The 121,896-nt window shown below is 48.2% G+C and overlaps 1 protein-coding gene across 1 annotated transcript; it reads right to left on the bottom strand.

Moving 5' to 3' along the window:
- Window positions 1-21,397: 21,397 nt before the first annotated feature.
- LOC120404244 (alpha-2-macroglobulin-like) lies at window positions 21,398-85,078 on the bottom strand. Its single transcript, XM_039536385.1, has 36 exons — window positions 84,905-85,078; window positions 80,835-81,018; window positions 78,745-78,901; window positions 78,390-78,442; window positions 73,327-73,347; window positions 72,038-72,206; window positions 69,936-70,020; window positions 68,526-68,649; window positions 65,017-65,131; window positions 64,724-64,833; window positions 64,099-64,260; window positions 63,492-63,719; window positions 63,066-63,129; window positions 61,967-62,109; window positions 61,374-61,523; window positions 60,718-60,888; window positions 59,690-59,801; window positions 57,998-58,133; window positions 57,059-57,287; window positions 56,474-56,600; window positions 55,736-55,857; window positions 51,726-51,777; window positions 51,035-51,118; window positions 50,385-50,561; window positions 47,553-47,637; window positions 46,213-46,369; window positions 45,795-45,869; window positions 43,749-43,914; window positions 40,029-40,252; window positions 38,809-39,027; window positions 38,383-38,510; window positions 27,641-27,731; window positions 24,349-24,417; window positions 23,796-23,898; window positions 22,820-22,861; window positions 21,398-21,566 (listed from the first exon to the last, which is right to left on the bottom strand). The coding sequence occupies exons 1-36, from the start codon at window positions 84,991-84,993 to the stop codon at window positions 21,541-21,543; spliced, it is 4,449 nt and encodes a 1,482-aa protein (XP_039392319.1). The 5' UTR covers window positions 84,994-85,078; the 3' UTR covers window positions 21,398-21,540.
- Window positions 85,079-121,896: the final 36,818 nt, after the last annotated feature.

Here is a 121,896-nt window from a genome sequence, read left to right as displayed (position 1 = left end):
CTAAATTTTTTTTTAAAACTTTCCTTGGTTTAAATAATAATAATAATAATAATAATAATAAACATAGGCTGTTTTTCATGTTTTGTATTAATTTCCTTTTAAACTAGCCTATGAGCGTTTAATATAATTTATTTACAGTTTTCCTTTAGGCAAAACCTTAAAAAGCAAGCTGGTGTATTTTTTCAGAGAGTTTCTATAGTATACTCTAGCAATCTTTATTTCACTACAAAACTCATCTAAGTCATAGTGTTGTTTTTTCATGTTAGCAAAAAAATTAAGAAAAATTCCTGAGGTGTGTGTGTGGGGGAAACTTTCTCTTAATTTATAACATATATTTTATTGCTTGTGTTGTTACTCAGGGCTTGTGTTTTTAACCCCGGGGTGTCAGTTTTTATATTTATCTTAGATGAGATGTCTTTGTGGTAAAACACAAGACTTTCCTTTTACATTTAATAAAAGTAGCCTCTTTTTTGTATAAGCTGCTTTCTTAGTGTCATCCAGTATAAAAGCATGCTAATATAGCTTTATTCCTATCATGCAGTTATTCAATCTTTTAAAAACATTTATTGTAAATGATGAGGATATGACATTCACCCTTCACAAAGCTTAAATTAAAAGGACCCCTTCCGGGTACAAAACTAAATAAAGAAATTTACATGCTTGTTCCCTCTAATTAATGTTTTAAAAGTTTGTTTATCCTTGGTTTAGATTTAAAAAAAACATTAGGAAAGAAGAAAGTGTATGTGGTAGGGGGAAAACAAACTCCTTATTTCTGGTAAAGAGTGTTAACACTTTTACATGATCTAGTGTTTGGGGGTGGGGGTTGTGTGTGCGTGCATGTATATGTTTTGAGTTCTTTACAACAGTTTTCCTTTAGGCAAAACTTTAAAGACGGGTGCATTTGTTAAAACTTTAAAATCATTTAAAAAGTTAGAAAGTGAGGGAGAAACAGCCCCAGCTCTCATCCACTCATCAGCTTTACATAAGCTCTTTTTGTTTTCTGTTAGCCTCTGTGTGTGTGTTTTGTATAATTTCTTTACAGACGTTTTCCTTTAGGCAAAATGTTAAAAATCAAGCCTCTGTGTGTGTGTGTGTGTGTGTGTGTGTGGTTGGTGGGCTGGGTTGAGAGAGAGAGTTTTACTATCGTACTCTGGCAATCTTTATTTAACTACAAAACTCATCTTAGTCACAGTGTTGTTTTTCATGTTAGCAAAAGACTTTAAAAAGGGGTTTATCTTATATCTTCAAACAGTTGGACGTGGCGGGGGTCTCGTGTTTTAAAATCTTGGTATGATATAATTGGTCCAGGAAAATGCATTTTATGATGTAGTTGTAGAACAGCTTCTGATTGGTCTGACCAAAAGGCGAGGTTTGCACCCAAGGTTCGCTGCCCAGAATAGTTATCATTTCACTACAGGTAGCCGCTGGGGTAAGCTGCTTCACTCCCTCACTCTCACTCTCTCTTTGACTGATCTCCAGCCATCACACATAAAGTTTGACTTAAAATCTTTGCACAAGTGCATGAAGTGAAAATATCACCCAGAACAACAAGCTATGCACTTCACCCTGCTCGCTCTGCCACTGGGACGGGTTGTCACTCCCATGGTGCAGTCTGGGAGCTATTGGAACTGCTGTTCCCTCTAACCATTCAGCTGGCCTCTCTCACACTGCTCTGCTGATGACATAGCCAGCCTCTCCAGGCCCTGTTATCACCTAACATGACAGCAGGTGGTGCCACACACCCAACTGAACTACCTGCGTGTACCTAAGCTACTCAAGGGCAAACAGGAAACAACAGCCAATTTCCCAGCTTTCAAGCCTTGCACCCCTACAGGAGTCTAAACCCAGAAATATGTTGGCTTGCACTGCACAGGGATCTATCCAGGGAAAGCTCATTAATATAGTTTGCTGCCCCCTTGATGTTGGAAAGATATGCAATAGCCTTTGTTTACCGAGCTGAGATTTTCCCAGACACTTCACTCAAAACACACTGGTTAAGATAAAACATAAACCAAGTTTATTAACTACAGATAGATTTTAAGTGATTATAAGTGATATCAAACAGATCAAAGCAGATTGCCTTGAAAATAAACAAAAACGCAAGCTATGCTTAATATATTAGATATGGTTTGAATTAGCCATATCTCACCCTGACTGATGATACAAGCAGGCTTGCAGATTCTTAAGGCACAGACTGCAATTGCTGTGCAGCCTGGGTTCCCCTCTCCCATTCCAAGTCCTTTGTCTTCCAGAGCTTCTTTCAGGTGTTGAGTTGTGGGGGAGTGAAGACAAATCGTGATGTCACTCCCCACCTTATATAGTCTCTCCATATGGTGGGATCCCTTTGTTCCAAGCTAAGTTCCCAGCCCAGTTTGTGGGAAAATACAGGTACCAAAATGGAGTTCAGTGTCATGTGGTTTGGTCACATACCCTTGCATGTCTTGCTGAGTCATAGCAGCCATTATTCACAGGCTGTCTGAAGCATTCCCAGGAAGGTGGGGGATAAGCTTCTTCTATGGCCTATTGTTTCCTTTAATGGCCCATTACCTTGAATATGCCCTTCACAACCTGCTGTCTAAACTGGAAGCATCTTGCCTAGTGGGTGTTACCCAGGTGTAACCACATTTGAAATACAAATACATAATCAATATTCATAACTTCATATACAAACATTATACACGCACATGAATAGGATAATCATATTTAGCAAATCATAACTTTTCCATAGACACCTTACATGACACATTTTGTACAAGATGCATCATAACTATGTCACTATTATATCATGATACCACTACGATGACTATGAGGTGCAGTGTCACAAGGGTTACAAGCAGTTTATGATATATTATCATTGTAAATTAATCCAGTTCACACATATATCTGTAGAAATTCTCACATGCCCAAACACTTGCCAGGAACCCCTTTTCAATCTGCCCATATAATTTTTATGCATCTGTGAGTGTGCAAGAGCAGAATGCAACTGGCTTTCACACTCAGAGCCATGTCATTGCAACAATACATCACCTAGGCCAAAGCTGCTTATATCTGCACAGACCATTATGAGTTTGCTCAGATTGGCGTACTTGAGAACTGGAGCAGTTAAGATCATTTCTTTTACCTTTTGGAAGGCAATTTCTTGATTTGGCCTCCATAGCCAAGATGTGTTAACTTTTAGCAACAAAGAATCCTGTGGCACCTTATAGACTAACAGACGTTTTGCAGCATGAGCTTTCGTGGGTGAATACCCACTTCTTCGGATGCAAGTGGTGAAAATTTCCAGGGGCAGGTTTATATATGCAAGCAAGAAGCAAGCTAGAGATAACGAGGTTAGTTCAATCAGGGAGGATGAGGCCCTGTTCTAGCAGTTGAGGTGTGAAAACCAAGGGAGGAGAAACTGGTTCTGTAATTGGCAAGCCATTCACAGTCTTTGTTTAATCCTGAGCTGATGGTGTCAAATTTGCAGATGAACTGGAGCTCAGCAGTTTCTCTTTGAAGTCTGGTCCTGAAGTTTTTTTGCTGCAGGATGGCCACCTTAAGATCTGCTATTGTGTGGCCAGGGAGGTTGAAGTGTTCTCCTACAGGTTTTTGTATATTGCCATTCCTAATATCTGATTTGTGTCCATTTATCCTTTTCCTTAGAGACTGTCCAGTTTGGCCGATGTACATAGCAGAGGGGCATTGCTGGCATATGATGGCATATATTACATTGGTGGACGTGCAGGTGAATGAACTGGTGATGGTGTGGCTGATCTGGTTAGGTCCTGTGATGGTGTTGCTGGTGTAGATATGTGGGCAGAGTTGGCATCGAGGTTTGTTGCATGGGTTGGTTCCTGAGCTAGAGTTACTATGGTGCGGTGTGCAGTTACTGGTGAGAATATGCTTCAGGTTGGCAGGTTGTCTGTGGGCGAGGACTGGCCTGCCACCCAAGGCCTGTGAAAGTGTGGGATCATTGTCCAGGATGAGTTGTAGATCCCTGATGATGCGCTGGAGGGGTTTTAGCTGGGGACTGTATGTGATGGCCAGTGGAGTCCTGTTGGTTTCTTTCTTGGGTTTGTCTTGCAGTAGGAGGCTTCTGGGTACACGTCTGGCTCTGTTGATCTGTTTCCTTATTTCCTCGTGCGGGTACTGTAGTTTTGAGAATGCTTGGTGGAGATTTTGTAGGTGTTGGTCTCTGTCTGTGGGGTTAGAGCAGATGCGGTTGTACCTCAGTGCTTGGCTGTAGACAATGGATCTTGTGGTGTGCCCGGGATGGAAGCTGGAGGCATGAAGGTAGGCATAGCGGTCGGTAGGTTTTCGGTATAGGGTGGTGTTAATGTGTCCATCAATTATTTGCACCGTAGTGTCTAGGAAGTGGACCTCCCGTTTTAGATTGGTCCAGGCTGAGGTTGATGGTGGGGTGGAAGCTGTTGAAATCGTGGTGGAATTTTTCTAGAGTCTCTTTCCCATGGGTCCAGATGATGAAGATGTCATCAATGTAGCGTAGGTAGAGAAGGGGCGTGAGTGGACGGGAGCTGAGGAAGCGTTGTTCCAGGTCAGCCATAAAAATATTGGCATATTGTGGGGCCATGCGGGTGCCCATAGCGGTGCCACTGATCTGGAGATATATATTGTCATCAAATTTGAAATAGTTGTGTCTGAGGATAAAGGCACAGAGCTCAGCAACCAGTTGTGCTGTGGCATCATCAGGGATACTGTTCCTGACAGCTTGTATTCCATCAGCGTGTGGGATGTTGGTGTAGAGAGCCTCTACATCCATGGTGGCCAGGATGGTGTTTTCTGGAAGGTCACCAATGCATTGTAGTTTCCTCAGGAAATCAGTGGTGTCACGGAGATAGCTGGGAGTTCTGGTGGCATAGGGTCTGAGTAGAAAGTCCACATATCCAGACAGTCCTTCAGTGAGAGTTCCAATGCCCGAGATGATGGGGCGTCCAGGATTTCCAGGTTTGTGGATTTTGGGCAGTAGATAGAATAGCCCTGGTCGGGGCTCTAAGGGTATGTTGATTTGTTCCGGTGTTAGTGTAGGGAGTGTCCTGAGTAGATGGTTCAGTTCCTTAGTGTATTCCTCAGTGGGATCTGAGGGCAGTGGCCTGTAGAATTTGGTGTTGGAGAGTTGTCTGGCGGCCTCCTTTTGGTAGTCAGACCTGTTCATGATGACAACAGCACCTCCTTTATCAGCCTCTTTGATTATAATGTCAGGATGGTTTCTGAGGCTGTGGATGGCATTGCGTTCTGCACGACTTAGGTTATGAGGCAAGCGATGTTGTTTTTCCACAATTCCTGCCTGTGCACGTCGGCGGAAGCATTCAATGTATAGGTCCAGACTGTCATTTCGACCCTCAGGAGGAGTCCATGTGGAGTTCTTCTTTTTTGTGCTGTTGGTGGGAGGGTAACTGTGTATCAGTGCGCTGTTCAGTGTTGTCCTGAAAGTATTCTTTGAGTTAAAGAATACTTTAACTCAAAGAACTTTAACTGCTAAAAGAAAGTATTCTTTTAGCAGTTCATTCAGGGGTTTTATCACTGTAGAAACATCTTGTAGGTATCCACCAAGGTAATTTACACCCCATTATACATCTCAGTTCTTTTACATTAATTGGTGCATTCAGTTCTCTAATTGCTTTTACTTTCTCCGGGCTATGACTGATTCCATCTTTGTTTAGTGTCTGTCCCAAAAACTCCATGTGAGTAGGTGTACAACACATTTTTCCTTGTTTAGCTTCAGTCCAGACTGACTGATTAGGCTTTGGACTTCACTGAGGGTTTTGTTTTGTTCTTCCATTGAAGAACCATATATCACAATATCATTCACGAGAACAACAACTTCCTTTGTGTTTGTTAACAATTCTGCCATCTTTTTTTGGAAAATTTCAGGTGCACTGGTAACATGGTTGACCTTACCATGAGGCAAACTGTGGCGGCCGCCTCAGGTGCCAGACTGGGGGGTGGGGGAGCGCACCACTAGGACCTAGAGTGTAGAAAATTGTGTCTGCTGCTGGTGCATATGTATCTCTCTGCTCTAGATGCACAGAGATGGTGGAGTTCTGTGCTGGAGGAAGGAGGGCACAAGACACATAACAGGCAGGCAGGGGAAAAGGTGAGAGGCAATAACAGAAAGCTGCAGGAGCCGCAGGGAGAGAGAGGCGGAGGAGCCTCTTATGTACCTCTCTAGCACCCCCAGGAGCCTGGACTGATTAACACCAGCTTCTCAGGGAGTTTCCTATTTCCTGCTGCTTCTCTGAACTCATTTGAGGAGAACAGGCAGTCAATTGAAGTAGTAGGAGCCAGTTAGGCCCTTAAGACGCTGATATCTTCCTTCAGTCAGGCCCTGCTACCAGCCTGCTTATTTGTCCCCTTCCATTGAGTGTTGAGAGCCACGCTAGCTGGCACAGAACAGCAGTCATGAGTGAAAGAAGAAAACGCCCCTCTGGGGCAGCATTCAGAAAAGGAAAGAAAGCAAAGGAAGCTTTTCTGTCTAAGCAGGAAGGAGCTCTCCTGAGATACATAGACACAAATGTTCATGATGAGCCTTCCGGCCCCAGTGAGGATGAGAGTGGTGAGGAGATGCCTGATCTTCCAGTTAGTCAGAGTGCAGGTGACCTGGCAGCTACTGATATCTCCATCTCAAATGGATGTAACCATGCACATTCCTGAAGAAAAGTGTAGATCAGAGAAGAGTTTGGTGGAGGCACACGAAACAGCTGCTGCTGAGTTTAGTTCCTTAAGCCTAGATGATCCAGGACTGTGGACCAACTTGAGCAATAGCCTGAGGGACTTCCTTGTACTGCATGGGCCACAGCAAGTGAAAAACTTCATGTTCCCCAAAGACAATGAAAATAGATGTTTCCATCCAACACATTACTGGCATGAAATCCCCAATGGTGACAAAGTGGAGAGGCCATGGCTTATGTACTCAAAACCCCAGAATGCTGCATACTGTTTTTGTTGCAAACTCTTCCAGTCTAATGTTCCAGCCATATTGGGTTCTACAGGAACAAAGGACTGGAAAAATCTGGCTAGAAATCTGTCATGCCATGAGAAGGCAGCAAACCACCAGAGAGCATTCCATAGGTAGAAAAAGCTTGAGATGAGACTAAGTTAAAGGCCACCATAGATGATCAGCATCAAGAGAAGATTGCATCAGAGTCTCTTTATTGGCAAAATGTTCTGAAAAGGCTCACTGCCATTGTGAGAATGCTTGCTACCCAAAACCTAGCACCGCATGGCACTTCATATCAGCTGTATGTGCCAAACAATGGAAACTTCCTTAAAATTGTGGAGCTGATGGCTGAGTCTGATGCTGTACTCCAGGAGCATCTAAGAAGAGTCACCATCCAAGAAATGTAAACACACCACTACCTTGGAAAAACAATTCAAAATGAGATCATGCAGTTACTGGCAACAAAAGTCAAACAGAAGATTCTGGCAGATCTGAAATCAGCAATATATTACTCTCTTATTCTGGACTGCATACTTGACATCAGCCATATGGAACAAATTACTTTAATGGTGCATTTTGTAACAACAGCAACAGAACCTAGTGAAAACATCCCTGCAATGGTGACTGTCAGAGAGCATTTTCTATAATTTATTGACATTGACTATACTACAGGAGCTAGTATGACAAATGTGCTTCTTAAAAAGCTGGAAGATATGGGAATTGTGATAACTGACATGAGAGGTCAGGGCTGCGATAATGGTGCCAACATGAGAGGAAAGAGAGTATCCGAGAGTTAAACCATCAAGCTTTTTTTGTCCCATGCAGTCCTCATTAATTGAACTTGGTGGTCTGTGATGCAGCATCAGCTTCTAGTGAGGCTGCTGAATTTTTTAATGTAATTCAAAGCATCTATGTATTTTTCTCTGCATCAACTCATCGATGGCAAATTTTGAAGCAACATCTAGGAACATCCTCTTTGACACTGAAACCACTGAGTACCATAAGATGGGAAAGTAGAGTGGAGGCGATAAAGCCTATCAAATACCAAACTGGGAAGATAGATGATGCCATAGTTGTCATTATGGAGGATAATGCTATGACAGGAACTGTTCATGGGAGAACAGTGGCAAAGGGAAATGGAATCACCAGAAACATACATCACTTCAAATTTCAGTTGTGGCATGACATACTGTTTGAAATAAATGTTATAAGCAAGAGACTCCAAGGTGTTGACCTTGATATATCTGGAGCAATGGAACAAGTAGACAAAAAAAAGTCATACCTACGGTCTTACTGGTCAGATGAGGGATTTCAAAATGTTCTGAAGAGTGCACAGAAGTTGGCAGACATCTTCACACTGAAACTATTTTCCCACTCATTCAAGAATACAAGAGTCACCGAAGAGAAAGACATTTTGATTACGAGGCATGGGATAATCCCATAAGAGACCCCAAACAAGAATTCAAAGTTGAATTCTTTAACCAGGTGCTAGATTGTGCAATACAGTCAATTGAAGAACATTTCATGCAGCTCAAGGAACACAGCAGTATATTTGGGATGTTGTATGATATTCCAAAACTCCTCACTATACCTGAAGAAGACCTACACCAGCAATGCAGGGCACTGGAGACAGTGTTGACACGTGATGACATGCGTGATATTGATGCGAGTGATTTAGGTGATGAACTAAAAGCCCTTTCAAGATACATTTCAGCAGGATCAACTCCAAAGGCTGTTCTGGAATGTATGTGCACAAATAAGATGACCACACTCTTTCCAAATGGTTTTGTTGCTCTGCACATACTTCTAACACTTCCTGTAACAGTTGCCAGCGGAGAACGCAATTTCTCCAAGATGAAGTTAATAAAAACACATCTATGCTCCACAATGACACAAGAGAGGCTGGTTGGCCTTGCTACCATCTCAATAGAGCATGAGCTGGCCCAGACTGTGGACCTATAGGAAGCAGTTCAAATCTTTGCAACCAAGAAGGCACAGAAACAGGGCCGGCTCTGGCTTTTTTGCCGCCCCAAGCAGAAAAACCAACCAAACAAACAAACAAAAAAACCAAAAAAAACCTGTGGGGCGTCCGGAGCGGCAAAAGCACACACATACACACAAAAAGACCCTGTGGGGCAGTCGGAGTGGCAAAAGCACACACATACACACAAAAAGACCCTGTGGGGCGGCCGGAGTGGCAAAGCAGAAAAAAACCCAACGACCTGCCGGATGGCCGGAGCCAGGGTGCAGGGGGACTCCCTGTGCTGCAGATGTGCAGTGGAGTGTGCGCCCGGTCTAGCGGGAGGAGGATGAAGGGGAGGGAGCAGGGGGGAGAGAGAGAAGGGGGGCGGCCAGGACTTCAGCGGGGTGCTAGCCACGCGGTCCCGACCGCCGCGCCGTCTGCCGAAAAGGCTCCCTCCGCTCTGGTTGGCAGGGAGGGAAGGACAAGGGCTGCCCTGGTGAGTTTTCTGCAGGGCGCTCCCCTCCTCCGCACCGCCACCCTCTGGAGGGCGGCCACAGTGGGGAACCAAAAAGAAAAAGAAAAAAAAAAGGGCAGCCGGAATGCCACCTCTTGGAATCTGCTGCCCCAAGCACGAGCTTGATCAGCTGGTGCCTGGAGCCGGCCCTGCATGGAAAGCACAATTTTGATTATTCAAACAGATAAAAATGCCAGTGTTTACTATGCAGACAAGAAAAGTTACATTTGCTGTTCAGGCGTTTGAAAGTTAAGTGTTACTTTAATTTTTTTAACAAGGCATTTTAAGTTGTTAGTTCTCCTTTATTGGGGTAGGTAGCAGAGCAGTATCATGAGAGGAATAGAACAGGAAGAAGGCAGAATTGAGACCTTTCAAAGTTTTGGCCCAAGCAAGGAGGCATGGGAGTGTCATTTGAGCTACCCGCCTCAGGTGCCAAAATGTTGTGGGCTGGCCCTGACTGGTAATCCCAAAAGGTAATCTTCAAAAGCAAAAATCTCCCAAAAGTTGTGATAAATGTGGTCAGTTTAGCACTTTGACTAAAGGAATTTTCCTGAATCTGCTCAAGGCATACAGCTTGGTGAATACTGTAGCTCCTTTCACTTTGGGGAAGAAGTCATTCAGTGTTGGGAGAATATATTTTTCTCTCACAACAGCTTCACTAAGTCTATTAAGATCCACACAGATTCATATTTTTCCATTTTTCTTTATAACTGATACAATTGGGGCACATCATGCTGTTGTCTCAGAGATTTTTCTCAATTATGCCAATCTGCTCCATTTTCAGTAACTTAATTTCCACTTTATGAAGTAATGGGATAGGAATCCTGTGAGATGTTCGTACTTTGTATGGTTCAGCATTGTCTCCTAAGATTATTTATACCGGATCTCCTTTCAAAGTCCATAGACTTCTTCCACCTTTCTCATTAGGCCCATCATGGCTGCCATGCTGTGGCTGAGAAGGCTGTTGGTCCTTTGATTACATACACTCTGCATGCATAGCTTTTGTCTTTGTAAGCTGTTCCTGTGGTGAACTGCCCTATGCAGTTCAAAATACCTTCAGGACCAGGGGCGGCTCTAGGCACCAGCAAAACAAGCTGGTGCCTAGGGCGGCAAAATCTAGGGGGCGGCAAAAGGCTGGGTTCCCAGCTCATCCTGCCGCTGCGAGCAGAGGAGCGGCCCGTCCCCTGCAGCCGGGGGGGGGGCGGCAGGCTGGGCCGGCGGACCTGCCGCAGTCATGCCTGCGGGAGGTCCACCGGAGCCCCGACGACTGGACCTGCCGCAGGCATGACTGCGGAAGGGGCGCTTGTCCCGCGGCTCGGCTGGACCTCCCGCAGGCATGACTGCGGCCGGCAGCTCAAGCGGAGCCGCCGGACCCGCGAACCGTCCGCAGCCGCGGGAGGTCCAGCTGAGCCACGCGGGACCAGCGGTCCCTCTGCAGTCATGCCCGCGGGAGGTCCGCTGCTCCCGCGGCTCCGGGGCGCCTCCCGCGCATGACTGCTTGGGGCGGCCAAAAAGGTAGAGCCACCCCTGTTCAGGACTGTGTTAGGTGACTTCAGCACTGGGAGGGGTTGAAGGTGAGTGTAAATCCCTCCTGAGACAACTCTGACATTAGATCCTGAGTCAATCTGAAAGTCAATAGTCTTGCCATGACTGTTCAGTTTCACTCTCTCAGCAGGCTCTGGATAGAACCCAGAAACAATGACTCTTCATTGTCTGATTTGGTGCAGCAAACAGCTACAAAATGGCCATATTTCATGCATTTATTACACTGTGTGCCTCTGACTGGACATGCATTTGGGGATATGACTTTTTCCACATCTTGTGCATGCATGCTGGAATTTGTCCCTGTTAGCCTGGGAGTTCTCTCTCCTTGTTCAGGAGTCTTATGATTATGACTTTTGACATTCAGTTGTCTGTTTACAGTTTGTAAGCTAGTTTCACTTTCAAGTTTCTCTAGATTTTGCTGTTTCACCAGTTAAGACTGTTTTGCTATTTGAATAGCTGTGGCTAGGGTTAAATCTCGTTTCAATTGTAGATGCTATGGAAGGTTTGATCTGTTAACCCAATAACCAGCCTGATATTTTCATGTTTTGCATTCCCCAAAATCACAGTTTTCAGCCAATGTCTGTAAAGCTCCTATAAAACATTCAGCATTTCCCCCTGATTCTTGAATTCTGTGGTGAAAACATGATATGTCATAAACCAGGTTTCTCTGAGGTATAAAGAGTGCATCAAAAATAGCCAGAACCCTTTTATAGTCATCACTGTGAGTGTCTTCAGTAAAATCAAAGGATTTAGAAATATGTTCTGCCTTCTTCCCCAAAGCATTAATTAAAAAAAAGATACCTGTATTTCGCCAGTTTCTTTGTGGAGCTTGGTGGCAATGTGAAATCTTGCATAATATTATTTCCAGTCTGTCCATTTTAAGGTTTGCCAGAGCTGAATTTCTCTGGGGCATTGAAGAATGACATGCTGATGAGATCCTGCAACTGCTGTTGATTTGTTCCTTCTGTTTGCACCTTTTGTTGCTGTTTTCCTTTTGTCTGTTAGTTTATTCCTGACACCATGTCATGTACTTCTGTACCAGATGTGGGCTGGCTACAGAACTTGCTTATACACACCAGATGTGTTCTACAAAAGATCCTTTAAAGCTCTGCTGGGTATGGCTGAGGTTAATGTAAATAAGCTATGTTACACACCGTGCAACTTAGTGGCTGAACAGTATAATATAGTTTAGCCTTCCATTACAAGACCCTACCTGGTCCAGGACCTAGAACAGGACCTGGCCCATAGATAGGCAGAAGAACTCGTGACCATCTTGCTTGGCAGGCTTTGCACTCCTTGTGTGTCCAGCAGCCCAATATTGACTTTGGAAACTTTAAGGAAAAGGTTGTGGCTGCAGTTGGGTCACAAACACCTGAGAACCAGGGCCAGACTGTCACTAGGGTGACCAGACGTCCCGATTTTATCGGGACTGTCCCGATATTTGCTTGTTTGTCCTGCGTCCTGACTGATGTTTGGTTGGGACACTGGACAAACAAGCAATTTTGCCCTCCGCTCCAGCGCACAGGCAGAGCCCAGAGGGGCTCTCGCCCCCCCAACCCCACCCCCTCCTTCCCCCATTGGATCCCTCCCCAATCCCTGCCCTGGCCCCACCCACAGCCCTGCCCCCTCACTGCCCCATTGGATCCCTCCCCAAATCCCTGCTCTGGCCCCACCTCTTCCCCAAGCATGCCGCATTCCTCCTCCCTCCCAGGCTTGCGCTGATCAGCTGTATGGCAGCGCAAGCCTGGAGGAAGGGGCCCCCCCCAGCACTCACCCTTCGAACTGATCCAGTCCAGCTTCTCTAAGAAGGTGAGCACGGCTTGGCAGAGATCCCGTAGCGGCTCCCTCTGCCCGAGCCCCCGGTAGAAGGTGAGGCAGGCCTGGGCCTCCTGCGCTGCGCCCATGGCTCATGGAGCGGCCCAGCCCGGGCGAGGAGGGCAGACGGGAAGTGAGCCAGGTTGCCCCGGGGATCTAGAGCAGCACGTGGGCTTGGCAGCTCTGTGCCTGGGCATGCTCAGCTGTTGCGGCCACCATAGAGTTGGGTGGAGATGGGACTGTGCTACCTGGTGGCGGCAGCAATGGCAGTGGGAAGGATGGGGCGCTCTGGCTTTTTTTTTTTCCGCCGCCACCCCCCCATCCCGATATTTCATCTTTGTCATCTGGTCACCCTGTCACCCACATGCTGAGCCTGGGTTACCCATACCTGGCACTCAGGCCCAGCCAAGGGTGGACTGAAGTTTCCCAGCCAGCATAGAGAGAGACCCACAACATCATCTGTCAAGACATAGAGTCAGGCTGGCAGCAAATGACCCATCTTTCCTGAGTGTGACCAACCATCCTGGCCTCCACACACCGTTCTATTAAAATGGTTGGTTTAGTTGCCATCACCTTGGCTTGGGGGTTGCATGAAATTCAAACTGGGTTGGAGCATATTATACAGTATTTCATAAAGATAGTCAGCGTCTGTGGCTTGTGTAAGAGAGGTGCCTATTTCCAAAACCTGGAGAGCAACTATCTGGAGTTAATTCACATTCACCAATCTTTGCTCCATTGTCCCAGCTTCTGGCTCAGTTGCCCCATTTGGCAGTGCTGTACTACAGTCATTTTCTATATAGGGACTCCAATCACTCATCTTCTTAGGGGGCAATGGCTAACTGCTCACCTGCAGGCGCTCTGTGTGGCCAAATGAAGAAGAGAAGGCAGTTACTAACCTTTCTGTACCTGTTATTCTTCAAGATGTGTTGCACATGTCAATTCCTTTTTAATTATGTGCATGCCCATGCACAGTCACTGGGAATTTTTCCCTCAGTGGTACCCATTGGGTAGGATCTAGTGCCCTCTGGTGAGATGCACTCATGTCGCGTATAAGAGGACCAGCGGACCCCTCACCCTCTAAGTTCTTGCTTGCTGGCTAACTCCGACAGATGGGCAAGAGGATGAATCGTGGAATGGACATGTGCAACAAATCTTGAAGAACAACAGTTACAGAAAGGTTAGTAATCATTTTTTCTTCAAGTGCTTGCACATGTCCACTCCATGTAAGGTGACCCCCAAGCAGTACTCTAGGAGGTGGGCTCAGAGTTCATGGACATGAAGATTCCAACGCTGCTCTACCAAACCTGGCGTCATCCCTAGCTTGCTGGGTGATGGCATAGTGGGAAGAAAAGTGTGCACCGATGACCAGGTTGGCGCTCTGCAAATGTCCTGGACTGGGATGTGGGTTAGGAACATTGCTGAGGAAACTTGTGTTTTCATAGAATGGGTGGTCAGGATGGCAGGTGACAGGGGCAGCGAGTTGTATGGGCCTGTGGTGCCTGGGCTCCAGCAACATTCAGGGCCTGGGGGCCTGACTCCACCAATGTTTGGGGCCAGGTCTCTTCCCCGGCCCCGCATGCCTCCCCCAAATGTCCCCTGGGCCCCACTTGCTGCCTCCACTTGCCTCCCCCAGGCCTCAGAGCGTGTCCCTGCCTTTCCCCTGCAGCTCCATGCTGACTCCAACTCCACTCTGCTGGCTCCCAGCATCAACTGCTGCCACAGGGTCCTAGTGCCCTCCATTCACTAGTGCCAGGGCAGGCTGCCCTTACCCTGCCTTTCCACCTCCGACCCTTCCCTTTTCCGGTGGGACCCTCCACCAGCACAGGGCCCCCCCCGCCCACAGTCACTGCTCCTGCCCCACGCTGGGCAAGGGGCAGCCTCATCCCTCACCCCAGTGAGGCTACACTGAGGGGCAGCAGCAGGGGAGGAGGTGCACATGTGATGGCAGCCCCCCACCCTCAGCACCCACCACAAGGGAGGCGAGGAGGCTTCCTGGACCTGCGAGGGGCCCTAGGAGCACATGCAGTGACAATGGTGGGGGTGAGTGTGCTGCCAGGGGGAGGGGGGAGCCCTCCCCCAGAACTCACTGCTGCCAGCTGGAAGAGGGCTGAGGTGAGTCCTCCTCTCTGGCCCCAGCTCTGGGGCAGCCTGCCTGCACCCCAAACTCATCCCCAGCCCTGCCCCACCCCAGAGCCCACACCCCCAGCCAGAGCCCTCACCCCCCGACACCCCAACCCTCTGCTCTAATCCTGAGCCTCTCCAACACCCCAAACCCATCATCCCCAGCCCCAGACAGAGCCCTCACCCACCCCTGAACTCATACCCTCTGCCCTAGCCCTGAGCCCCTCCCACACCCCAAACCCTCATCCCTGGCCCCAGCCAGAGCCCTCATCCCCTGGCACCCTAAGCCTCTTCCCCAGCCCTGAGCCCCCTCCTGCATAATGAACCCCTCCAGCCCCACCACACAGCCCTCACCCCAACACTCTGCCCTAGCCCTGAACCCCCTCCCAACTCCTCATCCCTAGCCACCCCACAGCCCTCACCCTGCACCCCTTCCCTCCGCACCCCCCTCTTACCTCCAAACTCCCTCCCAGAGCCTGCACCCCTCACCCTCTCCTACACTGCCACCCCCATCCCAGAGCCTGCACCCAAACTCCATCCCAGAGCCAGCACCCCTTACCCCCTCCTACATCGCCACCCCCAGCCCAGAGCCTGCACCCCAGCTCCCTCCCAGAGACTGCCATCAGCCCTCCGCATTCCCTCCCAGAGCCTGCATCCAAACTCCCTCTCAGAGCCTGCACCCCTCACCTCCTCTTGCACCCCCACTCCCTGTCCCAGCCTGGAGTCTGCACCCAGCACCCAAACTCCATCCCTGAGCCTGCACCCCAGACCCCCTCCCCCACCCAAACTTCCTCCCAGATCCCAACCTCTCACCCCTTTTGCACCCAGACTCCCTCCCAGAGCCTGCACCTCTCCTGCACCCCAATCCCCTGCCCCAGCCCAGGGCCTGTACCCCAGATCTCCTCCCCCACCCAAACTCCCTCTTAGAGCCTTAGGCATGGGGGAGGGGTGGAGTTTGGGTGAGTGGTGTTTTGGTGGGGGTGATGGGTTCTGGGCACCATGAAAATTTCTACAAACCTGCCACCCATGGCAGGTGATGGGATGCCTGCTTGCTCATAGCACATGCCAATGCAGGAAGTGATCCAAGATGAAATTCTCTGAGCCGAAATGGGTGGGCCTTTCATCCTATGTACTACTGCCACAAGAGAGGCATGGATTTACAGAATGGTTTGGTCATTTCTATATAGAAAGCTAGTGCACGCCTAAAATCCAGCATATGGAGACACTGCTCTTCCCTATTCTTGTGTGGTTTCAGGAAGAAAACGGTCAGGAAAATAACCTGGTTACTACGAAACTGTGAAACCACCTTCGGGAGGAATGCGGGGTGGGGGAAAAGTTGTACCTTGTCCTTAAACAACATTGTATGTGGTGGTTCTGAAGTAAGGGGCCTGATCTCTGAGACCCTCCTCGCCAAGGTAATTGCTACCAGAAAGACGACCTTCCAGGAAAGGAATGACAGAAGGCATGATGCCAGTGGCTCAAAAGGAGGGCCTGTAAGTCTTGTCATGACCAGGTTTAAGTCCCATGGGGGGAATGGGTTCCCGAATCTGTGGGTATAGCTTTTCTAAGTCCTTGAGGAAGAAAATGGACATTTTGTGCGAAAAGACTGACTGACCAGCTACCGGATGGTGGAAAGTTGAGATGGCTGCTAGGTGTACTTTAGTAGATGAAATAGCTAGGCCTTGCTGTTTTAGATGAAGTAGATACATCTGCACAGTCTAGAGAGGTGACCTAGCGGATGAGAGGCCTTGATGGGATGACTAAATAGAGAAACGCTTCCACTTGATGAGGTAAGTAACTCTAGTAGATGGTTTTCTGCTGCCTAGCAAAACCAGGCAGACTTGCTCTGAACAGGCCAGCTCCACAGGATTTAACCATGGGGCTGCCACACAGTCAAGTGGAGGGTTTTGAGGTTTGGGTGGAACATTCAACTGTGATCTTGTGAGATCAGGTCGAGGAGGAGGCAGAGAGTGGCATTGGGGTTGCTGCTGACAGGTCATGTCAGTGACATGGTCATGACAGTGCTGGCATGGCCAGGGAGGAGCTATAAGAATAACCCTTACTCTGTCCTGCTTGACCTTCAGTAAGATCTTGTGCATCAGACGAATGGGGGAGAAGGCATTGTCTGAGGGAGCAAGAAGACATCTGTGAGAGAGCCTTGGCTCTGGCCGCACAGGGAGCAAAATCGATGACATTTCCTGTTCTGCCTGCTTGCGAACAGGTCTATGAGGGAAGTCCTCCACCACTGGAAAATGGTACTTGCTATGTAGGAGCAAAAGGACCTCTTGTAGTGAGAGGAGAAAGACCTGCTGAGGTGATCTGTTTTCTGGGCTCCTGGAAGGTGAGAAGCTTTGAGGTGGATCAAATGCTTCATGCATAACTCCCACAAGCAAATGGCTTCTTCACACGGGGGGCGGGGGGAGGGCTGCCCTCTCTGCCTGTGGAAAGGACTGAAACACAATTGTGACATTGCACACCATAATGTTTTATGGCAATATGTTTATGAGTGTAAATATGATAGAACTGGAATATGCTTCATGCAAAAGGTCTCTTGTAAGGTATCATTACAAAGATTATAACCTACTGAATACATTCCTCTTATTTGTATGCATCTATCATCCTTGCATCTGAAGCTAGAAATATGATCTGAGGACCTATTGTAATTATGCAACGTGTGGGCCATTAATGGTGGTTTAGAATCTTGATGGCTCCCATTGACTAGGACAATTGATTGTAAATGGTTTATTTACCTCCAAGCCTTCCTGTATATGTGCAGACCACCCCTGGAAGAATGGAGTGGGTGTCACAGGACATGTGAACATGTCACCTGATACTGGTATCCATCTTAAACCTGGTGCTTTTCCATTTAGAAGAAGGGGTGGGGACCCAGAGAATGAAGGATTCCCACTTTGTGCCAAAGCTATAAAAGGCGGGTGGAACAGGATAAAGGGGCTTCCAGTCATGAGAATCTCTGCTTACCACCTGAGATGTCTACTGGAACTAACAAGGACTGTACCAGGGGAAAGGACTGGGCCCAGACTAGGAAGGAGTCCAGTCTGTGAAAGAAGCTTATTGGAAAATCTCTGAGGGTGAGATTTACCTGTAATCAGTTTCTTAATGTATTAGGCTTAGATTTGAGTGTTTTGTTTTATTTTGCTTGGTAACTTACTTTGTTCTGGCTGTTATTACTTGGAACCACTTAAATCCTACTTTTTATACTTAATAAAATCACTTTTGTTTATTGATAAACCCAGAGTAAGTGATTAATACCTGGGGAAGCTAACAACGATGTATATCTCTCTATCAGTGTTGTAGAGGATGGACAATTTATGAGTTTACCCTGCATGAGTTTTATACAGAGTAAAAGGGATTTATTTGGTGTTTGGATCCCATTGGGAACTGGGTGTCTGGGTGCTGGAGATAGGTGACCTGCTGAGCAGTTTTCGGTGAAAGCCTGCAGCTTTGTGGCATGGACCAGAACTGGGTCTATGTTGCAGCAGGCTAGCATGTCTGGTTCAACAAGACAGGGTTCTGGAGTCCCAAGCTGGCAGGAAAAACGGGCTCAGAGGTAATCTTAGCACATCAGGTAACTGTCCCAAGGGGGGTCTCTGTGACCGAACCACATTACAACAATGTCTTGTCATTTCTGAATCAACATTTTGGGGAACTTTTCATTTTGTGAAAAAATTTATTTCCAATTTTCATCCCCTTTGGCTCAGCTCTAATTTAAATAGAATTTAATTTGTAGTCAGAGTCAGCACAGGTGCATTAAGATTTACTGGGGCTCTAGGCACAAAAAATATTACCCACCTCCCTCTCCCCCATGGTGAGTGAGGATTAATTATTTAGCTTTTATAAAGCAGCTTGAAGTTTAACACCACCAAATATAAGCTACATATTTATTAGAAAAATACTAGATTGTAAGCTGCTCAGGGCGGGAGCCCTGTCTCTTTACATGTGAAAGAATAAAACACTAATATAAAATAGCATAGAAATAAATATGAATGAAAACAAGTTGTTCAATGCACCTAATATGTGGATATCTTTAAAGTTGTCATCTTGTCAATAAATTGTATGGTTTTGAATTAATAACCCTGCTGCTACTTGGGACAGTAGTTTTGGAGCCTGTAGTTTCAGGTGAGTGAGTGTGGACAGCTGCAGGGATCTGTACACCTAAGGCAGTATTATGCCAGAGAACTCTGCCTAAGTGCCAAATATTGTAATAGCTGAGACATGAGGTTTTTTTTATTAAAACAATATCTATCATAAGTGTTGGAGATTGGCAGTCAGGACTCTTGAGTTTTCTAATTAGCAATGATACTTGATTCACTTTCTGCGTGACTGTAGGCAAGTCATTTAACCTCTGGGTGTTTCACTATACCTATGTGTAAAATGGGGGGAAGGAGAGGGACCGTGTGTGGGGGGGCAGCTCCAAGCAGGAGGGGGGGGAAGGAGAGGGGCTGGGGAGCAGCTCTGCACAGAAGTGGGGAAGGAGAGCATCTGGGGGCAGCTCCATGTGGGAGGAAGGGGAAGGGGAGGGGCTGGGGGACAGCTCTGCATGGGGACGGGGAGGGGCTGGGGGCAGCTCTGCACAGGAGGGAGAAGGGAAGGGGAGGGGCTGGGGGGCAGCTCCATGCGGGAGGGAGGGGGAGGAGAGGGCCTGGGGTGGGCAGCTCTGCACAGTGGGAGCATGCTCAGTGCTCACCCTACCACAGCTCCTGCGTCTGTCCAGCCTGCCCAGGGGGCAGGAGAGGAGGAGCGGCAGGGTTCTGGCCTGAGGTAGAGTTGCCAACTGTCTAATCACACAAACTCAAACACTCTTGCCCCGCCCCTTCCCAGAGGCCCCGCCCCTTCTCCAAGTCCCCACCCCCCACTCACTCCATCTGCGCTCCCTCCATCGCTCACTCACCCCCCACTCACTTTCACTGGGCTCAGGCAGGGAGTTGGGATGTAAGAGGGGGTGCAGGCTCTGGGCTCGGGGGGGCAGTGTGGGATGGGGCTCCAGGCTGAGCCTGGGGCACGGGGTTGGTTGCATGAGGGGATGTGGGGTGCAGGCTCCAGGATGGAGTTGGGGTGAAGGTGGAGGGCTCAGGTCTGTGGCAGGGGATTGGGGTGCAGGAGGGAGTGAGGGATGTGGGTGGGTGGCTCTTACCTTGGGCACTCCCAGAAGCGACCTGCATGTCCAGGTCCTAGGCTCAGGGGCAGCCAGGCAGCTCTGCGCGCTGCCCCTGTCTGCAGGCACTGGCCCTGCAGCTCCCATTAGCTGTGCTTTCCAGCCAATGGGAGCTTCAGAGTCTGCGCTCAGGGTAGGGGCAGCATGCAAAGCCCCCATGGCTGCCCCGTGCCTAGGAGCCAGTGGGATGTGCCAGTCACTTCTGGAAGCCACGGGGAGCCAGGGCCGGTAGGGAGCCTGCTTAGTCCCACAGCACCACTGACTGGAGTTTTAGCGGCCTATTAAAATCTCCGGGATTAGTTTCAGAAGCCACCGGGAGATTGATTCCAATTCCAGGAGACTCCCGGCCAATTCGGGAGGGTTGGCAACTCTAGCCTGCAGGGGAACCTCCCTATGGCCAGGCCCGTAGGCACAGGTCCCACAGACCCATAGGTGATCCGCCACTGTAGTGCAGACAGGCCCGTTAGGGCATGAATAATGGGGCCTCCACAGCAGGAGACAAAGACATAAAATAAGGTGAAAAGCTGGAGAACTAGATGCAAGGATTTCTTTGTGCAGAGAAAGGGCTGAATAAAGTGACCTATGAAGGTATTTTGAAATACCTAAATATGCATAGTTTGGCTAAATAATGAATAACTAGAAGACACAATAATTCACTACATGCATTTAAAAGGAAATTCTTTAGGGGATTTGAACAGGTAAAATTAGGAGTAAATGGGCTGAAACCGAGAAAAAGGAGCATTTTGGGAAACATTTTCTAACTGAAGGGGCTCTCAGACTGTGGAGTAGTTTCCCAAAGGGAAGGGGGTTGGCAGTCCCATTAGCTGAGGCACTAACAACTAGTATTATATAAATCCCTGGAACATGTCATTTAATTCTAGGACAAACCACTTGTCACAATGCTACACACTGTGGCCAGTTGGCACTTCATGGGAGCAGCAGGGATGGAACTTACAGGCTGGTGTTCCAAACCCCCAGATCTCGACCCCTTCATCCAAAGGAGACCCCATTACATGTTAGCTGTATCAGGCCCCAGCACACACCTGAGTATTTCTGTTTCCAACCTGTAGCAGGCAGGGAGCATCTACAGTCCCACAGTTCATGTTCACAAGTAAGTTCACACTAGTCACTAGCTGGAAAAGGTGAGGGCTATTGACACAAAGGTACTTAGCAGATCTTCTCCCACAGACCCTTTCCCCTATTCTGGCTGTGGAGGGCAGAGACCAGCTGGATGGGACACACCTTGGCCTGAGAAGTCCTGGGTGAAGCTGTGATCTGGGGCTGAATGGGGCTAAGGGGGTTGGGAACAGAGAGGCCAGGAGCCATTGGTCAGGTTGGTGAATTCATTTATTTGTAATGTTTGTTTCCCGATTCTTGCTGCTGTTTTCTCTTCGTCGCTCCATCCATCCACCTCAGCCTGTGCAGGGGCTAAGCAGGTGGGACGCGGGAGGTTCGGAACACGACTCCATCCCTCACACATTGCCCTGCTCAGCTCCCACTGTGAGGGGGAAAAGAGCGGGAACGGAAGGGGTTTAGAGAAGAAAATTGCCACTCCTCCCCTAGGCCTGGGCACACATCCAGGGCTGGGCACGGCTCCTCTGCTGCAGGGAGCACACCCCTGCCAGGGCCCGAGGCAGGAGATTCCATGGCCCTGATCTCTCCCCACCAGGGACAGGACCTTGCCACATCTGCCTCCACACAGAGTGTCTCATAACACTGGGGAGTCGCAGCACAGGCTGTGTCAGCCTAGGCTCTGGCTGGAACCATCCCTGCTGTGTCTGACACTGCAAAGTGGCCATGTGGCAGGGAAGCAGCCCAGCTGGGATTACCTGGGACCACAGGATACTTGGTGCCATAGACATGCTAAGGCTCAGCTTGGACATTTGCTTTGGGAGTGAGGTGCTGATCTGAGCAGCACGTTCTCTCTCCGCCCCTTTGTTCCTATGGGACCCAGCCCAGAATGGAGTGAATCCGTTTACACAAGAGCCATCAGTAATCAGGGGAGGGAAGGGAGCTCCCTGCACTGGGACTGAGCATCTGCCTGTGGATCAGCACCAGGGGAAATGGAGCCCAGAGAAGCCCCTGGATGCTGAGATCCTTCCCTGGGCCTCTCAGACCTGCAGAATAAGGGCTGGGAAAAGGAGGCTTCTGCTGAGTCCTGCTGCTGAGAGACCCTCCCCTCCTCTGTCTGGCTCTTCTATGCTTTGGTTCTTTCATTCACTCTCTCTGTCCTGGATATTTTGGCTCCTCTGATCCTAGCCAGAAGCAGGAAGTTCAGACCCAGCTGCTGGGGAAAGGGTGTGTGTGTAAAGAATCTGAGCTTATAGGACAGGCTGAGCGGCCTCAGGTTCTTATTTGATCTGAGCCCCGACAGCCCATCTCTGACAACTTCACACAAACAAGCGACCCAGTGAGATGGCAGGGGCTTGCTGGCTCTGACTGGGCTGGAGCCTTCACCCCGCCCCTGGAAGAGCCTCTCACAAACCACTGCAATGACACAGTTTCACTACAGCTCAGGAGGCACGGGCTGCAGCAGGGAGATGTGTAAAGTGAGGATGAAAGGAGCATCTGTCCCCCGGAATAAACGAAGACTCCATCAGTGCAGGCAACAAACCCCTGTGCAGGGGGAAAAAAGCCACCAGCTCCGACTGCACTGGGGATGCACACCTGGAGCTGAGCTCTCGCAGTGGGGAGTAGGTATGGGGGTGCTGTGAGCAGGACGAGGGGAGGAAATGGCTCTTCATACACTACCTTTGCTGCAGGGGGCGCTGTACTCAGCGATGGCAAATTCATCTGGAAGACACAAGGGAAGAGAGATGTGATCCGGGCTGTGAGACGCAACCAGGACTCCTCGCACTTTCACCAGGCCCTGTGGCAGAGAGCTGGCACCGCATCAGAGATCTCAGGCAGGAGAGGAGGGAGCCCTGTCTCCAGAGGCACTGGGGGAAGCTCAGCTGGGCTCCATGGGAGGAAGGCCAAGGTTATCCCAAGGCTCCAGCACAACAGGTATCTCCAGTGGGTCTGTGCCAGGTGCCGTATGTCCGTTTGCACTTCGTCTGACACACGACCGCTGGGGTTGCAGTTGGGCTCTGGTTTTGTCACCCGATGTCCTATCTGGGGAGGTGGAGGAGCGAATGTGCCTCCCCCAGGTCCCACCCAGAGCTAGCATCTCAAGGCAGGATCTGAACCCAGAACCCTCTCAGGTCCTTTTGGCTCTAACCCACCTGGGTTGGCACCTTCCCTCTACTGTGTGGGAGGGGTCTGGGGCTAATGGTGCGAGCATGAGGCCAGTGGAATATGATCCCTTGTCCATAATCCCGGTGTGCCCCACATTCTCATCTGGGAGAGGGGTGACACTACTGAGATGGGCCTATTGTGTCCAGAGATGAGATGGGGATGCTTTCTGCATGAGGCAAACCAGTGTCAGGGATGGTGCGGCAGGGCCGTTCGGGTTGGAAGCAGGAGGAGAAGGGAATGGGGTTTGCCCTTGAACCTCCATGGGCAGTCGCTGATCAGGCAGCGCTGGCGTGAGGTTCCCAGCTCAGCCCCAGGCCTGTCAACACCCTCAGGAGGCAGCATGGGGTTGGGGAGGTGGATCATAGAGAGAACGAGGCCAAACACAATCCCGAGCCCAGCGGGTCCCCCTGTGGCTCTGACTGTGGCCTCTCCCCTCCCTGTGACAGGCCCATGGTGGTTAACGTCCCCCCAGCCCTGCCCCCACACGCACCTGTCTCATAGTAATCGTAGACTTTCACCAGTGCCGGCTTCAGGCTCTGTACGGGGAAGTCCTGCTCCACCGTGAAGGAGAAGCTCTGAGTCACATTGCTCACCTGGGGTATGTGTGGGGGAAACAGATGAGACTCAGGAGGCAACTCGGAGCCACCTCACCCTCTCCTTCCCCATCTCCCCCGTTTCCCCCCATTGTTCCCTCCTCATGATCCTGCAGGTCCAGCATCTGCCCCGCTTGGCTGCAGGGCCTGGCAGGGATTCAGGCTCTGAGGGAGAAGGGAGAAGCCCTGCCGCCCCGATTCCCCTCCCCCAGGTACAAGCAGCTCTCTCTGGTACCCATAGGCTGGGGAGAGAACAGGGTCCCAGCTCTATATGTTGGGAGGAGCAGGAAGAGCTTCACAGAAATGCTGGGGAGCAGCAGCAGCTGTGCAGGAATACATGGGTTTGTTTTCCCCAGCCAACACCTGGGAGATCCCCGCTCAGTGCCCCTATCAAAGGTATGTCAGGAGGTGACTTCCCCTGGGCCATCCCGGCCTCCTGTGAGTGCTCACCTGCTCCATGTACAGCAGCACGTGGTTGGTGCTCAGTTCTGTGCGGTGGATGTGGTTATGTCCTTCCAGCTGCCAGTGGCCAAGGGAGAGAAGCAGGATGTTACTGAGCCCACTTCGAACCACCCCAGAACCCTAAGGAATGGGATGCTGAAGCAATCCCAGAGCTGTTAGCAATTATCTTTGAGATCTCCTGGAGGACGGGTGATTTCCCAGGGGATTGGAGGCAGGGAAACACCGTATCTATCTTTAAAAATGGGAACAAAGTGGACCTAGGGATTCATAGACCAGTCAGACTAACATTCATACCTGGAAAGATAGCTGAAGAAATTATTAAACAGTCACCTTGTAAGGACCTAGAGTGTAACAGGATTACAAGATAAAGCCAGCATGGATTTGTCAAGAACAAATCATGCCAAACCAACCTCACTTTTTTCTCTGAGAGGGTTACTGGATTAGTGGATAGTGGGGGCGGGGAGGGAGAGGAAAGCAGCAGTCACCATATATCTTGATTTTAATAAGGCTTTCTGATACAGTCCCACCTGACATTCTCATAAGAAAATCAAGGAAACGTGTCCTAAAAGAAATTATTATCAGCTGGATGCACAAGTGGTTGAAAGACTGTACTCAAAGGGCAGTCAGCCACAGTTTGCTGTTAGACTGCTAGGGTGCATCTAGTAGGGTCCTGCAGTGGTCAGTCCTGGGTCTGGCACTACTCAACATGATCATTAATCACTTGGATAATAGAGTGGAGAGCATCCCTCTAAAATCTGTGCATGACACCAGCTGGGAGGGGCTGTAAGCACTTTGGACAGGACTAGAATTTAAAACCACTTTGCCAAATTAGAGAATTGGTCCAAAACCAAGAAGATGAAATTCAGTAAAGACAAATACAAAATACTACACTTGGGAAGGAAAAATGAAATGCACAACTACAAAATGAGGAATAAATGGCTAGGGGGTAGTTCTGCCAAAAAGGGTCGGTGGGTTACAGAGGATCTCAAATTTAATATAAATCAGCAATGTGATGCAGTTGTGAAAAAGGCTAATATCATTCTGGGGTATATTAACAGGAGTGTCATATGTAAGACATGGTATGTAATTATACCACTCTACTTGGCATTGGTGAGGCCTCAGCTGGAGTACTGTGTCCACTTCTGGGCACCACACTTCAGCAAAGATGTGGATAAATTAGAGAGAGTCCAGAGAACAGCCACAAAAATGATAAAAAAAAATTTAGAAGACCTGACCTATGTGGAAAGGTAAAAACTCTGGCCATGTCTAGTCTTGAGAGAAGAAGGCGGAGGGAGGACCTGATAACATATTTGAATACTCTAAAGGGTTGTTATAAAGAGGATGGTGATCAATTGCTCTCCATGTCCACTGAAGGTAAGACAAGAAGTAATGGGCTTAATCTGCTGCAAGGGAGAGTTAGAAAATTTGTCCTAAATCTAACCTAACTGTAATGGTAATTAAGCTCTAGCATAGGCTTCTAGGGGAGGCTGTGATTTCCCATCACTGGACATTTTTAAGGACAGTTTAGACAGACACCTATCAGGGATGAGCTAGGTTTACGTGGTCCTGCTTCCTCACAGGCAGCTGAAACTTCCTCACAGGATGACCTCTTGTGGTCCCTCCCATTCCTACCATAGAGTCCTGCGTGGGACTATTTTTTAATCCTGCTCCCACCCACTCTCGCTGTTATGGCAATGGGTCCTGCGGGATCCCAATCCCACTGCAGAGCTCTACATTAGTCCCACACAGGGCTCTAGCCTATAGCTCTGTGGTTCTTTGCTGGTGCCATAGGCACTGACTCTGTGGGTGCTCTGGGGCTGGAGAACCCATGGAAAAAAAAGTGGGTGCTCAGCACCCAATGGTGGCCCACTGATCAGCTCCTCCCACTCCCCCCCCAGCACCTCCCGCCCACCGGTGGTCAGCTGCTCAGTGGTGTGCAGGAGGCTCTGGGGGGGAGTGAGAGAAGCAGGGGCAGGAAGAGGCAGGGCGGAGGCAGGGTGTGCTCGGGGGAGGGGGTGGAACGGGGCGGGAAGAGGCAGGGCAGGGGCAGTCCTCGGGGAAAGGTGGCAACTGTGGGCAGGGCCTGGGGCCCAGCAGGGGTCAAGCGCCCTCAGGGAAACCAGAAAGTTGGTGCCTCTGGCTGCTGCTTTAAAGGAAGAGGCAAAATCTGCACTATGGCCCCAGGGACAGTGCGTAATGCAGCTGGGAGAGGCTAAGCCTCCCCAAACCTCCCCTAATGCGCCGAGCCACGGCCCCGGGGCTGGGCCACAGCAGAACTCAGAGCTCCTCCAGAGCCAGGGATTTGGGCTGCTTGGCCAGGCAACTGGGGTTCCTCTGTCTGCGGTGGGGGGCTCAGGGCTTTTCTGGCCCCAGTGGGTGAGAATGTGGGGGCATGGGGGTGGGGCCTCAGGCAGAAGGAGCAGGGCAGGGGTGGGGCCTCAAGTGAGGGGATTCCTCGAATGGGGGGGGGGTTGGTGCACCGTCGATGTATAGCCCAACCCACCTGGTGGACTGAGATGTGAAGTACCACAGTTTGAGACCTGTGGGGCTAGGCCACAATCAAGTGCAGCATCAGTGCAGTGTCTGACCCATCCCCTGAGGGCAGGGCTGGGGCTGTGGGCAGGGTTGGGGCTCTGGGCACTGCCTCCCCTGTGCTGCTCACGGCATCATTAGTCTGATGCCATCACACCTCAGGGTCCCTCAAGGGACCCCTCCCAGTGTCTGAGTCTCCCTGAGGAGATGCAGGGCCCAGGGTGGGCTCAGGAGTTGCAGTGGGGGGTGTTAAAGCTGGGGGAGAAGAGAGGGATGCAGGGAGGTGGGGGCTCATCACTCTCTTTCCCAAGCACCCCGCAAGCCCAGCCTGACTTCCCCTTACAGGAGCACTGCCCCCTCCAGGGGAGACTGTGAGGTGCCTCCAGCTGGGCCTGCTGCCCCTGTGTGTAACAATTTATCAGGGAGTCACTGAGTGGGCGCTCAGGGGGATGGGATGGGACGGGGAGGGCGTGGGGAATCAGGGGAGGGTCAGAAAGAAGAGATGGGGTCACAGAGACAGGAGACAAGGGGGAACCTGACGTTGGACAAGGGACTACGGAGGGGCCCGGTTGCACCGGTAAATTGAAGGGTTGAGGTTTGGAGCTGACCTGGGGTCAGAGTGGGATTGGAGTCAAGGGGCCCTAGATGCACACTGGGTGAGGTTGGGGTTGTGGAGAACTGGACTCCACTGGGCTGTGGGGCAGATACCCCTGGGGGGCTGCGACCCATACACAGCACAGGCTTTTACCTTCTTCACTGATGACTTCACAGGGATGAATCCTGATAGCATCTTAACGTCAACAATGACCATGTTGGAGATGGGGCGTTTCCCTGTGTAGCTGGGAGACCAAGTGGGAAATGAAACAAGTTTAATACATCTCAGCACAGAGCTGATGCACCTCAACCCTGACCTGCAGCACCTCCCACCCTGCCTGGCTCCTGCTAGTCCAGTTCTGGTCCCTGGCTCCCTGAGCTGACAATACCTGCCATTCCTGCCCTGCAGCCTAGCGCCGCTGCTATCCCAGTCCTGGGCTCCCCACAGAGCTCTGCCAGTGCCCCTCAGTCCTGCCCTTGGAACAGTGGAAATTTGTTGAAAGTCCCTGAAACAAGACGGCATCCTTTCCAATAAGGGGTTTAGTTAAATTACTCCCATTGTTGGTGGCAGGAGGAGGAGGGAACAATTTAAATCAGGATTTAAATCACTTGGTTTTTTACAATTATTGATTTAAAATGGGTTGAGGGGTTGTAAAACCAATGTAAATATTGGTGCTAATTTTGACTGCAGTTTGTGATGAACTAAGTTATAAAGACTTGTGTTTCTAAATGCCACTATGGCTAGAGGATCCTATTTGAATTTGACAGAACTTTTAGACAGAAAAACAAAATACTGGAAGTGAAGGTGCCGTTTCTGCAAACTGTTTAGCCGGTACTGTAGGGGATATATAGAACAGGCCTGGTTTGAATGATTAATAACTAGTGATTCCTTCCAGCCCTCAAAAATGAGAAAAGCTACCCACCTCTATTTATCCCAAAATAGGATGCACTTAGGAATAAAATGGTTCACATCACGTGAGACCCTTTGTCTATGGACCCACAGTTCAGCCAAGGTCAGGAGTTGCTCTCCCCAAGAAGAGAAACTAAAATGGCTAATGAGAGTATTGTTAATCGCCTAGAAAAGAATTTCTCATTATTTGCATATGGACAAAACCTCTTTCTCCCTCCTAATCTAGCTAAAAAGAACTCCAAGTTATCAAGAAAGGGTCATTCCCTGCTTTCCTATGCAAAGTGGCCTACTGCACATTGAGTGGATCAAGAGATGGGTGGGGAAGCTGCAAGCTAAACAAACCAGAAGTGTGGCTGTAAGACTGAAGGTCAAATTGGGTGAAATGCCCATTTCCCCAAGAAATCCAAACCATAATCTTTCACCCTAAATTAGAAGCTGAACATTGTTCTTGCTATTAAATATTAACCTTTTATGATTTTTGTATGTTAAACTCTCATAATAGTTTTATATACTAACCAAAAGCCTTTTCATTTTGTGTATCTATATATTTATTGCCATGTACATATCTAACCTACTGGTGAAGAGAGGATGATGGAATGAGTGCAATCGTTTACTCTGGTTTTTACCCCAACTTCACTAATGCAGCCCAGACAGCCAGGGAAGGAAACCCCTCAAAACTACTGAAAGGTATCTACAGCAGTATCAGAGGGGTAGCCGTGTTAGTCTGGATCTGGATCATGCATCCGACGAAGTGTGTATTCACCCACGAAAGCTCATGCTCCAAAACGTCTGTTAGTCTATAAGGTGCCACAGGACTCTTTGCTGCTTTTACAGAAGTATGTTTTCATAAACAAGGCTGGGTAATTAATAAGGGATGCTTATGATCCAATTATGTTCTGTGATTGATAAGAGGTATTTGTTGTTACAGATGGGTTCTATATGGATGGAATAAAGGCCCATTGAACATGTTTTTAACTCATTAAGAACTTTCAGTTGTTACAGCTGTTAGTAATAATGATTGGATTAGAGATTCCTTTTTACTCATCAGTCAGGTAAATGGAAGCCCATAAAAGAAATTCCATCAGTAACTAGGAAAACAGAACATATGGCAAAAATAATAACGGGAAAGTACTTTTTCCTCCAAAAAGAAGTTTCTTTATCTCACACTGTATAAAAGGAAAGAGGGTTGGAAACTTAGTTTAGGAATGAACACTCTTAGCATTCCACAAGGTACAGAAGAAGGGAATATATGTGAAAGAAAACAGTCAAATATAGTAAAAATCTTTAATGAAACAAACTGTACCATAGAATCCCTGTGGATATAAATTCCATGTTTGAATAATAAGAGTATAGCAGTAGTAATATGCTACTGACCACCTGACTTGAATAGTGACCGTGAGTCACAAAAGTGAAATGCCTGCAATTTTTTTAAAACACCATAATAGAGGCTCGAATTTTATGTATATCCCAAATAAAAAAATGAGAGGACCACAAAAGTGCCACTGTGGCTGAACAACAGAGTGAAAGAGGTTGTTAGCGAATAAAAGGATGTCTTTTAAAAACTGGAAGTCAAATCGACAGAGGAAAATAGAAAAGAACAAACTATGGCAAATCAAGCATAAAAGTAAAATTAGGGAGGCCAAAAAAGAATCTGAAGAGCAACTAGCAAAAGGCCTAAAAACTAACAGCAATTTTTTAAAGTACATCAGAAGCAGGAAGCCTGACAAACATCAGTGGGGCTGCTGGACAATCAAGGTAAAGGAGCACTCAAGAAAGAAAAAGACATTGTGGAGAAGCTAAATTAATTCTTTGCATTGGTCTTAACCACAGAGGATGTGAGGGAGATTCTTGTACTTGAGCCATTCTTGTTGGGTGACAAATCTGAGGAGGTTTTGGAATGAATAGATAGATTAAAGGTAATAATTGGAGATATACCAATCTCCTAGAACTGGAAGGGACCTTGAAAGGTCATTGAGTCCAGCCCCCTGCCTTCACTAGGCAGGATTATTTTTTGCCCCAGAACCCTAACTGGCCCCTTCAAGGATTGAACTCATAATCCTGACTTTAGCAGGTCAATGCTCAAACCACTGAGCTATCCCTCCCCCCAATTAAGCACATTAAGCAGTAAATAGTCATCAGGACCAGATGGTATTCACTGAAGAGTTCAGAAGGAACTCAAATAGGAAATTGCAGAACTACTAACTGTGGTACGTAACCTATTGCTTAAATCAGCCTCTGTAGCAGATGAATAGCGGCTAGCTAAAGTAATGCAAATTTTTAAAAAAGGCTCCACTGGCAATCCTGGCAATTACAGGCTGGTAAGATTAATTTCAGTATCAGGTAAATTGGTTGAAACTATAGTAAAGAACAGACTTATCAGAACTAGATGAGCACAATTTGTTGGGGAAGAGTCAACATGGCTTTTATAAAGGGAAATCATGCTTCACCAATCCATTAGAATTCTTTGAGGAGGATCATCAAGCATGTGGACAAGGGTGATTCTGATCTTGGGAGACAGGCCAGTCCTCGCTTACAGACAGCCCTCCAACCTGAAGCAAATACTCACCAGCAACCACACAACAAAAACACTAACCCAGGAACCTATCCTTGCAACAAAGCCTGTTGCCAACTCTGTCCCCATAGCTATTCAGGGAACACCATCATAGGACCTAACCATATCAGCCACACTATCAGAGGCTCATTCACCTGCACATCTACCAATGTGATATATGCCATCATGTGCCAGCAATGTCCTTCTGCCATGCACATTGGCCAAACTGGACAATCTCTACGTAAAAGAATAAATGGACACAAATCAGACATCAAGAATTATAACATTCAAAAACCAGTCAGAGAACACTTCAGCCTCCTTGGTCACTCTATTACAGACCTAAGAGTCGCAATTATTCAACAAAAAAACTTCAAAAACAGACTCTAACGAGAAACTGCAGAACTGGAATTAATTTGCAAAATGGACACCATTAAATTAGGCCTGAATAAAGACTGGGCGTGGATGAGTCATTACACAAACTCAACTATTTCCCCATGTTAATTTCTCCCCTACTGTTACTCACACCTTCTTGTCAACTGTTTGAAATGGGCCATCCTGATTATCACTACAAAAGGTTTTTTTTTTCTCCTGTTGATAATATCCCACCTTCGTCGATTAGTCTCACAGAATCATAGAATCTCAGGGTTGGAAGGGACCTCAGGAGGTCATCTAGTCCAACCCCCTGCTCAAAGCAGGACCAACCCCAACTAAATCATCCCATCCAGGGCTTTGTCAAGCCTGACCTTAAAGACCTCTAAGGAAGGAGATTCCACCACCTCCCTAGGTAACGCATTCCAGTTCCTCACCACCCTACTAGTGAAAAAGTTTTTCCTAATGTCCAACCTAAACCTCCCCCTCTGCAACTTGAGACCATTACTCCTTGTTCTGTCATCTTCTACCACTGAGAACAGTCTAGATCCATCCTCCTTGGAACCCCCTTTCAGGTAGTTGAAAGCAGTTATCAAATCCCCCCTCATTCTTCTCTTCTGTAGGCTAAACAATCCCAGTTCCCTCAGCCTCTTCTCATAAGTCATGTGCTCCAGCCCCCTAATCATTTTTGTTGCCCTCCGCTGGACTCTCTCCAATTTTTCCACATCCTTCTTGTAGTGTGGGGCCCAAAACTGGACACAGTACTCCAAATGAGGCCTCACCAGTGCTGAGTAGAGGGGAATGATCACATCCCTCGATCTGCTGGAAATGCCCCTACTTATACAACTCAAAATGCCATTAGCCTTATTGGCAACAAGGGCACACTGTTGACTCATATTCAGCTTTTCGTCCACCGTAACCCCTAGGTCCTTTTCCGCAGAACTGCTGCCCAGCCATTCGGTCCCTAGTCTGTAGCAGTGCATGGGATTCTGCCATCCCAAGTGCAGGACTCTGCACTTGTCCTTGTTGAACCTCATCATATTTCTTTTGGCCCAATCCTCTAATTTGTCTAGGTCTCCCTGTATCCTACCCCTACCCTCCAGCACATCAACCACTCTTCCCGGTAAGTGTCATCTGCAAACTTGCTGAGGGTGCAGTCCACACCGTCCTCCAGATCATTAATGGAGATATTGAACAAAACCGGCCCCAGCACCGACCCTTGGGGCACTCCACTTGATACCGGCTGCCAACTAGACATGGAACCATTTATCACTACCCGTTGAGCCCGACCATCTAGCCAGTTTTCTATCCACCTTACCGTCTATTCATCCAGCCCATACTTCTTTAACTTGCTGGCAAGAATACTGTATCAAATACTGTATCAATACTGTACTGGGAGACTATCAAAAGCTTTGCTAAAGTCTAGAAATAGCACATCCACTGCTTTCCCCTCATCCACAGAGCCGGTTATCTCATCATAGAAGGCAATTAGGTTAGTCAGGCATGACTTGCCCTTGGTGAATCCATGCTGACTGTTCCTGATCACTTTCCCCTCCTTTAAGTGGTTCAAAATTGATTCCTTGAGGACCTGCTCCATGATTTTTCCAGGGACTGAGGTGAGACTGACAGGCCTGTAGTTCCCTGGATCTTCCTTCTTCCCTTTTTTAAAGATGGGCACTACATTAGCTTTTTTCCAGTCATCCGGGACCTCCCCCAATCACCATGATTTTTCAAAGATAATGGCCAATGGCTCTGCAATCACATCGGCCAACTCCTTTAGCACCCTCGGATGCAGTGCATCCAGCCCCATGGATTTGTGCTCGTCCAGCTTTTCTAAATAGTCCCGAACTACTTCTTTCTCCACAGAGAGCTGGTCACCTCCTCCCCTTACCGTGCTGCAGAGTGCAGCTGTCTGGGAGCTGACCTTGTCTGTGAAGACAGAGGCAAAAAAAGCATTGAGTACAGTAGCTTTCTCCACATCCTCTGTCACTAGGTTCCCTCTCTCATTGAGCAAGGGGCCTACACTTTCCTTGACTTTCTTCTTGTTGCTAACATACCTGAAGAAACCCTTCTTGTTATTCCTAACATCTCCGGCTAGCTGCAACTCCAAGTGTGATTTGGCCTTCCTAATTTCACTCCTGCATGCCTGAGCAATACTTTTATACTCCTCCCTGGTTATTTGTCCAATCTTCCACTTCTTGTAAGCTGTTTTTTTGTGTTTAAGATGAGCAAGGATTTCACTGTTAAGCCAAGCTGGTCGCCTGCCATATTTACTTTTCTTCCTATACATCGGGATGGTTTGTTCCTGCAACCTCAATAAGGATTCTGTAAAATACAGCCAGCTTTCCTCGACTCCTTTCCCCGTCATGTTATTCTCCCAGGGGACTTTGCCCATCAGTTCCCTGAGGGAGTCGAAGTCTGCTTTTCTGAAGTCCAGAGTCTCTGTTCTACTACTCTCCTTTCTTCCTTGTGTCAGGATCCTGAACTCGACCATCTCATGGTCACTGCCTCCCAGGTTCCCATCCACTATTGCTTCCTCTACTATTTCTTCCTTGTTTGTGAGCAGCAGGTCAAGAAGAGCTTTCCCCCTAGTTGGTTCCTCCAGCACTTGCACCAGGAAATTGTCCCCTACCCTTTCCAGAAACTTCCTGGATTGTCTGTGCACCACTGTATTGCTCTCCCAGCAGATATCGGGGTGATTAAAGTCACCCATGACAACCAGGGCCTGTGATCTAGCAACTTCTGTTAGTTGCAGGAAGAAAGCCTTGTCCACCTCATCCCCCTGGTCTGGTGGTCTGTAGGAGACTCCCACCACGACATTACCCTTGTTGTTCATACTTCTAAATTTAATCCAGAGACTCTCAGGTTTTTCTGCAGTTTCATACTGGAGCTCTGAGCAGTCATACTGCTCTCTTACATACAACGCAACTCTCCCACCTTATCTGCCCTGCCTCTCCTTCCTGAACAGTTTATATCCATCCATGACAGTACTCCAGTCATGTGAGTTATCCCACCAAGTCTCTGTTATTCCAATTACATCATAATTCCTTGACTGTGCCAGGACTTCTAGTTCTCCCTGCTTGTTCCCCAGGCTTCTTGCATTTGTGTATAGGCATGTAAGATAACTCACCGATCGTCCCGGTGTCCCAGTATGGGGCAGGAGCCCTCCCCTCTTGCATTCACCTACTTGTGCTTTCTCCCGATATCCCACTTCCTCACTTACCTCGGGGCTTTGGTCTCCTTCCCCCGGTGAACCTAGTTTAAAGCCCTCCTCACTAGGTTAGGCAGCCTGCTTGCAAAGATGCTCTTCCCTCTCTTCGTGAGGTGGAGCCCGTCTCTGCCTAGCAATCCTCCTTCTTGGAAGACCATCCCATGGTCAAAGAATCCAAACCCTTCTCTCCGACACCATCTGCATAGCCATTGGTTGATTTCCACGATTCGACGGTCTCTACCATGGCCTTTTCCTGCCACAGGGAGGATAGACGAGAACACCACTTGCGCCTCAAACTCCTTTATCCTTCTTCCCAGAGCCATGTAGTCTGCAGTGATATGCTCAAGGTCATTCTTGGCAGTATCATTGGTGCCCACGTGGAGAAGCAGGAAGGGGTAGCGATCCGAGGGCTTGATGAGTCTCAGCAGTCTCTCCGTCACATCATGAATCCTAGCCCCTGGTAAGCAGCACACCTCTCGGTTTTCCCGGTCAGGGCGGCAGATAGATGACTCAGTCCCCCTGAGGAGAGAGTCCCCGACCACCACCACCCTCCTCCTCCGCCTCTTGGGAGTGGTGGTCGTGGAACCCCCATCCCTAGGACGGTGCATCTCATGCCTTCCAATCAGTGGAGTCTCCTTTCTGCTCTGTTCCCTCAGATGTATCCTCCACTCCACTCTCTGCACTTGTACCTGCAGAGAGGACATGAAAACTGTTACTCACCTGCGTCTGTGTTTCTGGTACATGGATGTTTCTGGTACTCTTTCCTCTTCTGGAAGTCACATGCCGCCAATTATCCTCGCTGGCCTTCTGTCCCCGCTGCGTAGCCTGCTCTGAATCTTCAGAACATTGTGCCCGCTGAAGCTGATCCTGACGTCTATCCAGGAAATCCTCATTTTCTTTTATGGAACGCAGGGTTAATATCCGTTTCTCCAGACCTTGAACCTTCTCTTCCAATATGGAGATCAGCTTGCACTTTGCACTCATTAGAGTTGGTATGGCAACACCCATTTTTTTTATGTTATCAATCTATCTATCTACTGAATTTTCCACTGCATGTATCTGATGAAGTTGGCTTTAACCCATGAAAGCTTATGCTCAAATACATTTGTTGGTCTCTAAGGTGTCACAAGTACTCCTTGTTCTTTTTGCAGAGTAACACAGCTATCACTCTGAAATCAGTGGACATAGTGTCCTTGGACTTTTAGAAAGTCTTTGACAAGATCCCTCGGCAAACGCTCTTAAGCAATGTAGGGTGTCATGGGATGAGAGTGAGGCTCTCTCATGGATCAGTAACTGGTTAAAGGACAGGAAACAAAGGGTAGGAATAAATGGTCAGTTTTCAGAATGGAGAGAGGTAAATAGCAGTGTCCCACAGGGATTTGTCCTGGGACCTGTGCTGTTCAATATATTCACAAATGATTTGGAAAAAGGGGTAAACAATGAGGTGGCAAGCTTTTCAGATAATACAAAATTATTCAGGATAGTTAAGTCCAAGGCTGACTGTGAAGAGTTACAAAGGGATCTCACAAAACTGGGTGACTGGGCAAAAAAATGGCAGATGGAAATTCAGTGTTGATAAATGCAAAGTAATGCACATTGGGAGACATAATCCCAACTAACATATAAAATGATGGCATCTAAATTAGCAGTTACCACTCAAGAAAAAGATCTTGGAGTCATTGAAAAAAAATCTGCTCAGTGTGTAGTAGCCTTCAGAAAAGCTAACAGAATGTTAGGAATGGGATAGATATTATGACAGAAAACATAATGCCACGGTATAAATCCATTTTATGCCACATCTTAAATACTGCATGCAGTTCTGGTTGCCCAATCTCAAAGAAGATATATTAGAAAAAATACAGAGAAAGGCCACAAAAACGATTAAGGGCATGGAACAGCTTCCATATGAGAAAAGATTAGAAAGACTGCAAGTGTTCGGCTTAGAAAAGAGATGACTAATGGGGGAATATGACTCAGGTCTATAAAATCATGAATGGTGTGGAGAAAGTGAATAAGGATGTGTTATTTAGCCCTTCACATAACAAAAGAACCAGGAGTTACTCAATGAATTGAATGGGCAGCAAACTTAAAACAAACAAAAGGAAGTACTTCTTCAAACAATGCGCAGTCAACCTGTGAAACTCGTTGCCAGGTGATGTTGAGAAGACCAAAAATATAACAGGGTTCAAAAAAGAATTAGATAAATTCATGGAGGATAGGTCCATCAGTGGCTGACTGCCAGAAGTTGGGCCTGGACGAAAGGCGATGGATCACTCAATAATTGCCCTGTTCTGTTCATTCCCTCTGAAGCATCTGGTACCAGCCAGTGTTGGAAAACAGGATATTGGGCAAGATGGACCTTCTTTCTGTACACAGCTGTATTAATCTTTGGTTAAATAATCTCATTTGAGCTTGTTATTTGACAATCTTGAATCATTATTAAATTCAAACTTGCAACATTCTATACATGGAAAATATCTTTTGTTCTAATACATAATGGGAAATGCTTATGTACAATACAAGAACGTGTGGAGTATGTCCTCCAAATTGAGACGCTTATAAGGGATTTTGTTGGTTTTCATTGTAAATAATTGCTGTGGTCTAACAGTAATAGGAATTGTCTGGCACAAGGAAGAAGAAATGTTAGAAGATATAAACCAGAGTATAACCTGGGAAAGTGACAGAAATTGCTTAAAAGCGGGGATCCTAATTGATAGTAGGGGCTAAAAATGAAATACAGTCCTTGAAATGAATCAAACTTAAACAGCGTCCAATAAGAAAAGAATTAAAGAAATTTGTTATACACAAATGCCATGCACTGGATACTAATGGAAACAGCAAGCAAACTGAAAAACAGGAATAAGAGGATGCCCCTTACCCTCTTAGGAGCCCTGAAACTTGGATATATAAACTGTATTTTTAGTAAACAATTCTCCCTTAGTAGCATAAAATCTCTGTCACTTCAGATCCAAACTGGTTCCGTGTTAGCACTAGGAAGTTATTATTTCAATACACTAGCTAAGTCATTGTGAGATTTTTGATACTCACTTTCAAAAATAGGAGCTTAAAGTTAGATCTGGTCTACACTACAGACCTATACCTATGTCACTCTAGTGTGTGAAAAATCACAACCCAAGTGATGTAGTTATATGGATCTAACCCCACCATGTAGAAAGCTAGGTTGGTGAGAAAGCTTCCCCTGTCAACATAGCTAGTGCCTCTCGGGGAGGTGGAATAACTACGCCGATGGGAGAGCTCTCTGCTGTCGGTGTAGAGTGACTTCATTTAAGTGCTACTGCGGTGTTTTAAGTGTAGACTTGTCCTTAGGCTCTGAAGCCCATATTTTGGCATCTAAGGGTGGGTATTGTAAAAGCACTGAAATGATTTAGGAGTACAAGTCTGATTGAACTCGGCCTGTAAATCCTGGTGAAGGAGAATGGCCGGGTCAAAGCATTCAGCTCCTGCGACTGGGGTAGTTCGCTCCGTGGGAGGGTGGTGATGTTTGCAGGTACAGGACGGGCTACTGTCTGGGCACTTTTATGTCTGAGTTTGTGTTGCTCTCACACTAAGAGTGTGACTAAGAAGCTGACTTGTCTTTTTCAGCCTCAGGGAAACAAGCCCAGAACAATCACTCTAACAATTTAGCGGGAGAAAGTAAAGAGCTAGCAACACAGAAATACAAAAGCTGATTGACATTGAAAAGAGCAATTGCAATTAAGAAAATATCATGGGATTTAATTTTTGAAAAAATATTGATTTGTATCAACTTTTCTGGGGGCTCCTCTCACCACTGAAATGATTTGTCCCCTGCCCTAGGGCTGCTCCGGAAGGTCCGGCCCTGCGAGGGGGAGTTACCTGATGTTTATGGCGATGTTAAAGGTCCTTTGAGCCTTGGCGCTGTCACATGTCTCGGGGACTGTGTGCACCTCCAGCGCAAACGGTGCCTCGCCCAGCTTGGGGAGCACATTGTACCTCAGGCTGGTCTGAAAGAGAATATACGGTTCTCTGTGTGTCTCCATCTGTCCATCTCCTCAATCTCCTTCCCTCTGCTCAGTTTCATTCTTTCCTTTATCTCTTCTCTCTCTCTCCCCGTTCCCCAACTCTCTCTGTCAACTCTCTCCACCTCACACCTCTTTCCTATCTTCTCCTCCTCTCCCCCATCTCTTCCTCTTTTCCTTCCCTCCCTCCCCAATCCACCCCATCTTCCCATCTCCAATGGGAATGAGACAGGCTCCCCTCAGCAGCAGCCTCTCCCTCTCCACCTGCCCCAGGGCCCCTCACCTGCACATAGACACATCCTTCTCCTGTCACCCCCATGCCGTAGTCCCCTGGCACCTCTGGCAGTGCTATACGCTGGAGCAGCAGACGGTTTGTGTGATCCACCTGGAATTGGGACTGGAAGTCCCCTGTAGATTGCAGAGTCACTGTGGATGCTCCTTCGCTCTTGGCATAGGTGGAGACTCCATATCGGGACAGCGCCTGGAGTGCCACCACTGTGTCCTGCCAGACAAGAGATGAGCCCAGGTGCCCAAGGGGATGAATGAGACATTTGTATAGGCCCAGAGCCCCCACTCCACCGGCTCTTCCTACACTGCAGTGCCCCGATTTTCCCATTTCCACTCCCACAAGCCATTCACTCTATTCCCTTGGGCCCAGATCCTCATAGGTATTTAAGCACCTTTCTCCCACTGAAAGCAGCCAAGTGTCTAAGTACTTTAGGGAACCTAGGCCTTGGTATCTCTGACACTCCACCACAGGCATCTGAGGGAAGATGCCACCACCCTTCCCTGAAGGACCAACCCAAAGGGACAGTTCAGGACCAGATGAAATGGGAGCTGCCTGTAGCTCAGAGAGGACCCTGGTGAGGCATCCAGGAGGCTCAGTACTGGAGTATGAGAAAGTCTTACAGCCCTGTGGGTATCAAGCCAACCAGGGCAATGGTGGAGCATGGGGCCAGTGATTGGTCCTGTCTAGAGAGGTCACTCCCTGAGGTCCCAGCCTCCAAGCACCAGCATGGTCTGCACCCGCTCAAAGGGGGAGATGGCACCTCCTGTTTGGTTGTCACTCAGGATGGTGCTCCCCTCCCCGCCTTTCTGGTTATGTCCGGCAGTGACTGGCTGCTGCTGCTTCTCTGGGGAGGCCTCTGCTCCTGAGCTGAATTGGCCTGGCTGGATGGGGTCAGTGCTGGGGGAAGCTGGGGATGGCACTGCACTACCTTGTGAGTGCTCAGGGAGACTCTTCTGTCTTCCATACACAGCAGCATCACTTGTCCAGTCTCCTAACTCGTTAGTCCCTCTGGGCCTGTGGGTATCTGATGCAGCCATACTCCATGCTGTGACTATCCCCTGATCTAAACTTAACTATACAGGGGACTGCCATGCCTTCCCCCTCCCCAGGGCAGCCTCCTCCGTCCCCCAGGTTGCTTGTCTGTCTCCTGCCCTCTCCTGTCTGCCTCTCCCTCCTGCCCTGGGTGTCTGAGGCTGGGGATGGGAACAGTTCACCTGGGTGGAGGAGAAGCCCCCATTTGGATTCTGCTGCTTGCTGATCCACTTTGCAATTTGAGTTGCTAATGATAGGTCGTCTTGGGATGGTGCTGGCTGCGTGGTGAGGTAAGCGAGGAGCACGTAGGACGTCATCTCCACCTCGGCAGAAGGAGCACGGGGGTGGTAGAACGGGAGCTCGTCTTTCGGCTCCTTCCCGGGCCTCTGCCAGTGAATGGAGCCATCTGCAGCAGGAGAAGGGAGCAGGAGGGCAGGAGAGAAGGAAATACAGATGCTTAGCACACGCCATTTCTAAGGGGGTTATTGACCTGCTGCTGCTGCGGGTGGGAGAAAAGAGCCCCCCGTGCTCGTCTGGCATATTGACACGAGACGTGAAAGGATTAAATAGTCCCTCACTTGCTGGTCTAGTGGATTTATACAAACCTTCTGGTACGAACACTCAGTGACTAATCAGGCTGCCACCTCTGTGCCTACGTCCCCTTTATCTTATGAAGGGACATCCCAGGAATGGACAGTAGCAGCCTTTATTGGGCTCTTTGATCCAAAAAGTGTGAGGTCGCTAAGTGGCCCCAGGCGCTCAAGGCCGAAGCGTTACAGCAGTGACGGTTGCACCCCACTCCAGCAGTGTGAACAGCCCATAAGTCCTTCTCTTACCAGCACAGGCCCAGTTCTTCCTGGGATTTCCTGGGACACCAGGACCTTAATTTGGGGCCTCCTGGAATGATCTGTTTTTTCATTTTATTAGTCCAAAGATCAGGCTTCTCCTCTTCGTTTGTCTCTTGCTGTAGGGAGCAGACGTCACTCTGTGCTGACCAGGGGCCATCGCTCCCATGGAACGAGTATCCAGAGTGAGGAGCAGTGCTTGGAGCGAGGAATGGAGTGGAGCCAGCTAAGATATGAGCAGAGCTGTGCTACTGCTCAGTAGGAATGGTACCATTTGGTCTGGGTTTCAGGATATGCTCAGTCATAGCACTGAGATGTGTGGGGGACCCCCCAGATACACCTGTGTCGCTGCAAAATCAGGCACCGGCAGCTCTGGCCCCAGCTCACATTTTTAAAAAGTTCCCTTTGTCTTTACATTAATATTTCAGCACCTTAAAAAAGAGCCACCATCAAACTTGCCCTCGGGAAAGTGGACCCAGGCCCCAACTCTCTCCTCCCTGGTGATGACCCCTATGTCTGGGAAGCTGTAAGGCATCTCCCAGAGTCCTAAAATGTGCCCCCTTGATGCTTCTCTCCATGTAATGCCCCTTGGACCAAACCATCCTCTGCCTCACCTGCTGCCCCCTGAGCTGCTCTCGGTGCTGGCCCACTCCTGGGCTGCTGTAGCCACCAGCGCCTGGGGGCGGGGGGTGCAGGAAGCTAGATGACACTGAGACGCTTCCTCCCCCTGCAACAGGCTCCCTCCTCAAAATGGGTGACAGTCCTGGGGAGTGTGGGGACAGGAATCCTCCTGAGGCAAAGGGGGAGAGGAGGGTAGAGATGGCCTGGACCCAAAGAAGTGGGGAGAGGGAAGAAGAAACCAGGGGAGAAGGAAAGAAAAATCTTGGGTGAGAGATCCTAGGGAGGAGGGCAGGAAAGGGAGGGGGAGAATCTGCAGACACGGGTGGGAGGGAAGAGAGAGACACTCAAGGAGGGTGGAAAGGAGAGAAGACGCCTCTAAGACCTGGCCAACACACAGATTTTGTGCCACTACAACTATTTTGGTTAGGGCTGTGACTTTTCTACTGGTACCTGTAGTCTGGGCATGGTCATACTAGCATAAAGGTGCCTTGTACCGGTAGGGCTGTACGGGAACAGTTCTATTGGTATGAACACCTTCACACTGCTATAACTGCGTCCACACTGCGGGAGTCGCACCACTTTAATTATACTAGTATAGATACAGCAGAATGACTTTTGTGTGTAGACAAGGCCTGAAGGTCCATCTACCCTGGGGAAATGCTCCGTGTTAGAAGAGAAAATGCATTAAGCAGCACGCTGGTAAATATGACTCAGCACCTAGAATAGACAGGGATGGCTGGGCTTACAAATTCATTTGCTGTTTGTAAACTTAGGCTATGAGTTGCCCTCAGGGGAGCCACAGGCAGCTAATGTGACTGAGTTGGCCACAACCAGCTGCCGTTTTTCACCCCACCTGACTCTGTCTAGATCTGCCAGCAGATCGAGGGACGTGATCATTCCCTCTATTCGATATTGGTGAGGCCTCATTTGGAGTACTGTGGCCAGTTTTGGGCCCCACACTACAAGAAGGATTTGGAAAAATTGGAAAGAGTCCAGTGGAGGGCAACAAAAATGATTAGGGGGCTGGAGCACATGACTTATGAGGAGAGGCTGAGGGAACTGGGATTGTTTACTCTGCAGAAGAGAAGAATGAGGGGGGATTTGATAGCTGCTTTCAACTACCTGAAAGGGGGTTCCAAAGAGGATGGATCTAGACTGTTCTCAGTGGTACCTGATGACAGAACAAGGAGTAATGGTCTCAAGTTGCAGTGGGGGAGGTTTATGTTGGATATTAGGAAAAAGTTTTTCACTAGTAGGGTGGTGAAGCACTGGAATGGGTTACCTAGGGAGGTGGTGGAATCTCCTTCCTTAGAGGTTTTTAAGGTCAGGCTTGACAAAGCCCTGGCTCCGATGATTTAGTTGGGGATTGGTCCTGCTTTGAGCAGGGGGTTGGACTAGATGACCTCCTGAGGTCCCTTCCAACCCTGAGATTCTATGATTCTGTGACAAGGTGCTGAGTTGTCTTTAGCAGTATGTCAACTAATGCATTTTCTAACACAGTGAGTTTCCTCACCTGCATGAGGCCTATGAGTATGAGGCTAAGGCTCTGTGTTTGTGGGGCTGGGGCAGGGGACAGAGAACCCAGGTGTCTGATGTGATGGGGAGGGAACTTGGAGTTTGCACGTGCTGGGACCCTGCATAACAAGTCCCATGTTCACTAGGGTTGGGGGCAGCCTGTGTGTGTGTGTGTGTGAATGGCTTTCGGGTGGGGGAGAAGGAGCCTGTGCGTGTGAGTGGATCCTGGGGCAACCTTGCACGTGCTTGTGCATTAGCTTGTGCCTGGGGCAGGCTGCAGTGTGTGTGTGGGGAAGGAGAGATTTGTGGGGTGCAAGGAAGCAGGACAATATGCCTGTGATTTTGTGGGCTGGGAAGTAGGGAGTATGTGAGAGCTTTTGGTGTGGGAGGCAGGAGAGAGGAGAGAAATTTGGAGACTTGGGGGAAGGAGGAAGAGAGCAGGAGGAAAAGAAAGGAGAAACCAGTTATTTCACAGTATAGAAAAGGGGGAAACGGACTGAAACAAACAGAGGAAAAGCTAACAAGCTCCCGAGTAGAGCAAGGGGGCAAGGCATGGACAAGGGAAAGGACAAATGCAAGAGAGACAAATGCAAAGGGAATGTTGGCAATTTACCTAATAGGTAGGTTGGATACTGAAGGTTGCAATCAATGACCCAGTTTAAAAGAACAAGGAGTCCTTAAAAGGGCAGGGATACAACATGCTGTCAGGTCAGAAATCTGCCTGGGCTGCCTCTCTCTCAATCTGGTTTCTTCATGTCAAATAACGTTCTCCCACCTGGTGCCGGCCCCTCGTAACATTCCTCTGCTGTGGTTTCCCCTCTGAGCACCTGTATATGATTCTCAATACATGGTCACCTTACGAGTTGGGGAGGTAGGGCCGGGGGCTGGGATGCAGGAGAAGGGCCCATCGAGAACTCTCACCCTCTTTCACAGCTTCCTTGTCAAGCGAGTCCAGCAGTGCCCTGCGCTTCTCCTCCTTCCCCGCCAGGGCGAAGGCGTAGGCCAGTAGCGCCCTGGTGTACACGTGGTTTCCTCCCTGCTCTGCTGCCGTCTCCAGACAGAACAGAGCATTACGGACCACAGAATGCTGTGTGGAGAGAGAGACATGGGCTGAGAGGGGGAGGAGAGGTCACCCTGGAGGTGAATTCAGTCTGTGAGCTCAACAGGCAGGAAACAATATGCACTTTTTCCATTTTATGAAGTATTTTTTTCAGATTTTCTGACATACGGGTAACTCTAAACAATAGCTGATCTTTCAGAGCCAGATTCCCCGGGACACTCTCTCGCTTTCACCACTCCAGCAATGTGCAGTGGCTGGTTTACAGCTGCTTTGCATCACTAGGCTGGCACTAAGCATCCAGAGCGAACCAGTGAGTCTGGCCCTTCACATTTGGTGAATGGCGATGGCGTATTGGGGAACCTGGCCCTTTAAATTTGTCCTGTGGTCGGTCCTCACTTAGGAACATTTGAGAAGCAAAGTTTGGAATCAGACATTTCCCGTAATGACATTCCAAGGGATACCAATGTGCACAGGTGCATACACAGCAGGGCAGTTCATCTGTTTTCGTCAATGGCTGAGAATGGAAAGTCCAGCAGACAGTCCCATTTTCAGTGGTTTGAAACTTTTTCAGACTGTTTTGATCTGAACCTTCCTAGCCCTTGGTGTCTGCTAAGAGAGAGGTTCTTTCTGGGAAGCTGGAGGGAATGAGCTCAGCTGGTATTGAGACAGAAAAGCCTGAAAACAAAATGCCTTGGGGTTTATACTCCTTCTAACTGAGAAGGGCTTAATCAGGACATCAACTTTCCTCAGTTAAATACAGGGGATCAGGTTAGTCTAATGACAGTGGATGGGAACTGGCTGCTACTTCATCAGGACAATGTTAACAAGCAGGCCATGTTGGGCCACATCCACTTGTCTTGTCTGACCACAGCCAGTAGCACCACACATCTAAAGCCTGGTCTAGACTCAAGTTACAGAACTCATCTTTTCTGGGCACAGCCTGGAACACGTTCACACTCAACTTCTCTACCAAGAAAAATTCTCCACTTTTGGGGGCATACTGACTCCCTTTTCTGGAGCAGCATTAGCCCCATGTCAGTGGAGTTATATCAGCACAGTGGTAAGGTGCATGCTCACTGGAAGTACCAGTGTAAATGGTCCTTCCACTGCAGTCCCACAGTGCAACATTCCCTTTAACAGAGACTGTCTGGTAGCACTTTTGAACCAAGGGTCCCAATGATGGGAAGCCCGCCTGGCTTTTACACAGTCAGCACATTCTTCACAGCCACAGCTGTTCCTGCTACTTGCTACCTTTTCCCACATGCTCTGAGTGAACATTTCCCACAAGCACAGCGAAAGCTACGCAGCAAGATTTCCACACAAAGCAATGCCGCTGAAAGCGGCACAGAGGACACTGGGATGCCTACCCACAATGCATCACACTGTTGCCAATCTGGTCTGATACTAGATGAACACAACACACTGGCACAAGTGGCCCAGTGTGAACTCACTGCACCGATATAGTCTTTTTGGTTGCTCCCTGATGATAAAACTTTTACCAGTGCGATTTCTGGATGTGGAGCAGACCTAACTGAAGGAGAACAGAAATCAGCCCTTGATGGGGACCCATTTGGCTAGTGCCAACTGCCAAGGGGTTAAGTGTTATTTACCCAAGTGTTAAATATCTGTAAAACTCTAAGCTGTAGGCGTGTAAGAGAGGATCAAGCAAACACCGCCTGAAAAGTTTTTAAATAAAGATCATATAAAAGGATAAGAGATGAGACAGAACCAGCATCCTGGACTGGAAGGGAAGCTGCAGGGAAATTCCAGTTCCAGATTTGGACCTCCATTTAAAGTCTTTTCTGACTGGATTTCCCCCTTTTTTAAAGGCTTCTCTCTCGGGATGGGAGGCTGTGACTTGGGGGTCCCCAGCTCTGTCTGTGGCTTGAGGGGTTACAGGTACGTACAGTGATGGGCAGAGGAATCTCCAGCAGCGCGATGGTGATGTAGGCAGAGAGCGTGACCTCATCGTCCACCCCGCCCTGCAGGGAATCACAGAGAGAGACATTAACCCGGAAACCCCGCTCACTGGCTCCTCCTCCCAGGGGAGTTCTACATCCCTGTTCTTCCCACACTGTGGTAGCTTCCATGTACCTGCCCCTCTTCTTTCCGCTACCCACGGTCGCTCCATGTACCGTATGGTTCTCCCCTGCTCTTGCCTCCCTTGGTAGATCCCATCTGCCCCATTTCCAAGCCCCCTGCCCCAGACCCATGTGCTGCAGTGGCTGAGCTGTTCCCATGCACAGTTGCAGGCTTCTCGATGTCACTGGAGTCCTGTATGGGTCCCATGAGGCCCATGGGAAGCTGTCTGGGCGGATACGTCACCTTTATGGCATTGTTCAGGAGCGTCCCCGAGCTGCGGAAGCAGCCGTTGTCCTTCTGCTTGCCAGCGAGCCAGGCCAGGGCGTCCTGGATGTGCTTCTCCTCGATGAAGATGTGAGAGCGGGCCTGCGCGAAGGACTTGAGGACGAAGGCCGTCAGCCTGCGACAGAGAGTGGGCAGCAGTGAGAGCTCCCTCCCATGCCCTGTGCTCACTGGAGGGGATGGGGTCCCGGGGCATCGCCAGCCTGAATGGAAGCAGCAGGGGCCGGAGAGCTGGTGGCCATGGGCCAGGGAACCATTATCTCACTCAACCACCTACTGACATGCAACAGAGCCTGGAGGAAAGACCCAGCAGTCATCTGACAGGGCACAGCAAAACTGCCCATTTTAGGACAGGAAGTGAATCAGCTTCCTGCATTGGTTTCAAACAGCCAGGGCACAGTTTAGGGGTAGAAGGTGGTTGTCCAGAGCCCTTGGGAGAACAGCCCTCACAATCTTCAGTGACCAGGAATGGCCAGGACACTGGCGCTGCATTTTCTTCTTATAAAAACAGCAGCACAGCGCCCCCTAGCATCAGACTGGGGTCAGCACTCAGAGAGACAATACTCCTTACTGAGCCACCCACCCTGCTCCCTGCAGCACAGCACCCCCTAGCACCACACTGGAGCAATAGAGTCAGTAGTGGCAGAGGGAAAAGCAACCCCTACAGAGCCACCCACTGCTACTCCCTGCAGAACCTGTTTGTTCACCCTTAGTGCAAGGCATGCACTAAGCATTGAGGGGCTGTGATGGCTCCACCCTCTTACCAGCTTCCTCATTATCCTGAGGGCAGTGGTGGCTAAACTTTTCTGGTTGAGGATCGAACATATAATTTCAGAAAGGTCAAGTATCCACAATCAGGACTTTGGGATGGATTCTCTGCCAAAGGGAGCTGAAACTACCAGCAAGTCACCCAGCCGGGGAATCTTTGGCTGACCCTTTTACACCACCCTCAATATAGCCCCTGGTACAGAGAGTGAGTGGCTGGAGTGTGCTGTGTTCTGGACACATCTAGCTGATGTATAGTCCTCAGGGGACTGTGGCCAGCTGGAGCAAGTTAGAACAGCCCCCAGGCTGCTCTAACCTGAGCTGAGCAGGGAATCAGGGGACTGTACCTGGTTATTAAGCCAAAATTGCAGGCCTCTAGCATATGAACTAAAGGAGATCTCCCTTCCCTACCAGCTCTCATAGTTGCCTTATCCTTCCCTCTCCTCCGCCCCTCCATGATCAGCACCTATTAACAATGGGCAAGCTCCAGGTTATAACAAGAGAAGGGAAAGAATTCAGCAGCACTGAAATCTTACCAGGTGTTCCCTGGTTGCCTATAACGTGGCCCAAATGTGCTGTAGGAGCCATCCTGGTGTTTGTACTTCAGCTGTGTCTGGTAACCTGAAAGGGAGAATGAAGTTGTGTTTTACTGCAATAAAGTCCAGCTGTAGATGTCAGCCAGAAAAAGACAATCTTCAGCCCTGTCTACACACAAACATCCTGCTTTAATTGTACCCGTAGTGTCAAAATGCTCCGAATCCCCCAGAGTGGATGTAGTTAGGATAATATAAAAGTGCTAATACCAGTACAGCTTGTTCCCAGATGGGAAGGGGGTAGAACTGCATCCACACTAGGGGTTGTACTGATTCAATTATTTTGGTAAACTATCACCTCCTAACTGAAATAGTTACACTGGTACAAAGCTGGGTTTAGATCAAGCCTTAGACGCAGAAGCAGGTCCGATGTAGAGTACGCAAGCCAGGCAAGCCTCCCATTCCTAAAAACAGCCTCAGTGTCTCAGCAGAGCGGCCTTGGTCTTCTGTTAGGCGTTAAAAGAAGGTACAAGCAACAGGGTTATGATGTGCATCTACCCATACCAGGTTCAAGGATCCCTTTGCAGCACCTAAAATAAATAAATGGGAAGGCTGTCTCTGAAAGATTGCTAACCCTCATTAAAAACAGGGTGGAGCAGAAATGCAGAATGAGGAATAATCAAAGGTGTGACCCAAACTGGGGCTCTTCTGAAAAGTGACTATATGGGAAGGGCCCCTTGTCACTCAGCAGCTCTGCCCCGGGTGTGTTCAGAGTCATGCCTACTGGCTTTAATGGCAAAGGTCATGGCCACATTAGGAATAAAGGAGCATTACCAACATTGTTAGCTAACACGGGTTTCAATCCTAACACAGACAAGGCACTTGTAGTTTCACACGTTAGCTGGTTGAGTTAACCTTAGCAAGGAGCTTACAGTTTACCTTGATCAACAAACATATATTAAAACTACAAGTCCTTCCTTCGAGGTTTTTAAGGCCCAGCTTGACAAAGCCCTGTCTGGGCTGATTTAGTTGGGAATTGCTCCTGCCATAGGCCCCAACTTCATGGGTGCTCAGGGGCTGGAGCACCCACAGGGAAAAATTGGTTGGTGCTCCTCACCAAGGAGGAGGAACGCAGTGTGCTGGGGGAAAAGGCAGGGCAGGGGCGGGGATTTGGGGAGGAGTCCAATAGGGGCATGGAGGGGGCTGAGTTGGGGCCAGGCCGGGGGCAGGGTGGGGGGACACCTGCGGGTCCTGCTTTGAACAGGGGGTGGATCTAGATGACATCCTGAGGTCCCTTACAACCCTGATAGTCTATGATTCTAAGTTGGCTAAATGTATTACAAATAGACAAATCTCCTCTAGTGACAATAAGGCTTAAACACAGGTTTTGCTCCATTTACTGCTGCCAGGCCTGCAGAACCAACCCAGCTCTTCTTCTCCGCCTTGCACATCATCAGCAGCACCCAGGCTATGTCCACATGGACCCATCTTCTCCCATCGAGCACTTCCAGAGAGTAGAGTTCTCTATGTTCCTAGATGTCACCCTAGATCTAAGCATGCTACCATGCTATGGCATCCCCTGTTGGGAAGCGATCTATTGTAACACCAACCATTAATGGAGTAACTACTCAGAGTAACTCCTGGGAAAGGGAACCCCTGACCTCTGGTGCGGGGTTGGGGGGAGGGGGTGTCAGAGGCCCTGGTTCAAAGGTAAATGATGAGGGGTCAGTTGTGACGGTGCTGCCAATACGCTGGTGGCTAGGAAAGGCCTATATAGGCCATCTGGGGAGCCGAGTCTGGTTTTCTGGGGCAAGAGTGAATTACCACTGGGCTCACACAGTGGAGAGCAATGGGATGAAAGGGCTGAGAAGGTACAAGTGTGTTCCCCTCCCCCCCAAGAGACAGGTGGTCCCCTCAGTCCGTCCATCCTTCCCAGTGGGAGCATTATCTGAGCAAGGCAGACCCAAAAACCTCCCAGCACAACCTTGGAAGGGAGTGTCATAAACAGTTAGTTAAGGGTTAAAGTCTCTTTTACCTGTAAAGGGTTAACAAGCTCAGTAACCTGAGGAACACCTGACCAGAGGACCAATCAAGGGACAGGATAATTTCAAATCCCTGTGGAGGGAAGGCTTTGTCTGTGTTCCTTGTTTGAGTTGTGTGCTCTCTTTGGATCTAAGAGAGGCCAGACATGTCTCCAAGTTCTCCTGGAGTATTTCCTACTATCCAGTATAGTGAGTATTAGTTAAAAAGGCGGATTAGTCTTTTGAGTTACTTTCTATATTTGTAATTGTGTGTTTGCTGGAAGAATTCTTTATTTCTGTTGCTGTTGCTGATTATTCTGAGGAGGAGGGAGGGGAAGTCTCTCCAGTTTTTATAAGTTAGACCCTGTATTTTTGCATCCTGGTAATACAGAGAGAGTGTACTTTTTTTTCTTTCTTTAATAAAATCTTTTCTTTTTAGAACTTGATTGATTTCTTCCCTTGTTTGGATTTTCAGGGGAAGGGGAGGGGGAAGTGAATCCCTCTTTGGTTGATTCAAGGAGTTTGAATCAGGTATCTCTCCTAAGCACTAGGAGAGGGGAGGAGGGAAATGGTTTGTTTCCCTTTGTGTTAAGATTCAGGTTTGAATCTGTGTTCCCCAGGGAAAGTTTTGGGGGAACAGGGAGTGTGTCAGACACTTAAAAACTGACTGGTGGCAGCGAGAACCAGATCTAAACTAGGATTTTAGTTTAGAGGAGTCCATGCAGGTCCCATCTTGGAACCCATAAGCTCCAAGTGGGGGAGAAGACCTATGACAGGGAGCAAGTGGAGAAACAAAAGCCCCGTCCCTCCTCACCGCTGACTAAGTATCCGATGGCCTTGGATTTGGTCTCCTCGCTCAGCTGCCCCGTCTTATTCAGATAGTCCAGGACGTAGATGTTGGGGGCAAACAGGACCATGTTCTGCTCCCCGCAGCCGAAGGGCATCTGGAGAAGCTGCTGCAGGTTCTGCATGGCTGTGCCCAGGATATCGCCTGGGGATGGAGACACAGGGAGTCAGTGTCGCACAGAGCCGGCCCGCAGAGGCAGAGTGCACCGCAGAGCAAGGATGGTAGTGTGAGACATCCATAACAGGCTTGTGAGATCACAGGCAATAGGAGGGAAAGAGAGAGACACACACAACACAGAGAAAGGAGGAGACAGCGAAATATGCTCTGAGAGAGAAGGGACACATGAAAGGCAAAGTGAAGGGCGTGTTGCTGGAAGAGCAGATGGGAGCACTAGGCTGGATGAATAGCCAGAGACGTAGGCCCAGAGGCAGAGGTGTTGGGAAGGAGAGAAAAAAAGAGGTGAAGTGCTAGCTAGTGACTACAGCCGTGGGCAGCTGGGGGATAAATGGAGGGGCTGTGATGGGTGCACAACGGGGTGAGGGGTAGAACGGGTGGAAAGACCACTAACGTCAGGCACGGGGAAGGCAAAGCCGGGCTCTTTGGACCGCCTCACTTACCTAGCACTGAGAAATAGGCTCTGGCCGATCCCTGCACCACGTTCTCTGGGAGCTTCAGGGACATTGGCTGCGGCGTTGTCTTTCCTGGGGAAAAGTGACATAGATGGGATTGTAGTAAAATCCCCCCCGTATAACAGTGACCAGGCCCCAGCACAGGAGCTAGGACACTGCCCCTGCTGCTGTCTTTCCCCTGGCATTGCACAGGGGCTCCCTGCCTTTAGCAGCTCCATTCCTCCATAGCTTTATAGTGAACCCCCCACCCATCCCCAACTCCCCTCTCAGGCTCGGATCCCCCTCTCCCCCCACCCCAGCCCTCCACATGGAGCAAGGTGCCACCACCTGGTGAAACAAGGGAACTGCAGTCTCCAGCTCTTTCTCTGGCACCTTCCCCTTTGTAATTTCACTCCATGGAATCAGAGAGTGAGAGAAGGGGAAAGCCCCATTCAATCCCATCTAGCCCATCCCCCCCAGCACCCGGGCCAGGATCGTTCCCTAAGACCTAGGCTTCCAACCCTTCCCTTGGGGGCCATTCCAGCCCTTCAGTGTTAGGAAACATTTCCTCGTTATCCAGCTGGACGTGTCCCACGTTCTCATTTCCATATTACTGCTTCTAGTTAGCTCTTCCCCTCGGACACCCGGGGTTTCCAACCTTCCCTTTGCAGAGGCAGGTCAGGACGGGTGGGGCTCTTACCAGCTGCACAGAGCAGGAAGTTGTAGGTCGTTTCCTTCTCAAGCCCTTCAGGCTTCGGGTTGGGGAGGAAAAGGGAAGGGGAAGGAAAATGAGAAAGGTGAGAACCTGCAGAGACACTGAGCACCTGGTAGCAGAAACATCTGGCCAGGGGTGATGGGGAGAAATGGGGAGAAGGGAAAACGCTAAGGTTAAAAAAAAAAAGAAAGAAAGAAAGAAAGAAAGAGCAGAGCATGAATCAGAGAAAGAGGGAGATTTGCAAATTCTCATGTAATAATAATTCTGATGAAGCAGCAGATTATGGTTGGAAATTGGCTACTAACAAGTTATTGCCTCCTCACTCCCAAGGGGAGGATATTGCAGTGCTCTACCATGGGTGATTAGTTGCTGGTAGCACACAGTAAAACTTGGACTTTCCTTGTTATGCAGAAAGAACTTCCAGCTTTACACCATGTGCTGGTGCTGATAATATGCTGTGATGCTAATGAAGTGATGTAGGGGCTCGATCCTGCCAAGTGTTTAACTTTAAGCCTGTTTGAGGTCAATGCATGTGCCTGAACTAAGGTAAGCTTTGCTGGGTCAGGCCCAAAGTGCTCACTGCCCTGAAATGACATATTGTAATGTCTGCAGGGCCACCTAGAAATTCACCATTACACACTGTGGCCAATTAGTCCTGTACGGCTACAGTAGGGCTAGAACTCAGCTCCTCCTGCTCCAAAGGCCCAGACCCCCTAAAGAAGAAGCCCTGTTATTTACTGAAATGACCAGAACAATTCTGACTAAAACTCAGGAACTAAATGTGGAAAAAGAGGGTTTAGTCAAATCAATTTTTGTTTTTGGAACATACCCCTCCCCCGCAATTTTTTATTCTGAGAATAGTCGGTTTTCCCCCCCCTTTTTATAACTGTTTTCCAACATTTGCCAGGTGGAAACCAGTAGCCAAGCGTGAAAAGGGGCTTTCCCTCACTTTCTCACACTTTTAAAAAACCTTTCCCTCTCTTTCTTCAGTCGGAAAAGGTAAAAAGTTTTTAAAAGTGTGTGTGTATGGCAGGGAGGAGGGGAGAGAATCCAAAAGTTGACTCCCCCCACTAAAACAACATTTGAGGTTAATATGAACGGTTTTTGTTTTGTTTCAAAATGTCTTTTCAAAATTAATCTCAGTGACAAATCTGCTGTTGAGTTTAATTTTGAACATTTAACAGGAAATCCAAATGCAGTGATCAAAGATGTTTTAAAGATTCTTTTTTTCTGGTGGAAAATTCAGGGGGGAAAAAAAAATCATGTTTTCCAACCAGCTCTAACACTTTGCTAGCCTAGCAGACACAGATGAGCATTTCTGATTCCAACAGGTAGAGGGCAGTGGTGCACTAGTCCGTTCTTTAAAATAACAGGGCAAGACCAGTACACCCCCTACATCCCATAAAGTTGCCACTAGGGTCCTATTATTTTAAACCCAATTTTCACCTCCTTCATAATTCTGAGAAAAATAATCCCTGTGTTTCCAGAACTGTTGAAACAGCCCAAGATGAAGTTGGACATTTCCACTAATGTGATGGAAGCAAAGTGAATATTCTTCAGCTGAAGAGGTTTAGAATCATTTATTTTGACTTTTTTTTGTGAAGAGTTTCACAGTTCTTTGGGTCCCTATATGTTGAAAAAGGAGTTATAATTCAAATTTCACTTGGCACATAGGAGAACTTTAAAGCAAAAGCCAAAACAGATTTACTGTAACATGACAGAATCACAGAAATGTAGGGCTAGAAGGGACCTTGAGAGGTCATCTAATCCATCCCACTCAGAACATGGCAGTGCCAAGTACACCTAGACTATCCTCAACAGGTGTTTGTCTGAACTGTTCTTAAACCTCCAATCATAGGGAATTTGCAGCCTTCCCAGGTAACCTGGGCCAGTGTTTACCTACCTTTACAGTTAGAAAGTTATTCCTGGTATCACACCTAAATCTCTCTTGCTGCAATCTAAGCCAATTACTTCTTGTTTTACCCTTGGTGGACATGGAGAACAACTGATCACTATTCCCTTTATAGCACATATTTGTTATCTTATTCTCCCCTCAGCCATCTCATCTCTAGACTAAACATGCCCAAATCTTTCAACCTTTCCTCATACATCAGGTTTTTTCATTTTTATTGCTCTCCTTTGGACTCTCTCCAATTTGCTCATGTCTTTCCTAAAGTGTGGCATCCAGAACTGGCCACAGGATTCATTCTAGCCTTGAAGCTTAGAGAGTGTTTTTTTCTGCGTTGATTCAATAATGTGAATTGTATCTTTGCCTTACTGAAAAAGGTGGGCTGCATTTCTGTAACTCAGAGAGGAGCTGCAGTATTAGGTCATGTGTTACTGCTTACATCACACTATTTAAAAATGATTAGTGCTTTCCTATAATGGAGAGAGGAGTGGCCACCTTCTATCACGTCATATTGCTCCGATCAGACTATGTAACAAGTTATCACTACTTCTCTATTACATAGAATAGCTATGGAGGTTTATATAATGAGTTATTGTTAAGTCCCGTTGGGTGTCATTTTAAAAAAATGGGAACAGCCATGGGTTCCTCATCACAAAATACTGCAAGAGACAAATTTATAGAAAAATATACCCTCCAAAAATGGCTCACATTATCTTGAGATTTTTTTAAAATTATGATGTTAAATGATTTAAAATAAATAATGATAATTCACAAATAATTCAAAAATGTTTTAAAGGCAGTCAATCTCCCATATTCCACGACTCTGGTCACATACAGCACAAGATTTGTTACAGGTCCTGGAAGTGACCTATTAGCAGGGCCAGCTCCAGACCCCAGCGCGCCAAGCGCGCGCTTGGGGCGGCATTTTGCCGGGAGGGCAGCAGGCGGCTCCGGCGGACCTTCCGCAGTCATGCCTGCGGGAGGTCCACTGGGAGTCGTGGGACCAGCAGACCTCCCGCAGGCATGACTGTGGAGGGCCTGCTGGTCCCGCGGCTCAGGTGGACCTCCTGCAGGCATGCCTGCAGATGCTCCACCGGAGCCGTGGGACCAGCGGACCCTCTGCAGGCACATCTGCAAGAGGTCCCCCGGAGCTGCGGAACTGGCGACCGGCAGCGCGCCCCCCGCGGCATGCCGCCGTGCTTGGGGCGGCCAAATTCCTAGAGCTGCCCCTGCCTATTAGGGAATGGGCCAGCAGGATTTACAAGAAAAAAAGTAAATGTTTGGAAAGGCTTTTCTTTGCTGTAAAATGAAGATTCAGGTTAACCAAAACATTTCTCCTATGTGTGCTACACTCACCAAATTTTTTCAATTAAAAAAAACCCAAAACATTTTTCAATTCAAAATTCCTTTTTTCATTTTAATTTTAGTTCAATGCTATTTTTTTAAAAAGGGTAAAAAGATTGAAAGAGAAAAAAAGCATTTCATGTCAGGTCAAATCAAATATTTTGTTGGACTTGAAACTACCTTTTTTGACTGTTTTGGTTCACCAAACAACCTGAAACATTTCCGTTCGGGTTGACCCAAAACAATTCTTTTTTTTTTTTTAGTTTGGCCAGCGAACCAAAAAATTGGTTAGTCACACAGCTCTGTTTACGAGGACTATGATCCACATCCACAGCTGGTGTAAATCTGTAGAGCTGCATTGAATTTAATGGAACCATGCCAATTTCCATTGCCGAGAGCTTGATCCCATGACTTGTTATGGACAAAACCTAAAAGTCCCAAAAGACAAACTTATCTGTGACAAACTTATCACCTTTGCTTATTATTTCAATCACGTGGTGTAACAAGATACCAGTATTCTTCTGTAAGAAGTTATGCAGTATTACAGCTTATACTGGCTAATATAGTAACTTATCGCTGCTTCCCTTTACAGCATTAGAGAACGTGTTATTGCTGAGATCATATTAAGTCATTATGGCTTCCCTATAAACCAAGAAGACCTGCAGCATTATATCAGTTGTCACTACGCAGCAGTAAGTTATCATGGCTTCTCTATACCACAGGGACTAAACAGCCCACCTACCTCCACTAACAGCTGTTTGATCACCGTGTCCTTCCGCCCTTTGTCCGGGGTCTCCACTACCTCGTTCCCACAGGGCAGATCTGTCTTCAGGGCTTCAGCGCTCACTGAGAAATTCACATTACCTGAAACAAAGAAGGATAAGTGTTCTGCCAGGCACTGCAGCTACAGGGGTGCCAGTGTCATTTACATGGTGTTCTGCTTTGCAGCTCCACAGATTACATGGAAACTTCTCTAAAGACGGCAGAGCTCAAGTCACATTGTGCAGGCTAGCACTTTTGCACAGCTCTGTGGCAGCCTTCCAACCCATCAGCTCCAGTGGCTACATCAAAAGGGGGTTGGGCAAGATGGAGAGGAGGGGAGTGCAGGGGCAGGTCTTCAGATTCTGTCGCCCAGACCCCTGCATGATGTCAGAGCCATCATCTTCCTTTTCCAGAAATTTCAGACCCAACCGGTATTTATATGGCCCCTATCTCAGTAATCAGATGGGGAAACTGAGGCACAGGGACACTGACTTGCCCAAGAGCTGGACACTGAGTCCAGGTCTCCTGAGTCCAGTCCAGTGCCTCAGCCACAAGGCCAGCCTTCCTCCTTTCACAGCAGATCAGTCCCTTCCAGAGAGGATGGAGCCATCCGGTATCTGATCCAGAAATTTTGGAGCCACTTGGTCCCTCACACAGAGGTTTTGGAGCCATCCATTGGTCCCTGATCCTGAGATTTTGGAGTTGCCAGGTCCCTTACCCAGAGATTTTGGGGTCACAGACCAAGACACTGTTTTCCGTCCGTTCACACAGAGACAATAAGATTCTTCTTCCTTCTCCACAGGGGTAGCCCGGAAGTCATCAGATAAAGCCAGTGAGATGTTGACCTGTCAATTGCACAGAGAGGTGCCATCAGGCAGGGAGAGAGAGGGGTTCAAAAGGGTTGGGGGTAAATGGAGATGGGACAGTGCAGGGGAGGAGAGGGGGCAGGGAGTTTGGGGGCCACGGGGGTTTGGTGGAGCAGGGATTGAGGTGAGATAGGCACAGGAGGTCTAAGGCCAGGTGCCTTCAGCCACCCAGGAAGTTGGTGTCAGGTATATCTGTAGCTTGCAAACCTTTGTCAGCCAAACAGATTCCTTCTTTCATAATGTCCACTCTGTACCCCTACAGTAACACACAGGGGCCAGTCAGATTCCTCTTTTCCATCACCCATTTCTTTCCACTGTAAGAAGGCACTTTCTTAGGGGCCAATCATCTGCCTGCCCTGGATGGGAAGCCATGTTGCAACTGGCCCATGTGGTCTCCTCTCTGGCCCCTGCTGAGCAAAGCTAGGAGTGTCCCTTACCCTGATGCAGCGGGTCAGGTAGTTGAAGACAGTGGCCTTTAGTGTGAAGGCCTCGCCGCGCACCACGGAGTAGGGCAGAGTGAGCTCCACGAAGAAGGGCTGGAAGGCTTTGAGGGACACGGTCGAGGACAGGCCAAAGCCAGTGTCACTGGAAGTGCAGAACGCGTTGGCTTTCCATTCTGTGATGGTGTCGGGGATGGTCACGGCCAAATCAGCACTTCCAACAGACCTAGTGACAAAACAAGAACAAGGAGATGGGGGGAGCTTTCCTAGCTTTGGGGGAAACAACTGTGTCCTTCTCAGCATCCTGAATTACACCCCCCCCCCGCAACCCTTTGTAACTGCAGGGTCCCTCAGGAGCACTGGGGGTGTGCATGCTGGTCGGCTATTGTAGGCTCACCGCAGACCATTTCCTCCCATCCCATCCTACATCCAGCTCTGCAGAAGAATCATCCAAGTAACAAGACTGGGGTTGAGGTTCCACGGTGAACAACAGAAAATCCCTCAGACACATGGATAAGAAAAGGATGAAATGCATAGCTAATAGTGACTTCTGCACCACACCTAGGACCAAATAGAAATTACATCTCCCTCTGACACACACACACACAAACACACATATACATATGTCCCAGGTGGGTCACATAGTGATGGATCACTTTACAGGGGATTGTCTATTGTGATCCACACAATTAATTGTCTCCCAGTTACTGTGAGGAGGAGGAGTGGATGTGGTGTGTTAGTAGAACTAGTTACTTCTTGCCTTTCTTCTACCTGCCTATTCATCCCTCATGCTTGTCTCTCTGTATTCTATCTACAAAAGGTATTCCATCTATCACAGATGGATATAAGCGCATCTCATGGTGTTTGAGTAACTTCTTCTGAGTGTCTCTGTAAGCCAGTTGACCACACTCACCACATCCCATAATCATCACTTACATCACTGTAACTAAATCCCAAATCCACGTCTCAGGGAAATACTTCCGGACGGTCTCCACTGGGCCATGATCGATGACGTCAGGCACATGATCGAGTGCATCCACACTGAGTGCATACATTGGTGCAGACACACGTTCTTTTTTAGACATTAGGGGTGCAGGGTGTGGTGAGAGGAGAGAGGACATAATATGTTAGACCTTATTCTAAACCATGGCACTTTGTTTCCAGTTAGTGATAGGCCTGATCCTAAACCCAAGATCTAATAACCCTTCCTCACAAACTTCAGCCCTGTTCAGACCCAAACTTAGACCTGTCTCTGCTTGCAACCAGGCATTCTCTTCTGCACGCCACTCCCCCCAGTGTCATCATCTTTTTAGAACCTTTTTCAAAGCCATTGAAAAAACATCTCCATTGCCCTATTGTGATCTCAAACTGTTTCCTTTCTAAAGATTTCTGCACCCCTTACAGGACATATTTATTCCCCCACCTCCAATCCCAGAGTGTATGGGGAGCCCAGATGTAATGACTGTGTTGAAGCAACCCCTAGAGCCCTGCCTATATCCACTTCAATATGGAATTAGCCTGTGGAACTCACTGCCCCAAGACATTATAGATGCAGTAGCTGAGTCAGATTCACAGGAAAAAAATTGTGTTTGTCTATGACTAGGAGTAGCAGCAACACTAGTGACACCAGCCAGGATTCACATGATCAGGGATATCAGTCATCGTATGTCAGGATAGAAGTTGATAAGAAGCCGTAGGCCAGGAAGAAATTTGCCCCACAGTATTGCACAGTGAGGAGTATTACCAAGGTTTTCCATCTTACTCTGAAGCAGCCACCATTGGCCACTGTCTGAAGAGGGATCCTGCACTAAAAAGATGACAGTGCTGATCCAATATGGTCAAGAAGCAGGACACTGCCATATATAGACCAGTAGTCTGATGTTCTACAGTAGGAATGAGGACATTGGATTAGAGGGTCAGTAATCCGATCTGGTTACTCTTCATTTCCACTAGTGTAATTGAGAGCATAATTAACACTAATATTTAGCCATCCAATCTCAGAACTCTTCACAAGACTAAGTATAATTAGTTCCCTTTTATAGATAGGAATATTAAGGCACAACTAAGTGAAATGATTCACTTCCAAGTTCAAGTTGATGGGAGACCTGAGAATGGAGTACAGATTTCCTGATTCCCAATCCTAAACTCTCCCCCTGGGTTCACACTCCCTCCCCATTGAACCTGGCTCTCTTTCTGCTTCGTTTTTTCTCTAGAACTTGCTGGAAGGCGAAAACCTGGAAGTGGAAATTGTCCTGTCCCAGGCTGAGAGAGCTGCAACCAAAATCAGCAAGATTTAGCAGCCGTTTTGTGCCAGTGCAGCAAATCTACATTAGGGGGTGCAAGGTGCCACTGCATCAGTGTAGTTACAACAGTGCATATTTCCTTAGCTGGTGGAAGGTTAACAAGCAGGTGGAGCAAGCAGGTAGGTGAGCAAGGAGGTGGAAATGGACCAGATTCCTATTTCAGGACTGATGTTAGTGGATTTCAGCCAGCACAGCTGAGAACAGAGTCTGGTCCAATTGGTCTAGTTTCCATGCAGAGGAGAGGGTGAAAGGGAGGGGAGGGCGAAAGTAGGAAAAGCACCTAACAGGGGGTATAAGCAGGGTAAAACAAAGCAGGCTCTTTTACCACCCATTCTAGCTGCCACAAGTCCATATGGTCCAGGTACACCGTACATTCTCTCCATGCAGAGTCTGGGCTTATGGACCTTGGTGCTGGTGAAGACTTTTAAACCCATCTCCTGTAAAAAGATAACCCAGACAGCCATATGGTAAAGTAAACCATACGTCGGGAGATAAACGTGCCGTCTGGACTGGATCGGGATGTGACGGACTTATCACAGAGCAGGGATGGGTCATTGCAAGAGCAGATACTAAGGCCTGAGAAGTCAATGCCAGTGTGGCTGGCGGGAAGCCAAGGGTGAGGTCTATGTCAGTGAAAGGCGCCAGACCAGCAGCTGGAGTGTGTCCTCAGAGCAGGTTCATCAGAGGCATGAGCAGTGCAAGTTTCTGCCATGCACTCAGCCCCTGCCGGCTTGCCCTGCCCTGGAGGGAGTTCAGGCTATTTGGCCCAGTCCATCCCCTGCCTCTCTGCTGAGACACCTAACAGTCCTTGTCAGGTGTGCTGGGGTTTGGGTGATTTGGGAGCGAGTCCCACTGGGAACAAACTTGAGATCCCGCAGGACACCAAACCCTCACCAGCTGGGGCTGGGTAATTACCCTGGGTGCTGGCTCAGAGCAACACTCCGCACATGTGTGCATGTGTGTGCGTGTGCTACGTAGACAGGATAGAGAGCGTGTGGGACAGGATCTCTTTGACATAATGGCTGCAGAGGCTGAGTTGCCCATTTCTGGGCTCTATTTCTTTACCCCAGCTGTTACGACATTTCCTTGTCATGTTTAAATTAGTGATGGGAAACCTCTAGAGTTCAGTGGTTGAGAGAGGCATTCAGTCCTCAATGCTGGGGGATTCCCATCTGGGGTTTTCTGGCCCTGGTTTAGTTATTACCTCGAATGTGCTGGCTAACAAGCACCCAGCTAAGTGCGCTCAGACAGCAGCTATGGGATATGACAGGAGTTTGCTCACCCAAGAACACAGTGAGGAAATCTTCTGAACTAACAGTGATTTCACACACTAAAGGGAGACGTGGCGCTCACCTTGAGAACATTGTAGGCGTCCCCTTCACCGTCAGGAGAAATGGGTCCGTAGATGAATCCATTTAAAATGATGTTGTCAAGATTCACACAAGGGTTATCGTCTTCTTCCTCCAAATAGTGCTCCCGGTAATTATAACCCCTGATCTCCTTCACCGGGAGCAAATCATACACCTGAGGGGACATGCCTCGATGTCAATGACCACAGGCCCAATAATAATAAACCAGCATGTGCCACCCTAGTGATCACAGACAACTTTCAACACTCCCATGCGTGCAATCCCAGTGACCAAGGGTCACCCTACAATAACAAACTCTACAGTAACAGAGCAGAATGTCTGACTCCAAGACTCAGCCCTGACTTTTGAATAATAACCCAGTATGTGCTGACCAGTGCTCACCAGTGGCCCTCCAGTAATAAATCAGTATGCGTGGTTGTGTCCTCACAAGTGGCCCCAGAACTATAAACCACTGGGTGCAGCAATAGTTTTCATGAGGGCCCTACATAGATCAAGCAGTGGGCGCAGACCCTTTGCTGATGAGGGACCCTACAATAACAGACAGACTGCTCTGCCCTAGCTCACACGAGTGATTCTCGGCACTTTCCAGACAAGACCAGCTCTTGTGTCTGTTGATCACCGGGCCAGGCTGGCACTTACAGAGCTGGGAGAGAGCTCAGCTTCAGGCTTCATGAGGAGGACGCTCTTGTCCACAGCACGGACGGCGCACAGGGAGCCTGAGGAGGCTCCAACCCGGAGGTGAGTCTTGGAGGCGGGGAGGCCCTCAGCCGGTGAGAAATTCAAGTCGACCTGCAACCCCAGGAAAGGAGTTAGAGGAGCTACTTCTCCAGATACCTTCACACACTGCCCTGCAGCCCAGCCCAGTCCTGGAACCGCCTCATTCAGCTCTGCCAATGCCCCTCAGTCCTGCCCTGCAGCCCCCTGCCATCCCAGTGCTGGGCTCCCCACACAGCTCTGCCAATGCCCCTCAGTCCTGGCCAATGCAATTCAAACATGACCAGCAGTGCCCCCATATGTCAGTTCTGCTTCCACCCTCCATAATTCTGCCTATGCAAATTACTCCTGATGCGCATTCATCTCTCATATTCAATTGCTGCTCCATGGTCAGTGCCCGATGGGCTCATGGAGCCACTGAATATTTCCTGAGTCTTCCTTGAAATTTGCCGTTCCAGGTTCCACAGGTGGACCATTGTCCATGGGGTGAATGTGAGTTATAGAAACAGGATGCTCACCTTATTGGCAAAGCAGTTTTCAATCTTGAAATCTTCGGAATTGGCGATAACTTCCCCGCTGGGTAAAGTAGTGTATATGAGTACCCGGGCCAGGGGGGCGATATCAGGCTCCACGTGGAGCCTCAGCTCAAATACCTGGATAACTGGCAAACACAGAGGGGCGACTAAGCTTTAGAGTATCAGCTCCAGGGCCACACATTTCCCTAGGCTCCCTTATTATAGCTGCAATATCAGCCACCCTGAAAAATTCGCTATCCAAGGGTAAGAGTGTTGATGCATAGTTGAGGCCTTGACTCTTACTGCAGACACCTGGTGTGGGATATTCAGGTGAGATGGGTTTGGTGGCTCTCAGCATGTCCCCTAAATCCATATCAGCTAGAGTCTGTGCAGGATGCCCCTGCCCATGCAATAATGAAGGCGAGGAAAGAAGTGCATGTTGTACAGTGGCTCTGTGCGGAGGGTTGTGTGCACAGGGCTGCAGAGCGGGTGGGATTCCACACTCCTGTTCCTCAAGGTGGAGTTTGCCCAGCCAGCCTGAATCAGTCAAACTGGGAATCCCTTGAGACTGCCATTAATGAAATGAAATCGGTCAGGGGAACTGTGTGCGTGTCAAAGGGAGAGAGAGACCACGACTAGTGAGGCAAGAAGGAAAGAGAGAAAGCGAAGAGGAGAGAAGGGTGCTGTTCTCGGCACCTCCTTCAGACACAGCACTCAGCCTCCCAGGACAGACAGAGAAAGGGCTGGGGAGAGCTCACAATGAGAATGAGTGAAATTTTTCAGGTGATTTTTTGTTGTTGAAAAATGTAGACTCGGATCAACCAAAACATTTCACAGATTTGTGTGAAATTCACCAAATGGTTTTTGTCAGAAAAAAAATCAGCAACAAAGCAGAAGGTTTTGTTTTGACATTTCCTAAATGAAAAGTTCTGTTTTTCAATTCAAAACAACTCCTCATTTACAATTACCCTTCAATTCTATTTTAGAAAGCTTAAAGCAGCTCAAAAGTGAAATGGTTCAGTCGCCCCCAAACAATTGTTTTTTGAGGTTTCTGGTTCGGCCAGCGAACCGGGAAATCAGTTATTCACACAGCTCTACTCACGTTCTCCATCCCCTACGGGATGCACCTCGGTGCCTGCCCTCACGATGCCTCCCTTGGCCATCACCTGCCAGGAGGAAGAAACCCTCCTGTTACAGGGGTCCTGGTGGGAGGTGGGGGATGCTTATGGGGGAATACAGGGGGTGGGGGGTGTCTATACTGATGCCTTCCTGTGGGGAAGGAACAGAAAATCCCACAGAGTCCCAGACCCAGACTGGAGTTTACTGGGACCTCGACCAAGTCAGAAATTCTCTTTCCCTGCAGAAACCATCCACTGGCTGGCCAGTTCTGCATTTCCTTCACTGGCTTTTGTCAAGCTCAAGGGAACCTGGCCTCGGGGCAGTTTGGTGGCCTGGGACATCTATGTGTGTCTGGCCTCCAGTGCTGTGTCATGTGTGCGGAGGTAGAGGTCACTAGGTCTGGGCTTACCACATAGTAAAAGACGATTTCCTTCTGCTCCCCCAAGGCCTCTGGCTTCAGGATGTAGTGCACCCGGATCATCTCATTGGAGCCGCAGCTTAAAGTGTGAGACACAGGCTCGATTTTGAGAAAGCTCTTACTCAGGGAGTAAAAGCGTGTTGCTGTGTGAGCGGCATTACCATACACAGGGGTGACCCAGTATGCGTCGTAACAATTCAGTTCAGATTTATGGTTTGCCTGAGAAAGACGAATGTTTTTACATCAGATCAAAAAGTGAGTAACAAGTCTACTAGCATTTCAGAAGGAAAAAGTGGGTAATTCTAAAAACATTTTCTTGGCAGATTTTTCAGTGCACAGTGCATTGATCTCTATTTTCCATGCTCGTGTGGAGAGAGAGAGAACCAGAGGGAGAATGACAGAGTGTGTGCAAGACTCAGAGAGCAAGGGGCAGACAGAGAGAGAGCAAGACAGAGAGGAGGAGACTGAAATTCCCAGCCAATAAACTCTTTGTTTTATCTCCCGATGGGCGGAGAGATCGATAAACCCACGGACATCTCCCCTGAAGCTCAGCCTGTGACATCTCAGATCCCCTAGCTCCCTGGATTCAGCCACTCACATTGATTTGAATGGAGGTGTCTGTGAAGTTGACAGTGTCTATGGAAAACCAGACTCGGCCCTCTTCATTCGTTGTGTAGTTGGCTTCATATTTGTTTCCCCCTATGAAAATCCGGATTGTTTCATTGGCGATTGGAGCATCGGTCCCGTCCACCAGCTTCACCTAAAGGAACAAATCCAATCTCCGTTGCTTATACGAGGCAGGGAAAGGAGTCCCCACAGTCTTAATGGCCCTTTGCCCATGTTATTCCCCTGAGGCAGCTCCAGAGGGTGTTTCTTACAGAGCCGACCAAGGGCCAGGTTTGTATGAACGTGCTGGGTGAGTCTGAACCACCTGAGGAGGTGGCACGTCCTCACAGTGTGTGTGATTGGGAACATGGGAAGGACTGTGCCGGCTCACACCAATGGACCTTCTCCTCTGTATCCTGTCTCTGACAGCACCAGGGGGTCAGAGGAAGGTGCTGCAATTCCCACCAATGGCAAGGATACCGCAGCATGTGTAGAGGCAGAGGGAGATGGCTCCTGTGATCCTCCCACGTTTTCCCTTTTCCATTTGCAAGTTCTCATTCTCCACAGCCAAGCACACTCATGTCAGGCAATTTCCTGGGCTCTCAGAGGTTCCCTACCTGCCCAGAAAAAGGGATCCCTGGTATGTAATGAGAGTCCACCTGCTCGAAGCTGATTTTGCTCATGATGCCTGTGATCTCACTGAAGCCTGTCCCAGTTAACTCCACCCCTGCAAGAAAACACAGCAAAGAAGGGCTTGAACTAATGCACTGACCTGCAGCACTTCCAGACGCTCCAATCTTGCCCCCCCAGCAATTGTCCAGCTCTGCCAGTGACCTTCAGTGCTGGCTTGCAACACCCACTGCTATTGCAGTGCAGCCCCACAGCTCCACCAGGGCAGCATGATGCATACCTGTACCCTCTTCCGTGAGCTTGCCTTGCACCTCAATTTTCATCTCATAAGCCTTTCGCTTGAGCTGGAATATTTTAGTCTTCACCACATTGGAGACACAGCCTCGAACGTCCGCCTGAGCCAGAGACCAAAGAGGAAATTACCATGGAAATCCCTGTACAATTCAGGTCCGTGTGCAACAGGAACAGATGCCTCAGCACCTGAGACATTTGCCTTGCTTGATTTGCCTTAATCCCATCCTCTTACTCGCTTGATCCAACCTGACTCCCTCTTTTCCCTTCTTCCTCAACAAACCAATCCAGGCATCGCTGGTCCCCAGTGACGTATCCAACATGCTGCTCTCTGTGATGCATTTCATCACCTGTTCTCCAGGTTACACACCTGATTCCCTGACTGTTCAGATCAGATCCCCTAGATCTGCAACTTCCCATCAGTTTGATAAATCCAATTGTGTCTTTTATCCATCCATGGAATCCTCTCTCTTTCTCCAGGCACATTCTCCCTCTTCCTCCTTCTCTCTTTCCTTCTCTCTCTTTCTTCTCCTCCAACTATCTCTGTCTAACCTACTTCTATTTTCTCTCTTACTTTCTTCTCCTTCATATTCTCCCTCTCTCTCTTTATTGCTCTACCCCAGGCCTGCACAACTCGTAAAGCGGCGAGGGTCACATTACTCCAAAGAAAACAGCCGAGGGCCGAAACCTCCCGGCCCCGCAGAAACGTCCAGCCCTGCAGAAACAAACCCTCCTTCCCCAGCGCCGCCCCACCAAAACAGCTGTGGGCCAAAAAGGAAGGTTGGGGGTGGGGAGGTGATACTTTATTTTAAATCAACCGGGGGCTCCCAGCTGAAGAGGTGGCTGGGAGCCCTCAGGGTCAAATTAAAGGGCTTGGGGCTCCGGCGGCTGGGGGAACCCAGGAGGGCCGGCTCTAGGTTTTTTGCTGCCTCAAGCAAAAGCAAATTTGGCTGCCCCCTGTCCCAGCCCCGGGCTCCCCGCTGCTGCCCCAATCCTGGGCTCTCCCCCCACTGACCCACACCCCCTGCCGCCCCAGCGCTGGGCTTCCCCCTTTCCTCCCCATCAGTGCCCTCCCCCCACCCTGCTGCTGCCCCAGCCCTGGGCTCCCCCCCACTAATGCCTCCCCCCCACACACACCTCCTGCCTCCCCAGCCCTGGGTCACTGGTAACTCGCTCCCAGGGCAGGTCATTCAGCAGGAATTTTGGATGTGCACAGAACACAAACAGGACTGGTTCCCATATGGTTACAGAGCTGCAGTAAAGTGGAACAATTTTCAGCTTGTGTGATTGGAGGATATCTGGATGCATATTATAAGACTGTCCTCCATAAATGAGGAAAAGTTGAGGTGCCTTTATTATTCTTTTGTTCCACTCTTTCTTTCTATGGGGAATTTGCCAATGCAATATCACTGTCTTCCTTTTAAACAAACAAAAAGGCAATGGCTGTTGAAAATAGCAATTCCAGTGCTAATAAGCATTTCTTGCTCAATTTTATCCTGCTTTCTCTACAGCAAGTTACAGTGGATCAGTATATTTGATTTGGGAGAAATGAAGTAACAGCTGCCCAAACTGAGCTTGAGCACTCCTGAATTTTGAGGTGTTCAAATCTGGAAGGCAGGTGCTGGGGGGTGGGGGGGGGGGCTGTGGGCTCCACAGGGGAGCAGGGCAGCAATGTGTCTGGAGCTGCATGGAGCCAGACATGCTGGTCTGAGTGGCACGGTAAGGGGGCTGGGGGTTACAGGGGGCAGTCACGGGACAGGGAGCAGGGAGGGTGGGCGGGGGCGGAGGTGCGGGGGGGCAGTCAGGGGACAGGCAGCAGTAGGATAGGCATGGGAGTCCCAGGGGTTTATCAGGGGACAGGTAGGGGTGGGGTCCTGGGGAAAGTTGGGGGTCTCAGGAGGGGGCAGTTGAGGACAAGGAGCCGGGAGGCTTAGATAGGGGCTGGGGTTCCAGGGGGCAGTTGGAGCAGGGGTCTTGGGAGGGGGCAATTGGGGACAAAGAGCAGCAGCATTTAGATAGGGGGTGGGGTCATGGGGGGCAGTTAGGGGCAGGAGTCCCGGGAGAGGGGAATCAGGGGACAAGGACCAGCGTGTTAGATAGGGGGTGGGGGTCCTGGGGGGCAGTTGGGGCAGGGGTCCGGGGAGGGGGCAAACAGCAGCCGCGTGCCAGGATTCAAACGGCTCTGGGCTGCCCGCAGCCACGGGGAGCCATGAGCCCTTTAAATCCCAGCCGCGGCCGGGAATCTCTGCAGGCAGCCCAGAGCCTTTTGATTCCCAGCCGCGGCTGGGATTTAAAGGGCTCTGGGCTCCCTGCAGCTGCGGGCAGCCCAGAGCCTTTTGATTCCCGGCCGCGGCTGGGATTTAAAGGGCTCCGTGCTCCCCGCAGCTGCGGGCAGCCCAGAGCCTTTTGATTCCCGGCCGCGGCTGGGATTTAAAGGGCTCCGTGCTCCCTGCAGTTGCCGGCAGCCCAGAGCTCTTTGCTCCCCTGCCACGGCTGGGATTTAAAGGGCTCTGGGCTGCCCACAGAGCGCCGTGTGCAGGGGATTTAGAATCCCCTCGCGGGCCGTACAGTGAGGCTCCGTGGGCCGCATGTTGTGCAGGCCTGTTCTACCCCATTCTCTCTACCTCCTTGCCCGGTTTCTCTCTTTCTTCTTCCTCCTGAGTTCTCTCTCTCTTCCAGATCCTACAGTTCCCTCTTGCTTTCTCCTCTGCTCTGCTAAGCTCCCCTCCCCATCTCAATCCCATTCACTGATACAAAAACCTCTCAGCATCTTCTCTTTCCCAGCTAGAAGAAACATCCATCCAGGGGTGAATCCTGACCTGACTGATGTCAATGGGAGTTTTGCCATTGATTTCAATGGGGCCAGGATTTCACCCGAGGAGGTTTTCTTCATAATTTATATCCCCCAGCCCTGGCCTCACCTCCTTCTAACCAATACCTCCCTCCTGTGAGACAGAGCCCAACCCAAAACACAGAATCCCCGCTGAGGTCTAACAATCCCCTCTGACAGACACAGATCACCCTTGAAGGGTATGCTTGTGTTCATTTTGGATAAAATGTGGTTTGCAGGGTGCTTATGCATAGGGAAGCAGGCTGTGGCTCACCAGCCTAGGAACATTCTAGAGAAGGCCGGGGGGTGGGGGGGGAGCTCAGCATGTGGACTGGAGAACTATGAGCATGTGATAAACAACCCCATATATGGAAAGGTTAAATCTGATTGGTTAGAGGTTTGTGTTATGTAACTTGTTATGTAAGTGCCATGTGCTATAAAATAACAAGGGGAGGGGCTCCTAGCTGGAGGGACTCTGCCTGATTTTTGGTACCAGGGGCTCTCCCTTTGTGCACATTGAATAAAGCCTTGTTGAATCACATCTAATTGAATCGCATCGAATCAAAGTCCCTTGATTCTGCCCAGCATCTTACTCATTGGGAACCACAAAATCCCAACACCCTCCTCAAGACGTCACCTGCTGCCTATGGGATGGGCCTTGGACTCACCTGTCTGGTGAATTCCTCACACACAGCCTCGGCCTCTCTTCCATAGCAGTGTGACCTGGACTGGGAGAATCTCCGGCACACACGGACATTGAACAGGCCAGGGACAGGGGTCCCATAGGTGTATCTGTAACCAGAGAGGGGTTAAAGAGACACAAGGTGCTTAGACGGGGAGACAGAGTCAGACAGAAGAGGCCTTTTGGGGCCCTTTATACCATTGCCCCTGAGGACTCTGTTGCTGGTTTCCTAATGTCTATTCTCTGGAGCTTGGGCTAGTCCTGTTTCTCAGTGACTCAAGTGACAGGGCTCCAGGTATTTCCCGAGGGAGATTATTCCATGACCCAGCAGGCCTGCCCCCATTAGGAAATGTTGCCTGATATTCCGGCTCTTCTGCGCCTTAATCAGTTGAGTTTCCCTTCTCCCAGCTCCCTCCTATTTGGCCAAACCTTTCTGGTACGGACGAGCCCAGACCTGTAGACAATATTCCAGGTGCAGTCTCCTCAGAGCTGTGAGGCCTGGAGCTGAACACTGTCTTCCAGGTGGGGTCGCACTAACCAGGGGCAGCTCCAGGCACCAGCACGCCAAGCGCGTGCCTGGGGCGGCAAGCCGCGGGGGGTGCTCTGCCGGTTGCCGCAAGGGCGGCAGGCAGGTTGCCTTCCGCGGCATGCCTGCGGAGGGTCTGCTGGTCCCACGGCTTCGGTGGACCTCCCGCAGGCGGGCTGCCGAATCCACAGGACCGGGGACCTCCCGCAGGCAACCCCCCGAAGACAGCCTGCCTGCTGTGCTTGGGGCGGCAAAATACCTAGAGCTGCCCCTGGCACTAACGCTGTATAGAGAGGGATTATCATCTCCTGTCACTGCTACACAATGCCTCTGGAGCACTGTTTTCAGCTCCGGGCACCTCCTACCCAAAGGCCATTGACAAATTGGAGGAAGTTCAGAGAAGAGCAAGAAATATGAGCAGGGAGCTGAAGGGAGGGATTTATGAGGAGGGAAGGAAGAGTTAAATCTAGAGAGTCTGGTTATGGGATGTCTAAGAAGGGGCATAATTTCTGCCTACAAGTGTCTGAAGGAGGCATCACGAAGGGGGGCTGGGATTATTTAAGGAGGCACTTGGGGGCTGATTAGGAAGGATGGAATGATGTTAAGAAAGGGGAAATTTGGGTTGAATAACAGAGAAAAACATTCTGAAAGGGAGCTGTACGGGGCTGAGGCATTGTTTCTTGGGACAGGGAGAGGAGCCCCATTTCTTGGGATGGGTGCAGACTAGACAGTAGGAACAATCCTGCCCAGGGCCCCTGGGGATGGAGAGAAAGTGACCCGGGTCCTTCTCCAGCTTTGGTTTCTGGGGTAGCAGTGGGAAGGCAATGGTGGACGAGCACAAAGAACAGTGACTCAAACCCCGCGACTCACAGACCACAGACGGCCACTTTCAGCTCCTCGTCCTGGATGGTGATTTTCTTGGGCAGCTTCACCGACACCTCGTACTTGGGCAGCACTGAGTGGGAGAGACGGGCCAGAGTTGAGCAGAGTGGTGGGAACACGTGTACATCACTGTCACTTCCCCACTGAGTGACAGACACAGCCTCTCCCCCTCCCATCCCCAACGCATGGTGCCAGATCCTCAGCTTGCTATAAATCACCACAGCTCCATGGCCGTCAGTGCAGCTGTGCCACCTTACACCAGCTGAGGATCTGGCCAGGGATTGTGGAACTGAAGAGAAAGACACCGTAACCCCTGCTCCTCTCCCCTTTGCTCCCCTTGCCCAACCCCGACCTCCGGGCTGTCGTTGCTTTATAGGCTTTATTCCAACCTATGCTACGCAAGTGATACCTAGTGAGGGCCCGACTCCCCAGTGCACCATCGTCACTCACCAGATGTAAAGGGCCACATTCACTGTGTGCTCTGGCTCCTGTGCTGCTCCAGGGAAGCAAAGCAGCCATAAGCCTGGTTACTTTGCATCCCTGGAGTGGTACAAAGCAGACAGACTGCACCAGTTAATCTGGTGCCGAAAGTTCAGCCATTTTAAACTTATCCCTGCATGAAAATAGTCAGATAAAAGCTGTTTCATAACACGGTAAAAGCAAATATTGTTTCCTGCTGGCTGAGCTCACAGACTGCATTCGCCTCCTGGCTGGGCACTAGAATGTCAAGTTTCAGCCCCACAGTGAATTTTCTCAGAAGTTCTGAACTAACTGAATGAGGGGGTTATAATGGGAGAGAGACACTGGCAGGGTGGGAAGGGTGGGGGGCGAGAGTGGAGAGCAAACTCAATAAGAGCTGCTGTAGCTATAAGGCTCAGGCAAAAGCCAGCATGGCTGGGAGTGGCACACACAGAGGCATCCCAAGCAAGGAGGTGACAGTCTGTCCAGAGCCAGGTCACGCTGGAGCACTGGAACCAGTGAGATCGGCCCAGCTGCAGCACAGGCTGGTCACTGTGCCCCACTGCCATGCTAACAGGTGTTTGGAGCTCTGCGGGTTTGCCCTACAAGAGCACTGCTTTAAAGCCCTTCAGTTGTGACACCCTGTGGTACCCATCCCGCAGTTCCCAGCACAGACCCCAGAAGCAGTGGATTCTGGGAAGTTTCAGAGTGCCCTGTCAGACAGCAGCAAGAGGACTAGTGGAGCCACTGTTACTAACCCATTCAGAATGAGCTGGTTCTTAGGCTTGCTGAGAGCAAGCTCTTGGAATGCTTGTAAGTGGCTGGAGCACTTCTGTGGGACAGTTCACAAGTGGTTGGGATGGGGGATGGAGTGGTACATTTCCCTAGACTAGACAGAGCTGTAATTTCTCTCTCCTTGGGTGATTAGTGGCAACCACTATAATTAAGGTTCTTTGAGAATCTACCACCCCTGCTGGCCTCATTTTCCTTTCCCCATAAACCTTCCAAAAGTTTGTCCTTTGGGGCTGATGTTTTCCAGGCTTGGTCTCCAGCCAAAGTGTCTTTATTTATTTATTTTGAAAGTTTGAAGATGTTCTGGGTGCCAGGGGCCGCAAGGACAAAGGTGTGAAGACCAGAGTGGGAGAAGGGGAGAAAGGAGATGTGAGTTAAGCCAGTTTCATTGGCAGAGCACAGGGGGAGCAAACTTTGCCACTGAAATGCAGCATTCACATAGTTTGTTCTGCATCCATACCACATACTGCACACAACTGGTAGGAAATACCCTACACAAAAATAAAGCTGCATTGTACTGAGGCTGGAATCACAGCCCAAATCCAGTAGGCCCGAGGGATAGGCCTTTGTATTCCACCCAGATACTCCCAGGCTTACAGTGAACAGTGACCCTGACAGTTCAAGTGCTTAGGAGAAAGCTATACACCACTGGATGGGGGCTCAGATCCTGATCCCTTAAAGCATCCAGTGTTTTTCTGGCCCATTCCTCAGACCACTCTTACTCACCTACACCCCAGACAATCCTGAACTGGATTTTTGTGCCTGGAATGGATGAATCCCAGACGGTTGCTCCTGCTTCCAGCACCCCCAGCCCCAGCACGAGTGGGACCCTTCCTTACCATATTCCTCCACAGTAAAGGGATGTTCGAGATTGGTCCCCGACTCCTTCTGCACCACCACGTTGTAGGTGCCTTGGATGGGCTCGGAGGTTAGGTGGAAGGAGAGCTGGGTGAGGCCCACATTTAACTCCACCTCTCGCCACTGGTACACGCGGTTCTTCTGTGGGTCCTAGAGGTAAGGAGAGCACAAGGTCACATGACAGGATGACTCTTAACCTTTCGTTTACAGGCAGGGTGTCTACACAGCACGAAGCTGGAGAGCAGGTCAGTTGCAGTCCAATGTTCGGCAGAGATACAGGATATATACGATCATCTCCCTCTCCTATAGATGAGGTTAGGGCATCTGGCGGCCAGCTCTGTACTTTCCCAGTAGTCTGTAAGGATTAACCAGTCAAGTCCTGTGCAATCAGCATGTGATTAAACAGCCAGATACCAGCACTGAATCTATTCCATTGTCTGCCCACCTGATCAACATCCCACATCCATGGAGTGGGCAAGGAGGAAGCAAGGCTAAGAGACCAGTACACAGATGGCAGGATGCGATGAGTTTATATGCCTGGGAGCTTGAATGTTATATTTGCAGTTTGAGAACTGGCAACTGCTCTGGCTGAGGATTGAAATACTCAAGTTACCTCTGGGGCTGAGAAAACCCTCCCCATGCAGGTATGTGGAAGGCAATGGGCTATGGAAATGCTCATCTGGTCTTAAATATGTTGTTTGAGCTGCTACTCCTCTTCAGGCAGCCAGTATATCTTTGACCAGTCTAGTTTATCCCTGTATGGGAAGGGGAATGAGCTGTGCCAGTATAAGGCACCTCTATGCTGGTATAAACGGGCCCACACTAGCGGCTGCACCGGTGTAACTACTTTGCTATAAAATTGCACCCCTGACTGACACAGTTAAACTGGCATGAAATCTGTGTGCGGACCAGGGCTCACTTTCACAAAAGACCCTTTTCAGGCTCCTTTAAACAACCTAAAGAATCAGAAAAGGTCACAGGCCCATTTTCCCCCTTTCCAGGTCATGTTCCAATGTTGCGCTGCAGGTGAGATGCCAGAGACTCAGCTGCAAGGGTGGGTGGGGTGGGTGAATGCAGGTCTCTATTTCCTATTCACACAGGCTTACCCTTACTTCCTTTTTTGGAGCCCTCTAGTGGCTGCACTACCCATTCACAATGAACACCACACTACACCCTCCCTCTGCTGTGGAGCACAGGAGTCTCCCCATCCCTGCAGCAGCCCCAGCTTTCAGCTAGTGGCTATGAGAGTAAAAATCAATGGGTCACTTACCTTGATGTAGACCAATGGAAGCTGTGGGAAAAACGGGGAGAAGCAGAGTTAGAAATACAGGTCAGACGTGCACTGAGCTCATTTACCCTGTTCAGGGGACTTCTGCGTCTCTCCTCTGCATTTCCCTCTGCCCCTTGCTCTCTGTTACTCAATGGGAAACTCCAGCAGAACCTTCTAATGTTTTAGCACCTGAACTGGTCAGTTTAACACAGCTGTGAAATTAAACACTTCGTTTTGCATTTAGAGGATTCAGGGTAAAAATTTCAAAATCACCTAAGTGACTTAGGAGCCTTTTAAAAATGACTTAGGCACTTTAGGCCATTGATTTCAATGGGAATCAGGCACTTACATAACTCTGAGGTTTTGTGGCTTAGGAGCCAAAGAGCCACTGACTTTCAGTGAGACTTTGTAAAGGAGGCAGATTTGTTTAGGTGCCCAACAATGCAGACAGGCACCGAGTGGAGTTTCCAAGTGCTGAGGTATCTAGTTCCCCACTGCAGCCAATGGGAGCTAGTCTCCTAACCCACCTATGTGCTTTTTAAAATCCCACTAGGTACTTACCTGCAGCTTGAGGCATCTAAATCCCTTAGGCAATCTGGCCCAAAGTGCCCAAGTCACTTCTGAAAATGGGACTTAGGTTTCTAAGTCACTGAGGCATTTTAGAAATGTGCCCCTGAGCGTTTAGCCATTTGGAAAGTTGCTGGTTTCCAGGGCTTTCAGGTGGCAACTCAATTCTCTGTATCCTGCTTTGCAGCATCAGGTGGAGCCTGTTGCTGGGATGTTTCCTCAGGGACCCCTGCTCCTGCAAACTCGCAGTGAGGTTATGGAGGTGGGGTCAGCTAGATCACAGTGTACGATGTGCAGGAAGGTGGGACAGAGCCAGGTACAGGGGTCTTGAGGCCCACTCACATGGCTTCCCACAAGACAGAAGTGATCTCCTCAGGGCCTGACTCACTGCTAGCCCACCGTGGTGCTGTCACTCACACCAGTGCAAAGTGGGGCACACAGCAACCAGCCTCATTTGGCAACATTTTATGCCCACTTTGCTCTGGTATTAATGATGCCTATCAAATGGAGAAGCCCAGTGCTTAATTTGTCCCAGGGCTGAGCCCCGGCACCTCTGATCTTGGCAGTTCATAGCCTCGGCACCTCTGGGCTTTCTGTGTCAGTTATGAAAGTAAAAAAATTGCTTGAGCCCCAGCACCTAATTGCTTGAGCCTCTTTCATTACAAATTCATAGCACATCTCTTTCATTACAAATTAAGCTTGGGAGAAGCCAGTTATTACTTGGCAGGTGGGAAGCAACTGCTTCTTCTTTGATAGTTATTCTTTGCAATTCTGTTCAAAGCACTAACTTCTCTGGTAGTGTTTTACGTTTCCTTGTGATCAGATGAAGTGATCATACTCTCCCTGTTACACTAGCCTGCTCCTTTATGTTCAGAATAATGATCTGCCTCTGTAGATTCATCTGCCCTGCTGTTCATTCCCTCTGTCCTGAAATTCTGTTTCCTGTATTCAAAGGGCCCGTTAGGATGCCACAATCAGAGGATTATGATTTTTAAGATGTAACAGAAGATAGAGGGAGGTTCTTAGCTCCACCAACTGTAAGCAATTTATTATGTAGTCCTCCCTCAGCCAGGGCTGGTGCAACCGTTCAGGCAACCTAGGCGGTCGCCTAGGGCGCTGGGATTTGGGGGGCACCATTTTCTTCGGCAGCGACTGCGGCAGCTGGATCTTCATTTAGGCCGAGGGAGCTGGGGCAGGGGAGCACAGGGAGGGCTGCCTGCAGCAAGTGAAGGGGGGGGGGCGGCACGCAGGGAAACTCCCCGCCCCAGCTCACCCCTGCCCCACTCCTCCCTGAGCACGCCGTGGCTGCTTCACTTCTCCCACCTCCCAGGCTTGTGGCGCCTAATCTGAGGTGGGAGAAGTGAAGCAGCCATGGCGTGCTCGGGGTGCTCGTGCTCATGCACGGAGCAGGGATGAGCTGGGGCGGGTGGGGGCGTGCCTCAGGGTGGACGGGGGGAGCTGCCATAGGGAGATGTGAGGGCCACAAGGTGGAAGTTTCGCCTAGGGCGCGAAACATCCTTGCACCGGCCCTGCCTTCAGCCTTTTCTTCTCTAGACTAAGCATTGCCCAATTCTTTCAACTTTTCCTCATAGATCAGGTTTTTGAAAACTCTTATAAATTTTGTTGCTCTCCTTTGGACTCTTTCCAGTTTATTCATCTCTGGCAACAAGATCCTAATAGGACATTTTTCACTCCCTGCTCCAGGGGCAAGATGAATCTCTTTCCCAAGTATGAGGGGAAGAAAATACTGAGAAGATTTTTGAACTTCCCCCCTGAAACTCTGGAGATCAGATGGTTAACATCTCTGGACAAAACCAGAAGGTATTATTGGATAAGTTTAATATGATACCTGTAAATGGAAGAAGTGAGGGGACATTTCACATAAGTTTAATTGACTGCCGGGAATGGTATTGATAATATTATTATCCCTGTGTAATTCATCATTGTAGGGATTTCTCTGTAATTACAATGTTGTGCTCTTTCTAGTGAGATTTTTATTATCCATGGAGAGGATGCCTTAATTAAATGTGGTTACAAAGACTAAAGCTCAGCCATTCCTGACAAATGGTCTAGGAGATTGGAAGACTCTGATGTTAGATTTCTCAGAGACATCACTATTGTCCTTGAATTCCTCTCAAATTTGTGAATCATATGAGTTGCTGGGAAAGTCCTTGCAACCACTCGTCTCTGAACAAATTGATTTTTCTTTTAACTATTCTAAAAATTATTTCAAAGATAAGTACACTTGGCTTGATGCAGATGGGTGTGAAGGAAAAGACAGCTTTAGCCTGTCTAGCTAACAGGGTAAGATGCAATCCATCTCCTAATTTACTTCATAATTTAGTAGTTGCCAGAAGACAATATAAAGGCTTATTATATCAGAAAAACCAAGAATATCTTAGATCCTTGTGGAAGGGTTTTGAAGCAGCAGCTAAGGCTAAAAATTCTTACACATTTTAAAAGATGGTGGCCACGGGTTCTGGTAGATCTACTCTGAATGATGAACCCCATATTAATCATGAATCTTGGATAGTACATTTTGGCCAGGTCTTTAATGATTCCCCTCAACCAGTTTTTAAATCTAATTCTACCATAGTTGATGCAATGAGGAATCCTCTCTTTGATTTACCACTCTGGCTTTCAGTACAGTACAGTGAAGTCCACTCATTAATTTTAGCCCAACAATGGAAAAAAAACCTCTAGCAGAAGATTTTCTCTCTGATGAAGTTTCTCAGGATAATCCTAATTGGTGGTCCCCAGATTTGGCTAAATTATTTACTGTCATGAATCATAGCGGAGGCATTCTGTCTGGCTCACTATTATAGTTCCTATTTTTAAAAAAGGGGCTAGAAAGAATTCTGAGATAGCTCAGTGGTTTGCGCATTGGCCTGCTAAACTCAGGGTTGTGAGTTTGATCCTTGAGGGGGGTATTGGGGGATTGGTCCTGCTTTGAGCAGGGGGTTGGACTAGATGATTTCTTGAGGTCCCTTCTGACCCTAATAATCTATGATTCTATGTAGACCTATTGGTCTGTTAGATGTGGCAGGAAAAATTTAATGCAGATTTTTACTCTCTAAACTTGAAATATGGGCTTTAGAGGGTAATTTGCTACACAAAGAGCAGTCCAGCTTTAGGTCTGGTGGAGCCACAGTGGATAATTATTTTATCCTATATGATTTATAAATATACTGTGGTTAATGGTAGTAGTTTATATGCTACTTTCATAGATCTAAAGATGGCATTTGATTTTATTAACCAAGAAAAACTTTGGGCAAAATTAAGAAGGATGGGAATCGATCTAAGACTTTTGCATATTTTGGAGGCTCTACACCAGTGCACTATGGTGAGGTTAAGAACTAAAGCCAATGGGGAATGTACTGTTTCCCCTATTTCTAGGGAAGTATGCCAGGTTTGCTTTCCAGTGCTGCTTTTTTTTTAATGTATATCTTAATGAAGTGGTGATGTTGTAAAGGAAGATCATTTCTCTCCCCTGCAAATTAAGAGTAGTGTTGTTATATGCTGATGGCACGGTTGTTTTATTGCAGCATCCAAGTGGCCTTCGATGGTTATTATCTTGTTTTTTCTCTTATTATAACTTTCAAGGCCTAGTTCTCAATTATAAGCCCAAAGTCATGATTTTTGGGAAGAACAAAACAAGTCTGTGCTTTTACTTATTTAGGGATAAAGTTTCATCATTTAGGCCACTGGTTTCCTTATCATGAAGACTTAAAACAAAAGGCCATTAGCTCTGGCCAAGGGGTGCTCTGTTTTACCTGCCCATATGCTGGGAACAGAGCTGCCCCAGTGCTAAGAATCTTTAATGCAAAAATAATGTTAGATGATCTATGAGGCTGAAGTTTGATTTAGGGGCCAAATTTTGGCCTTAGAGATCATTCAAAATAATTCTACTCCTCCTTTGTTTTTACATGCTGAGGTGGATGGTTTTACTGTAAGTCATAGAGCTTGTATTGCTTTTCTTAAATTTTGCTCTAAGATCTGTACTCTTCCAGATTACAGCTTGCCCCATTTTTACCTTCAGGAGATGGAGGAACAACCTGTGCACTCTAATTGACCTTTTAAGGTTGTATATGTTTTATATGATGTTGCTGTTGTAGACTGTTGTATGTTTTTCTTTTTGTATTTGCAAAAGACTTATGTTTAAATTAATCATGATTTAATAAAACTGCCAAAAAGTTTTGACATTAGCCAGTTTTACATTATAATAAAGCATGATTCATATTATGCCATAAAAGGACGTACTCTGGCCTATGTACACTTGTCAATGAAGTTGAATGGAGTGTAAATCATGGCAGAATCTGACCCTTATAAAGAAGATGTGGGGAGTCAGAAGGCATCACTTGCTTTACACAGTCACTTTTATGGTGCTAGAAGATGTTAATAGAAAGAAATTCCTCAGGAATCACAAAGGACTTTAAAAGGGTCATCATCAGCGCTCACCATGTCAGCCATGGAAACTGATCAGTGATCAGACCTACCTTCTCCTTCAGGGGATGGAAGTCTTCATCCAGAGAGACGATACGAAACAGAACTGCGGAGACCATGATTGAGAGAGAAAGAGATTTTCACTGTTAAACTTGCAGCCGCTCACCCAGGGACCATCAGTCATTGAGGCAGATGCTGTGTGCATGCTTGGCCCAGATGCAATGACCCATGGACACATGGCAGGGTTGGATGCATGCACCACACTGCCCAGGTTTATGACTGGTGGGGAGGAGGTGGGAAGGCAGGGTTACTGCCAGCTGTACTAACTTAGTGACGAGTTGTGGGGTCTCTGGGGAGGCAGGGAGGATTTCCTGCTCTGTATATAATTCCCCACCTGATTTCCTGTACCTGTTTGTCCTGGTTTGTAGATGGGTTTGTCCGTCTGGACAAAGACCAGGCTCTCTGAGTTCTTGACCAGCACCGATTTCCGGCTCCTGAACTCCAGCGTCGGCCCCTTCACCAGCACCGTGAGAAACGCTGATGATGAGCTGCTGGACTTTGGAACCTGGAAAACAGCAAAAGAGCCACTTGCCTTAGAGACTCTCCCCTCTTCACTGAGCCTTTGGAGGCTGGAGTTGTACATGGAACCAAAACAAAAAGGTCACCACGTACCTACCAGAATCAGGGACTGTGGGGTCTGGGGCTCTGCCAGTCTGACCTCACCCTGGTTTTGCAGGACTCTTCTCCTCCATCCCCACTAATGTCTCCTCTATACTGCCAGAATCTTTGCAGTGATGGGGCCTCTACCACCTCCTCCAGAGGAGACTCTGCCTGCTCCCCCATCCGTCCCCTCCCTACCAGGAGACTCTGACTTCTCCACCTCAGTAGCTTGTATCTTAAGAACGTCCCCCAATGTCTTAGTCTCAGCTTTTCCTTCTGCCCATCACCCCTTGTGCTGCCTCTTGCCAAGACTGGGGGTCATTTCCCTTCCCTTGTTATGCTCCTTCCTCAAAGGGATTGATGGACTGTGATCGTGTCCCCCCAGCTGTGAATCCCAGTGATGGCGGAAAATGGGAAGCTACATTTGAGTAATTACTTCTGTGCTGGGTCCATTTTCTTCTACTGTCCTCCCAGCCAGCCTGGAGAGCTGCAGGGAGAAATCCTAAACTGGCCCCGAGGAGAGGCACAAGATGATCTCATTGATGTTGTAATAAATGAAGGGGGGATAGCTCCCTTTGATGTACACCCAGCCCACCAGTTAGCTGTAAAATCCCTCTTGGTCTGTTCTCTGCTTGCTTTACCTGTAAAGGGTTAACAAGCCCACAGGTAAAAGAAAAAAAAGTGAGCACCCAAACAAAAGAGCCAATGGGAAGGCTAGAACTTTTTAAAATGGGAAAATAAACTTTCCCTTTGGTTGTGGTTGCTCTCTCTGGGCTGCAGGAACATGGAACAGCAGTGCTATAAGCAGAAATGCTGTGTAAGGTTTGAACCAGGTACGAAAAATTATTTTCCATACCTAGCAGGACTCATTGGGATAGGGAATGTTTAGATAGACATGATTAAGTTATTTCTTTATTTTGGCTTGTGGATCTCCTCTGTGCTAACCCCTGATGCTTTTGTTTGCTTGTAACCTTTAAGCTGAACCCCCAAGAAGCTATTTTGGGTGCTTAATTGTTGGAATTTTTGCTCTTTTAAAATCTAGCAATTTCTTTCTTTTTGTTTTAAATAAAATTTCCCTTTTTAAAGAACAGGATTAGATTTTTGATATTTTAATAGGTCTGTGCATTCTGTTTGATTGGCTGGGGGCAACAGCTAATTTCCTTTAGTTTCTTTCTCAGCGCTTCCCCGGAGTTTGGGGGAGGAAGGGCTTGAGGGTACCTCACAGGGAGGAATTCCCAAGTGCTCCTTCCAGGGTCCAAGGGTTTTTTTTGCATTTGGGTGGTGGCAGCTTTTATCAAGCCAAGGTCAGAGAGAAGCTGTAACCTTGGGAGTTTAATACAAGCCTGGACTGGCCAGTATTAATTTTTAGAATCCTTGCGGGCCCCCACCTTCTGAACTCGGAGTGACAGAGTGAGGATTCAGCCTTGACAGATGTCAATGGTCTTGAGGAAGTTCTCTAACCTCCTTCTTCCATGGCTTTCTTTCTGGCCACACTCAGAGGCTTGTGGAGCCCCTTGAGAAATGGGAGACCAGTTCTCAGCAGTAAAGTCAGCACTGACTCAGAGAGAAAAGCACCCAACAAAGCCAGCCAACCACAGCCTATAGCACAGCCTCTCCAAGAATCATGCTGGTCACTGAGCTCAGTACCCACTGAAGATCACTCCTAATGAGTCATCCACAGCACTGCCAGTAAGAACCGTAGTTTTCCTTGAATGTCTCGTAGCTAAGCCTGTCTCTGTTTGTGATTTCTGATGATATCAGGCCTTTCAGGTGTTGGTCCCAGGCTGTCACTATCTTACAGACTCAAGTAATAAACCCTGTGGGGGTCAGAGACTCACCGTGAACGGGACGCACTTGAACACGTCCTTCTCCGACACCACGTCTGCAATCAGGCTCCTGTTCTCCCCTGCATATTCCAGTGTGGCGCTCAGCGTCACAGACTCGTTCAGGTGGGTCAGCTGGATACAGACCTTTTCAGGAACGTTGGTGTGGATCAGAAAGGGCACTAGCACCATGTACTGCCTGGGAAGGGGAAGGACACAGGTCAGAGGGGCGGGGATGGGGAATGGAGAAGGTACTGATGAAAGGACATGGGCTAGTGCGACAGACAAATCCCCGACCATCCATCCGCACTGTAATTTGTACATACAGGATGGTGAATTTCATTTTGCTTTTGTAACATACCAGCCAGTCTGCTTGGTCAGCCAGGAAGCTAAGACACCACCCAGAGCGAAGGAGCTAGTTCTGTGCTAACAGCAATTGCTGTCCAAGGGCTGTTTGTTCAGGCTCCCAGCAGGGAGTGGGGATGGCTTGAAAAGTTCCAGGCTGTTAATTGAGGTTTGTGTATCCCACAGCCCCTGGCTGTATTATCTGAACAGCGGGGAGAGAGCTCAGATGAAATGCTTGTTCTACCTCCATGGAGACTGGCAGGCAGTTACACAGGAGTGTGGATCAGGGCTTTAATGCAACCTCCTCTCTAGCTGCCTGTCGATCTAGGTGTGTCACCTGCTGCCCTCAGTAATGGAGAGATACAAATGTAGGGGTGGCTGCGTGTGCACTGACATCTGAATGTAGGGAATGGCCATTGTGCTAAAGGGGCAGTGTGGCCCAGGGCTTTGGCCGGAGAACTCATTGCTATTCCTGGGTGTGTCAGTGACATGCTGTGTGCTACTGGGCTTCACAGCTCTGTGCCTCTGTTTCCCCATTTCTGATATGGGGATCCTGAAGATGCTGCTTACACCCCCACTCCCTCTTCATGTGCCTGGAGAACTTTGGATGAGAAGTGCTCGCTTACAGGTTCAAGTGTTAATGAGGACTTTACCCAGCTTGCCAGCAATGACAGCAACAGAGTGATTTGGGCTACGGAAGGAGACCTCACCGGCCATGGCTGCAGCCTGCTGACTCAGAGCAGAGACGCTGGCAGAGCATCACTGCTGGGAGGCTGGACGTGCAGCAGTGTGAAGCTCCCTGGGACACGCAGCTTTCTGCTGGGGGGGGGGGGGGGCTGTTTATCTTGCTTAGCCAAGATTTCAAAGTGACAGAGTTAGGTAGGAGCAGTCGTAACCTGGCTCTGATTAAATTCCATTTGGTCCTTTGTTAGGCCTGAGCCAAAGCCCATGGAAGTCAATAGGACTCTTTCCATTCACCTCACTGGGCTTTGGATCAAGCCCTGAGTGATTTTCACTCTACCTTCAATCTCAGCCAATAAAGGCTGGGGGCTGATTCTCCCCCACCTGGCACCTGGTTCAGAGTGAGTGCAAAGGGAGCCTGAAATGTGCCGTTCTGCTCTGGTAGCATTTGACACCCCCTCTGCCCTGCTGTAAATGGCGATACAAAGAGCAAGGCCATGGAAAGCCAGGGCCTACGTTTAGTGCTGTCAAGTGTCCTGCCTGATGTGTGACACTCACCCGTTCATCCAGCCGCCCTGTCACATGTCCCTGCAGCTCAGCTGGATTCTCACACATCAGAACAGAAACCCCCCCACACTACCAAAACCAGACACCGCTCCAGTGCTTAATTTGTGCCAGGGCTGAGCCCCAGCACCTCTAGGCTTGGCAGTTCATTGCCCTGGCACCTCTGGGCTTGTAAAAAAATTGCTTGAGCCCCAGCACCTAATTGCTTGAGCCCAGGCATCTCTTTCATTACAAATGAAGCACTGCGCTGCACACACTTCTCCCTCTGGGGTGAGGATGACAGAAGGAACAACACGTGACAGGCATGTTGCTTTACATTCTAGTGGCAGGCTCGCTGGTACTACAGTGATTAGCATAGTATGAGAGTGAATAGCTGAGCCGTAAGCAGGCAGCAGGCAGTTTCCTGCAGTTGCCCCTTTGCTGCTAGAGGCAGCTGTGGCATTTGCTGAGCCAGCAGCCAGGCGCCTCCTCTCTCCCTGCTGGAGCAGAGCAAGCAGCCTGGAGGTGATGGCTGAATGTGAGAGATCTGATACTGGCCCCAGGCTCCCCCCCTCACCGGTACAAACCCCCAGCCACTGTGACCTGAACAACCCAAAGCATCCCAGGAGCTCCAGCAGCCTTACCACCCAGTAACAATAACCCCAGCCGCTCCACATCTGACCCTCTTGGGCACGTGCTACCCCAGCCAAAGTTCCCAGGTTTTGTTCAGTTTCCTGGTGACCACCACCCCTTCCCTCCTCCTCTCCTCCCAACCAGCTTGGGACAGAGTATGTCAACTGTAAACTAAGCATATATGCCAAATAGTCATTAATATGCCGATTACTTCATTATACAGCATAAAATGCCTCCTGGAGCAGAATAAAACTTGTGACTGGCATCACATTATGTTCTTCCCTTGCCCTCTCAGCCAGCATGAACTTTAGCTGAGACAGAGAGAACCAGACTGGACACAAGGCAGGTCTCGGTAAGACAGATGGAGAGAAGAATGGAGCCTCTCCTGTGCAGCAGGATGCAACCGAACACAAAACGGCAGCTGCTTCTGCAGCACAGAGTGGTCTTTTCTCCATTTAAAGGTGCAGGACGTAGACATCTGACCAGACACAAGCTACATGCTCAGAATGGAATAGAGCTGGGTGAAAAAAGTCTGATGAAACTGTTTTCTGTCGGAAAGTGTAGTTTAGTCAAAATGGAACCGGTCTCTGGGAACATGTCAAGTTTAACCAAGGGCCCAATAGAAAAATGATAAAACAAATGGTTTCAACTTTCTCATTTTGATAACATCAAAATGTTTCATTTTCCCTCTAATATTATGTTGTAGTATAATATTTATATACATTTATATTATAATTATTCAATATTATTGTTAACAAAATGTGACATTATCAAAATGAAACATGTCCATGTTTCTGAATCAAAATTTTCTGGAATTTCCTTCCTCTCAAAATTTAAACTGCATGTTCCCATTTGGAATGAAAACAAATTTTAAAATGGCAGGTTTTCTGGTGGCATGGCAATTCTGGTTTCCAGCCAGCTATAGATTGTCTCCCTGTTCTGTATATGTATAAAGCCTAGCACAGTGGGGACCCTGATCCATAGCTGGGGTGCACAGGCACTGCGCGACACAAACAAACAATTCTAACAAGGCATTCATTGGGTTAAGCGATCTGACATTGGAGTTAGGGGACTAGATCCATCCCCCACTGAATCAGGGCAGCATAAATTGCACCTGCTCATATACACCAGCGAGGAGGGATGCTATACCAGGAGAAGGGAGTGTGCACTGGAGGGTAAATGCTCTAATCTATGTTGGGCTCCATCCACAGGAACTCTCTGTCAGTCGATGCTACCAAAGAGATATCCTGAGTCTGCCCAGCTCCTGGCTGAGCTTGGCTACACCCTCTCTTCAGGCCCCTCAGTGGAGGCGAGGTTGCAGCCAAGTTGCTAGTTTGCAGTGCCGCAGGTGGATATTCCAGCAGAGTGTGACACTGCCAGGGTCTGTGCTGACAGACAGGAATCTAGGTCACAGACTCTCTTTGGGAACAAGAACAGTCTGTGGCTGCCAAGGGAAGCAAACTGGCTTTAAAGAAGAAGAGAAAAGAGAAACACCTTTCTGAGCTCTCGCTCACAGGCAAGGAAATTGGGGCCCATCCACTAAAGGTACCACAAGGCAGATGGCATATTGCCCGTGAAGCCACAGGGAGATCCAAGCTCGTGAAGATGTCTAGGTAGGGATATAGGTATCGAGAGCTGTGTGGGGAGCCCCAGAGTGGAATAGCAGGGGCTGCAGGGTAGAACTGAGGGGCATTGGCAGAGCTGTGTGGGGAGCCAGGGCTGGAATAGCAGGGAGCTGCAGGGCAGAACTGAGGGGCATTGGCAGAACTGTAAGGGGAGCCCAGGACTGGAATAGCAGGGGGTGGCTAAGCATTGGCAGAGCTGTGAGGGGGATGAAGGAAAGAAAAGAGAAGGCAGCACGAGCCCCTGCATGTGCAGCTTACGGTTCGGTGGTGGGTGAGGTGTCTCCAGGGAGGAGGAAGAGAAGCAGGAGGAAGATGCTGGGGCCACCGGGCAGCCTGTTCTTCCCCATGGTGCAGAGCGAGGGTGGTGAGTGAGGCAGACACACAGCCTTGTCCGCTGGCTCCCTGCACCCTGGCTGTCCGCTGGGTCCGCCCCTTTATACCTCTCTCTGCAAACAGCCCCCGGGAGGGGCGAGATAAGGGCAGGGGGCCAGGACCATTTCAGAAATGGGGAGAGGTACATGAGGAGGAGCCAGAGCCAACAGCTCTGACTCGTGGCACAGAGACTGTCCCTGGCCAGACCCTGACAAATGGGGGGCGAAGATATTTATTGGAGGTGTTCATGTGAGACACTGTCCTGTGTCTGAGCCATTCACCCCAAACCCCTGTTTGTATCACTCCAGCAGCTGTCTGCGGTGGTTGGAGAAGCCCTTTAGCTCATTATAGGGCCAGTCCAGCATTCTGTGGGGATTGGAACGAACTCCCAAATCCTGCCCAGTGTTTCCAGAGAAAATGTTCCTGTTTGTGTGCTGTATTCCACTGGTATGATAGCCAGCTACTTCCATCAATATCCCTCTGGTACAGCTCACAGGGGATGCCAGTGAGAGACGATTTTGTGTATCATTGCCCCCCTGCATGGTGAGTGTCAGAGCTGGCCATGGCTATAAAAGTGCCCTTTGCTGGCTGCAGGAGTGGAGCTGCCCCTGTAGGGGTGTGTTTGTGCCAAAGTCCTTGTTAGGAGTGCATAGAGCACACTTGCTCATGTCCTTAGAGCTAGTTCTGGGCATATCCGTGTCCTCAGTTGTTTGAGGGAGCAGGATTGCTTCCTTAGCTCCCCAGGAAGCCAGTGCTAGTTGTGAATGGTTTCTTGGGAGCACAGTAAGATTGGCACACTGGGGGTCTAAACAGAGGAAGGAAAGTCTTGTGAGAGAAAGTTGGGAGAAGTGGGTTCATTTCTCAGCCCTGCCATCGATTCACTGTGTGACCTTGGGCACGTCCACACCCCTCTCCATGCCTCACTTTACCCATCAGTAAAATGGAGGTAATGATCCTGACCCATCTGGCAGGGGTGACGAAAGATTATCAAGTGGTTTAGGATCTTCTGATGGGAAGTGCTATAGAAAGGCAAAGGAAGAAGCCCTTTGGGAGGCACATGGGAAAACAGAAGTCAGACATTCTGAAGATTAATCCCTTACCCCATTAGGGAATTAAGATCATACAGGGAGTGTGGGCAGCCCCTGCCCTGCTTCCATGAAACAGAGATCTGAAATACTGGGGAAACCTTAGCCGGGGAACGATGGATCCTATTCAGCTCCCCAGTAGACCTGGGAGAATGAATAATTTTTCAGTTCCCGACAACCAAAAGTTTACTAAACATTTACTGAAGCGAAAGGTTGAAAAAAATGGTTTTGGCTCAAAAGAAACCATTCATTCACCCTGAAAGAAAACATTTAATTTTTATGTTGTCTTTTTTTATGTTTTTGTGTATTTTAAAAATAAATTAAAGGAAAATTTGAAAAGACCAAAAAACAAAACAAAACAAAAAAAACCCCAACCAACCAAACCCCCCGCCCAAACAACCAACCAAAAAACCTCCCACCCTATAACATTTTATTGGAAAATTTCAAAACAAAATATTTTCTTTTTTTTGGAATTTGGTTTAAGGTTTTCCCCCCACAAAAACTAAAATAATTTGCAAAATGTTTTGCTGCTGCCTGAGCTGCATTTTTACTGCCAAAAAAAGAGACTTTTGTACAAAAAATGTCACTCAGCTGTGCAAACCCACACAGGCCCAGCTTTAGTCACTTCCAGTACAAACAGTTGGAAAAGACAAACATGTGGGGAGGTTATGCAATTGGCTGGGGGTGATAACCCAGCCTTCACCCCACTGTGGGTCCAGGAGTGGGAAGTGAAAACGTGAAGAGTTTGTACAATACTTTAAAAGTCCTTGGACCACGGACTCAGAGGGTCCTGTCAATGAACAGGACAGTGAGTTAATACCCCCTGCATAGTCCCCTTCATACTGTCTCTCTCTTTATGCTCAAAGGAAATTTTTAATGAACCAGCTGTCAGTTCATAATGTCTGAGAATTCGGGGATCAGGAAGGCTTTGTGAAATAATGGTCTTGAGAGAGGTCCAGAGGGGGCTGCAGGGACGGATGAAGGGTATTGCCAGAGCTGCGGGGGGAGTCCAGGAATGCATGTGGCACTGGTGCAACCACTGCTGGAATACTGTGCCCTGTTCTGGTGTCTACAATGCAAGCAGGGTGCTGATAAACTGGAGAGGGTTCAGAGAAGAGCCTTGAGAATGATTAGAGGATTAGAAAACATGACTTAGTGATAAGATAAATAGATTGAACTCCTTGAGTCTAACAAAGAGAAGGTTAAGGGGTGACTTGAACCCAATATAAGTTTGTACATGGGAAACAAATATTTGATAACAGGTTCTTAACAAGATCCAATGGCTAGAAGTTGAAACTAGACATGGGGTTCTCAAACTTCATTGTACCACAACTCCCTTCTGACAACAAAATTACTACATGACCCCAGTAGGGGGGACCGAAGCCTGAGCCTGCCTGGGCCATGCCTCCAGGCGGGGAGGCCAAAGCCGAAGCCCAAGGGCTTCAGCCCAGGTCTTCAGCCCCAGGTGGAGGGCCTGTAACCTGAGCCTCAGTGCCCAAGGCTAGGGTTGCCAGGTGTCTGGTTTTCAACTGGAATGCCCAGTCGAAAAAGGACCCTAGTCGCTCTGGTCAGCACTGCTGACAGGGCCATTAAAAGTCCGGTCAGTGGCGCTGTAGGGCTAAGGCAGGCTCCCTGCCTGCCACGGCTACGTGCAGCTCCCGGAAGCAGCAGCATGTCCCACCTCCAGCTCCTATGCCTCCAGGGGGCTCCACACACTGTTCCTGCCTCAAGTGCTGGTTCTGCAGCTCCCATTGGCCATGAACTATGGTTAATGGGAGCTGTGGGGTTGTGCCTGTGGACTGGGAAGCACGCAGAGCCGCTTGGCCATGCCTCTGCATAGGAGCTGAAGGAGGGACATGCCACTGCTTTCGGGAACTACCTGAGGTAAGCGCCACCGGAGCCTGTAGCCCTGGCCCCCTCCCGTGCCCCAACCCTCTGCCCAAGCCCTGATCCCCCTCCAAATATCTTGATCCCAGCCTGGAGCCCCTTCCTGAAAACCAAAACCCTCATCCCGAGGCCCATCCTAGAACCCACACCCCTAGCCAGAGCTCCAAACCCTCACACTCCAACCCCTTGCCCTAGCCCTGATCCCCATCACACCCTCTCAACCCGTCAATCCCAGCCCGGAGTCCCCTCCTGCACCCCAGACCCCTCATCCATGGCCCTACACCAAAGCCTGTATTCCCTGCTGGAGCCCTCACCTCTCCTGCACCCCAACCCCATGCCCCAGCCCCCTCCTGCATCCCAAATCTCTCATCCTCGGCCCCACACTAGAGCCAGCATCCCCAGCTGGAGCCCAATCACCCCCCAACCCCAGCCTGGGGCTGCCTCACATACTCTGAACCCCTCGGCTCCATCCCCAGCCCGGAGCCTCGTAGAAGAGGCATGGCAGGGGTGGGGCCTCAGAGGAGGGAATGGGGCAGCGGGAGAGTGCTTGGTTTTGTGGGAAGTAGAAAGCTGCCATCCCTACCCAGGGCTGAAGCTGAAGCCCAGGCCCCGCTGCCCAGGGCTGAAGTCCTTGGTCTTTGGCTCAGGCAGTGGGGCTTGGCATTTGGCTTCAGCTCCAGCCCCAGGAAGCCTAAAGCCAGCCCTGGTGACCCCATTAAAACAGGGTCCTGACCCACTTTGGGGTCCTGACTCACAGTTTGAGAAGTGCTGAGCTAGACACATTTAGACTGGAAATAAGGTCTACATTTTAACAGTGAGGGTAATTAATAACTAAAACTATTTACCAGGGGTCACAGTGGATTCTCCATCAGGAGCAATTTTTAAATCAAGACTAGATTTTGTAAAGGACGTGCACTAGTTCAAAAAGAGTTGTCTATGGCCTGGGTTAGACATGAAGTCAGAGCAGATGATCACAACTGTCCCTTCTGGCCTCGGAATCTATGAATAGTGGGCTGCAGGGCAGGACTGGGGGGCATTGCCAGGGCTATGTGAGGAGCCCAGCACTGGAATAGCAGGGGGGCTGCAGGGCAGGACTGTGGGGCATTGGCAGAGCTGTGTGGGGAGCCCAGGGCTGGACTAGCAGGGGGCTGCAGGGCAGGACTGGGGGGCATTGCCAGGGCTATGTGAGGAGCCCAGGACTGGAATAGCAGGGGGCTGCAGGGCAGGACTGGGGGGCATTGCCAGGGCTATGTGAGGCGCCCAGCACTGGAATAGCAGGGGGGCTGCAGGGCCGGACTGAGGGGCTATGGCAGGGCTGTGTGGGGAGCCCAGGACTGGGATAGCAGGCGGGGCTGAAGGGAAGGACTGAAGAGCATCATCTGAGCTATGTCGGGAGCCCAGGGCTTGAATAGAAGGGGGACTGCAGAGCAGGATTGAGGTATATCTCTGGATAAGGCTTGTGGGACCCCTTTTCCACACCATGGTGGTGCTTTTAGGGTCTCATTGACAAGTCTGAACCTTCATGTGTGGGGGAATGAAGCTGTGTTCTGGCTGGCATTAAGCATAGCCCACCAGTGGAAGTGGCTGAAAAACAGTTTCCCTTTCTTGTGAAAAAATTAAAATTGTTTTGAACAGAACAAAACAAAACTCTTTTGTTCCGAGCAAAGACATAAGGTATAAAATTTGAAATTTTTCACAAGAAGAAAAGCCTGAAAAGATTCCCTTTGGGGAGACCAAGCCAGAATTTAACTACTTGCTCCAGGGGCTGCCTGACTCCCTAGTCATTTGGTTTCCTGGGTTGGCTGACTCTGGGCCAAGGATGCCCTCAGAGCTGTCTGAGGAGCCCTGGGAGCAGAGGCTCCAGCCAGCCCTCCAGGTGAGGAGCCATGGGAGGCTGGTGATGAGCTAGCTGAAAAAGCAGGCAGGTTTCCATTGAATGTTTCATCGATATCTACCCAGTACCAGGGAACATTTTGGTTTTGATGAATCATCATTTTCCCATGGAAGAACTTTCCATTGGCAATTTCCAACACCTTGTATTTGCTGAGCACATTGATGGCGTGGGAGTTTAGGAGAAGACAGGAAAGCAGTGAGCAGATAACAGAGGATTTGGAAAGTGGGACAGGACAGAATTTGCTGGTTCATCACTTAATCATTTGGCTTCGTTACAACAAGGGCCAAGGGGAGCACAGTGGATTTGAGCCAAACGACAGAGCAGCCAGCTGCATATTTACAACTGAGGAACTGATTTGCTGCAAGGCCGTGGCCCATGTCACCTTTGGTCTAACAGGAGGAACACAGAGTAAATAACCAGGAGACCCAGCAAGGACATGCAGGTTGCCTTTGTGCCAGCTTCTCTGGGGCCCATAGGTGCTGGAACTATGGGTGCTGCCACACACCCCTGGCTTGAAGTGGTTTCCATTTTATCCATGGTTTACAGTTTGGCTCAGTGGTTCTCAGCACCCTCACTATACAAATTGTTTCAGCACCCCTGCTGGGGCCAGACATTATGCCAGGGAGCTCTGCAGCTCTTTCATTCTGGTCCCCACACTGGGAGGGAGAGAGGCCCACCCAGAACTCCAGTCCCTCACCACATGGCTCTCAGCAGATTCCATCCTGCACAACACTGGGATGGGCTCCATGATGCAAACCTATGGCCTGAACCAAGGAATAAAGAAGAGTAGTTATAGTGACTATTAGAATTTGAGCCAGAATTTTGGTTACTGGTGGGGGTTTGCAATGCTGAGAAGAGTCCCCTTCAGTGATGCAGTGAAGTTAATGGACAGGAAGCTCAGAAGTAGATTTATGATCTACTGTTACTCTTCCCAGTGCAGACACTGAGATTGCAAGGGCCAGTGTGGTTCCTGTTAGCCTTTCCCCCATGCCTGTGGCATGTAGAGCTCTGGCTCAGTTACACCGTTGAGAAGGAAAAGCCGGACTAACTCCTGAGCGTGTGGAAGAGGGATAGCGATGATCTTTAGAGGGACCTCAGAGGCAAGAGGAAGGAAAAGGTTCTTTGGATGTGGGCTGGGGAGACAACCATATTGGGTCACACCAATGGTCTATCTAGCCAAGAACCCTGTCTTCTGCAAGTGGCCAGTGCCAGATGCTTCAGAGGGAATTGACCAGAACAGGGCAATTACCAAGTGATTCATCCCCTGTTGTCCATGCCGAGCTTCTGGCAATCAGAGGCTAGAGACACTCAGAGCATGGGGTTGCATCCCTGCCCATCTTGGCTGATAGCCATTGATGGACCTATCCCCCAGAAAAAAATAGTCCCAGTCTTTTAAATCTCTCCTCACAGGGCAGCTGTTCCATACCCTTAATCTTTTTTGTTGCCTTTCTTTGTACCCTTTCCAATTCTAATATTTCTTTTTTGAGATGGGGCAGCCAGAACTGTATGCAGTATTTAAGGTGTAGGAATACCATGGATTAGGAGTAGAATGGCATTATGATATTCACCATTTTATTATCTAGTTCTTTCCTAATGGTGCCGCACATTGTTACTTTTTTGACTGCTGCTGCACATTGAGTGAATGTTTTAAGAGAACTGTCCACAATGACAACAAGAGCTCTTTCTTGGGCGTTAACAGCTAATTTGACCCCATCACATTGTATATATAGTTGGGATTATGTTTTCCAACATGTATTATTTTGCATTTATCAATATTGAATTATAGCTGCCATTTTTTTGCCCAGTCACCCAGTTATAGGCAGCAGGTTTAAAACAAATAAAAGGAAGTTTTCTTCATGCAGCGCACAGTCAACTTGTAGAACTCCTTACCTGAGGAGGTTGTGAAGGCTAGGTCTATAACAGCATTTAAAAGAGAACTGGACAAATTTATGGTGGTTAAGTCCATAAATGGCTATTAGCCAGGATGGGTAAGGAATGGTGTCCCTAGCCTCTGATTGTCAGAGGATGGAGATGGATGGCAGGAGAGAGATCACTTGATCATTGCCTGTTAGGTTCACTCCCTCTGGGGCACCTGGCATTGGCCACTGTCGGTAGACAGATACTGGGCTGGATGGACCTTTGGTCTGACCCGGTACGGCCTTTCTTATGTTCTTATTAGTTGTGTGAGATCCCTTTGTAACTCTTTGCAGTCTGCTTTGGACTTAATTATCCTGAATAACTTTGCATCATCTGCAAATTTTCCCACCTCACTGTTTGCCCCTATTTCCAAATAATGTATGAGTATGTTGAACAGGACTGGTGGCAATACACATTCCTGGGGGACTCCACTCTCCATTCTGAAAACTGACCATTTATTCCTATCCTTTGTGTCCTGTCTTTTAACCAGTTACTGATCCATGAGAGGACTTTCCCTCTTATCCCATAATGGCTTACTTTGCTTAAGAGCTGGAGGGTTTAATCTGTGGAAGGACTCTATATAGTGCTATTGTTCTCATCCTGCCTCTCTGTAACTTGAAAAATTCAGCTGCTTTTCCCCCCTACAAACCTACATCTCAGTATCCTTGGCATTTCTAAAGAAGTTTTGGGCCAAGCTGTATGGGGAGCCCAGCACTGGAATAGCAGGGGGCTGCAGGGCAGGACTGAGGGGCATTGGCAGAGCTGTGTGGGGAGCCCAGGACTGGAATAGCAGGGGGGCTGCAGGGCAGGACCGGGGGGCATTGGCAGAGCTGTGTGGGGAGCCCAGGACTGGGATGGGAAGGGGCTGCAGGGCAGGACTGAGGGGCATGGGCAGAGCTGTACAGGAAGTCCAGCCTTGGAATAAGACAGCTTGCATTTACAGAACTACGCAGCAGATTTTTGCACTTCAGCTTGTCCACAGTAGTCCTGACTATCAGTCCATGACCCTTGCACAACTCCATTGCCCTTCTGTTACTATCTGGGTCACTGGCTCTTTAAAATTGGCATTAGCTCAAACTAGTTACACACTTCATTGCTTAATGAGGCTGAGCTCTCTCCCCCCCCCCCCAAGGTGAGAGAAAGCAGTTTATTGAACTATTGCTTATGATTTCTGTAGCTAGCTGCAGAGGCATTCGATAAATTCCTTTGCTTGCAGCACCACAGTGGGCATGCTGTAGGCCTGATTTTTCTCACACCAGTCAAAAGTGTGAGAAAGTTATCACATTACAGACAAAAACTCCAACAAGTTGAATGTAGAGCCTGACTTTGCTTGGTCAACAAGTGATAATCATGCTTTGGTGAGCAAAGACAAGATAATCAGGACCCAGACACACGGAATTTGATTATTACAGTGATTATTATGTGTTTTATTGCCAACTACTGTTCTCAGTCAGTTTGGAGGCAAGGTAGAGGGTTGTCTATATAAGTCTGGAGGGAGAGTATGAAGGGACATGCAGGCTGAGGTTGAAATCAAGCCAAGTTACCTACTGCATAGTCACAACCTGACTGACTGCATGCTGTTAGTGTAACATATACAAACAAGTAGTAGTGGAACGATTGCAAAAGGAAAGAGGGAAAATAAATGCTCTGGCTTCTTTTCTCAGTCTGGGGTTGTCCTGTGAGGGGGGGAGGGAACAAGAAAAAGACTAAAAATGAGAATTTTTTTTGTATAGCTCAATTTTCTCCCCAGAAAATGATGTTTAGTTGTACAGAATGACAGCAGGCCTGTCCTGAAAGGAAGTTTCTGTCAGTTCCATGTGGGACCAATGACACATCAGCCTGTTTGGGCCCCATGCAGAGCAATCCTACATCCCCACCCATTAGGCCCCACCCATGCTCTCTCCTTCACTGCAGATTCTCTATTGACTTCAGAGGATTTACTTTTGAAGTAAGCTAGAGAGAGACAGAGATCAGACTCTCTTATTAAAAGCCAATGTGCCAATTCTGGTTGTGCCAGGAGAACAAAACCACACTTAATCGCTCTGCCTTTCTTCTCCTGCTCTACAAACGACTGCAGCTGTATGAAACAGCTGATAATTTAACTGCAGAATTAAGCACAGACATTTTCACTAAGTTTCACTTTTCCAGAAAACTCCCTGAAGTGGCTGGTTACAACACCAGCACCATGTGAAAGTTTCAAATCCTGTATATGCAAGAGTTCCAATTCCAGAGTCACCTTCAGCTGATGGGCAGGATTTTCAGAAGTGCCTCAGGAGTACATGTCCCACTAACTTTCAATAGCATGTGTGCTCCTAAGTCATTTAGCTGGTTTTGAAACACCCACCCCCCTTTCCCGCCCAATGGGGCCATGTTCTGCTCAGAAAGTGGCTCATTTTCATGGGGAAGGGATCTATTTCCAAGTTCAACATCTACAAAATCTAGTACATTTTCCCAGTGAAATCCATCCCACTACACTACTTTCAAATTCTTTACAAAATACATCAGAGCCCTCAGGCTCTGAGCAGCTTCTCCTTTTCATCTGGATTACATCACACCCAGTCTCTTGTCCACTTCCCCCCTCAGCCTGTCCTCTCCCCATTCTTATTGTACTCTATGGAGAGTACCACTCACAAGCTGCTCTATCTGGTGCAGACTTGTAGCTGCTTTCAGGCTGAGATGTCTGACCCCAGGCTGTGCTGTACTCAGCAAGGACATGCTCATCTACAAAAGAAGAAACCCAAACACATTCAAGCCAAATATTCCATATCCTCAATAAGTGTCCCTGCCCCGGTTACAGAATCTTCTCAGCTCACAAACGCCTTTGAGAACTTGAAGCCTCCCTTGTTTCAGAATGACCTGTCTTCATAGCTGATCTATAAATTCATGGGCAGCATTTGATATGTTCAATAAGTCCCTAAACATCTGATGAAACTCCATTGCAATCTCCCCATTTCAGACTGATCCATTCCCCAGGCTGAGCTACAATATACAGGCAGTGTCTGGCGAGTTTCAAGGTCAGGGGCGGCTCTACAAATTTGGCCGCCCCAAGCAATCATGCCCGGGAGGCGCCCCCGCTGCTGGAGCAGGACCTGCTGCGGGGCTTGACTGGGGGAGGGTCCGCTGTCGCTGCGGCTCAGCTCTGGGACGCCCGCGCCTGCGGGGGGTTCGGTGGGTCCGGGGGGCGCTGCGTGCCGCTCGCCCAGTCGAGCCTGTCCAGGCCCAGCCGAGCAGCAGCCAGCCCGCAGCAGTCCAGTCATGCCGGCGGTCCGTCCCTCCGCCCCTCCTAGAGCCGCCCCTGTTCAAGGTGTCTCCCGGTCCCGTCTGGGAGAGACATGGGGCTAACATCCAATATAAAAGCTGGGAGTGCCCGCCCCCAGTCAATGTGTGTTAAGGTAAGAGTAGTAGCATGTAAACAAATCCCATCCAGCTTAGTGGAAACAGACAAGGATCTCAGCCAGGCCTCCTATCTACATCCTAGTGATCATAGATCAGCACTGAAGCTGGTTTGACGTTGAACACAGGAAGTTCTTGCTCAACTGAGAAAGAGAAAGCGATATTCTTCTGTGAGGCCTGGGAAGGGAAAGACAGACAAGCTTGTCAGATTATTTTCTTTTAATATCAATTTCTTTCCACCAAAGCCCCCTAAAGTGGGTCTCAAACACATGGCTGCTTACCTTGTATGATACCATCTTCCTAGAGTCCCTGTTCACTTGACTTGGTTGCTTTACAATTGCCTTGTTAGGACTTTTGGTCTTAGGGGAAAACACTTTTATAAAATCTACACAAAAAAGTCAAGAAAAACTAACATTTTCTCAGACGTACACTTTCCAAGTTGAAGAGGCCACGGTTCTTCTTGGTTTCCACCTGCATCACCATACCATCATCCTGAAGCTTGAAACAAGGAAAAAGGAAAGATTCATTTATTAACACAAAAGACATCCCAGAACCTGCAAAAATGGCCACATGATGTCATTAAACACCTAACACATTCTTAATCAGTGCAAGTATTGGCAGCTCTATTACCATGGAACCAGTGCTGTGTAATAGCCAAGGTGGAAACTGCATAATAATCACTAGGTGGCAGATTGTCAGAGGTATTTAGGCACCTAAGAATACAGATGGGCAGGTGCCCAAGTGAATTTTTCTAAAGTGCTCAAATACCTGATTCCTTCTGATTTTAATGGGAGCTCGGTTCTTTTGAATGTCCCACTAGGAGCCTACATACCTTTAAAAATCTGTCCTTGGGTGGGGAAGTGGGGGGTGCTGTAACATACACCCTGCCCCCAGGTCTATGTGTGTATTTATTTGGCCTAGGCTAGTCTGCAGCAGTTTGTCAGGCATCCACACACAGTTTGGGTATAATGTTTGTTTCATTAAGTGGGTTACTGGTTGTATGGAATGAAGGGGATGGCAATGTGTCCTGAGACAGGTGGGCTCCAGTGAATGCCCGCATGGCTCAGAACACTGGTTGCCTAGCCCAGTCCTCTCTCTTTATCCAGCCCAGGTATAACAGCCCATAATCCCCTCTGCCCCAGGGTGATTTATTCACCTCACTCTCATCCTTTACCTTCCACAGGGATGAACCGACCGGGACAAAGCCTGAGAGCATCTTGCCATCAAGAATGGCCATGATGGAGCTATTACACTTCTCAGCATAAGAGCAATGAGAGAGACCAGAGCAGTCTGGACCATGAATGAGGAGGAATCACAATGTTACCTTCTGCTCCAGAGCACAAGACCTTTCTGATTTACCTGTTCTATTTTGACTTCTTAGAGTATGTCTGCACTTAACACAATACAGTGGCACAGCTGCAGCACTGCAGTGCTTCAGTGTAGACACCACTATGCTGATGGGAGGGGTTCTCCCATTGGTGTAGAGAATCCCCTTCCCAAACAGGCTAGATAGCTATCTACACCAGGGCTTAGGTCAGCTTAACTACACCTCTCAGGGGTGCAGATTTTTCATACCCCTGAGCAACATAGTTAAACTGACTTAGTTTTCTTGTGCAGATCAAGCCCTGATTACATGGAGGAGAGAGACAGGACCGCAAGAGGCATAAGTGCATGAGAGGGACAAGGCATGGAGAGGCCTATTAATACAGCATCTAGTTTCTATAGTGCTAGTGCTCTATAAACACCTAGCGATGGAAAGGGTGTTGCCATGAAGCACAGTAAGTTCCATGCAGGGTGAGGGTGCTAATGTTCTGAGTGTTTTTTATATTCCTAGTCACAGGGACACAATCCAGAACTGTCAGACTTGCACTGGGGGGAGGTCCCAGCATCAGGAACAGGCAACAGGTGTCTCAGCAGGAGAGAGTGCTTTAGGGGACTCTGGCACCACAGGGCTGTGGCTGGAGAGAACGCCAGAGTACTTACAATGGCTGCTGCAATGGCAACTGCCATTTAAATGATTCACTTTTTATGTGCACATTGTACTCATCCAAACAACCACCATGTGGCTAAAGGGGTGCAGGGAGCAAATGTGAATCATCACCATTATAAAAGAGCATTAACACTGTACTCAACTGTCTAGTGTATATGTGCACTGCAGGGCATTGTTGGATGGAATCAGAAATGCTTAGTTGTGTATCATAGGCCCCATACTGCTAACAGCTAGTGGAAAATCTCCTTTAGAGCCATTCGTTAAGACCTGGGTTTTCAGGGTAGGAGAAGCCATGTCCTATGCTCACAATCACACAGGCCATGGCAAAGTACTGGGGTGCCACAGATTTGTTCCAATATTTATAATCAGCCCTGTTTTAAACCTTCCCCGCACCCCTTTCCCAGTCAGCTGGTTCTTGTCATTCAGGGAGCTGAGGCAGTGAGAGGAGGTTACCTGGCTGAAACGACAAGGTCAAACTTTGCTAGCACATCAGCTGTGCAGGTAGCATTCACTAGCTGCACAGAGAGAGAGAAAGAGAGATAACCCAGATGCCTTCTCAGGCACAAGGATGTTGTATCTAGAAAAAAGGGAAATAATCCTGACAATAAAACCCCAATCACTCCCATCCTCCATTTAACATGGTGGCAGTTCTCAAACACCTTTCTGACAGATCTGCCTCTATCCTCTATTTTTCACATCATTAATTCAGCTCCAAAGATGCTTCACTTGTGACTCAAATACTACCCCACAGTGACTCCAAGGTAAGGGTTGCATCTGCATGAGAGACACAATCCATTACTTTTCACTCACACACACACACACACACACACACACACACACACACACACACTAAGTTTTAAACAAACAATTTAATATTTGTACACAGCAATGATGATTGTGAAGCTTGATTGAGGTGGTGAAGTCAGAGGGTGGGATATTTCCCAGGGAATGCCTTGCTGCTAAATGGTGAACTATCAATCAGCTGAACCCTCAAGGGTTAACCCATTGTTGTTAATGTAGCCTCATACTCTACAAGGCAGCACGAATGGAGGGAGGGGAGACAGCATGGCAGACAGAGACACACCGTGTGTGTGTGTGTGTGTGAGTGTGTGTGAGAGAGAGATGCACATTTCCCCTTTAAGTACGCTGACCCCACTCTAACTACATTGCCTTTTTAAGTAGATCAGCAATTTGAGACAGAAGCTGCTGCCAGGAAGCTCCCTCTGTCCTGAGCCCTGTTGTGCCCCCTCCCCTCACTCTATGGAAATGGAGTAAGCAGGGTGCAGGAGCAGGGGGGAGGGGGACACCGTGACATTAGCACCCCCCTCCCCTCCTGCACTGCAAGCAGGAGCAGCACATGGCAGTGAGGGGAGGGACAGCTGAACTGCCGGCAGCCACACAGGATTGGGGAGCTGATAGGGGGGCTGCCGGTCCAGCCTGGTTCCAAGCCCTCATCAGCTAGCTCCAATGGGCTGCTCTTCCTGCAAGCAGTGGACAAAGCAGGCGGCTGCCAAACAACGTTATAAGGGAGCATTGCACAACTTTAAAAGAGCATGTTCTCTAATTGATCAGCAACGTAACAATGAAACAACGTTTACCAGGATGACTTTAAGGGAGGAATTACTGTATGTTGATGAGCTGTTACTGAGGATTTCAAAATGATCAATACATTGCTAGTTTCCTGGATGTATTTGAGGTGCAGTTCCTGTGCATAATGGAATTACAGTGATCATGCATCAACAGAACAAAACAAGCTGTACACCATAAGTTGTATGCTATCCTAGATCTCTGTCTTAATATTCCACTAATATGAACAGAATGTGTTAGAGTGGATGGTTGCTTCTCCTCTCCATTACCAGAAGATAATGCATGCATGTCCCTGTACATTCTCACAAGTTATCCCTCCCAGTGCCTAGACTATCTGTAATGATTTTAATGCAAGGTAAATTGACAGAAGTACATTTTCAGCTGATAACTACAGTGAAGGAATCCTTACCAAGCTGGGATGTCCATCGTCGAGCAAAGCCATGCTGATGTAGGCTGTGAGTGAAAACTCATCTACTCCTCCCTGAATAGAACACAAAGAGAGCTAGTCAGTCCAAGAGAGGAAAGGAGGGACCATCTTCTCCCCTTCTTCTTACGGTTTCTCACTAACCCATTGTATGATTGGATGGTGGACCACTGACACCCACTCTATAGCTTTGTTCATTGTCCCCGCCCCAACCTCAAGAGTGTGGTGCCAAGATGCAGCACTTAGAATAATGGTGTGGTAAAGGTTCTATCAGCATGAATTTGTGATGGCAACCATATTCACAAATAGCAAATTTACCTCCAGAATCACAGCATCCGTAGATCTGGTACACCTGAACACTGAGTGTGTTGATCATGGCAGGTTGACTTTAAAATGATAGCTTTTAAAAAAGCTTATCAGAAGTTTGGAGAGTTAGACTAATTCCTGGTGGATATAAATTAGTGGGCAGAGTGCAGGAGAGATGGTGAGAGATACAGTTTTCATTGATATCAACATATATGTGCTATAAAATATTTCTAGCTGGACTGTGTGGATGCAGTTGATTGCCCTATTCTGCTCTTGGATGTGGTAGTCCAAATCCTGATGAAAGTCAATGGAGTTACTCCAGATTTACACAGCTGTTACAGCAGAACTCAACCTAGAATATTTTGCATACACCAGTAACCCCAGTGGTAGAACAAAATATGCTTGGTAAGGACAATATTTTTTAGTGGTTACACTAAATATGCAATGGCTGAATATGCAGAGACACAACCCCTTCAAGGTGTTATAGAAGAGTTTCCCAGCATTTCAGAAGCAGCAGTCTGGCTTCTGTTTGCTTGCCAGCCAGACCAGAGTTTGAGAATGTTGTCAATATAGATGTAGCATTTGGCTTGTGCAAGTGACTTATATACGAAGACAGAGAGCCTGCAAGGAAACCACAGAGACATGAGCACCTACTATGAGTCAGGAGCAGTAAAGCTCAGCTCAGATCCCTTTCCCTCCACGCAGACTCAGATAAGAAATTGGATTCTGTGTAGACAATTCTAGTGTCTCAACCCTGCCCCGCCACAGATTCCCAGCTCTCACCATGTGTTCCTTCCTTCCTTATCTCTGCTCCCAAAGACACTGTAGGATCCATCTGGGTGTTTGTAAGACTGCTGCTTCTGGTACCCTAAAAGCACAAGGAGGAGACTGAACCATTCCCTGCTTTTAAAGTTAGGTGAAAGGTAAAATGCTTTTTGCCATAAGTTAAACCTCAGTCTCCAAACAGCTTTTCATAGGATTTATAAACTAACAGGGGACCAAATTCTTTTGCCATTTACACCAAAGCAACCCTATGAAAATCAACCGACTTGCAGCACTGCAAGTGAAGAGATCATTTGGCCCTGGATAATGTGACAAAGCTACACAGGAACAGAAGAAGGAAGTGTTCTTCATGAATTATAATTTGATGAAAAAAATTGCCAAGATCAATGTAACTAACCCTAAAATCTGTGCATATATTAGAAGGAGGAATCCTCTAATGCCCCTCACCGCTGACTAAGTATCAGATGGCCTTGGATTTGGTCTCCTCGCTCAGCTGCCCCATCTTATTCAGATAGTTCAGGACGTAGATGTTGGGGGCAAACAGGATCATGTTCTGCTCCCCACAGCCAAAGTGCATCTGGAGAAGCTGCAGCAGGTTCTGCATGGCTGTGCCTAGGATATCGCCTGGGGATGGAGACACAGGGAGTCAGTGCACCAAAGCACCCAGTCTGTACATACTATAAGGTTCAGAGAATCCATTTCTCCTCACTGGAGTCTAGGCGTCCCCTTTGCTACACACAATGTTGAGCGAGGGCAGCGAGTTTCTAAGGGAAAGGAACCAAGCTCAGAGTTCAGAAGTTGGTGTCTGAGACACAAGAGTCTCAGTATGAAATTAAGCATGGGAATTAGTAAACTTACCAAGGACAGAGAACAAGGCTGTGACTGATTCCTGCAACCGTTTTGCTGGCACCTTCAGACACTCTAGTTCAGAAACTAAAGAACCTGTGAGTAAATAAAGAATACAAATCCTTTAAGTTGTACAAATATAAATCTGAGTGAAAAAAACAAAAACATGTTTGTTTCTTTGTGGGCCTGAACCCCAATCTCTCACTTCCCATTCCCCAGGTAACAGTTTTCTAGTGTGCAAAACTATTTATGCAGAATATGTCACTGAGCAAATTAATTTGCATACACACGTAAACAAACATGAAATAAAAAAAATTAAATACTAGTCAACACTCTGCACGTAACATAACAGCGAGTGGGTTTACAAAGAAAGTGCATTGCTATTTGTTTGTAGAACTCAAGCTTGGTTTATCCTTGTTTTAATTGCAGTGTTATTGCAGCGATGTATCTGAGCCCCTGCATCTCCACTGTGTCCAACTGCTGGATCTACCATATGAAGATTTTAATAAAATGGCAAAGCCCAGAATATATTTCCCAACCACATACCTAATACAATGCGATGGATTAGATATGATGCGACTCCAAGCCAAAGTGAGATTAAGTCCAGGGATGAAGGCATCTGCAGTGCAGATGGAGAAGAATCGCTGAGAGGTAAATGAAAAACTTGTCTGGCAAGAAGACAGGCATTTCCTGTCTCTTTCTCCACCTCTCCTCACTAGGAGGCTCATTCCTCTTCTGTTGCAGTCAGTGGGGATTGAAGGTGCTTAACACCAACTTGTGGCCTTATGACTCTGAAAGGACACGTTTAATTTTGGAGCAGTTGCTTCGGCCCAGTGAGGTTTCAGGACACAAGACTGCTGTTCTAGGACCTGAGAATCTGCACAGAGAAAAGTTGCAGATTGTCTTTAAAATAGGAAAACATTTGATGCTGATTGCTGTCCTGTCTTTCTGATCTCAGCACTGAGACTGTCACAGCAGAACTGTTGGTGGAAAGGCGGCCTCCTCTGTTCAGTTTCATGGCCCCTCTTCCCTCTAACAAGGACATTAATTTTCTCCCTACCCCTAACTGAACAGAAGTGGAACTTTCCCCCCCCAAAGTCTGTTTTGCCAGTTTGTTGGAGAGAGAGTGTGTATGTAAGAGTCCATCATGCTTATGACCATGCTGCCAAAGACTTTACATTGTGTCATGTTACATGTTAGCTGACCATTTCTTCTGGTATTGCATTGAATAAGAAACACTCCTTAAACTTGCTTTGGGCTGTCACCTTTTAAGGGCAACTATTAGGAACATATTCAAAAGTATATAGATATTGAACATATAACCACAAAGCACAAATTCTGCCCCAAAAGACTGTACTCTCCATCTCCACTTCATTGTGTGGTTGTCTTCTGAAGTAGTTATTTCATTATTTCCATCTTTGAGAAAAACAGTCAGAACAGTATGCGGTTGATCTTAAGGGGAGGCTTGCAGAAAGAACTAAGCTCATCTCAATCATTAGGGAATCCCACCATCACTGAGGGTCCTCCATGGAGAATGTCACGACCCCCAGGCCTTGAGAACATCATGCTGAGTTCCAGCGGCCTCGGTATCCCTTTGGAGCTCAGTGTATTAGAGAGTGAGAGGCAGTTCCCAAGATAGCTAAGCTAATGGATTTAGGGCTTGGAAGATTAGACCTAGAAGCAGATCTGGAAACTGACAGGGAGCTAGCATAAAGCAGAGAGCCACAAAGGTTTAAGATTTGTAGAAGACCTGCACATGTCCTGTCTTTCTCTCCTTTCAGCAAAAACTGCTATTCAATATTATTTGATAAGGAAGGAACTCTTTCCCCCCGCCTTAGATCTTTCAATTTATGAGTGGTCTCTGTTCTGGACCCCAGCTGGATGTATTGTTGTAGCTTTGTAATCTAGCTAGGTGTGTTGATAAGTTCCTGTGGCCGTGCCAGTTGCTGACAATAGCAGAGATGAACCAGAATCCCTATTTCCAGCAGGTCTGTTGGGAGGTTGCCACATACCTGAAGAAGAGGTGGAGGGAGAGAGACTGCTCCTTCTGTCAGTGTCTGGTTCCTGGTAAAGGTCATTTTATATTGATACCCTTATTTTGACTTTTAGAGCCAGCCCCCCCCCCCCAGATGAACTGGCAAGATATTTTGATGACTAACATGAACTTTGGGAGTGCAGCTTCAAGCCACTTGAGAAATCTTATGTTCAAATGGTGACACACAAGTCATACAAAATTCCAGAGGAACATCTCTATAGGAGTCTTCACAGGTCTCTAGCAGGTAGTTTTAGTTGCACATCTTTAGCCATTACCCATGTGAGCAGGTCAATAGAATCTTTTCTATTTGTTTTGGAGTGTGTAGACAGTGTATTGAAGCCATCTGCAACATCAGTAACTAGAGACAGATCTGAATAAACATGAACATGGAAGGATGCCCAGATCACAACTTTATTTATCTAAAGGTCTGGACAAAGACTCTTGATCTCAACGCTATCTCTAATGCTACTTGTGAAATAGTAATAAAACAATGTACCATCTATAAAATCAGTGAAGGGAAAACCACAAACTGCAGTAGTCTTAGGACTGCTCTACGTGGTGCAGTAATGTGCACTAGACGGCGTGATTATAAAGTGCACAAATATGTTGCACACCAGCTGGTCATTGTAGACCCTGTTGGATGCACACTAAGTTCCCAAGTGCACATTAGCATACTGCAGGTTGAAACATACACACTTATGTTGTATGTTCCTCACACTAATTTTCTCTGAAGATTTCCTTTAGGCAGCTGGGATTGTTTTTCCAGATATGCAAGAAGAGAGAAGCCAGGTAAACCATAACTCATGCTATAGAATTGACTGGCATGTTGGACGTGCCTCCTTTCAGTATACATTAGCATTAAGGAGGCTTAGCAATGTAGTGGCAAGTACCACCAGCAATGTAGTCACAGGCAAACTTCAAGGGGAAAACAAAATTACCCCTGTACATTTGTTTTTTCTCTTTTTGAAAGACAATCCATGAAAATACTTTTTCAGTTAAATTTTTGAATGTTTTCTGCCAGGAAGCACTTGGAATTTTGCAGAGTTCGGCCCACCTAACACACTGCCAGGACTGAAGGAAGCTGAGGGGAGCAGCAGTTTAAGAAGATCCTGGATACACTTAGACAGTAGAACTTAATTCCTGAAGTGGAGTCATGGTGAAGATCTACAGGCTCTCATCCCACTACCCTCAGCTTTAACCGCTTTAAAATGGCAAGAGGGCAGTAGCTGGATAAAGCAACTTCCTGCCTCAGTAACTGAGGATCAGATGCCGCCCTAAATCTCACCATCAGTGTTGGGTCTGGTAGGATAGCTAGAGTGGGATGAATCTGCTTGGGTCCAGCTCTGCTCCGAAGGTGGCATGGCATGAGGAGATCACAACTGTGTGTGGTGTGCAGTGGTGAGACTTTCACAAGGAAAAGACATCTGAAGACAATGCCAAAGACAAAAGGGAAAACATCAAATGCTGAATGCTTTAAACACCAGCCCTTGCAGTGGCACTGGGGTGGTTGCAAATGGAAGCACAACATGAAGAAAACTAAAGGAATTTTTGCAGGAGGTGACTGTGGATCAGCAGGACTTAATTACTTCAGACAGTCAAGACTCTATGCAACCATAATCCATCTTGTTCTCTGCATCTAGCTAGGCATTCATACTGCATAAAAAGGTAGTCGTGAATCTATCAGCCCCACCCTCCTCTGGCCAACTTTCCACATGCACTAGAGTATGGGAGGAGGGGGGCATATCCTCAACGATAGGTCCCCAAATCCTACTCCCCCTCCTGTTTTTCTGCAGCAGAGATACACTGAATCTGCTGGGTCAGGGCCCTCCACACACATGGAGGAAGGGCTAGGGTGGACCCCTATGACATTGCAACAGCTGCTTTACTTGGAGAAGGTTGAAATGGAAAACTCATAGGCAATATATTTCACACTTTCTAGTTTAGTCTCATTTGCACTTGATTTTTGCAAAGTGTAGCCACATGGCTGCACCTTTAGACAAACCCCTATGCAAGGGGTGATGTGTGAACTGTTCCAGTTCAGGAGGAGCCCTGGGAATCACCATGCCTCAGATACCCCTTCTGAGATACAAGTCGCTCACTTGGGTAATAATTTGCTGTTGGCCTATAGTAGCAGCAAGTTACGTGCTGGCTCAGCTAAGCCCATTTCCCACCCTCACCCCCAGACCCTTGTGCACCTGGACCCAGGGCTGGGTAACCCGCACAGGAGTGCATGGGAAGTTCCTAGCCCCCTCATGCAGTGCATTCCAGGTCACAGTCTAGCTCCATGTATTTAGTATCAATTAAATTTGGCTTTGTATTATAAATCCACTAAAATAACTCAAATTTAGTGGTGTAAGTGCAGGACTCACCCTGCAGCACCTCCTGTTGGTTATCCATGGGAATTAGCTCACCAGCCCTCTGGAGCATCCTCTGTCAGTCAGTGATCCACTACCACTGCTGCCCCTGCCCCCGTGTCCCTCCCAGGACCCCAGTGCCCCTTTAACTGGGTGCTGCCCCTTGGCAGTACTCCCACAGTTCTGGGTCTCTCCCTCCCAGGGGAACCCCCACCCACTATCCCCACTTTGCCTCAGTCTTGGCTACTGCCCAGTCTCCATCTAGCCCCCATTCACTGGGGCAGACTGCAGTATAAGCCACTCATCACAGGCAAAGGGGTTTTTGACCAGCTGCCTCTGGCTACCCATGGGCTGCCCCTGCAACTCAGTACCTAATAGGCCTTACCTTTCCTAGGGCAGAGCTCCCTTGGCCTTTCCTCAGCCCTGCTCCACGCCAGATACCTGGTTAACTTCCCTGCAGCCAGGCCCTTCTCTCTCTGAACACAAAGAGAAACTGTTGAGCTCCTGACTCCCAGCCTTTTTATACAGGCTAGCTGAGGCCTGATGGGGCATGGCTCAGCTGCGGCTGCTTCCCCAATCAGCCTAGTAGCTGCTTTCCCTGCCGCAGCCCTCTCCCAGGGTTTTTTAAGCCCTTCAGGGCAGGAGCAGGGTAAGCACCCTGTACAAGTGGACATTAAGATTCTAAGTTTTCCAGCAATTCAGACATTTGGATGTGATATCATATGCAGTACTAGATTTATAGCCCTTGACATGGAGGCTGTTAGATGTTGAAGCAAGGAATCTTAGCTAACTCGGAAAATAATGGACGGTCCTACTTTGAAAAGGGATGCTGGACCAAAGCATGCTCCAAAGTCCATATGTTACCTAAAAAAAGATTTCCTTCTTAAACATCACCACCTGCAATAGAGATCCAGCAGGACAAATGATGCCCTCACCGATATGCGTGCAACCTCATTGTCCTCAGTGGGTTTACGCAGGTGGCACTGATCAGCACCCGTTGAATAATTTTCTGATGCACAAGAGGTAACAGACTAGCCTCTCTCTGATCTGGGATGGCTCTGCAGAGTAAACAGGAGGAAAACCAAACTTGCATCTCTAAAGTGAGCAGCTCTGACTCTAAAAAGCACACAGAGGGCAGGTCTGCTGAGGAAGGTGCTGTTTCCACAGTCATGTTTCAGAAAAAAACTGCAGTTTAATGGGCCGCAGTCACCCCAGATTTGAATTTTCCCCACTGATGGGGGTAGTTTAGTTGGAGGTTTGGCTCACCCCATTAGAGTTTCTGCAAGAGCAAGATGCAAAGCCGAGATCTGGATCCAAGCCTCCCCAAAGTTCTGAGCAAGTCATTTGTTTGAACCCTGTCTGACGGGTGTGTTTATCTAAGATTCTGTTGTAAATGCTCAGCTTGCAGAGTCTTACAGGGTAGAATATATTAATAAAAGGATCAGCCAGTTGGACTCATTGCCTTTCCTGTATTTGCTGTTTGGCACTGACAGCCTTGGAGCTGAAGTGTAGCAGTGTTATGAATACCAAGATGTCTTCATGAAATGATTACAGTATGTGATCTAGTCAGGGAAGTTTTTGTAGACTGGCTTATACAACTGTCCCGTAGGACTGCATTGATCTACCTTACTAGGGGGCAATGTGAAGGACAAACAGGAAGGCAACACACTGGTCCCCAGTTCAGCAACCTCCTGGTAAACATCAGGGGCAATTACAAGATGATGGCCTGGCTCCAGGCTGAAGTGACAGGGTTTTGCCAGGCTGGGAACCTAGAAGTCAAAAGAAAACTAAAGCATTAGAAAGCATTCGGAGGCAAAGGGGGCGAGTTGCCAGCGGCTGTCCAAGGAGTTGTCAGCGAGTGCTGGCAGGGAGACAAACTGACACAGAGACGCTGTGGAAGAGTCTCTAGGGAGGCAGTTCTACCAGGGTCCCCATGTGGAAGATGGTTTAGCACCGGGTATGCTAGACTTGCACAGAGTCTGGTTTATTGTGTTTAAGATTTTTTTTTCTAATAAATGACACTTTGCTGTAAGGAGGCTGTTTGATCACTGGCTACCACTGTGATTGCCCTGGAGGGAACAGAACTGCAGTGTCTGGACATGTAATACCTGTGGAGGTAAATCATCGTGGATACACAGGGGACTGCAACCTAGATTCGTGTGAGTCCATCCTGAGCCCCAGGTGATGGCTGGAAGCCTGACACTTTGAGGAGCTGTGCTCTCAGGGACCAGGCAAGCTCCAGCATGCAGTTCAGATGGTAACTGAGATACGACCACACTGACATCCATCCTGGAAGTTCCACTGGTATCCAGCAAGCTAAAACTGCTTCAAATCAGTTATGGTGAAACCTTTTGATACTAAGTCCAGATTCTGGTCCCATTGAAACGAATGGGCCCTTTGCCATTGACTCTAACAGGACCAAGATTTGGCCCTGACTGTGGATGTAAGATTAGGGACAGTGCAGTGTAACAGACAGTTGCAGTGTTTAGCCAGAGAGTCCTAGCTACTAGTTCACACCCAAGGGTTTCTTTTACATGAGTGTATCTGAGTGTACCATGTTAGCTGGGGACTGAGGGAGACAGTATCAATTCCCACCCTCTGCTGCCTTCCCTGCTGTTCTAGTCCCAGCAGTGCAGAATTTGGAGAAATGCCCTTACCTTTTGTGCAGACGAGGGAGCTTTGGATCACCTCCTTTTTGATGCCTTCAGGCTGCTCAGCACAGAGGGGAGGAGACCCAAGCAGATGTGTCTTCATGAAATGCTAAGTATGGTGTTCTGGTCTCCCCTGGCCTTGGTGCTCCCTATAGGCAATGGGGGGCTACAGTAACCTGCAGATGAGATGCACAACAAGTGGTGTTATGGTGGGGGAGAGGACAAGAAGAACTGGCTGTGAGGAACATGTGCCCATAGCATAGCAGGCAGGGGTCAGGGATGCCCATTCTTCTGAAACCAACCCCCTCCTGCTCTGTGGCTGGAAGCTGCAAAGTCCCCAACAGACCATGTTTGTCACATTTACCAAGCACTGGGTCTCCTGAGGAGAAGTCGTCTTATTTGGCATCCACCTTAGCTTCATTGCCAGCTTTCCTCATCCCCAGCACAAGTAGGAAAAATCCTAACTAGCTTCCAGCAATGATTGGGATGAGACAGAAGAATGTTCCCTCTTCTCAGGGGTCAGGACTTTCTCCCATACCTCAACCAACAGGGGCTTGATCAGGATGTTCTTCCATCCTCTCTCCAGCTCCTGGGATGTTCCATTCCCACAGGCTCCAGTGTTTGGCTTCATCTCGGCACTAACCATGAAATTCATGATACCTGAGATAATTGCCCATGTACCAGAGAGAATTAAATCCTGAGTGACTCAAACTAGTTCTGGCTTCATGCTAAATTGATCAGAATGAGCCCCAGCAGAGAGATTTTCATCCACAAGACACTGCACAGACATTACTTGTCCTCATCATGTGAGGTAGGGAAACTGAGGCACAGAGTGGTTAAGAGACTTGCCCAAAGTCACAAAGGGAATGTCAGAAATGGGAGTGGAAAGTGAGTTCCTGGCTCCCCAGCCTGTGATCAGTTGGTTAGACAATGCCCCCCAGAATAGTTCTCCTCATGATGGTTAGAGTTCTGCACCAGGGCTATGGGCAAGGAGTGCTGAGCTCTTCAGCCAAACAGACAACATCAAATCCTACCAGAAATGGAGCTTTCAGCCCAGTAGCCCAGACTGACAGAGTGGGGAGGGAGCTCTTGTGGCATCCAGCATGCCAACTCTCAGTCACAGGTAAACAAATGGCACTGAGAGAAGACTGGGGCACACGCTGGGGGCAAGGTTCAAATGCTGTTCTTTAAAACCTGTAAACTACATTCAAAACTTCTTGATTTCAACAAAACCCTTTCATTAACTAGGTAGCTGTAGGGGAGAATGCAGGCAGAAGCCCAGCTGCAGAGTGGGGGCTATCCATTTTATTTCGCTGAGTGCAGCATGTATGATTACCTGCCCTGTGAGCAGGTGGTGTATGTGTGCATTCGGTGCAAGGAGCTCTTGGCCCTCAGACTGTGTATGGGCTTTGGAGGCCAGGGTGGCAGAACTGGAGGAGCTAAGGGAGGCAGAGAAGTATGCTGATGAGGCTTTCCGGGACACTGTAGAATTGTCCCACCTCTGGTCAGATAGCCCCTGTGCTGTTGAGGAGAATGAAAGGCCCAGGAAAGCAGAGCAGTCAATGGGAGCAGAGGGAAACCTTCCCATAGTTGGGACACTCCTTCCAGATAGTGTTTGGGTTGCTTCTCGCACTGAGGTTACCTCTCCGGGGGAGGGAACTCCAGTCACTAGGAAAAAGCAGGTGTTAGTAATGGAAGATTCGATCATTAGAAACATAGATAGCTGGGTTTGTGATGATTTGGAGAACCGTACATTGACTTGCCTGCCTGGTGGGAAGGTTGCAGATTTCTTGAGGCATCTGGATAGACTTATGTGTAGTGCTGGGGAGGAGCCAGTGGTCATGGTACATGTAGGTACCAATGACATAGGGAAGGGTCGGAGAGATGTCCTGGAGGCCAAATTTAGGCTGCTAGGGAAGAGACTGAAATCCAGGACCTTTATGATGGCATTCACAGAAATGCTCCCAGTTCCATGTGCAGGGCCAGGTAGGCAGGCAGAGCTTTAGAGTCTCAATGCGTGGATGAGATGATGGTGTAGAGAGGAGGAGTTTACATTCATTAGGAACTGGGGAAACTTTTGGGATGGGGGGAGCCTATACAGGAGAGATGGGCTCCACCTAAACCAAAGTGGAACCAGACTGCTGGCACTAAACATTAAAAAGGTTGCAGAGCAATTTTTAAACTAGGAGATAGGGAAAGCCGACTGCTGCAGTGGAGCACATGGATCGGACAGAGACTTTTCTTAGAGGAGACTCTACTGAAAGAGAATCTCTATGTTATAGTCAGGAGCAGAGGATGGAAGAGGATAATTAAGGGCCAGATCAGACGAGAAACATTCACATAAAGAATCGGACACTTCAGAAAAGGGCAGACAAATAAACAGGGACAAGTTTTTAAAGTGCTTGTACACAAATGATAGAAGTCTAAATAATAAGATGGGTGAACTAGAGTGCCTCGTGATAAAGGAGGATATTGATATAATAGGCATCACAGAAACCTGGTGGACTGAGGACAATCAATGGGATACAATCATTCCAGGGTACAAAATATATCGGAAGGACAGAACAGGTCGTGCGCTGGAGGGGTGAGGGGGGGAGGAGTGGCACTATATGTGAAAGAAAATGTAGGATCAAATGAAGTAAAAATCTTAAGTGAATCCACATGTTCCATAGAATCTCTATGGACAGTAATTTCATGCTCTAATAAGAATATAGCATTAGGGATCTATTATCGACCACCTGACCCAGACAATGATAGTGATGATGAAATGTTAAGGGAAATTAGAGAGGCTATACAAATTAAGAACTCAATAATAGTGGAGGGTTTTAATTATCCCCATATTGACTGGGAGCATGTCACCTCAGGACAAAATGCAGAGACAAAATTTCTTGATACTTTAAATGACTGCTTCTTGGAGCAGCTGGTATGGGAACCCACAAGGGGAGAGGCAACTTTCGATTTAGTCCTGAGTGGAGCGCAGGATCTGGTCCAAGAGGTAATTATAACAGGACCGCTTGGAAATGGTGACCATAACATTTAACATCCCTGTGGTGGGAAGAACATCTCAACAGCCCAACACTGTGGCATTTAATTTCAAAAAGAGGAACTATACAAAAATGAGGGGGTTAGTTAAACAGAAATTAAAAGGTACAGTGACTAAAGTGAAATTCCTGCAAGCGACATGGACGCTTTTTCAAGACACCATAATAGAAACCCAACTTAAATGGATACCCCAAATTAAGAAACACAGTAAAAGAACTAAAAAAAGAGCCACTGTGGCTTAACAAGCATGTAAAAGAAGCAGTGAGAGATAAAAAGGTATCTTTTAAAAAGTGGAAGTCAAATCCTATGAGCTGGCTTTTGTAGGTGACAAGTCTGAGGAACTGTCACAGATTAAAGCATCACTAGAGGAGGTTTTGGAGTTAATTGATAAACTCAACATTAACAAGTCACCGGGACCAGATGGCATTCACCCAAGAATTCTGAAAGAACTCAAATATGAAGTTGCGGAACTATTAACTATGGTTTGTAACCTGTCTTTTAAATCGGCTTCTGTACCCAGTGACTGGAAGATAGCTAATGTAATGCCAATATTTAAAAAGAGATCTAGAGGTGATCCTGGCAATTACAGACCGGTAAGTCTAACGTCAGTACCAGGCAAATTAATTGAAACAATAGTAAAGAATAAAATTGTCAGACACATGGAAGAACATAAATTGTTGGGCAAAAAGTCAACATGGTTTTTATAAAGGGAAATTGTGTCTTACTAATCTATTAGAGTTCTTTGAAGGGGTCAACAAACACGTGGACAAGGGGGATCGAGTGGACATAGTGTACTTAGATTTCCAGAAAGCCTTTGACAAGGTCCCGCACCAAAGGCTCTTACGTAAATTAAATTGTCATGGGATAAAAGGGAAGGTCCTTTCATGGACTGAGAACTGGTTAAAAGACAGGGAACAAGGGTGGGAATAAACGGTAAATTCTCAGAATGAAGAGGGGTAACTAGTGGTATTCCCAAGGGTCAGTCCTCGGACCAATCCTATTCAACTTATTCATAAATGATCTGGAGAAAGGGGTAAAAAGTGAGTTGGAAAAGTTTGCAGATGATACTAAACTGCTCAAGATAGTTAAGACCAAAGCAGACTGTGAAGAACTCCAAAAAGATCTCACAAAACTAAGTGATTGGGCAACAAAATGGCAAATGAAATTTAATGTGGATAAATGTAAAGTAATGCACATTGGGAAAAATAACCCCAACTATACATACAATAAATTTAGCTACAACGAATCAGGAAAAAGATCTTGGAGTCATCGTGGATAGTTCTCTGAAGACGCCCATGCAATGTATAGAGGCAGTCAAAAAAGCAAACAGGATGTTAGGAATCATTAAAAAGGGGTTAGAGAATAAGAAAGAGAATATATTATTGCCTTTATAGAAAATCGATGGTACACCCACATCTTGAATACTGCATATAGATGTGGTCTCCTCATCTCAAAAAAAGATATACTGGCACTAGAAAAGGGCAACTAAAATGATTGGGGTTTGGAGAGGGTCCCATGTGAGGAAAGATTAACGAGGCTAGGACTTTTCAGCTTGGAAAAGAGGAGACTAAGGCGGGATATGATAGAGGTATATAAAATCATGAACGATGTGGAGAAAGTAGATAAGGAAAAATTATTTACTTATTCCCATAATACAAGAACATGGGGCCACCAAATGAAATTAATGGCAGTAGGTTTAAAAAGAATAAAAGGAAGTTCTTCACACATTGCACAGTCAACTTGTGGAACTCCTTGCCTGAGGAGGTTTAAAAGAGCGTTTAAAAGAGAATTGGATAAATTCATGGAGGTTGAGTCCATTAATGGCTATTAGCCAGGATGGGTAAGGAATGGTGTCCCTAGACTCTATTTGTCAAAGGGTGAAGATGGATGGCAGGAGAGAGATCACTTGATCATTACCTGTTAGGTTCACTCCCTCTGGGGCACCTGGCATTGGCCATTGTCAGACAGAATACTGGGCTAGATGGACCTTTGGTCTGACCCAGTATGGCCGTTCTTATGTTCACAGCAAAGAGAGGGACAGAGCAGGTGACTGTGTGGGGTAAAGACAAAAAGAGAGGGAGAGTGAGCACCAGACACTAAGAGCTCACCCAAAAGCCTGGGTGAACTCGTCCAGATGTGGTTTCTCCTCTCATCCGGGTACACACAACCATTGTCACCCTTTGGGGAGAGGGACTAGGCCTGGTAATCCTGGGAACTTGCCAGCGAAGTATTGACCTGAGAGGAGGAGAGACATATTGGTGTGGTGCAGGCTGTGTGTGACACAGGTGCTGCTGCTCTGCTCAAGGGGTGAGCATTGGAGGAGCTCCCATCACCCCCATCTCCGCTGGGTTCCAATATTGACCATTCAGGCCTGTAATGTCAGGGGTAGGGGAGGGTTCTTCAGAGAAGACAAACTGTGCTCCCTCTCACCCATGTCCAGCAGGTTCCCACACTGCCACGGCATGGTGGTACTGCACACAGGCATGCTGCTGTGTGCAAGGTCTTGTCCTGGGCCAGAGAGGTTAAGCCCACCCCCCTCCTGCCCTCTCTCATGGCCTGACCAGGGAAAAATAAACCCTCCATGGCAGTTCTCAGAGGTAACCTAGTGCCCTCGCCTGGGTTTATTCACACATGTGCACGCCCACTCCCTGCCAAGGAAGCAGCACCTACATGAAGGGAGCAGAAAGGGAGTGGGACAGAACGCACCTGGATACATTTGTCCAGGTAGTTGAAGATGGCTCTAAAGGAGGAAGTCTTCCCCATGGATGATGGAGTAGTGCAGGATGAGGTCAATGAAAAAAGGCTGGAAGGCCATCAAGGAGACAAGCACAGAGATCCTGAATCCAGCCTCCTCCTCCAGGCAGAAGGCTCTGGCTTTCCATTCGTTGATGGTGTTGGGGATGGTGAATGAGATGCTGGCATTTCCAGTGGAACTGAGAGATGAGAAAGTCAGAGAGAAAAGCCCCACCATTCAGAAAGGGTCTTTCCAGCAAATAGAGCATCAGCCACAATGCAGCAGTCCCTTTGCTGTCTAGTGTGTGATCCACCCAGAGCAGAGTTAAGAGGCCACTTGGATGGGGAAGTGATATTTAAACTGTATTTCCTGGGAAGTCACTCTTCTGGGGCCAGGATTTTTGGAGTAACTGCAGGTTTGGACAGAAAGCCACTGTTTAAAAATTCTTCCCGTCTTGGATTGAATAAAACAGCATCAGTCTTGAGCATCAAAGGCAGAGATACCCAGCAGCACGGACATCTCAAGAATGAGAATTCCCAAGTGACAGACCCCCTTCAGCTAAGAAGAGAAGCCCCTGGGAATGCAGGGGCACTGATAGGGTACGATGTCATGGAGCACCTAGCTGATCGCTAAATACGACATCATGGAGCAAGATAAATCTATATCAATATCTAGGGTGGGTTTGTGGAATGGCTGGATATTTACAGTTTCTAGAGCTGTAGAGTATCTGGATATTTACAAGATAATAATTGCATAGAGTGGCTGGGTACCTACAGGGACAAATGCTGTGGGATGGTTATGTCAGGGTTAAAGGGAATGAAATAGCAAAGTATTTGCTGGGTAGTGTCTGGGGATTTGACAGGAATGGGAGTGGCTGGGTGGTTATATCCATGAGAGATACATGACTGTTATTTTGGCCTTTATTAAATGCACTCATTGTGTAACCTGAAGACAGCTCCAACAATATGAGACATTTAAACCTCAGATTAGACAGAGCACAAGTAAAGGGCTGAGTGAATCACATATTTTGATCCAGTGGCCAAAATGAAAAAAAAAGCTGGTGTGTGTGGGGAAATGTTTCAAACCAAAACAGAATATTTGTTTTTTTTTAATTTGATTAATCAAAAAACCTCAAATACATGTTGAAATGAATGGTGTCATTTTCTAAACAAAATGTCAGTACGAATCAGTATTTTCAAAATGAAATCTCAAAATGGGTTAGTTCAAACATGTCAGTAATAAAAAAAAAGGGTCAGAATATTTATACAAATCTTTGCTGAATTTGACCTGAATTTGTGAATGTTTCAGAGCCAGAAAAATGCATTTTTTTTGGCAAAAACAACCTGTTCCCCAAAGAAATGTCACCCACCTCTACTGGAGTATATACACAACAAGGTGCATTCCTGCATCAGCTGGAGTATGCTGCATGGAACAGCCAGAGAACTAGGTGCCCTGAAAAACATTTCCAATCTCTGACTTCTAGGATTTATTAAGCTGTACTTACCTGTTAGTGATTCTACACTGCTACCAGGTACATAGTGAGTTCTTGCCATACAAGATATGTGCTGTGGAAATATGGATGGCATTTTCCCCCCAGTAATGGGGCACCACTTGCAGAACACAGGCCATAGAAATAGCAAAGCATCTGAGCCACCTCACAGTGCTGGCCCTGTTGGAAAGGGTAAGTCTAGAGAGAAGACTGTAGAACAGCCAGGCATCCCATGGCTTTCCTTGTGGCAAAAGGCTCTGGCTAAGGCAGTCGAGATGGGAAGAGGAGAGTTGAGGAATGGTGGAAGCACTCACACAATGGTGACTAGATTCCAAATCCAGGTCTTGGGGAAGAATTTCCAAACCATCTCGATCACAGCTTTTCCTTCCATCCTAGAGGCAGCATCCCCACCAACCCACCAATCATTGCCTCTGCTTCAGGAGAAGGAAGGAGCATCATTACACCTTCTCTATACTATTTGAGGTGTAGAGCCCTCCCCAGGGCATGCTCAATGCCTTCAGAGAATTCTGAACTCCAGGAGTTCTGGGTCAGGAAAGCCACATTAGACAGTGAAAAAAAAAACTGGGCTGGGGGCTCATTTTAGGATGTCTTCTTAGAAGGGAGAACGGAGTTCTGACGGGGTTTGCCACTGTTCCCCATTCAGAGCTTCTCTCTGTGTGTATGGAACTAGCCAAACCCAGGGGACAGTTAGAATAACCCCTGGAATGAGGATCCACTCCAGGATTGTTCCCTATTGAAGATTGTTCAGGGCTCAGTGAGGTGACTCTAAGAGATGGAGGGGTTCCTAATGAAAACACCAGGAGTTGTATCCCAAACTCTCAGTATTAGAATAAGGGTTAGGTTAGAGGCAGGGAAGCCATCAGGTTAACACTGGGGATTCTGTTCTGCATTTAGCATTAATTGCCTGATAACATTTTCTGTATTGTGACTTAAACTGAAAAATACATGGAAACTCAGCTATGATATCTGCATACACCGCCCCACCGAGTTGCTAGCTCAAACCACATCGCCATCCCCACACAATAACAGAGCCAGAATTATTAATAATAATTTGATTATATCTCCTCCCATCTCCCTCCTCCCTCCATTACCTCAGGGCTCTGGTCCTCCAGCAACATTATAATCCAGAGGGGTGTTTGGACTTTATGACTCTGGCACACATCCGGCTTCTGTAGCCAAGAGTTAGTAAGAGCCATTAGCCCCACGTTCTTCCAAAAGAAAAATCAGGTATGTCACCTCCTCTCATTTGAGTCTGCAAGAGCAACATGTCTGCCTATTTCTTTAATTACCCAGGTGTGTCTTGTGAAAAAATCCCCCAGATGGTGCTGTCCCAGACAGCAGTTGAGATGATGCTCCAAGCCTCCCATGAGGCTTCAAGCCACTTTGGCCCCCAAGAGACCACGATGAACATCCACAGGAAGTTCTGCTGGGTAGGGATGGCCCAAGCCATGCAGGAGTGGTGTGACAACTGCTTTGTTTGCCCAGCAGATGAAACCTATGGTTGGGGGACAGAGGCCTCCTCCATCCAATAAAAACCAGTGCACCCTTGGAGTTGGTAGCATTGGACAACTTGAGGGTGAAGCCAAGCCTGAGTGGTGCATCCTGACCATGGTGGTTCACTGCACCAAATTCCTGGTCACCATTCCCCTCAGGGAGATCACAGCCAGAGCAACCACAGAAGTCTTCTGCGCTACTTTGTCCAGCCGTACAGCTACCGTACCAAGATGCTCATGGATCAGTACATGTCCTTTGAGTGACAGATATTCAAAAACTATGCTTTCCATATAGCAGCTGCAAGCTGAGAGTGACAGCCTACCACCCACAAAGCAATGGTCTCTTCAAGCAAGCCAACCAGATGCTGCCAGTGAGACTGAGGACCTTTTGAGATTGGCTGTCTTATCTGCCAGACCTGATCTATGTGTATAACACCACACTGCACAACTCCATGAAGTACATCCCCTACTTCTTGATGTTTGGCAGGCATGACTGGCTGGCAACAGACATGACCCTGAGCATCTGACCAGGGACCCTAGAGAACTAGGGTCTGAATCATAGGACTCACCATTCTGAACTCACACTGCACACCAGCATCAGAGTGCATGGACAGATGGACTGACCCAAAGGCAGGAGGAGAGTGAACTGGTGTGGAGCAGAATGTCTGTATCTAGACAGGCATGTGGCAGGTGCTGTATTGCTGTGCTAGGAGCAAGGAAGTCTGTATAACCCCTGCTCCAGATCTTGATGTGAGTCTACTCCTGGCTTTGCCTAGGTTAGAGAAGTGTTGTTTTATTGATAAGTATGGTGCTTGTTCCAGGGGTTAACTCTGACCCCACTAGCAGGAGGATGGTGTTTGTGCAGAGGTGCACGGGTGGGACTTGGGATCCCTTTCCCAACCCTGGGAACCCCCCTACCTGAGATGTTTCCTTGGTGGACAGATTTAGGAGAGGTCTGCTGGCACTTACCCTGACACTTCATTGGCATGAGAGTTTACAGGCATATAACACAAGCTGTTGTGAAAAAAATCTTATCAGCCAGGACATGTGGCTCTTTGCTGACCTCCTCCAAGTTGAGCCCATTGAAGTGGGAGCCATAAGCCATAACCTGATGTGGCTGAGAAGCAGTCATCTTGGGTCTCAGTTATGTCCCCATTTATAGTCAAGCCAATGGGTGGGTGATACTCCCATCTAACTGAGGGCAGAATTGGGCCCTTTTTGTCAGAAGATCCTGATTCCAGATGATAAGATCTCAGGGAAAAGTGATTCTTAAGAATCCTGCCCAGCTAATTCTCACCAAGAACAGCACTTACCTCCACTGAATCTGACTTGCTCTTGGCCATTCCTAACAATCGCACCTTTCGCCATCATCTGTGCATAGAAAGATTTCTTGAGATGGGAGCTAAGAGGCAGCAGCCTAGTTCAGGGAGGAGACAGGGAAGTTTCTATGATCCTAAAATCCTCACTATGGCATCTCAGTGTTTGTAACTGAGGGATGAATTTGGAGCCACTCAGGGTATGTCTACACTTGGAGTGTGTGTGGGTTGGGGTGGGGGGAGTGATTCCCAGCTTGTGTAGACATACACGACTTTTGTCCTGCCATTGGAGCAAGATGGAATCTGGGATGAGAGAGTGAGGCTGACTATGTGCACCTCTCCCTCACTTTAATCCAATTCACGCGCAAGTCTTGACATCCCTCCAATTCCCGTAAACTTTAAAGTCCTGTGGCGATGGGCAAGTGACGAAGCAGCAGGTGTGGATACACTGGGAGCTGTAGCTGCGGACCTGCACACAGGCGGCTCAGATCTAATGGTCGTCTTCTTGCAGACCGAAGCAACAGCTGGATTCAGCGTCTACCTGAGTGACTGAGCAGCCCTCTTTAGGACTGCACTGCTCACCTCCGTAGTAAGAGGAAGGGGCTAGAAAAGGTGCCCTAAACATTGTTTGCTTCATACAACCCTGGCCAGCTTACCGCGGCTGGAGGGGATCCCATCTTATGCGGTCGAATAACAAAATTTCAAACAACAAAACGCAAGGTGACACCACTCATTATTGGTACATGGAATGTATGCACACTTCAAGACAACCCCACAGCAGATCGACCAGAAAGAAGAACTGCCCTGGTCGCCAGAGAGCTCGCAAGATTTAACATCGATATTGCGGCCCTGTGTGAAACTCATCTAGCCAACAAAGGTCAGCTCACAGAAACAGGAGGTGGTTACACATTCTTCTGATGTGGACGTAGCAGTGACGAATGTCGTGAATCTGGAGTTGGCTTTGCGGTTAAGAATCATCTTGTCCGCAAACTTGCCAGTCTTCCCAAGGGCGTGAACGATCGACTCATGACACTGCATCTTCCACTACCGAGAGGAAAGCGAGTTATACTAATCAGCGCTTACGCACCCACAATGACGAATCCGGATGAAGTTAAGGACAAGTTTTATGAAGATCTCGATGCCCTACTTTCATCCGTGAAGCGCACCGACAGGCTGATTCTACTTGGCAATTTTAACGCAAGAGTAGGATCCGATCACTCTGCCTGGGATGGCGTCATTGGAAAAAATGGAATCAGCAAATGCAACAGCAATGGCCTGCTACTATTGAAGACATGTGCGGCTCATGACCTGATCATCACCAATACCATCTTCCGCCTGCCCACTCGCAAAAAGACGTCCTGGATGCACCCACGTTCCAAGCACTGGCATCTCATTGATTATGTCATCGTGCGGAGGAAAGACAGACAGGATGTAAGGGTGACTAAGGCCATGCCGAGTGCTGACTGTTAGACTGATCATAGACTTATCATCTCTAAATTAAGCCTTCACATCAAGCCAAAGAGACGTCCGCAGGGAAATAAAGCTGTGATGAAAAAGATCAACGTCAGTAAACTGAGGAACCCCAACACAGCAGCTTCACTAGTATAAGATTTCGACAACCAACTCTCAGAGCTGCAATTAGAGGAAAACGTTGAGAGGAACTGGGAACGCTTCCGAAATATTGTGCACTTTTCTGCACTAAAGGTTCTTGGAACCTCACACAGGAAACTGCAGGACTGGTTTGATGAAAACGACGAAGAGATCAAGGCTTTACTTGCTGAAAAGCACCGCCTTCACCGTGCTCATCAGAACGACCCATCGTCAACAGCTAAGAAAAATGCCTTCAACAACATTCGCAGGACCGTACAGAGCAAGCTTCGTAAGATGCAGGACTCCTGGTTGAGTGCCAAAGCAGATGAAATCCAGAAGTTTGCTGATAGAAACAACGCCAAATGGTTCTACGAAGCCCTTAGATCCTTGTACGGACCTCGGCCTTCAGGGAGTTCCCCTCTACTGGACTTAGATGGTGTAACTCTCATTACTGAGAAGACTCTGATTTTACAGCGTTGGGCTGAACATTTCCAATCCGTACTGAACCGCCCATCTTCCGTCAATAATGAGGCGATTGACAGAATGCCCCAGGCGGATATTAATTACAGCCTGGACGTTCCACCATCAGAGACTGAAACCCTACAGGCCATCAGTCAGCTGCCTAGTGGCAAGGCCTCAGGATCTGATGCGATTCCAGCGGAAATCTATAAGGATGGTGGTGCAATGCTTGTTGACAAACTCACTCAGCTGTTCCAGTCCTTCTGGAATCAAGAGTCCATTCCTCAGGAATTGAAAGACGCGTCCATCGTACACCTCTACAAGAGGAAAGGAAATCGAAAAGTCTGTGATAATCATAGAGGAATATCACTGCTTTCTAGCGCAGGTAAGATCCTTGCACGAGTGTTGCTGAATCACCTGATTGACCACCTGGAACAGGGTTTACTACCCGAGACACAGTGCGGCTTCCGCAAAGAGTGTGGCACTGTGGACATGATCTTCGCAGTTCGACAGCTCCAAGAGAAGTGTCAAGAGCAGAATCGTGAACTGTATACCATCTTCGTGGATCTTACCAAGGCTTTTGACACTGTCAGTCGCGAAGGTCTGTGGTGCATCATGTTGAAGTTTGGGTGCCCTGACAGATTCATCCTGATGGTAAGTCAGTTCCACGACGGCATGACGGCTCGTGTTCTGGACGACGGAGAAGCTTCAGAGGCCTTTCCCGTCACAAACGGCGTCAAGCAAGGGTGTGTGTTGGCACCGACCCTATTCAGCATAATGTTTTCAGCTATGCTGTCAGACGCTTTTCAGAACAGTTCCTTGGGAATCAGCCTGAGATACAGGACTGATGGGAAACTGTTCAACCTGCAAAGACTCCAGGCTGTCACCAAAATAAAGGAGACTGTGCTAAGAGACCTTCTTTTTGCTGACGACTGTGCCCTGAATGCTGGATCAGAGCAGGAAATGCAAGCTAGCATGGATAAATTCGCAGCAGCATGCGATAACTTCGGCCTCCTCATCAACATAAAGAAAACCGAAGTGATGCACCAGCCAGCTCCGAAAGCCCAACACCAAGAGCCCACCATCATAGTGAAGGGACAAAAGCTGCAAGCAGTGGACCAATTTACATACCTTGGCAGCACCCTTTCTCGCGCAGTGACAATTGACATCGAGGTCAACTGCAGAATCGCTAAGGCAAGTTCTGCATTTGGCAGACTGTTGACCAACGTGTGGGACCACCGTGGAATAAGCCTTGCTACAAAGCTTAAAGTCTACCGAGCAGTAGTGCTAACTACCCTGCTGTATGCCAGTGAGACTTGGACTGTATACAGGAGGCATGCTAGGCAACTGAACCACTTCCACATGACTTGCCTCTGCAGACTTCTGAGGATCCGGTGGCAGGATAAGGTGCCAGATACAGAAGTCCTCTCCAGAGCAGACCTGCCGTCAGTTTACACTCTGCTTATGAAAGCCCAGACACGCTGGGCAGGCCATGTTGTAAGGATGCCAGACCACTGCATCCCCAAACAGCTCTTTTATGGTGAGCTGTCTCAAGGAAAGCGATCGCACGGGGGACAAAAGA

The sequence above is a fragment of the Mauremys reevesii genome, linkage group 1 (genome assembly GCF_016161935.1).
Source record: "Mauremys reevesii isolate NIE-2019 linkage group 1, ASM1616193v1, whole genome shotgun sequence".
In the NCBI taxonomy this organism is placed as follows: Eukaryota; Metazoa; Chordata; order Testudines; family Geoemydidae; genus Mauremys; species Mauremys reevesii.
The sequence above is the reverse complement of the archived record's forward strand: the minus strand, read 5'-3'. Positions and strand labels throughout refer to the sequence as shown.

Bases quoted from the DNA above. Each gene is read 5' to 3' on its own strand.
- LOC120404244 (XM_039536385.1), bottom strand. From the start codon at position 84,993: ATGGGGAAGAACAGGCTGCCCGGTGGCCCCAGCATCTTCCTCCTGCTT. The intron at 78,902-80,834 runs GTGAGTCTCTGA...GCTGTTTTCCAG, and splicing joins TCAAGTGCGTCCCGTTCACG to GTTCCAAAGTCCAGCAGCTC. The intron at 70,021-72,037 runs GTAAGGAAGGGT...TCTCCCACTCAG, and splicing joins CTTTACTGTGGAGGAATATG to TGCTGCCCAAGTACGAGGTG.